General features: G+C 39.0%; 3 protein-coding genes and 2 long non-coding RNA genes across 8 annotated transcripts in view; all 5 read left to right on the top strand.

The window, feature by feature from the left end:
* The window catches only part of LOC113047307 (G-protein coupled receptor family C group 5 member B-like), a 20,529-nt gene extending 543 nt beyond the window's left edge, over window positions 1-19,986 (top strand). The window contains exons 2-5 of one of the 2 annotated variants that reach the window (XM_026208666.1): window positions 7,673-7,732; window positions 11,526-12,543; window positions 12,614-12,726; window positions 18,039-19,986. In XM_026208666.1, coding sequence (XP_026064451.1) covers window positions 11,526-12,543; window positions 12,614-12,726; window positions 18,039-18,083 — 1,176 coding nt within the window. In that variant the 5' untranslated portion in view covers window positions 7,673-7,732 and the 3' untranslated portion in view covers window positions 18,084-19,986. The remainder of the gene's footprint in view (window positions 1-7,672; window positions 7,733-11,525; window positions 12,544-12,613; window positions 12,727-18,038) is intronic. The other variant, XM_026208665.1, reaches the window with a different exon arrangement.
* Window positions 19,987-42,838: 22,852 nt separating this feature from the next.
* On the top strand, window positions 42,839-44,965 carry LOC113047327 (uncharacterized). The gene is made up of 3 exons (XR_003276241.1): window positions 42,839-43,098; window positions 43,342-43,534; window positions 43,891-44,965. It is a non-coding gene; the product is annotated as an uncharacterized LOC113047327 (long non-coding RNA).
* A 20,138-nt stretch (window positions 44,966-65,103) lies between these two features.
* LOC113047315 (gastrula zinc finger protein XlCGF8.2DB-like) lies at window positions 65,104-76,912 on the top strand. Its single transcript, XM_026208676.1, has 3 exons — window positions 65,104-65,191; window positions 65,795-65,970; window positions 75,750-76,912. The coding sequence occupies exons 2-3, from the start codon at window positions 65,886-65,888 to the stop codon at window positions 76,568-76,570; spliced, it is 906 nt and encodes a 301-aa protein (XP_026064461.1). The 5' UTR covers window positions 65,104-65,191; window positions 65,795-65,885; the 3' UTR covers window positions 76,571-76,912.
* Window positions 76,913-96,669: 19,757 nt separating this feature from the next.
* LOC113047324 (uncharacterized) lies at window positions 96,670-100,914 on the top strand. The gene is made up of 4 exons (XR_003276238.1): window positions 96,670-97,624; window positions 97,721-97,874; window positions 97,991-100,755; window positions 100,852-100,914. It is a non-coding gene; the product is annotated as an uncharacterized LOC113047324 (long non-coding RNA).
* A 9,923-nt stretch (window positions 100,915-110,837) lies between these two features.
* On the top strand, window positions 110,838-142,335 carry LOC113047299 (NACHT, LRR and PYD domains-containing protein 12-like). Of its 3 annotated transcripts, XM_026208655.1 has the most exons (11): window positions 110,838-110,920; window positions 128,533-128,622; window positions 128,700-128,837; window positions 129,280-129,321; window positions 129,445-131,230; window positions 131,382-131,552; window positions 132,054-132,227; window positions 132,337-132,507; window positions 134,432-134,590; window positions 140,005-140,051; window positions 140,137-142,334. In XM_026208655.1, exons 2-11 carry the CDS (start codon window positions 128,553-128,555, stop codon window positions 140,700-140,702), a joined length of 3,324 nt encoding a protein of 1,107 aa, XP_026064440.1. In that variant the 5' UTR covers window positions 110,838-110,920; window positions 128,533-128,552; the 3' UTR covers window positions 140,703-142,334. The 3 variants fall into 3 exon arrangements, with proteins under 3 accessions (XP_026064440.1, XP_026064441.1, XP_026064442.1); XM_026208656.1 differs by lacking the exon at window positions 132,054-132,227; XM_026208657.1 differs by lacking the exons at window positions 132,054-132,227; window positions 132,337-132,507 and having other exon boundaries at window positions 140,137-142,335.
* The last annotated feature ends 1,844 nt before the right edge of the window (window positions 142,336-144,179 follow it).

The following is a 144,179-nucleotide window of genomic DNA, read 5'->3' as shown; positions in this document are numbered from 1 at the left end:
TCTCTCTCTCTCTCTCTCTCTCTCTCTCTCTCTCTCTCTCTCTCTACGTGAAGAAAATGCATGCAAACATTACTCATCACTGGTCATTTATGAGATGCCTCGTTAAAGGTGGGACAGGATTATAAATATGAGCAAATAATAATTTAGAGTCAAGTGGAAATCATTAATGAAACGCATAAAATAACGATTTTAGTTCTCTGCATTGATTAATAATACATGCAACAAAGCAGTTTAAAATGACTGCTTAATGCAACACAATGCTATTTGACATTATTTAAAGGAAGATAAATCGTTAATCTGAACAAGGTGGTTAAAGATCTGAAATAACCTCAGTTAAATGGATAAGCATGTCAATGCTTGAAACCAGTCACGTGTTAGATAATTAATAGGAGCTGGAAAAAATCAATACCCAACCATTAAAGGCTTGATTAATTTCTCTCTCTTTCTTCTCTCTCTCTCTCGCTCTCTCTCTCTCTCTCTCTCCTGCATTGGAGAATATGGTCAGCCATGTTTCTAGTGTGTGTCAAGTCCTGGATTATTAAGACTTGCATACTGCAGGGTTGAGCTATCTTTGCAAACGTTACTCTCCAAGAACTGATGAAATGATACATGTTGTTGTCTGGATCATTGGAGGTTCTAGGTTTAGTGTCCCGGGCGAACCCCCTTTCAGCCCCCAAACATTACTGTCGACAACAACAGAAAGCACCAATCTGCTGTTGATCATATTCAGCCATTGGGAACAACTCATCAATAATCTTAACATCTTAAAACTATATAAAATCCAATATTCAAAAGTATCAAAATGAAGTGAGGTAGACAGGTTTTTATATTCTTAACGATTTCATAGAAACCAGAAAACTATATATTCACAGTGTTGTTATGTGGTTTATTTGGTAGCATTTCACAGTGTGACTGATTTTACTAATTGTATTGTTCGTGCTGGATGATACTTGTATGTATTTTAAATGATCACCATACGAGTGCGTAGCTGAAAGAAATGTGTATTTATCCTGTAGTAGGGTTGGGTGTCCAAATCAATTCCAGTTACCGAATCAGATACTTAATGTCAGGATTCTAATGTTTTTTTATTTGTTAAATTTAAATTATTCTTCCACCTAAAGAGCACGTTTAGTTTTTTTCCCTCTGTGAGGACCTTCCTAGCTATTTTAAGAGCTCCAGTGTTTGGCTAAACTTGCAATCAGCAAGTAACTGCAAGGTATAATATTTGATAAGCTAACATGTTGAAAAAGAGGTGTCACTGTCAACAATGCAAAGCACTTTAATTAAACAGATCGTAAAGGCTTAGTCCCCCCCCCCCAAAAAAAAAAAAATAAATTCTGTCATTAATTACTCACTGTTAGTGAGTAATTAAAGGGTAACTAAACCCCTGGTCAGAGCCTGACTCCACCCACTGACAATATTTGAAAAATGCTGAAAAGTGGAGCACAGCGGAGATAGAGGGGATGAACTGAGGGCGGGGCTGAGCGGGTGGGCGTGAACCTGAGACCCGCAGTGACGGATTGATTGACAGCTGCTGTCAGAGACGCTCAAATGGAGAGTGACTGTAATGACGCAAGTAGCTTTGCTACAGAGCGTTCATTTGAAGTAGAGGACTTTTCTCACCTACCTTCACCTGAAGTGGAGGATTGTCAAGGTGTCTGTTCATATCAATTCGAGCCGCTGGCTCAAACTGCGGTCTTAACTCCCGCATTGCGTCGCTCTTCAGCGCGAGCTGTGTGGAGAAGCCCATCTCCACCTCCATTGCGTTGGAGAATCAATCCCGTGTAAAATGCAGTTTGCAGACTCCAGCTCTAGGCGGGAACTCGCTGTCTTCTAGGCCAAGTGCATGCAACCACTGGTGCATAATTTTAATGTCTGCTTGAAAACTATGCAGTCCAGCAGTGCTGTCACAACCAGCAACACTACACCTCCGTACCATCCTGACCACTGTACTAAATACAGATACATCTACGCTAACTTGAAGCTATCCTAACTGATGCAATACTATGCTACTAACTAACTGTGCTTCTAACAATACTAACGTTATAGTAACAACTATGCTAATTAACTACATAGGTTACATGAAATAATCTAAATAACTATATAAATGCTATGCTAAATAGATGCTATAATAGTCTATCCTGGTCGTTTTCAATACTCGCAATTCCAGCTCCTGACTCCCTACAGTGATTTTGACGGAACAAGATGGTTTTATACTGTCAGGGGCGTGGTAGCTCGTACAGAGGGGCGTGGTGAGCTGGAAACTGCTTACGTCACCTGCCACCGCAACATCCAATAGGAAAAATCAACTGCAGTAACCACCGTTCAACCTGAAGAGGGCAGCACTCAGACGTTTAAACATCTTATATTGTAGAATTAAAACACTTTATACTCAAATGTCAAAAAAGTTACTCGAATCAATGAACAGCATTAATAAAGCCCCATTCTTATAGATATAAATAAAGTTGGTTTAGGGTTTATTTACTCTTTAAAGACATAATTTTTATTTTTGTGTGAACTAACCCTTTAAAGATCACGAACACTATTCAAACACCAATGTGACCTTCCCTAAATGACAAACCTTTGACATGCAATCACAACAGTGTGATTAACTCTGTGTTCGTCCCTGTGTGATGTGGATAATCAGATCTGTGTTCGTGTCGCCGTTGACCTCGAGAGCAGCTGTCATACGTATGAAACCACACAGTATCATTATTTCTGTTACAATCATTCGGATGATCACAGAAGTATGGGATGAAAGTTTGTAGTTTGGATATAAACACTGATGTGACAGATAACGATCAAAATGGAGTAAATCACCTTCTGAAAGTAATTTGACCTTAATAGTCTCTAAAATTTCATTCATAAATTACATGTTTAAAAAAAAAAAGTAATTCATGAATAAAAATATTAAAAGATCTCAACCGTATTGTTGACCAAAATCAAATGATACCCAACCCTAGCCAACAAAGTATATGAAATACAGTATAGCCTTCTTACTAAGCTAATTATTATAACTGTATATTGCGATTTATACCGAAAACAACTATCACAGACACACTATTGCCATGACATTCTTAGTTCCTCTTGAAAAACTGTTCATCAATAGAAGGATTTAGAAATATATATCATGCTTGTTAAGTCATAACTTGCTCTGTTCTGTAGCTTTCTAAAAATCACTGCTTCCAAGAGACTGAAGAGGATGTTAATCAGTACAAATCAATCAGGAAATAATCAAATGTGCTTCAAGTTATTCACAGAAATAAGACTGAGTGCATAGCACTTTAAAGACATGAATCCTTATTTCCAAGCATTTAATACTGTTGCTCTGAGCAAGTTGCATGGTAAAATTAGATTTAGATCAGATCAGAGGCTTGTGTTACAGTATTTACTGTATATTGTGTACAGTATGAGCAATCCAGTCATTTCTATAGGGCAGTGAAAACAACTTGTGCTCTTATCACAGCTATCCATAGGTTATGTGGCCATGCTCTCCCAGATTCTCCATCACTGTCTAGTGCTGGAGCTGTCATCGTGTAGAGCAGGGGTCAGCAACCTACGGCACGCACACGGACAATCACTGCCACATGAGCAATAGGGAAAACTGACGCACATTTCGCGGTAATCACTTCTCATAGTCACACAGCCTGTTAGGAGCTATAAATACTATTACAGCGTGAGAATAAACTTGCTAGTTTACGGACCGCTGCACATACTGGACGCTTCAGATCAAAGCCTCAGTGGTCTAACAGCGCTCGTCAATGTCAGAATGACTGAGATGGCCAATCAAATCAAAGAAGGCGGGGTTTATTGTTCAAAGAAGCAGAGCGAGTGGTGTGTGTGTGTGTGTGTGTGTGTGTGTGTGTGTGGGCGCGTGCACATCATTTAAAGCAGTGCATTAATATAGAACGGTGATAAACTGTTAATGCATTGGTATCGTCACACATACATACAGTGGTGTACGGCCACACTGTATCTGTTATTCAATGAACTTTTGAAAAGTTTAAAAACCCCAAAAAAAACATTAAAATCGGGGGGGGGCACATCATTCCCAAAAGGTTGCCGAGGTCTGTGTCCAGTGGTACTTTACAATGAAGAAAACTTGTTTGATTACAAAGGATATAACAGCTGTTAGGTTGCCTGAAGCGTTTCCTAAGGGACAGTTAGTTTGTGGTGATCAGCCTTGAGTTAAAATAAAAAGTTTTGTTATACAACTACATATGCTGAGTGAATAGCAGTGCATTGTCTGCCAGGAGATGGGTCACATGCACCCCTTTGGTAGTCGCTCCTACAAAGTGCTTTCTCAATGTTGTTGCATTGCCATACCTCAATTCCCACCCGTGTTCCCGAAGCCTCCTCCTCTACACATTTAGCATGTGTCCCTTGTCTGACACACACATCTCAGGTCTTTGACTCTACTGAAGATCTGAGTCAGATCATTGGTCTAGACGAAGCCTTGACAGGGCAAATAGTTTTAGCAGTATTTGAAAATTTAGTGCAAGCTGAAGTTCAGGATAGGGGTTGTGTGAACAATTGAACATTACATGCATGCAGAACATGGCAGTGTGTGAGACAACAAAAGATGTAAGAGCTATTTTAGCAACTGGACAGTTTAATGTTTCATAAGTCAAACCTTTTGTCAAAAAAATAACAATAGCACAAACTGTATTCTTTCAGTAAGTGTGGTAAATTAGTAAGCCCTGTCATTTCCCAAAATTTGACTTGTGTGATGATACTAGGAAGTGTGTAAACTGGATGTCAACAGTGTTCAGAGATGGGACGGAGAACAGATGCGCTAACAGATAAAACACTGCACCAGTCAGAGCAAGATCAGTGTTTGAGATGCGCTAAACATTTTATACTAATATATCTCTGAAGGGAACTGACTGTCTTCAGAAAAGATTTGACTTTGTCTCTGCATAGCCCTGCTTGGTGATAACCAAGGAAACACTGTATTGCTGCTATTCCATGAGCGCCACCTACTGTCAGAGAGTGATTTAGCTTTTGTAACAGTTTTACAAAGCTGAAGGCAGACCATTCTGTTTTGCTTTAAAGGTTATGATTATACAATCTCATTTAAATAATAAAAATAACTGCATCTGTAATGCAGCAAATAAGCATAGGCTTTTAAAATGGACTACTGGAATCATTAGCTTGTAAAACAATGGGATTCAGCCATGAAAAATCATGATTGGTGCACCGCATCCCTAATTTCTGCCTTTTAATCGAGCAACAGAATCATTCTTGTTCAAAGATATTATATTGCTAATAACTGAGAAATACACTGCTTTAAAGTCATGCAAACTGCTAGTTTCATTTCAAGTGGATATTTTTACACCTAACCACCTCTTGAATTGAGATGTCAGGCCACTTTAGGTCTTAGTCAGAAAAGCAGGGTCTTGCAGGATGAAGCCTCAGAGCCAGCCATGCAGCAGAACTGGTGAGAGCTGGATCCTTGTTATGTAACAGAGTCGTCGAAAGCAGCACAAAAGAGTGGGAGCGCACTGGATGGGGTGCACGAGCTTTCATCGCACCCATCCACGTGTGTTTCTTCCCAGAGAATGACTGAGAAATGCTTAAGAGACGTGTGATATTTCATGGTTGGATGCTGACGCTGTAGTCCACTGTGAATGTGATCACGGGGTGTATCTGGACACAATCAGTCCTGAAACACTGTGGTTTCTCTGTCTGCACGTGCAGTGTGATGCAGCTGAAGAGAGCGACACACACACACACACACACACACACACGTTCATGACGTCCATGATGCTTCACTTGGGTTTAATGAGTGTGTGGCTGCTCGGTGCTACACTAAAAATAGTTACAAGCTATTGATCAAACGTGATGTCCTTTGCTTTAGTTTTAACAAAAACCTGATTCACATGGAAAGGATATTTTTGCTTTTTATTATATAATGCTTTTTTACCAAATCACAACAGACTGCAACAGACACCACTACATTGCTTTCTCTCTATTTGTGCAGCACGGACACTGAAAGTGTATTGAAGCGGAGCACCGCTGCTCTTGTATGCTGTATTTCAGACATCCTGAGAGGACAAGGTTTAGTTCTCCTGCAGAGCGTGACGAGTGTTAAGGTCAGGAGTGTGTGTTGGAGAGCGGAGGGATGGCCGAACACCCCCCACATCTCTTTCGGTCTCTCGCTGTTCCCATGGCAATCACTCCTGACACCAGCTTTTCCCACACACTCAAACAAACCATATCTCTGTTTGGTCTGTGTTTTTACAAAGTAGCAGGCGCTGATGTCAAAGCTCAGGTGAATCCTACTGTTAAATCGAGTCACAAGATGTATTTGGTTACTTTTGTGTGTGTTGTTTTATTGATTTGATTTATCTGTCTTGTTTTAAAGGGGTCATACACAGAGAAATCTTATTTTACTTGATCTTTTGACACATATCAGGTCATTGTACCATAAACACTTAGTTTCAGTAAAATGTTTTTTGGACAAACAAGCTTGTTAAAATAAGGCTGTGTCCACTGCTGTTAAGTCACTTATTGGTAGGTGACCAGACGTCTGTTTTCTGGGGACAGTCCCAGTATTGTCTTTCGTCTTGATCTGTCCCCAGAAGCGTCCTCATTTGAAAACAGCTTGCAATACACAGCCAAGAAGTCTGGCCAACATAACCTGCTGCTTACCTGAACGATTGTGTGGAGAGTATTTTCACCAAGAGTCACTGCCTTTTAATAAGTCAGTCACTGAACCGATTAGTTCGTTCAGAAACCAACGTCCTGAAGTAGCTTGGTTTCTTCTAATCGTCTCCCCTCCAGAGTGAGAGTCTGAAGGGATGAATGGTGTTGGGGACCAAAACACTGTTCCTTGGAATGCACTTCTGCAGTAAAGAGGGGCCATCATCACACAATTAAACCTGCAAAGAGTCCATCAGTTGTACCTCCCAAAATCCTTAATTACAAAGAGCTCTTTCAAGAGGCCGGTTCTGGGTCTTTGGTTTGGAATATGGCGGCCATGATGGTTCTCACTCTGAAGAGCCCTACATAGATACCTTTATCCCATTTGGGAAGCAGTGTCAGTCTTTATGAACTGGTAACGTGTGTGTGTGTGTGTGTGTGTGTGTGTGTATCATCATCAGATCATGTGACACTGAAGACTGGAGTAATGGTGCTGATACTGCTGAAAAATCAGCTTTGAAATCAGCTATTCTATTCATTATATTTGCTCATTTGGATTTATTTAATTCAACTTAACATCAAAAGAGAAATATCTAAAGAAACACATAAAAAATCTTATTGTTCAAGAACTTTAGATTGGGAGTGTTAGTAATGTACATTTAACACAAAACACAACAGTGTTAGTTTTCGTGATTTTATACTTATTGTCCAGTTTTGTGATGGGGATTGCAGTGTAATATTGAGAGTTGTGGAGGACTATTTATGAAGTTATTCAAATGAGACGTGCTGTATATTGTTACAGGTTATTAATAAAGCACTGAGCATGTGCACTATAAATAATCAGTGTTTTAGCGGTCTCGCACCAATTAATATTCTCCTTTCCATTGCTCACAGAAGTGACTAACAGTGCCATAACCACACGGTTTGAATCCTACTAAACTCTTTTATTTGGAGATCGTTTCTTTCATGTGTTTGTAACATGAAATATGTGAATACTAAAACTTTTTCTTTTTTCCTGGCTGTGCAGGGTCCATCTCTTAGACCATAATTTTCAAGACAATCACAACTGAATATATCTTATACTAAGGTAAGCTGTTACAGTTATTGGCTGTTTTAATATTAATCCATAAAACATTTAAAGTTCTGTGCACTGTACCACATTTTCATAACTTAAATGGGACCTTTGTTTTTTGAACTGACAGATGATTAAAAATGAATGTTTGCTGGATGAACAGATTGTAATATTAATTCTGCAACAGTTACTTCTGGCAGCTGATATAAATAATTATAATAGATTATCAATTGACTATAATGATGTATAATTTCACTTTTGTAATAATTGCTACAATGTTGTCTTATTGTACTGTTTATTGGCTTCACGCTGCTGACGTGTTTTCTGGCGCTCGAGGTCCTAGATCTTGCTTGCTTTTGCCATGGCATGCATTTCACCTGTCTTTGTTGCCTAATAGATCATCAGTAACTGTGAGGAAGGTAATTTACAGCCTCGTTCAGAACTGGATCTCCCACCAGTGCTAACAAATAACTTTATATTATTATTATTATATGAATACACCAGTTATAATGTAGATTTCTGAGGGTGCACTCTTTTCATAAATTAATCGATTACTTTTCCTACATAATTTTTAACAAAAACCATTGGCAAAATATATATTTGGGGGTCTTAGACCTTTCCAACTTTTGTCAATCTGGATTAGATTTAATTGTGATATAGTGAAGTAAATGTAGGCGTCCCACAGAGGGGACGGGTGACAGTTAACAGGGATCCTTTGCATAATGATAAGTTCCTATTAAACAAAACTAGCTTTTATTACTCTCCTCAGACCTACCAGACTCCATTGACAAATACAGTGCTATGTTGTATATGCCAATATCTCTGGCAGTTGTAACATCACTGTGGTGCACACAAATAGGCTCTTATGGGATAGCTGATATAACCTACCATAAATCTGTTTGGTAACACTCCACTCAAAACACAACTTTACTGAAAGACCATCCGGAAAATTACCTTCTCTGTTAATCTGTAAGCATTTTGCTTTTACTAGTTTCTACCTATCTATCTATAAGAATCACAAACCATGTGTTCAACCAACACACTAGACCACACAATGAACATATAACAAGAGCACACAGCCAATGAAACAAGGTCAGAGTTCAGAGTCAGTGTTCAAACAGAAACAGAAGTGCACATCATACACTCACAGCTAGACACAACATGGGGCATGAGAATCCAGAATACAAGCCCCAAACACACAACACACCACATTAGGGCTGTAGCTATCCAATATTTTACTAATCAAATATTCTACCAAAAATTCCATCGATTGAGTAATCGGATAAAATGTGTTTTTGCTTAATTAAAGTGCAATATTAATTATGCAAGAGAAAATAAGACTCCTGGGTCTCTTAAAATAAATGAACAACTAAATTTCCTTTTTTAGAAAGATTTTTTTTTTTACTTTTTAAATGCATATAATGCAATGCATACATGAAAAATAAACATTTAATTATTACAAATTGTTTCTCTGTCTGTACTTGTACTGTGAACAATGACAAAGTTGGCAGATGAATTAAGTGCATTTAAGTGCCATTCATTTGGGGTTTTAAATAAAGCATTTTCTGAGATGCACATTAAACATTAAACACATAAAACATTAATTTAATTTACCTTTTAATTATTGAAAATTAACTTAACTTTTTTGTAAACAAAGGGGATTTACTATTAAAAATAAAACATGGAAGAAATGTTGTGATTAAACCTTAAAAAACCGGACTTTTATTTTGACGGGTTGACGTACCTTTACAGTTCTGTGTATGTGATGTGACGCTAGTTTTGCTCAAATCAAACGGTCAAATGCTCATGAAGTGACTGTCAGAGCAGTTCTGGAGATGTTGTTCATGTGTTCTCGTCCTTATTTAGTGAGACAGCAGACGCTGAAATCAACGGAGGAAGGAAGGAAGACGCGATTCTGCTACATTCATTAACAGAGACACTCAGAACATGCAGGATTTATATCTAAACAGACTGTTCCGGCTTAATATTTACAGATATTAGTCCATATCGTGATTTGATGTAAGTGCAATGACCTATTTTTTATTAATTAATTCAAAATTTGGCAAATTCCGTGCCATTCCATGTTTAACTGTAAATTCGTTTTTTATGACTGGATTCCACGATTTCCTCCGCGTTTTCTTCATCGTGGAAATCATAGGGCCCTAGTTGTTGTGTGCTAGCTCTATCTTGCAATGAACACTTGCACGAAGTTCTCTTTACGTTTGCCCGCGCGCTCTAATCAAAACACTGCTGACTCCTTGCAGTGTGCGATTTCGGACGCAGCTCTTGTGTCTCCTTCCTCTTTGTGGGTGACGTAAACGCGTTGTGTCACATTAAAAAAATAATTGCGAAAGAACCTGACGTGAGATCTAAAATAAATTAAAAGAGGCTTCGAGGCAGAGGAATTTGCCTCTTATCATTTTTTGTAATTGAGTTACTCGAGGAATCGTTTCAGCCCTACACCACATGTAAATTGTAATATTTCATGCCTCCATTCATGATTTTTTTGTTTAATCTGTCACATTATTAAGTGAAATCATTTGCCATGGTTACCCTAATTTGTTCAAATCTAAAATCATATTCAACCATTTTATTTGGTATTATAATTTTTATTATAATCTCATCTCTAAACTGGACATATGTTTGAGCAGTCAAGTCAGAAGTGAATTGTTGGAGTTTAAGGCTTGCAGTAAAAAGAGAAAATCAAGAATTCAGTTAGTGTGCAGTTACGACTGTAGTCTTGTACTCTTGATCTTGTTTTGACATAAAGTAAATTGAGTCAGACAACAACACATTTTTATTCGAACACAGGGAAGAAGTGATCACACAAGAGAAGTTGACTTTCACTGGTGAAATTTTGTTGTTAAATATATAAAACATTTTACATGTAAATAATGGTGTATTCTTAATCTAGGACCTCATTATTGTTTTTCGGTTTCACAAAAGCACTGATTGACCAATAATATCTCAGGCACCACCAGCATCCTCCAGATTCTGTCTAACATTAAAAATATTAGCAACATCATTTTAATTTGCTTTAAAGTGCTATTGTTTAAAAATGCAAAATTGTCCCTTATTCCTAGTTTCTTTTACTTTTGTGATGTACAGAAAATCTGCCCCAAATCCATCAGTTATACAGCAATCCCTGTTTCAGTTACAAAACTTATCTTCATAGATCCATAACAGATTTGCATAATCATTTTAATTGGCTTCCTGCAAACGATGTCTACTTTGACCCGCACTCAAACACTTTAGTTTGTGGTTCGTGTTGTGATGATTTCTACAGTGGGAAAGTAGATTTGCAATGTTTACAATTCTAAAGGATCAGTATGTGAAGAATCAGTGGTTAAAATAATTTTTTACGATGATTCAACAGCAGTAAAGCACTAACCTTCCCGTCCTCTTACTGACGACTGCTTCACATGGATAACTCACATTACATACGTACCATATTTGATAATTACCATAAGAGATTACTATTTAGCTGAGGCATTCTGATGGAGTTCCCACACATGCACCTCATTAAATTATAAAGACAAACATTGGTTTGTTGATGGACATACACTTGTTAATGCGAATGTAGAGGAATAGCACAGTTACGATGTCTCAAAATGTACCACAATCTGAGACAAATGTCCTGTTCAAGCTGTCCTTGCAAAGGAGGTTTGGATTGATCAACTAGTTCTTCCAATGTTTCCAATGCTTGACATCCACGCTTAAAATGGGACTTAAGCAAACAAAAACATTTTTGGTCCACTGTATATTTTAAAAGCAAACTGGACTAATTTCGGTTTCCTCTCTTTCTCAGATGTCATTATTTCGTGTGGTGTTCCTGCTGCTCACTGGTCTGGCTGTGAGTTTGTCTGAAGATGAGAAGGCCACGGTCCCGTTTGGCTGCAGATTTGGACCTCCACGACCCTACACCCTGTTGTGTGACCTGGATGCTGTTTGGGGCGTGGTGGTGGAGCTCGTAGCAGCGGCCGGTGTGTTCGCTGCCATCTTACTCGTGATGGTGTTACTGTGTCGCCTGCACTCAGTGAGCGAGGCACCACGGCGAAGTGGCATCGGACCCATTCTCTTACTGTTAATGGGCATTATTGGGCTGTTTGGGCTTAGCTTTGCATACCTTGTTGAGCAAAATGAAAGCATCTGTGTGGTGCGACGTGCCCTGTGGGGTTTGTTTTTCTCCCTCTGCTTTGCCTGCATGCTAACACAGGGCTGGAGGCTACGCAAGCTAGCATGTGAGTCTCGTAGCCCGGGCGGGTGTGCCCTCGTTGGACTAGTGCTGGGGTTAACCGCAGTACAAGCTATCATTGCTGCGGAGTGGCTGTTCCTAACAGTGCTGCGGGAGGGTAACCTGGCGTGCGAGTATCAGCCGCTGGACTTTGCACTCGCTTGTGCCTATGTGGTGGCACTCCTGCTGGCTGCCCTCGTAACTGCAACATTAGCGCTGTGTGGGAAGGCACGGCAATGGCACTGTAACGTTGTGTGGCTCCTGGTCTCCTGCTTGCTATCCATTCTCCTGTGGGTGGCTTGGGTTGGTTTCTACGTCTATGGAAACAAAGTGCTTGAGAAGTCTCCGGACTGGGATGATCCAGCATTGGCTGTGGCCCTGGTAGCACAGGGTTGGCTGTTATTGCTGTGCCACGCTGCTCCTGAAGCCCACGCCTGTCTTCGATCCCCACCTCAGCCTTCGGCTCCGGACTATTTTGACACATCTCAGAATTCATCACACATGAGAGACGCCAGCCTTGATGAGGACATCCCACTTTCACACAGGCAGTTTGTGGAGAGCCAGGGATACGCGTTTGATGAAAATGCTGCAGGTACAATAAGGCACAGTATGTCATTTAATATACATGAAACAGATCCTAACATCCATCTTCTGTGTTGTAGGGTTGAGAAGTGGTGGCCATCATAATGGCAACACAGGGGCCAGACCCAGCGCACCCTTCAGAAGTAACGTCTACCAGCCGACTGAGATGACCATGATACTAAACGGAGGAGCAGTGAGTACACAACTTCATAGTTTTATAAATAGACTAAATAAACCTGTAGGAACCTGATTCCATATATCTGACAGGTTTGAGAAAAGTGACTGACCAACTCAAACCTGAAACAGGTCCTGTCAAAAACAGCCTCTAGAAGTTGTATTAGTGTTATCAGAAAAGATCAAGCTGATATTCAGGTCAGGTTCAGGTCTTTGGTCCTACAGAAGATAACTTGCCCTCTAGAGGAGGGGGGAAGACTATCATGGACTCATAGAACGACCATTTCCTGTAAACTTTTTAAACCCACCTCCTTATGTGCAAAGTATAATTACATAGAGCCGTTGTATAATAAATAAACCATTTAAAGCCACAATATGTAGGATTTTTTTATTAAAATATCCAAAAACCACTAGAACAGTGTTATATATTTTGCTGACTTGTGTACTTTATCTCAAATGTTTTGAAGAATGTTTAAATCCAGGGAAATAAGCTATTTTAATTAGTGACACGGACCATGTCTATCGTGTCATTGTGTCACCTGCCAGTGACGTCTTAACCCCTCGATTTCCGGTTTTGTTTTGTAGAAAACATGAAAACACCAAATACTCTTTAATATGTTGTGTGTTTTAATGCGGACGCGGTTGACTGTGGCTAAAGCTCCGCTGTTTTCGAGCTGTGTGTCACACTCATTCAGCGGCTTCGTTTCAGCTTCAACCTGCTTCATTCTACCTATTTAATAAATTATTGAACATGAACATGATTTCTGCTCGAGTCCCGTCGGATTGCATGATTCCACACTCATCAAACTACTCCTTTGTTTCTGTTTTGAATACGCGCCCTTCTAGCAGTGAAAATGTACGTTTTGTGCCTTTAAGACAATGTATTCGAAATTTTTTTTGGTTATAACTGGAGAATTGAAGAGCTACATGTTTCCCAACAATATTTAACAAAGCTGTTACATTCACTCAATGCTTTGTCTTATAGGAACACCAATGAGATTGTATAATTGTCTGAAATCTATAAACACTGGCTTCTGAGGCACTGTATCACTAGAATGTGCCCGTGCCAACACTGGTCAGATCTTCCAGTCTCTTCTTCAGAAAGATGATTGTGGTTATAACACTGCCTCCGTGATGTGCATTCTGCTTCGGATGAAGAACAAGTGTCTGTCGCAGAAGGCAGTGCACATCTCAGGTTGTCTGAATCTGAATTTGAATCAAGAAAACAAAGTGCAGCATCTCTTAGTAGCTAACACACATTTGGTTTTCGAGCCTGGTGTCACTCCTGGAGGAGCCTCCTTAGGAGACACAGAATACCATTCCCTACTCAGAAAATGTCTGTTATGGACCCCCTGTTCCTTGAAGGAGGGAATGGAGACATTACATCGACACTGATGTGCCAAGTCACCTCGGAGCTCAAGAAATGGGCTATATAAGATGGCAGTGTGCATTCATTGATTCTGGTTTGTGCTGAGGAGCTGAGAGAGCATCCCGGCAGTCTAGCGTTATGGCATGAGGGATGCAACATCTCCGTTCCCGCCTTCAGGGAATGAGGGTTATATAACATAACAGTTTTGTTCCCTTTCAGTCAGTGACGTTCAACGTCACATCAACACTGACGTTAGGGGTCCCTGTGGAATTACTGCCTGGACAGAGGCTACTCAATCCGAAGGTTAAATTATTAAATTATTAATCCCTTTAAGGTGTGTGTGTGTATATATTTATATATAATCTGCACAGTTTAGTGCGTTGCAAAATATTTAAATCAGATTTATGATAAAAAGCTCCTTTACTTGGTGAATATTCTGAGAACATACCATCAATATCACTAAAAAATAGAGCCCGACCGATATATCGGCCGGCCGATATTATCAGCCGATATGAGCTTATTGCATTTAAATCGGCATCGGCGTTTATAACGGCCGATGAATGATGAGAAACAGTCTCATGCTTTACTCATGTTATGAGTGTTGCATAGTTTACCCACCAGAGGGAGCTCTGCAGCTCCAGAGTTGACAACAGCGCCAGAAATCCACTAGCGAAGAAAGCGATCAGCCAAGCCAGCCACGGAGATTTTTTTTTCTGTTTTGACGGTGAGTCTGTCGTTCTTCATGTGAAATGATTTAGTTCATACACTGTATATACAATGATGTGGTAGTTCTAGCTAACGGTCCTATCATTATCACTTCTAAATATTCTGTAACATCACTTACAGCCGCTAATGCATTGCTATATTAGATTAGCCACAGAGCTAATACCATGTTTATCAGTGGAAGAGTGCGAACGTTAATAAGAGGTCAAACTATAACGTTATCGTTTAACTTATTCTAAATATATCTGCAGTGTTTCCCACATAATGACCGGGTAACTGTGGCAGGGGGGCAATGACTAGAAGTTATGTTCAGCGTGCCTCGAAAAAACAACAGCTGTTATGTTATTGAATGAATTCATTAAAAATAGGTCATTGCACTTACATCAAATCACGATATTGACGAATATCTGTAAGTATTAAGCCGGAATAGTCTTTTTAAATATGAATCCTGCATGTTCTGCGTGTCTCTGTTAATGAATGGCGCAGAAGCGCCTCTTCATTCATTAAACACACGTAAGCGCATTAAGCTCGCGGTGAATTCAGCGTCTGCTGTCTCACTAAATAATCACGTGAACACATGAACAACATCTCCAGAACTGCTCTGACAGTCACTTCATGAGCATTTGACCGTTTGATTTAAGTAAAAGCAGCATCACATCACATACACAGAACTGTAAATGTACGCCAACCCGTCAAAATAAAAGTCCAGTTAAAGACTGTTGTTCAGCAGAATGTACAAAAGCCTATCATAGACTCGATTACTAAAATATTCGATATTTACAGCCTTATGTTATTCTAACGCTAATATAGCTTCCTTTTTAGCAGGCCCCTTAAATGCTTGCTATTAACTTGATTGAAGGTGGTTCTTCTCAAAATTGACAGCGGTGTGTTCATGACACTAACGTTAACCATTCAACTTCGACTAGATGCGTCAGAAATGATTAACCAGATAGGACATGTAAATAAATGTGAGCTGAACAAGCGCTTTTTTTATTTTATTTATTTTTATTTTTTACAGATTGTTTCAAAGCAGCTTTAAAGACATAACAGGAAAATGTTGTAATATTGTTAAATAGAAGTAGGTAATAGGTAATACCTATTGGTTGACAAATAAAATATATATATATTTCTCATTTTTGCCTATGTAGGAGATCCCTGTTTATTATAATTCTAATTCTAATGATGACACGAGTAATGATACATGGTGATATTATTAATACACATGCTTATTCTTTCTCTGTCTCTTTCTGCCCTACAGATGGCTGAAAAAGGGCATGCTGTAGCAGCAAAGTGTGGGACTACTTCTGCAAATACTTTAACTTTAGTATTATAATTTATTTACAGTACACACACAGACTGTTAAAACCAGCTTCAACTGGAAGAAAGTAAAAGTGTTAAATGTTTAAAACCAGACTGTTTTTTGATCATTAAATTGTTTAGTCATTGAGACTGTAATCTAAGCCTTTTTTATTTATTTTTACATAAATCCCTTCTGGAAAATGGTTTATACAGCCCACATACATAGAACAGGCAGATATTTTGCTATTGAATGTTGTGTAAGTGCAGTATATAGGAAATGGGTCTAATATCCAGTTTATTTTCAAAATCAAAATATCGGCTTATAAATCGGCTCTTTTCGAGTTAATATCGGCATCGGCATCGGCCCCCAAAAAACCATATCGGTCGGGCTCTACTAAAAAACTAAATATATAAATAACATTTCAGTCATATCATTGATTATTTACAAACTATTGGACAGATCTTCCAATGTACGAATGGTGTTTCCCTTAAACATTTGGTTCTTAAGTGATGAGTGATGCACTATGGAGGAGAGTCAGCGTCTTCTCTTCTTTGACACAACTATAAACAGAACAAAAGCTGCCAACAATGCAACGCTGCAAAGGCTGAGTTAACATCAGTCCAAACAAGAGCAATATTTCTGCTTGGAGAGAACGAGGCAATGTGCAACTGTGAATGTAGAACCAATTCAAAATCCAAACCAGACAATCATCAGTTACCAGTATCAAAGGTATTAAAATTATTTAAAACAAAACTGTATTGATAATCCTCTGAGAAAAGGCTGGCTGTACACCACTGCTAGATAGACTTCAACTCTTCTTTCTCAGCTATTGCCGGTCTCAATCATCAAGCAGGAGCTGGATTATTATTTCTGTCAGCTGTAACAGTGACAGGATTTCTCTCTTTGAAATCTGTATCAGGATATTGTTAGGGTCAGAGCCAACTACCCTAACAATTACTGAGACTTACTCCATCAAACTGTGCTCTAGAGTCAGCTATAACTTGATTTGGTCTGTAGTTCTGGGATGGTACACACCAAGGATGGAGGATACCAGCATCCACACCCTGCATGGGTATTTTCAGGGATCCTCTGTATGAACTCTAAGAGGTTCTCTAGTTGTTTGTGAGAGATGTGGTTCGACAATGGTACCCAGCTGTTACTCAAACCTTTGTTTCTGGTGAATTCTTCAGTTCACCAGACCTAGCTTGTGACTTTCCAAGGCACACATCACCTACTAAGACTCAGCCATTGTCTAATTTCTGAGCAAATAGAGAATTATGAACACCATTGAATTGTTTCCATTGAATAACAACCCACAATTACTGGAACTGTGTACACTTAATGTGTGCTGTTTGTGACATAACAATGTACATAAACATGTCCATTAAGGTGTACATTGATGCATAGGTGTAAGTTTAAGGCTGCTTCCACACTTGGTTCACTTGCCTGGTTCGAACCTGAATTCGATTGCTCCCCCTCCCCCTATATACGCTCTTGAACCATTCGTTTTGTTTACAAAGCTTCGGTAAAGAACGGGAACTTGCCTCTGTCTTACGAATGCACCGCAAATGCTCTAAAGAACTGAACTTCATACTGATAAAAACTGATCAAATAAAATGTATAGCCTGAATGCTCTGTAAGTCACTTTGGATAAACACGTCTGCTAAATGCATAAATGTAAATGTAGACAAAAGGAGGGTTCTGAAAAGAGAAGCTTGCTGGAGAGAAAGAAGAATTGTAAATACTGTAACAAGAGAAGCAAGACCTCTACGTCGGCATGTTCCCGATTGTCAGGACTTCCACTTCTGCTGTCGAGCAGCTGGTGACAGATTGTATGCTGTTTGATGCACTTGACAGGTGTTTTTCCCCACTTGCGATGCATCACTTATCTCGTGTAAATGTCTGTAAACCTGTCTGATTTTGTTTCTCCCCGTCACAGGTTCCATCCGCGCCTCCCACATACACAGGAAGACAGCTTTGGTGAAGGAGAAGGGGGACTGGAGAAGTGGTGTAACCTCTCAAGTGAACACAGACTTACAGTGAGACTGAAACACAGGTCTCTGATGACGGCGTGTGTGTGTGTGTGTGTGTGTGTGTGAGAGCAGTCTGACAAGCATTATACAAGGATGTTAACACTGGACACCTCTTTGCACCATCAATAGCTGTAGTGATTTTGAGTTGGTGTACTGGTAAAAATATTGATGCGATTGATTTTCATTCCCACAGTATTCAGATTTGATAATTGTGTCAGATACTCCTGAATATTTCTCTCGCTCTGGCTTCAGATTCACCCTGAAGTCCTATCGTATGTTACATGAAGAAGTTGAACAGATCCGTCTGTATTGCAGTTGTGATTGTGCAGTATAACTTTTATCATTGTGTGATAACTGGGTTCAGTACCTCAGTTTTTTATTCTTTCATGAGTAGTGTGTGTAGGAATGATTGACGTCAATCCCATGCTCCGTGCTGTGACAGATCTGTAGTGTTCTTCTGTGGACTCGTTAGCTGAAATCTCACTCAATTCTGACCAACACCATGCTGCTAATGGGCTGTATTTTTATACTTCAAATCATTCTTTTCAATATTTAACCAGTTTTGAGCGCTGCTCTGTTTAACAGTTCTACAGCTAACAGTGCTCTTTATACAGGGCTGTAACTTTCTGAAAGGGACAGTGAGCTGTATGCATTCAGAGTCCTAAACCACATCACATTAACGGATCTATATTACGCTGTTTTCACAAACCAAGTGTGAGCATTCGGTTGATTGCTTGGTCCAGTTCAGAGTTCGACTCCACCCTCCTCCCCTGGTTATACAAGGTACAAAAAGCCTAATAATATGCTGCCACCATCCTCTGAGAATGCCAAGATGTAAATTAGACGTCATCAATAGCAGTGTACTTTCACCAGTTATGTTGGAGTGCTGAAGTCTATCTGAAGCGTGGTTCACTGATGCACACCTGAGATTTCACTGGTCTGTGTAGGTGAGTATAGATCTGCTGTTGGGAGGTGTGCTCACAGTTTCATTGTAGAGCGTAGTTCATCTTAACATAGCATCAAGCCTAAACCCTCAGTAACCAACCACAGGGTGAGATAGCTAATATAATAATAATAAACTAATAACAATAAACTAAGATCTATCCTAAAATCTATTGATTTTTCATACATATTTTGTTGGATTTGATGTGTTAAAGTGCAGTTCTCTAGCTATAGCACGCATCAGCATGAACGTCCTCTGGTCACTTTATTTCTACTGTCCCGGTGGGGCAGTGTGAAGAGAATTTTAAATTAAACTGTGAAGAGTTACCTATCTGAACACTAACGTGTATGGCTTTATGGCACAGACCGTATTTGAAGCTAACTGTTATCAGAGTACAATGAGAAGCTCACTAGTAATGTACTGATGACATGTTTGTGTCTAGGTTTGTGTCTGGCCTCAGTCCCTCTACACAAGCATTATTAGACTTACTGAAGGTGCTGTGTGAAGAGAAGGCTTCCTGTTGTGTATTACAGCCTTTATATTAATATCTCGTTTATTGTTTCTGTTGTTTGGTCAGCTCCTGTATGTGTGTGAATATAATATGCACACATGACGTGTTTGTCAGGACATGACGGTCATAAAATAACCTGTGTACTGTATTTTCACATGACTGAAAATAATGAATAAGGCAATGTAGTGTGATATAATGAGATGAAGTTTGGTTGGTAACCTGTCCGTAGAGTAAGAAAAACAACGAGATATGCAGGTAATGTGTGTTTCCTGAAATCTTCCATACTTCTGAACTTCCCTTGTTTCTGTGTTCGTCACATCTCTCACCTCGCCATTGTTTTGCCCTCGGTCATCATTTCCCCAAAAAACAATCTGTATGGAATAAAACCATTCAACAACCAGTCTTTGCCCTTTTTGTATTCAAATGAATGTAATAATTAAATTCTTATTGTGGTAAAAAGAAGAAAGTGGACAGGACTTCTGATTAATGAACTTTTATGACCAAAAAGATAGAATTTGACTTTTTTAAAGAGATTTAAGAGACAAATTATCTTGTATTATATGGACTGATATGGATCTATTTTATATAAATATCTGTTTACCATAAAATAAAGTTACACATCTTGGACATGATGGTAAATAAATGAGAATTAGACATTTTTGGGAGGAGCATCCTTTAAAGTATTAGAGAATCCATCTTTGTTTTGTAAAATCCTTTATTGTGGAGTGTGGACAGCATCAAAATAACTATTGTAGTGCATTAATTACACATTAACTACCAGTTTTGTTTTATAATAATCATCATAAAAACGCAATGGTAACACATTAGAATGGATGTCTAAAACACTAAAGGAAGCTGAAGCCTAAACCATGTGAACGATGATGTGAAAATGTGCCGAAGCCCAGTCCTTAGGGCACAAAATGAGAGGGAAATGCAGGGCTCAACTTTGTTCAGCTCCTCTGAGGTTCACACCAAAACTATAACAAGTTATAATAAGTTAGATTGATTCACTGTTTGGATGTGCTGGAAATATAGCATGCTGAGGACATCTACTGGTTAAAGTTGTTCAACGTTCAATGCAAGAAGAAAAACAGCAAAAATATACTTATACAGGACAAATTAGCAATTTTACTATACTTAAAAAAAAAAGTGTATTGCAGTGACAAGTCAATATTATTAAAGCTTCGTGTCCTGCATACTATGTAGGCCTACATTTTCATCTTTTTTCTCTCACATTTTGTGCACTAAAGTTTACACTTGGGTCAAATTAATTTGAGATTCAAATATTATATATTCCTTTATTTATAGGGGATAGTACTAGGAAGAAGTAAACAGAAAAAAGCAGCTGCTTCAAGAAGAGACCCAAGTTTCTGAAGCCATACAAATATGCAGGGATCCAGGGGCCTCATTAATAAAAAGATGCATATAAAGATCATTTCTCAACAGTGCGTAAGTGCAATTCAATCTGCACAAAAACACGTGTGTAACCTATCTTTCAGCTGTTTATGAATTGCAAAATAATCTTGAAATTGTGTATCTGACAATACCCCACACATCATTTTTTATAGCTTCTTGAAATTGCCACTTTTGGAGTATGAGCCAAAGCCAAAGGTTTTGTTGTGAAAACCTGTCAGCCCTGCTCCTTTCTCAGAAGAGTGTGAGCTTCAAGAGCCCATGCTCACGGTGTTACTGTGACTGTTACTGACCTCACACATTGCTACCGAACACAATTTTTAACTGCCACATTCCTATTCATGATCATTCTGGTAACAAGTGAAGGCAGCACTAGTGAAAACAGGCAGAGACAACATTAGCCTTACAGAGAGCCATGAAGATCCTTTGGAAAACAAAATATGATGTGCGATGTTTACTTTGTCTGGAGTCTGGACATCTGGATCCCTCTTTCAGAAGCCATCTTTGCACATCTCCAGCACTGAACCGACCCTCGTTTGAGAGGCAGTCGAGTTGTGTGGAAAATGTTAGAAAAGAAGTATAGGATATTTTCTTCGAAAATGAAAGTTAACCACCTTGTCCTCAGAGGTCTATGGAAACTATGTTTGTTGGTGCATCCCAACACACACACATTTAATGGCTCTTTAGGACTGGCATTGTACCTACAGCAAGAGAACAGTAATGAAGGACCCCTGCTTCTGTGTAAATAATAATCGGGCAGAGAGCATCCCAAATGGGCAGGACTTTCCCTGACTATAACTTCATAGTCTGGAACTGCTCGTGTGGAGAGACTGTTTAAGGGATTATTTGTTTTGGCATAATAAAACAATAGTGGGTGGATTTTTACCATTATAAGCTGGTTGTTGGAGTTCACACACTGTGGCCACACAACGGTGTTCAAACACCTTATAAAAGTGATTTTTGCATTCTATGGCACCTTAAAATTGATGTCCTACTGGCGGAGGTAGAGGTTCATGCAGGGATGCTTTTTGAAGGTCTCTCTAGTGGGATTTCATATGAAACTAAATTTGTGGCATGGCAGTGTGCACCACAGGCTGTGAATGAGGTAGGAGGCAGCAAAGATCCCTAAAAGAAGAAAAAAAAATGGTCTGACTTGAAAATGCAGTCCAAAAAGTGTTGCATGACACCGAAGCAATGTGCAGTCCACAGGAGGTGGAAGTGGCACTGAATCCCTCACACCGAGGACAAGCGAACAGCTGCCATCATGGGTGAGACTGCTGGTGTTGAAGGAGATACAGATCTTTTGTCTGCACCAGCTTCAGAAGGTGTGCTGGCATGACATAAGCTATAGGTTCACGAAACCGAGTGTTGTTTGATTTTTGCTATTTTATAACTGTAGATGATGAACATTTACAAAAGAAAGCAGCCCATAGTACTTCTGTCTCCCAAACTGTGACAGTAGATATGTTTCCATCCAAAGATGCGAATTTAACTTGTGCGCAAAACTGGATCATTCAACATTTGTGAATATAGCACTGTTTCCATCCAACAAGTCAAAGAGAACTAAATCTTCACTTCCTGGTAAACTGGCACTAAAGTATATATAAGACAACTAAGAGAAGCCACTGAATATAATCATTTTCATTTTCGGTCTGCTGGTTAGTCAAGTTATTCCTTCTCATAGCACAAAGTCAAATGACTTTCAAGGCACATGGTGGGCTTTATTCAGTAAATGTGTTTCCATCGTAGTTTATGCACATTTTTTCTAATTGGATAAAAAGTTTATCCTACTCAGTTGTGCGCATAGGTTTTTCATGCACATTTCTAGAATAGATGTGCAATCTCCCAAAGCACCTGTTCCTGCACAGCTGGTGTGTCTCTGCATGTTAGGGCCTATCTGGGCTCAATGATGTAACAGTGCAGCTCTTGGCAAATGGTTCCTTGTGACGGCTGGTGAAAGGACAGTCTGGAAACAATAGCGAGTAAACGTATTTAATGAGATGATGAGATAATGTTACAAAGACACACAAAGACGATGATACGGGAACACTCCAGATGGATGATTAAGGCGGTGAGAGTCCAGACGGTAATGGAGTGCAGGTGAGGAGTCCGGGTGTTGACAGCATGAGGCAGCAGGAGAAAGTGGCACAGGAACTGCGGGGAACAGACCCGAAGGTAAGTGTCCGTGGCTGAGTGATCGAGCGGAGAGTGGATGAGGTTCTGGGGAAACACAGACATCCAAACAACATGAAACAACGATCTCACAAACACAAGACGTGAGACAAGCCATTATATAGGAGATGGGTAATGAGTGGCAGCTGTTGCTGATACAATTAACGGAGACGCCCACAACTAATCAGTGCAGACGCAGAACACACAGAATTCACCACAAAGTGTAAACAACCCGAGATCACGGTTTACCAACTGTGACAGTACCCCCCCCCCCCCCCTAAGAACTCCTCTTGGAGTTCCCAGAAGGGCCTACCTGCTGATTGAATTCATCAATAAGGGAGTGATCCAATATGTCCCTAGCAGGTACCCAACTCCTCTCCTCCGGACCGTAACATTCCCAGTCCACCAGGTACTGGAATTCTCGTCCCCTCCGTCTCGAGTCCAGAATGCGATTAACTGAGAAAGTCGGTTCCCCATCTACGAGACGCGGCGGCGGGGGAACCGGAGTAGGCGGATTAATACATGCATAAAACACGGGTTTAATTTTGGACACATGAAAGGCGGGGTGTATCCTCTTGTACGCAGGAGGTAGTTTAAGGCGGACTGTCACCGGACTAATGATCTTGGTGATAGTGAACGGGCCGATAAATTTGGGAGCTAGTTTATTATAAACGGATCGCAATGGAATGTTACTGGTAGAAAGCCACACTTTTTGACCCACGACGTAGACGGGAGGCTTTGACCGATGGCGATCGGCCTTGGCCTTAGTGCGCTCCCTCACCCGGAGCAGAGTCTCACGGGCTCTGGTCCAGGTGCGGTGGCACCTCTGGACAAATGCGTGAGCGGAGGGGACCGCGACTTCAGATTCCAGACTGGGAAACGCTGGTGGCTGGTACCCTACACTACACTGAAACGGAGAGAGGCACGTAGCTGACACAGGCAACGAATTGTGGGCGTACTCCACCATAGAGAGTTGTTGACTCCAGGAAGAAGGATTCTTGGAGACCAAACACCTCAACGTCCTCTCTATATCTTGGTTGGCTCGCTCAGATTGTCCGTTGCTTTGGGTATGATAACCCGAAGACAAGCTAACTGACGCTCCTAATAATTTGCAAAACTCTTTCCAAAATTTGGATATAAACTGAGATCCCCTGTCTGAAACCACTTCTACCGGGAGGCCATGAAGCCGAAAGACGTGATCTAGGACAGTGACCGCTGTCTCCTTGGCTGTAGATAATTTGGGCAAGGGAATGAAATGTGCCGCCTTCGAGAACCGGTCCACTACAGTCAAAACGACTGTCATGCCACTAGAGGGCGGGAGGGCGGTAACAAAATCTAGAGCGATGTGGGACCAGGGTCTCGAAGGGACAGACAGCCCATCAGGAGGTCGGTTAGATGACTTACCACTGGCGCAAACTGAGCAAGCCAAAACAAAATTGCGGACATCGCGAGCCATACGTGGGCCACCAGAATCGTTGTCTAACCAACCCATTAGTTCTACTTATCCCTGGATGACAAGCCATGTTGGAACAATGACCCCACTGGACAACTTCGGACCTTAACTCTTCCGGCACAAATGAGCGGTCCGGTGGGCAACCGGACGGAGGCGTTACCCCTTCTAAGGCCGTCTTGACCTTCGACTCAACCTCCCATACGAGTGCTGAGACTACTAATTTCTCAGGCAAAATACACTCGGGAGTAGCGGGACGGGCGGAGGGATCAAAAAGACGTGACAAAGAAGCGGGTTTAACATTTTTGGAACCCGGGTGGTACGATAGGGTAAATTCAAAACGGCCAAAAAAAAGTACCCACTGAGCCTGCCTGGAATTGAGTCTTTTAGCAGTTCTAATGTACTCTAAATTCTTATGATCGGTCCAAACAATAAAGGGAACCCCTGAACCCTCTAACCAGTGGCGCCACTCCTCCAATGCTAATTTGACCGCCAACAACTCTCTATTGCCAATGTCATAATTACGTTCTGCAGGAAATAATCGATTAGAGAAAAACGCCCAAGGGTGGACCTTATCGTCTGAAGCAGCACGTTGGGACAACACTGCTCCTACCCCCACCTCTGATGTATCGACCTCCACCACGAACTGCCGTGTGGGATCAGGGGCGACAAGGATGGGAGCCGAAAAAAAACGGCCTCAGCTGTGTCAGACCACCTGAACGGAGTACTGGGGGAGGTCAAGGCTGTCAGAGGTGAGGCTCGTTGGCTGTAATTATGAATAAAACGCCGATAGAAGTTGGCGAACCCCAGAAACCGCCGTAGGGCCTTACGGGAATCTGGAGATGGCCAATCTATCACAGCCTTTACCTTGTCAGGGTCCATTCATATTCCCTCAGACGATACGATATACCCTAGGAAGGGAACAGACTGTGCATGGAATACGCACTTCTCCGCCTTGACAAAAAGCCCATTCTCTAATAACCTCAGGAGCACTCGTCTGACATGTTGAACGTGTTCCTGGAGAGATGAAGAAAAGATCAGTATGTCATCCAGGTAAACATATATAAACTGATCTACCATATCTCTCAACACGTCATTCACGTGTGCTTGAAAAACCCTGGGCGAATTGGAGAGCCCGAACGGCATCACCAAATATTCAAAGTGCCCTCTAGGGGTATTAAAGGCAGTTTTCCATTCATCCCCCTTCCTAATGCGGACCAAATGATAAGCGTTACGTAAATCCAATTTTGTGAATACAGATGCTCCCTGCAACCTCTCGAAAGCTGAAGACATCAACGGCAAAGGATAGGTGTTCTTTATCGTGATGTTGTTCAGCTCTCGGTAATCAATGCAAGGACGCAGAGAACCATCTTTCTTACCCACAAAAAAGAACCCCGCCCCCACTGGAGAAGAGGAAGGACGGATCAACCCAGAGTCTAGGGAATCAGAAATATATTTCTCCATGGCCTCCCTCTCAGGAATAGAAAGAGAGTATAACTTGCCTTTAGGTGGAGATTTACCTGACACTAAGTCTATGGCACAGTCGTAGGGACGATGCGGAGGAAGAGAAGCAGCGGGACTTACTGAATACTTCCTTCAGGTCCAGATACTCAACGGGCACGTTTGGCAAAGCCATGGTCTCCTTTTGAAAGACAGAAACAGGAACAACAGGACAAGCAGAAACCAGACAAGACTCATGACATCTTTCACTCCACAATGTGACAGTGTTAGAACCCCATTCCACTCGTGGATTATGTTTGAACAACCAGGGGTGACCTAATACAATGGGAGCAACAGGGGAGTCCATGAGGAAAAAGGATATGGTTTCTTGATGGTTGCCAGATATGATGAGTGTGATGTGTTCAGTATGGTGGGTGACGTGAGACAGTTCCTGGCCGTTGAGTGCGGTTCATGTAGTAGCTTGTAAATAAAATGATTTTATTTAAATGCAGCATGTTAACTCCTTGAATGCCAGCTTTAAAAAATGAAAAAGTTAAATTCTCCACCTGAATTTTGTTTTTTAACCAACTTTCATGGCCCTTCAATATTTTGTTCTGAGAATATCTGTACAAATACTATATCAAAATAAACAATTGGTGTTGAAATATTGTCTCATAAATGACATAAAATCTGTCACTGGTGGGGAAACAATCAATATTGCTGATTCAAACTAAATATATTATGCTATACTAAGAAAGACTGGTAGAAATAGCTTTCTACATAACAATTGCAGGTTACCACTTTTTACAGTATAGTATTTAAATGCGAATTATAGAGTAATCTTTGTTCTATAAATTGTTCTGTAAGTACCTGGAAGATAAATTAATCATGAGTCATTGTCACAGAGAGCTGTCTCTATCCACATTAGATCTCTACATCACTTCCATTTGTTGTTGTTTTTTTGCACTAGTGATGTCCAAACCTTTGTTTATGAATGTGCACTGTTAAAAAATAATAATTAAGACTATTCATAGTACTTAACTATACGTTTATTTTTTAGTTTTCAGGGAAATGCCTTTCCATCAAATTTAATGTGAAGGACAAGTACCAATTTTTCTTAGCATATAGATTTGATTTTGTGCCTTGGTTCTTTTCATCCAGCATTTAATAATGCTATATCAACAATCTGCATACAAATTGTGTGGATGGTAACCCATCTATTGCTGTTGTGCTACACACAGAATATTACAGGTTTATTTGGACAGTTTAAGTGTTATGATTTAAAATTAATAATGTTTAGATTGCATATATTGTTTTCATGTATCTTCACTTTACAAATGTATATCCGACCTAGATAAACCATTGCAGCTAAATCTGATAACAGTGATTATCATAAAATTAAATGTTCACAGATGCTGTGATTTCTCGTTTTGAAGGGACCACTCCTTCCCAAATCAGGGCTTTACTTCGACAAAAGTGTAACAATGAGGGTTATGCTAAAAAAATTCAGGAAAGTGGTGTGTTTAAAAGTGATAATAATTAATTGAGCATTTGTAATAGGCTGAAGTGACCTACTAAAGGGGTAGTCAATTAAAAGTTCATGCAGTTCTTTATTTGTTCTCTATAGTGTTAGTGTCTATGTCTGTTGTTAAAATGTGTAAGTTAACTCTTTTGATTGTTTTATTTAATTATGCAATATTGATACTTGTTTGATTCAAATTTTACAATATTAAACTATTCTTCTCATGTTTTTTTCTAATGTATTTGTTTGAAAATTGTTTGAAAATACAAAACTTTATTCATTATTCTTTCATTAAATGTACCTTTTCAAAACAAAAAATGTGATTAATAATTTTTATTATAAGTTTTATTATAAATGTAAGCATTAGGGGCTTTGTTTGTTCACAATGCATTCAACTGAAATTAATGGATATTTAATTAACTACAATTACTTTTCAGTATTTTTAGAAGTACATCATAACCATGTTTCACACACAATAGGAGCAGTTTAAGTACTGTAGAAAGATGTGTTAAAATAACTCTTAAGTTCATCTGATTGCATTTAATGTTATTTAAAATTGACATTTGAAGTTGTTTTATTTTTTTTTTTGAAAATATGCGCGTTTGAAACATTACATTTAATTAATAATAAAGTTTACTTTTAATTTACATTAAAGTAAATGTTAGTTCAAATTAATTACTAGTCACATTGTGCAGTGCAATTTAATTATATTTTGGAAGATATTAGATGCAAATAAGAAAGTACATATAAAGTTGTATTAAAGTTCCACTTAAGTTATTGAAATAAATCACTCTTAACTTTCACTAATTGAATTTAATATGAACTTAAAATCTATTACACATTTGAAATAAAATACAATTAATATGCATTAGGTGTGTAAAAATCACTACATATAATTTACACTTAAGTGTATTTTTATTTGACATTAAAATATATTTTAGTTCACATTAATTGCTTGTCAGTTCATTGAACAGTGCACTTTAAATCCATTTTAAAGACACTAAAAACAATTATGGAAGTAAATATAAAATTGTATTAAAGTGCCATTTAAGTTGTACCAAAAAAATCACTCTTAATGACAACTTATTGCAATTTATTTCAACTTGATATGTGATATATTTCAAATCAATTATACTTAATGTGCATTCAGACCGGTGAAAACATTGCATTTGAGTTACACTTAAGTGTATAAATTTAAAGTATATTATTTGTATAATAAGTACACTTTAGTGCATTTTTTTTTCACAAGGGCATATATTGGCTTGTCTCACGTCTGGTGTTTGTGAGAACGTTGTTTCATGTCTGATCTCTGTCTCTTGCTTCTGTGTTGTTCTGCGTTGGATGTCCGTGTCTTCCTACGGAACTTCATCCACTCTTCGCACCTCCACAAAGCATCACCACTTACCTTCGGCTCGATTCCCCGCAGTTCCTGTGCCATCCTCTCCTGCTGCCTACTCACCGTCACCATCCAGATTACTCACTGTCTCACCGCCATCTTGGATTGTCGTCTTCCCAGCATCGTGTTGTTCTCTTGTTTGTCTGTTTCATATTCATTAAACTGTTTAACTCGCACTTGTTTCCAGCTCCTCCTTCACCCATGTAATTTATTTCTAAAAGTAAATGTTACTTCAAAAGTAAATTAAGTTGCATGATTACCCTTACAGCCTAGTTAATGGTGTAAACATTGTAGTAGTTAACTGCAACTGCCTATGTATTTTGTCCTACAAATATTGAAAAAAAAAATCATGACTCACCAGTAAGTATGGATAGCTGGGAACATCCTGCGGTGAGCCGGATCCAGCTGGTCCAGGATGTCGTAGGACCAAGCGGCCAGCCTTTTATGGCAGCGCTGACACTCAAGGTATTCAGTCGCCAGAAAATACCAGCCGTGTAAGTTCAGCACCCACCTCACTGTCTTGTAGAGCCCACAAGCAGTCAGTCGCTGACCGGACCGTCTGCAGTCTGGTGAGCTGCAGATCAGCTTGTAGGACCACATCCTGAAGGGCATCCACAAACACAGCGGGCAGGTGAAGAACACGTCCGGCGATGCAGGAGGCTGATGATACAGCAGACGTGGCTGGGGAGGGTACCACCACATCTGCAGGTTGTCTGTCAGCACTGTCCTTCCACCCTGGTTTCAGAAAGGGAGCGGCCGATCCACTCGTGTTGTTCCTATGGAAGGGAGTGCTTCCAGGCCTCAGGGAGAACAACCTTTCTCTTTGCTCCAAACAAGGTGAGCGGATCAGCTTTGAAGTTGGTGGTGGTTGATTTACTGTGAAAAAGTAATTTTTTATTTTCCAATGAGTAATTATGATTTAATTATTTTCAGTTTATAGGCATTTATGGTTAATAATACTGTATGACACAAAAGAAAACAAAGCACTCACCCTGTGTCTCCACCTCCTTGGCTGAAGCCAGAAGATCTGCATCTGTTGGCTCTGAGTGCAGTAAATGTACAATGTTATTTATAATTACATTAAAACATGCATAGAATTATGCCAGGTCTAATCTAAAAACTCACCGTGTACTGTAGCTGGCTGGGAAAGGGAGCTTTGGGTGGGAGGAGGAGAAGCCAGATGTGAAGGGTGCGGTACAGGCTGGGATGCAGAAGATGCAGAGGATGACGGTTTTCTCCTTTTAGTCCTAATTTTCTTCCGTTTCCTCTGCAAGATGTATTTCTTCAGGGCATCCATCTTGCTGCCTGCACTGGTTTTCTTGCTTTTGATGAAATCCACATAGCTGCAACAAAATAATATACATGAATGATTAAAGTGCACACAAAAGATCAATACAGTTAGCAAGCAAAAGCATATATTAACTTTTCCTCTCCCTGTCCTCGGCCTCATAGAGCTCATTGAAGGTGTTCTTGCTGTAGACCCCAAAGCCCACCAGACAGTCACCCCCACAGCCAGGTATTGTTCCCTCTCCCTGCCTGTGCACTTTGATAGCTTCTGCAATCTTCTCGAATGTGCAGTCATATTTGAGAAATACATCTCTGTTAGCCATGAGGGCACCTCTGTCCAATCTGCCAGCCTCGCACTCCCGCTGATGTCCAGACAGGACCATGAGGGAGTAACCAAGGGTGTTCTCACGAAACACGGCTTCTCAAGAGTTTTTTGCTTTATTAGACAACCTTAGCCTATAATCATAGCAATATTTACCTAAAGTAAAACATGAGCCAAGAGTTGAACTACATTTGAATCATTCATCAATCATTTGAATTCAAGTTCAAATCATTTAAACAAAATCCTTATAATTTATGTTTGTCTTTATCAGAGCCATGCTAAACCTTCAGATTAAGCATTACAGTAAATCTATAACACTATGCCCATCACAAGCCATGTCAGTGTTAGTCACAATGGTGGTACTTGGAAAGCCTAATATTTTCTGAGGGGTACCCTGTGAAAAGTTTAAGAACCACTGACCAAGATATTTAGTCAATTTGAGAGGTGGAGCAGGAGCCCATGGCCTGTCTGCTTGTGGCCTAGACTGGAGCTATTAATCCTGAATTTGCATATTTAACCTTTTCAGTGTTTTTTTAGACGACCGTTATTTTAAAAGTTCCCCTTACTGTTTCCATGGCGATGTGTCAGGCTTGTCACATGACACACCGCGTCTACAATAACACTGAATGAGAGAGGGATCGCTTCTATTTCATTTTTCTTTTTTTATTTAAAATATTCACAAACTTGCATACCATGTCATGAACAATCTGATATTCCGATTCATAAAAATGTGTTTTGTCATTTAAAAACCTTTACAGATCACGATTAAAAGATGATTTAAAATGTGAGATGGGCACTGCCATGTTTTTTCTCGTTGCAGTTCAGAGAGTCCTGTCGGTCAGATTGACATCACATGAACTGATCAATCTCTCCTGAAATACAAGTAATAAAAGTGGGGAGTGAACTAGGTGATGAATAGAGTGAACTTTATAGTTACTTACATTATGTGTATCTGATTCAAATAAAACACAATTTGAATGGATTGTTATTTTTGCTTCCACAGACGTGTGTATTTTTCAAACTCTAAATGTATTGTTTTACTAGTATTTATGTGTATTTAAGTGTCTGAAATCTAAATTATGCATTATGTGGTTAATAACACTGCATAGTGTGATAATATGACTAGAGCAGTGCACGTCTCTCTCTGGCTCAGTGCCATCCAACGTGCGAAAACACAGTTTGAATTTGACTGTTATGTGATGTCACCGAACTTTCTAAATCCCATCTGTGGGACCATACTCCCGGGGGCACGGACATAAGAGTCCCACCTGTAAGACCGTACTCCCGGGGGCAGGGACATAAGAGTCCCACCTGTAAGACCGTACTCCCGAGGCACGGAAATAAGAGTCCCATCTGTGGGACCGTACTCCCGGGGGCACGGACATAAGAGTCCCACCTGTAAGACCGTACTCCCGGGGCACGGAAATAAGAGTCCCATCCGGGGGCACGAAATAAGAATCCATGCATCACTGAAAACAGCAGGATGATTTAAACACTTAACGTGGCTTGATGCAGTAAGACAGTGATTTTAAACGTTCAAATCCAGTATATATGATGAAGCACATAATATAGCAAGCAGATGAGCCCAGATTATTAAATGTTTTCTTTGATGAGACTCAGTCAGAAAAGGTGAAGGCACATTTTATAATGATTGCAATATTGGAAAAGTTTAACTGGTGTTAACATGTAATAATGATATTGTTTAGTAGGCATTCAATGTGTAGGTGTCTTTGTCAAAGCAGGATTGCTCATGACAATAAGATAAATGAGCCACAGGGTGGGGGGAGTGTTATAGCAAGAGATCAGCGCTGGTGTTGTTCTGCTCAGCAGTGCATTAAAAATGCAGGAGATCTTGGAAAATGCTAACTTTAGCCTGACAGCACTTTCAACCAGCATAACAAAAACTGTTCTTGAAGAGAATCCCCTATTGCACCTTTAAAATTATGGTAGACATGAGACGTGTACAGGTCAGAATGCAATAATGATTACATTTTAATGTCTTATAATTTCACCTTCGCTGCATTAATTTGCATCTAGGTAAGTGAATACTCTGTATGCACACTGGATATTTTGAACACCCCAGCCGTTTATGCTAACATCTCATATCAGCTTTAACTTAGCTGGTTCCCTTCACTGTTGCTTCAGCCAGAATATCAAAGTTTGCAGTGAGAAGATTTGCCCTGTCTGAAATTACAAGAGTAGCTGCAAGAGGTTTTTGGCCACATAGTGACTCGGCAACAAAAAATTGACTCCTTAAATTATACAGAGTTGTTGTAGATATTCACTTTAAATATTTGGGTTTGATTTAGGTTTATCTAGTTACATTTACTTTTAGCAGACACTTTTATCCAAAACCACTTACAGTGCATTCAGGCTATAATTAATTATTATAATAATTTGTAATTATTTTTATTTAATTGGTACAATGAGGCAGGTTATCAGGTTTCTCTGTCAACTCAGGCTTTGATCCTTCAGCTGTGATTACTCCATGGGCGTGTGCACATAAAACAGTGATGTCAGCACTGAACAACCAATCAAATTCAAAATGGAAAGAGCAAGAGCAGTATATTTTTCCCCGGAGGAACAAGAAATAATTATTCAAAAATAAAAAGAATATAAACATGTTTGCTCATGCCAAAGCAAGAGTATTTGGAAAAAGATTGCGTTAATGCGTAAGTTAAACAAATACATTCAATATGAATAAGAAAAATGATGTGTATGATGTAGGCTGTGTGTGTGCATGTGCATATGATGGCAACACTTTACAATAAGGTTGTAATTGTTTCGATAACTTAACATATGCATGAGCTAACATGAATTAACACGGAACAAGAGTTTTCCAGCATTTTGTTAATGTAATGTTAATTCTGGTAGTTTTTCATGTTACTATTGTAACTGTGCATTAGACGTCAGGCTACTGAAAAAAAGGTAGGCTTTTTTTTTAAGGTAGGCCTAAGTTTTTTTGCATTGACACTGTTTTCCTAATTAATGTTGTTCAGTTGCTTTGATGCAATGTATTTTGTTTAAAGCGCTATATAAATAAAGGTGACTTGACTTGACACTGGGTGTGTGTGCCATGCATTACTAGGTTTTAGAAGTTTTAGATGTGGCTGACTGTATGTTCTGCACTAGAGGGTAATTGTCACACTGTCTAGTCTCTGTTTCCCTGGGTGTCCACTAGTGGGCTCACTTCCCCTTAGGCACTTCACCGTAGGCACTAGAATTCCTCTAGTCTTGTCCTGTCATCACAGTAATGACACTCCTGCTAATTGCACCAGGTGCATTCACTTTAATGTCATTAGCCTCCCTATAATTACCAGTCTTTTCCTGTTGTTTGTATGGAGTCCTTACCTTTCGTGTTTCCAGCCATCTCGTCCTCCGAGATTCTTCTTTGTCTTCTCATCCTCCGAATTCCCGTTCCATTCCCTTTCCTGTTCCCTCTTTTGTTTGTTTATTTGTTTTGGACTGCTTGTTTGGTTTTGACCTTGGCTTGTTTTCGACCACGATTTCGGATTACCCTTAGTAAAGAACATTTGCAATTGGATCTACTCTCTCCTGTGTCTAACTGAACACGATCGTCACAGAAGGACTCCATCACATAAGATCCAGCAGTATGTTCTTTGATGATTCCTCCCCAGCCACTGAGCAGGTTAGAAGAAATGGTTTTGTGGGTACCCGCCTGGTCGTGTTTCGTGGGACCAGGGGAGGTCGCTTAAGAGTGAGTGGTTGAGAGGATGTCCGGCATTGCTCTCCACCATGGCCCCCCGTCGACCCTGGGTTCGTGAGGAACGGATGAGAGCCGCCGTCTCACCATCTCAGCCCAGCGCCACGAGGCAAGATGGACGCCAGCACAGCGCCACAACACAAAGTGGTCACCAGCCCAGCGCCACGATGCAAGATGGATGCCAGCCCAGCGCCAATGCCCAAGATGGCCGCTGAAACATTTTTGGATTATTTCTCCATGCTATCCAAAATCCTAGAGATTCCCAGGAGTGTTCACGTCACGTCTGCTGATCCAGAGACTGTGCACGTCACGTCTGCTGAGCCAGCGCCACAGTACAAGATGGCCACCAGCCCGGAGCCACTGCAGAGCCACTCGTGGACCCTCCAGAGTCAGGGCTAGTCACCGTCGACCTTCCAGAGTCAGGGTTAGTCACCGTCGACCTTCCAGAGTCAGGGCTAGTCACCGTCGACCTTCCAGAGTCAGGGTTAGTCACCGTCGACCTTCCAGAGTCAGGGCTAGTCACCGTCGACCTTCCAGAGTCAGGGCTAGTTACCGTCGACCCTCCAGAGTCAGGACTAGTTACCGTTGACCTTCCACAGTCAAGTCAAGTCACTAGTGATCTTCAAGGACAGAGTCAAGTCACTGGTGATCTTCAAGGACAGAGTCAAGTCACTGGGGTTCTTCATGGGAGAATTCAAGTTACCAGTGATCTGCATGAACAAAGGCAAGTCACGAATGATCTTCATGAACAAATACAAGTCACCAATTATCTTCATGAACAAATGCAAGTCACCAATAAACTTCATGAGCAGAGTCAAGTCAGCATTGATCTTTTGGAATCCAGTATAAACACCATGGGATTACCAGAGTCTCATCACTTCTCTGTGGAACTACCAGAGCCTCCCCACGTCTCTGCTGAACTATCAGAGCCTCTCCACATCTCTGATGATCTCCTCGCCTCTGCGGAACTTCCAGAGTCTCGTCACGTCTCAGTCGAACTCTCTGAGCACCCGACTGATCCTATTGTGGCCAAGGAGGCTACACTTAACTTGTTCATGTTCTTTGTTTCAGACTTGCCCAACCAGACTTTTCCTCCTGTTCATACAACCACATGGATGTGGTGGTCTTCTGCTCAGCCCTGGGTCCTCACGCTAGGTCCTTCCTGGACTAATGTTTTTGTGGGGTTTTTTTTTTCGTTCTTCTGCCTGTTTTCCACCTTTGGACCTGGCCCTCCATCCCTCCCCCTGATCCTCCGCCAGTCCACCTCCCTCCTGGGTTTCTTGTCTGTGTCTTTCTTTCTGTTTCCCTCTAAGGACCTGGCCCTCCGTCCCTCCGCCGGTCCATCTCCCTCCTGGACTCCTTGTTTTGTGTTGTACTTCTCTTGTCTCGGTTTCACCATTTTACCTGGTCGTCTTGTCTCTGTTTCCCCATTTAACCTGGTCGTCTTGTCTCTTTTTCCCAATTTTACCTGGTCGTCTTGTCTCTGTTTTCCCCATTTTACCTGGCCCTCCATCCCCCCCCTGGTCCTCCGCTGCTCCACCTCCCTCCTAGTCTCTTTGTGTCTTTTGTTTTCCCTTGGGTTCGGGTGGAGCATCTGGCAGCTGCTACGTGGAGGAGGGGGTACTGTCACGCTGTCTAGTCTCTGTTTCCCTGGGTGTCCACTAGTGGGCTCACTTCCCCTTAGGCACTTCACCGTAGGCACTAGAATTCCACTAGTCTTGTCCTGTCATCACAGTAATTTACCAGGTGCATTCACTTTATTGTCATTATCCTCCCTATAATTACCAGTCTTTTCCTCTCCGAGATTTTTCTTTGTCTTCTCGTCCTCCGAGTTCCCGTTCCGTTCCCTTTCCTGTTCCCTCTTTTGTTTATTTGTTTGTTTGTTTTGGACTGCTTGTTTTGTTTTGACCTTGGCTTGTTTTCGACCACGATTCGGATTACCCTTAATAAAGAACATCTGCAATTGGATCTACTCTCTCCTGTGTCTCACTGAACACGATTGTCACAGTAATGCAGTGTCCCTGTTGAAGCCAGCACACGTTCAGTCTCCCACACAGAGGTGAGCATGCAGTAGACAGAACAGTATGAATATACTTCACAACTGTTATGCTTTAATTTGCATTGTATCAGGGTGAAGCTAATGATGAAGAGACCCTCTCTGCCTTTTCTGAAACTGTTGCTGAGGTGAATGCATTTGTTATTGTTATTCTTTTATGGCACACAAATGTGCCTGGCACTTACATCTTTTACTTTAGGATTTTTCACAAAATGGCCCAGAAACATAAATTACAGCCAGTCCTGTGCCTGTATTAAGGCATGCCATTTGTGATTTGATATACCTAAAAATGTAAATTGTTTGTGGTGGAATTGTGGAAAGGAGCCTCCAAATTGAAAAATAAATAAATTGGAGATCAAACCGCTGGAAAAACAGATCTCCGTATTTGAACTTAGTAAACCAAGAAACACAGTAGTATGAAAACTGAATACTTATTACTGCAACTTTCCTCTTTCTCTCTCCCTAGTCAAATAACATATGAGACCTATCTGCAGTTTTCAATGTGTTTTTATTAAATAAAGTATTGTATGGTGATTGCATCTCTGACTGCTGCTCCAGCTGGGTGGTCAAGTGTGATGGGGTCAATTTCATCAGGGAGAAGCTGGTTTTGTGGTGGTACTCACTCATTTCTGATAGTGGGTATATTGTGCAGAATGGCACATGCAGCTACTATCTGTGATGCCTGCTCTGGTGACACCCTTAATTGCTGAAGGCAGTTGAAATGTGCTTTTAGGATGCCAAAGATCATCTCGATCTTGACCCTGGTTTTACTGAGGGCCACATTGAAGCAGTTTTGTGGCCTTGTCTGAGGGTCAGGATAGAGGGTTAGCAAACATCTCTGGCATACATAACCTCCGTCTCGTACCAACAGGCCATCAAAAAGCCCTGTACCAGAACAGAAAAGGGATCATGCATTCATGATCACAAGTCATCTGCAGATTAAATGTAGAGTAGATGATTATGTTTGAATGATTCATCTCACTGAAAATTAAAAATTATCATGCATGTGTAGTACACCCACGTGAACATTTGAAAGGAACTTCAATTCACATAATCTGCCTCATGTCCTCCAAGAGCTGTAGAGACTGCAACATGTGTGCAGTCTATTGCTCCTATGACTCTAGGGAATCCTATCATAATAATATTAACATGAACTGTATATTGTATCTTCAAAGTGAAATCGGCTTTTTGGGTAAAAGAAAAAAGTTAATTTATAAAATTATATCTGTTCATGTGATATCACACCCTATCAATCTTACCGGCAATTTCACAGAAGCCCTCTTTTATGGACAATAAATGTCCTGGATTGCGAGGACCACCTTGCGAATGGTTCGGCAAACGTGTTTTTACCAAGGTTCTCTGCATCACTGCAAGCATTTAAGTACGTACCAATTTAAAAAAAACGCAACACAATACCTTAATTAGCTAGATCAGGTCCGTTTAATTAGGACTGCACATCAAAAGATTGGACATCCCTGCCATTGCGTTTCTGTTAAATGTAGAAAACATATTGATACTGAAGCACAATATAGGCTAAAAGAAGATATTTGAATGCAACCTGTGCTCCAATCAAGACGCTTGTATAGGGGTCATTCCTGGTATGCGGTAACATTTGGCTTCATAAGTGTTGGAAAAAAAGATACATGATTTGTATGTTTTTTGCATTCTACCAAAATAGTGACATGTTTAACTATTAGGAATGGATATTGGTCAAGCTCGGCTATTAAAATAATAATTATGGGTAGATTGTTCAGACTAGAGCTGAAGATCTTTGCCCGAACCCGACGGGACCCGACGGGTTCGGTCGGGTTCGGGCTTAATTTCTATCATCTTACGCGGGCTCGGGCCGGGCTCGGGCTTGCGCTCCAGTTTGCGAGGTAAACGAGCGGTCATGTGATGTGTTTCGATTAGCGCGAGAAAGATGCGAAAATGAATGCTGAGTAGGTGTAACGGAGGCTTGCCTCTGGTGATTACGTTTTGGTTGCACCAGCAACTAAAGCAAACTCTGAGGTGTGGAAAAGTTTGGACCATGCTTATAATGAGAATAATGAGTGAATAATGATGCACCATCAGTGAGCGCAGGAAGACGCTGAAGACATCTACAGTGGATTCAATCATTTTCCTCCACAAACATGTAGACCTAGCCTAATCTCTGTGAGTAAAGGTTTTTCAAATGATAACTAAATATTCATTGAGTCTTAAATGCATAATGTTGACAGAGTATTTACGCTAATGTTGGCATTATTCTTTTATTAAATAAAGCAAATCCGGCGGAGCCTTTATCTTAATTTCGTTATTGCCAAATACCCATCTTAATTTAAAATGTATCTTAATTTTTTTTTTTTTTAAATGACTCGTTTTTATTGGTGCGTTGGTCTAGAATGCTGAGATGTTACGATGTGACCACAGGACTTATTTTATTTCTTTATTCCAACTTCCAAGTGGTCTAGTCTACGTTAGTTATGAGTAAATTATGTTAAAACATTAATAAATTGCTCATTGTTGGCAAAAGGCAAAAGAGCTGTGTGCGTGCGCACATTTGAATAATGTCGGGCTGTAAACGGGTTCGGGCTTTAAAAAAGCTGTCAATCAAAATGTACTTGTCGGGCTCGGGCCGAAACCTGTCGGGCTCGGGTCCTGTCGGGCCTAACTTTTAAGGCCCGATTACAGCTCTAGTTCAGACACTGGCCATGAAAATATTCCACCTAGTTAGGAACATATAGATAGTTATCAAAACATGTTAATAATTCAATTAAATTCAAGTTTATTTGTATAGCGCTTTTTACAATACAAATCGTTACAAAGCAACTTTACAGAAAATGAAGTTTCTACAATATTTAGTAGTAGCTTATGTGTTGACTGTCAATTTGTGCACATATGACAGGATTTTTCAGAAAAATTGATACAAGACGTAGTCAGCCAGACGATGAACATTATTAACAGCAATTATTATATGATGCAGTCACACATTTAGCAATATTTGTTAGTTATGTTTGTTGATTCAGGGTTAGCATCATCTGAGGTCCTCTGAGGGTCAGCATCATCTCTTCTCAGGTGTTCTGGATCCAGACTGGAGCTTGTGTAAATCCTAGTTACCACGGGATAAAGATCCCAGCAGAAACATAGAAACAAATAGAGACATCATTAACATAGCTGCTGTTCCAACAAAGTAAAATTAATTAGTTTAACCCAAGCTAAAGAATAAGAATGAGCATTCGATCAGATACAACTGCAGTCACAAATTATGAGATGCATTATTCGAATGCTTGGCGAAAGAGATGTGTTTTTAATCTAGATTTAAACAGAGAGAGTGTGTCTGAACCCCGAACAATATCAGGAAGGCTATTCCAGAGTTTGGGAGCCAAATGTGAGAAAGCTCAACCTCCTTTAGTGGACTTTGCTATCCTAGGAACTACCAAAAGTCCAGTGTTTTGTGACCTTAGGGTGCGTGATGGGTTGTAGCGTGGTAGAAGGCTAGTTAGGTACGCAGGAGCTAAAAACCATTTAGGGCCTTATAGGTAAGTAATGATAATTTGTAACTGATACAGAACTTAATAGGTAGCCAGTGCAAAGACTGTAAAATTGGGGTAATATAATCATATTTTCTTGACCTGGTAAGGACTCTAGCTGTTGCATTTTGGACTACCTGTAGCTTGTTTATTGACGAAGCAGGACAACCACCTAGAAGAGCATTACAATAGTCCAGTCTAGAGGTCATGAATGCATGAACTAGCTTTTCTGCATCGGAAACAGATAACACGTTTCGTAGCTTGGCAATGTTTCTAAGATGGAAGAATACAGTTTTTGTAACATTGGAAATCTGATTTTCAAAAGACAAGTTGCTGTCTAATATAACAACATGATTTCTGACTGTAGAGGAAGTAACAGTACATCCGTCTAGTTGCAGATTGTAATCTACAAGATTCTGTGTACAGTTTTTTGGTCCAATAATTAATATCTCTGTCTTATTCGAATTTAATAGGAGAAAATTATTGGTCAACATGTATATTGAACATGTATATTGAAAATAGAAGGGGACCTAGGACAGATCCTTGTGGCACTCCATGTTTTACTGTTGATAAATGAGATTAAGTAAACAAAATGGTAGCGATCGGACAGGTAGGATCTAAACCATCTTAGAGGCTGCCCTTGAATACCTGTATAGTTTTGTAATCTATCTATAGCCCTATTCGGACGGGACTAGTTTTACAGGGGGTCGTTAGAGAAATCTGCGTTTCACAGACGTACTTGGTGATTTTAATCCCGTCCGAATCTGCCACGTCTGTGTTTTTCTCACACTACCTCTGTGATAATTCCAGAGCAAATTACCTACCGTTTTTCAGCAAACTCAGTGATCCTCTGAGAAAACTAATCCCGTCCGAATGCGAATGTCTGTGATTGCCGGTGATATTTTATTTCACAACGCGTTTCCTTGTGTGTTTTGGCCAACGTGAATTACCGTAGATGCTCTTACCGCGCGGATGTTTGATATATTTGCTTAGTGGCAACTAAATAATAATAAAAAAATAATACAAATAATAAAATCAAGAGCAAGATCGCGTAAACTGTTAATACCGGCTATTGTAATATCAGCATCAGGTAAGATTACTCACGTTCATTTATGTACTCAGTTACATAATGTTTTAAAAGGAAAGAAAAGAAAAACAAGTTAAACCACACATTAACATGGTTTTGCTATACTAGCCATTTAGTATTTATTGTGTAATAATACTAAGGCAATCATTCTGAATGAATGCAATGCACGCATACAGAGCGCGTGATCTCTGTGACACCCAGATGCACAAATCAGACCCTCCCACCTCTGTAATAAACACGGAGATACTAGTCCCGTCCGAATTGGTACATGAAAATCACAGACGTCAGGTGGTAAGAATCGAAACTCAAACGTAGTTTAGAAAACTTGTCCCGTCCGAATAGTGCTTATGAGTATGTCATGATCTATGGTGTCGAACGCAGCACTAAGATCAAGTAAGACTAGAAATGAGATGCAGTCTTGGTCTGACACAAGGAGCAGGTCATTTGTAATTTTAACAAGTGCAGTTTCTGTGCTATGGTGGGGCCTGAAACCTGACTGAAATTCTTCATACAGATCATTTTTATGTAGGAAGGTGCTCAATTGAGCAGACACAACTTTTTCTAAAATTTTAGACATTAATGGAAGATTTGAAATAGGCCTATAATTTGCCAGTACACTAGGATCTAGTTTTGGTTTCTTAATAAGAGGCTTGATAACCGCCAGCTTGAATGGTTTTTGGATGTAACCTAAAGATAACGACGAGTTAATAATATTGAGAAGCGGTTCTTCGGCTACAGGTAACAGCTCTTTCAGTAATTTAGTGGGTACAGGATCTAATAAACATGTTGTTGGTTTAGATACAGTGATAAGTTTATTTAGCTCTTCCTGTCCTATGGTTGTAAAGCACTGCAGTTTATCTTTGTAATAATTGTAAAGATTTATGCTCGTATGTGACAGTATAATCGTAAAGATTTAGACAGACAGAACGGTAACTGTTAGTCTAACTTGTAACGTTATTTATCTGTCATTAATGTAAGCACAAGCACAAGCCTATGTCACTATGTGTAACTAACATCAAAGATACAGCTATTCATTTAGCTGATGCTATAAGTGAAAGTGGCCAGCTGTATTTTTTTACTTACTCTGCAGCACACGTCCATAACGCTAAAATATGTGATGTCCAGGAGAAAATTAGCAACGTTGGCGTCTGTGTTCAAATTCTTCTCCCTTTTCATCTTTGAAAAGCATCTCCAATACAAATTCTGGTTTTATTTCGTTTTGCATACATGCGCAGCGCACACACTTATGCGCACACATACATGCATAACACGCTCTATAATTTGCTGTTATACTCCATATAGCTTCATTTACAAGTCAGAAACTAAGCTTTTTTTTGCACAGGGCTATCTAAATGGTTCATGGTCCCACCTAGTGATCAACTGGAGTAACAAATTTTACCTCTTCCCAACAGAGAAAACCACAAAACAAGAATGCATGATTATATGGTGTCATGGCTTTGTAATCAAAATATCATTATAATAGAAGTCAATGGGGCAAAAACAGCCACCAATAATAGAATGGAGAATTTTTTTTTTATTTAATGCTGCACAAAAACTAAAAATGCATAAAAAAACAATGATGTTACTAATCTTTGACATGCCCAAGATTGTGATAAAAAGTAACGAAAAATCCAGTCACAATATAGTCTAGATGGAAATAGGGGTCCACGTGCACCCCCCTGGCTTTTTTTATGCCACCTGATTTTTTAAAAATCCTTATAGTGTCTATTTTCATAATCTGCCAGGTACCAAGCTGAAATAATGTCCCAAGGGGTTCTTTTTTAACCCTTTGCTGCACCTGACCAGAACCAGAAAAATAAAAAAATGATACAGAAAGTGGCGTACATTTTGTTTTAAATGTTTTGTTTTTATGTGTGTAAAATGTTTTCAGTTTCTTAAACCCTACATGTACTAATTCTATATCCTATCTTAAATTTTTCCTAGATATGGCAAGTACTTCAACTGCCAGTCTTAACCAGCCCGTTACTGGCTACATTCACAACATCACACCTCTGCGTCATGGGGTTAAACGACAGTACTTCGAATGAGTCTTACAACAACGCCACGAAGTCTGTAAGCTTGTGGTGTTCAAGGTGGAGCTCCATTCTAAGTTTCTGAAGATTGAGAAAGACCGGTAAACTTTAGTTTCATTCTTACAAATACCTGTGAGGTTGTTGTCTCTACTTTTAATACTTTGAACCTGTACAGGAGAAAGGTACTGTCTAGGGAATTTTACAATTGTGATACCATAATGCAGACTTAGAATGACACTTTGAAATTAAAAATGAAAGCCTGTTACAACTTCTAGTCTGCAAGCAATATCTTCTAAAACAATGTATGTTTCAAAACCAAAATTTGTTTTTCTGTCATGTTTTAGATGCCTGGTCCAACTTAATAATGTGGTTGTCCAGCCGTCAAGGAGAGAAGATGAAATGGACATACTGTTCACGCACCAATCCAAATGGTGTTGCTTGAGTTCCATTGACTACCCTTACAACCCCACCATAATGGTCACCGTTCAAGACCAAACAATTAGCCAGATTCTGCAAATGGATATGGAATACCACAGAGTAAGTACTAGTGGTGGGGAGGGGGAAGGTAAAACAGTTTTATCATTCAATCTATTCTAAACCCTTCAAGACAATGTTGGTAGCTTGGTTAACAAATGCAGGTTTACTATGCCCTTTACACCTCTGCTCATTCCACAGATCCAGGAACTGAATTCATAATTAAATATCACCGTATTAGGCTGTTGACCCAATATCTTGTTTATGCTCTTTCAGTCAACTTGTTACTCTATTCCTGATCAAGTCTCCTTTTTTAAGAGTTGGTTGACATCTTACTAGACTACATAAAGTGGGATATGAAGGTAATGAAACTAGAAATATACCATAAGACACTAATTCGTATTGTTAATATTCTGCAGGTTAACGTCACCGTAAAGATAATCCAGATGGAAATCGAAAGACATGCCTTTCTTCAGGATGATGTCTTGCTAGAGAACGGTCTACACCATAGCGGACACCACAGGCATCATGGAGCTTACTGTCTGGGGCATACAACAAAACCTTCAGCTGGACTCCTGGTTTTACATAACCAATGTTATGGATGTTCAGAGGTACAAAATTCCAGTCCATGACAAAAGACACAAAATTTACACCCACCACATGCACTGACACCACATTTCCACTACAGCCCACCACATCTGAACACGTAACTGGAAACATCATTGGCGCCAAAGTCAACATCATTTACATTTGTCCACTTAAGCACAAGTTAAATAACATGGCACTTTCCTGCACGAGAGTCCTCTCTGACAAATGCGATATATTTTACAGAGCCGACACCATTACACTACACACACACACACGCCAAGCTCAAAATAACAACCACGACCTCTGATGACATCAAATCCATTAACCTAGAGAACCACGTTCTCCGATCCACAATCCAAGTTCCAAAAAACGCCACAACTGACACAACAATGGACTCTCTTTTAGACCTCCCCACTATGAATATGACAATACACAACCAGTACATCACCCACCTGGCATATCTGGAAAAATCACATACAGACACCCCACAACCCAGCAGTCCACTCATGCACTTCTCATCACCTACACAATCTGCAGCTCCAAGTGATGACCGAGCCGAACTTGACCCTTTTATGGTGGAATCTCCAATAGACAGTCAGCCAGAAGTAAACCAGCCAACTTCCCAATCTCCCACTTCTATTGCAGATACCCCAAATAAGTAATGTATTGTTAGTTTTAAATTGCAACTTTGTTTGTTTGTTTTTTTTGTGGAAATGTGCTTTTGTTTAAATTTCAATCCTGTGAGCACTTGAAGTAGCTCTTATTTTTATCCTCCCTGATTTAAATTGACTCTGTAAATATTGAAGATGCAAGATGTTGTATGCATTTCCAGATTTAAATTTTTTTTTTCTGTCTTTGACTATGGGGATGTGTTATTTCTGACTGTTAATAAAGAACACTCACTTCAATGCTTGACTCTTGTTTGCTTTATTAAATTGCCACAAAATTGGTTTTAGATGTCTATACACAATGGGAGAAATGTCATTTGGTTTAACCTTTAATCTGTTCATGTGTCTAGACTTCTTGAGACAGAGATGAGAATTTTGTCAGACTTGTTAAAGCCACTTGTTCACTATATTTTGAAGTCCATTCCAATATCTTTTAAACTTAACATGGCTGAAAAAGAGGTACATGTCAACAAGAGCATGTTCTGAAAGACTACATACTATGCCCTCTATAGTTTGACATTTTGCAAGTTAACAGAAAAAGTTAACCTATTTGAAACCCCTTTAATTCCTAAGAAATAACTGCTGGATTTGAGCATGCCTATGTTTGACTTCACTTTAATTGCAAACTGCATGACCATTAACCAAAAGTTATTAAATTGTGAACTTAACAAGGTCAACCTCTAATCGGTTCAGAGGCTGGATCTCGTCCAAACTTTGATTAATCGAAACCGAACTTGGTACACTTCATCTACACCGTTATCTGAGGGTCCAATGGGAACAGTGCCACCTATGGGTGTTGAGATACCAAAAATGCACATTTGCTTAACTCCTGAACAGTCAGTCAGAAAATTATGATCTTGGTGTCTATGGATTCTGTGGGTTATGCCGACTCGGTCTCATTCGTCATTTTCCAACATAATGTCTGTCCACCATATTGAATTGAATAAACTGTTTTTTTTTCGCTACACCTCCTTTGAAATCTTGTTCAATTTTGTAAAATTTTATCAGATCTTCAGACCAAATTTTTTATATTCACTCCCATTCTTGACATGTAGCTCTTGGAAGTTGTCCGCAGAGAGCTGCACGGGTCCGCTTTTGTAAATCCGCACCCGCCCGTACCCGCAGTGCTTAAAACCGCATCCGACCCGTTTTCCGACAGTAGCACTAATTAAAATCCGCACCCGACCCACTTAAAATAGAACCGACAACCGACCCGCACCCAAAATCAAACCAGTTAAGCCAATCACATTAGACACACGTTTAATTTTATTGCCAGGTCATACAGAAGTTATTTATGGAAAACTCTTTTTAAAAAATATTCATTTTTTTTATACATTTTATCTTAATTTTGATCAATGTTTTATCAATCAATTGCCCGTATTTAATAAATAAGAAGCAAATATATAGCAGACAATGTAATAACCTTAGTGTAATTGACAGAATTACTAAAAATTATTTTGCTACCTAAAAGTAAAAAAAAAAAAATTGTGTCAAGCATGCATGCATGTCTATTTCCTTCATATTAAATATAAAACGCATGTGGACTGATATTTTTCCAATGTCTGGACTCCTTTATTAATGGAGTATATAAACAGATGTTTCAATATATTGGTATTAAATGCATTTTCGGAGAATTTATATTTCACGTTTTTACTGGAAATGTCGAAATACATGCTCTTTGGTCCATCAGTGGTTCTGAGTCACTGATCACAGTAGAATAAAATATCTCATAATAAAATACAAAATTGACTGATTTATGAATGTATATGCATAGTTCTCATCAGTCGGAAATACTCATAATTTAGCCCCGGGGCCAGTTTAATACCGGGTTTCGGTACACATCCCTACTTATACCTGATTTATATTTTTTCCTGATAAGTCCCCCGATTTATTTTTAGTGTGTTTAAAAAAAAAAAAAAAAACATGCAGCAAACAGAGATCAGGTGATGAATCTGTTAAAATGCAACGACTTGCAATAGACGACTTATATATTTTTTTCCTCTGATCAATTTAATTTATTTTTTAGCGTGTTAAAAATAAAAAATAAAGAAGAAATGCAGCAAATGAAAATAGCCGATTAATCCGTTAAGATGTTATACTTCAGAGCAGAGCCTGGGCCTAATATATGCTATCCATGTTTTTTTTTTTCATTGCATCTGGAAATGACTTGATCAGCCTCCCGCATTGCTCAGCTGTGGACGATTTAAAAATGTTTGATATAAAAGTTGCTGTCCTATTTCATACAGGAATTGTTCATTTTAAAAAATCAAATTAAATTGTTAGTTCTAAATATATTATTAGCACAAGTTCATTGGAGTGCCCAGCCCTGCTCCTGGTGTTCGACTGTCTTGCAAAGTTTAGCTCCAATCCTAATCAAACACACCTGAAGCAACACATTTTTAAGTGAGCCTGAAGACCTTAATTAAAGGCAGGTGTGTTTGATTAGGGTTGGAGCCCCAGGACAGTCCAACGCCAGGAGCAGGGTTGGGCAACCCTGATTTAAACTATTTAACATGCCGTGACATTTTATCCTTTTTTACTTATAAACTCCTTGACAATTCATAGTTAGTTTAATAGTATTTAAATTCAAGTTTAAAAATAGATTTTAACTGCTAAATACCAACAACCATACTGCATGTGAATAAAGAAAATGCATACTTTTCATAACATTTCATTATTCATAAAATGCGTAACATTTCTGGTGTTTGGATTTGTACTTCTTAAGAATAGCCCTAGACTGGTTTCTCTCTCTCTCTCTCTCTCTCTCTCTCTCTCTCTCTCTCTCTCATTAGCTCAATGAAATGCATCTTCCTTCAGGTAGAATGAATGTTTTCCTGCCTTGCTAAATGTTGGGCTCGTGATCAATAAGTTGTATTCGCCTCAATCTGATTCAGTAAAGTCAAACCACAGACAGTGAAGCTGCTTCACTGAGCGCGAGTCCCATGCGCTGTGAGGCGGGAACAGAGGATTCTGCTTGGTCTTAAAGCCTTCCGCAAACACCCATGATCACAAATAACAATGATTTTCGTAAAATAATTAATTATTAATTTAACTGATGATTTTTTTATTTGTTATTATCATTATGGTCTTGTGAAAATATATACGGATAAGAAGCTAAATGTTTTCATTTCATTTTCATTTCGGTTCATTCTTGGTTTTAAAATAAACTTCAGGTTTTATATGCAGAGCGAAATGGGAACGGTCCAGCATTTAGCAATAATTATTTTTAAAGGGGGGTGAAATGCTATTTCATGCATACTGAGTTTTTTACACTGTTAAAGAGTTGGATTCCCATGCTAAACATGGACAAAGTTTCAAAAATTAAGTTGTACATTTGAAGGAGTATTTCTGTTCCAAAATACTCCTTCTGGTTTGTCACAAGTTTGGGAAAGTTTTTTTCGAGTATGGCTCTGTGTGACGTTAGATGGAGCGGAATTTCCTTATATGTGTCCTGAGGCACTTCTGCCGGAAGAGCGCGCTCCCGTATAGCAGAGCACTGAGAGCACAACAGACTTCACTGATCAGAGCGAGAGCGTCGCCAAATGTCACAAAAGAAGTGTGTTTTTGGTTGCCAGGGCAAGACAACCCTGCACAGATTACCAAAAGAGAAACAGCATTAAGGGACCAGTGGATGGAGTTTATTTTTACAGAGCATCAACGGAGTTCCCTTACGAAAATTAACCATGGTTTTACTACAAATTAAACCAAAAAACCATGGTTACTATATTTAAACCATGGTAACCACAAATTAACCATGGTTTTGCTATATTAACTATAGTTTAACCACGGTATATAGTAAATCTGTGGTTAGACAAATGGGAGTCAATACGCTAAAAAACCATGGGTTACTACAGTTTTACTATAATAAAACCATGGTTATTTTTCGTAAGGGTTGTGCAAGTGTTTGTGTTTGTTCCCTGCATTTCGAAGATGCTTGTTTTACAAACAAGGCCCAGTTTGACGACGGATTTGTGTATCGTTTATTTCTTAAGGATGATGCAATCCCAACGAAAAAGGGTCACGATCGTGTGTTGGATGAGAAAAAAGTGAGTAAAACTGCTTCAAATATCTCTGCCTCCTTGTTAGTGCGTCCCCTCCCATGCCGGAGACCCCGGTTCGAGCCCCGCTCGGAGCGAGTTGTTGCTGATGCTGCTCTCGTTCAGTTTCAGCCTCGGGATCTGATTCTGGATCATAAATATACGCTGAATCTGACTGTTAGCCATGGTTTGTTTTGGATGATGGTTTTTTCCCCTCACGGTAATGTCACAGTTTCCACATGCTCTCAACGCAAAAGGCTACTGGCGCTCGTGATTCTTTAGCTCCGCCCACACGTCACGCCTCCAGCCGCTCGTGTTTTTCCGGGAAAAATCGGTACAGACTATCTTTCTCTTATGAATATAATAAAACTAAAGACTTTTTGGAGTTATGAAGGATGCAGTACTACTCTATAGGTACTCAAGATTAACAGGAGATTGAGTGAAAACCAGCATTTTACCCCCCCCCCTTTAACTCCGTTTTTTTTAATTATGCTTTATTTGTGTCCAAAAATTGAGTATTTTCTGTTTCAGCTGTTTGATCGCGCTGGTGTCTCGTGCACATATTCACCGGAAACAGCAGTCGTTCACCAGACATTCAGTGTTAGCAGCGATCCACTTACTCCACATATTGTTAATTATAATTGTTTTCCATCGATACTGAAACACGCGTGTACATCAAAGCCTATTTTACCTCACGAATAATACTTAAGCTTCAAATGGGCAACATCACGAATATGGAAACGGATTTCTCCCGAGTGAGAGAATGAGAAAGCCCAACCTTACCTTATGCTTAGCTTTAAATTATTATTATTTTTTGTTTGTTTATAGCTAAACGTTTATTATTATATACTGCAATTATATTTATCAATTAGAATTCTATATTTTTAATTCTTGTTTTGTTCTGATATATTTGTTAAATTTAAAGGATTTGTTGTAAAGTGAAGGGAACTAAATATATCCTGTTTGTCCATAATAATATTATTAGGCCAGACGTTATTTCTAAATGTAATAAAATGCAATTTATACATGAATTATAGAATATAAAAAAAACATGCAGCAAACGAAAATAGGTGATTAATACATTAAAATTAAAGGGACAATAAGTAACTTTTTAGGTATTTTATTATCTAAAATCTATATTTTTATTCATAAATATGCCCTCAATGGTGTACAAATACCTATGCCAATGTTTAAACTAATCCTTGTAAATGAAGAATTTATTATCTTTATATACATGGGACGGGTAGGTCGACGGAGGCTTCCATGTAGTTCTGCCATCTTGCAAAACTATAATAGCAGAGAGGGACAAAAAGTACTAAGCCAACGCGTTTCCACAACGCGTTTTCGGTCAGAGCCAGAAACGCAGGTGCAGAGCAGTGAGAGGCGCTTGAAACTGCACCGGCAAGTTTAAAAGTCTGGATTGCATTCTTATTATGGACCATACATATGCCGCGCCACAGGAGAAGAAAACATCGTCGCCAAAACAGTCAAAAATAGAACGTAAAAGGAAACGTGAGCGTAGATTACAGAAAACAAGAGTTAATGTCGGGGAAGCTTTTTCTAGGTGGAAAGAGCTAATGCTGGATAAAGATTTCAAAAGAGACGCTGAAGTGGCCAGTTTTCTTCTCGACAGGTAAGTCAGTGTTACAGTCTATATTATAATATTTTTTTTATATCTAACAATGCACATTATTCAGAAAATATAACGAATAAATTAGACATAACTACTAATTACAATATTTCATGTTGTCCACAGTCAGTAATTCATACTGTAACATTCGTTTGTTTATGGTCATGTTGCAGTTTGTTTGAAATAACACACCTGTTCACCTGAAGGAAAACTCGACGAAGTGCTATTAGAAGACATCCTGTCAAAGCTTTTTGGTACATATCGCCTACCGTAGATGAAACGCGCATTTGAAAAAGCGAGGCGCTGGAGAGCAAAATTAGTTTGAATGCAAAATACAATTTCACCACTAGATGGGAGTAATTCCTACTTAGTGTCCCTTTAAACCTATACACGATAAAAAAAAAAATTTCTCTCACAAACTTAATTTATTTTTTAGCGTGTTTAAAAATAAATAAATTAAGAAAACATGCAGCAAATGAAAAAAAGGTGATTAATCTGTTAAAATGTGTAACTCTGGGTTAACAGTAATTATAAGTATTATATATTTAAGAGCAGAGCCTGCATGGGCCTAATCTAGGCTATTTTTTATTTTTTTCCATTGCATCTGAAAATGACTTCATTCATCACACGTGCTCTGGTGCAGATCCCCCTCTCTCGATGCCCAGCTGTGGACGATTTGAAAATGTTTGATATAAAGGTTGCTGTAGATTTCTGTAAGAGACTGTTCTAACTTTTCGTTTGACTGGACTTTATTTTCATTTAACTGTTGGAAACTAATGGAAAAAAGAATGGACATGTTCTGTGGTGCATTTTTGAGATAAGATAACCTGCAAGTTTGTTTTTAATTAATTTAATTTGTTTAGATTGTAGGCTTTTTTCTTATTTCGTTTGCGAGCGCTGTTGCGAGCCTGCCTCAGTATTTCAATTTTTTTATTTTATTTTACTCACTTTGGTTTAATTAATAAACATTTAATAAACTAACTGTCTGTGTGATATGCTTGAAGTGTTTTATATATGGATTTTATTGTAGCCAAGTAAAGTATTAGCGTTAATTTGAGAGGCTTAATTGATTAAATATGTTTTAGGCTACTCGCTGTAGGCTTGGCTGTTTTACGTTAATCGTCATTTTAAAAAAAAATGCTCCAAACATTTTTCTAAATTAACTTGATAAAGAAATGAAAATAAACATAACACAAAACTGACCCATTTTTTTATTATTGCAAACAGGGCAGGCTTCCGCTGTGTAATAAAATAAATAAATAACACACAGGCTCGTGTCGGACTCGGGCTGATAATTCTGATGAGCTGTCGGACACGGGTCGGGCTCGGGCCTAGATTTGAGGCATGTGCAGGGCTCTAGTGCAGTGCAAATCTTGCACATATTTTACACACCTGCATTTAAATGCAGCTGCATTTTTTTTTTCATTAAATAATATGAAAGCAAGTAGGGCTGGGAGATAAATCGATTTTATCAGTTAATTTGAATTTGTAATTTACATCGGTTTGTTTGAATGAAAATCGGTTTTCTTTTTAACATCCACCGAAGCACCACTCAGGCTCCCTTGGTTCAGAGTGGCTCAACCCCACGAGTCTGACAGAGACACACTGCCGAGCAAAGGATGAGCAGAGTGGACTGATTCTGACTGGAGCCTCCATCACGAGTACAATTCATGCCAACAGCCCGTAATATAACTGCATATTCAGCAAGAATTCATGTTAAACATAGTTAGCTATGACTTGATCAGGTTATAATGACTGCAAGAGTCGAGCGGGATGTTAAAGGCTAAGGAGTTAATCTGTTTCTTTTACTGATTATTTTTGGGTTAAAGCATGATTTAAACAGAGAAAGCACATTCACACAATCGCTTTAACAATAATGCATTCAAACAAATGTAATCTTACAGTGCTACTACATTATCAGTAGGGTATTTGATTTTGAAATCTTGAAGAAATTAATCGATATGTTTAGGTAAAATAACTGACAAAAAAAATGTACTCTTATTTTCCTCACAAACAAAATTTGCACAGCTGATGGGCTAGTATTAACAAATAATAAAAAATAAAATAAAAAAAGGTCTTTCCAGCATTAAGGTAATAACATCACAGTTTTATTAGCATCTTGTCTCAGTTATAAGTTTATAACTATATTAAAACTTGTTTTGAAAAATTTATTTGTCATTTGAATATTGATTTTAAAATCAATTTAAATCATAAATCTGATTCTTTCTTTTAGGCCATATGTTATCGCCCAGCACTAAAAGCAAGTAAAGAAGGCTCCCTTTAAAATTATGTTGTCTGTTAAAGGGGGGGTGAAATGCTCATTTTCACTCAATATCCTGTTAATCTTGAGTACCTATAGAGTAGTACTGCATCCTTCATAACTCCAAAAAGTCTTTAGTTTTATTATATTCATAAGAGAAAGATAGTCTGTACCGATTTTTCCCGGAAAAACACGACCGGCTGGAGGCGTGACGTGTGGGCGGAGCTAAAGAATCACGAGCGCCAGTAGGATTTTGTGTTGAGCGCGTCTGGAAGGTGTGACACAGATCCAGAGGCTGAAATTTAACAAGAGCAGCATCAGCAAAGGCTTCTCTATGTGGTATGTACTGAAACTGTATATATTTGCTTAGCGGTTTTGGAAAATGACTAAGTTCCACTTTGTCGTCTTTTTTTTTTTTTTTAAGCTGTACATGTGGAAAGTGCAGTTTGATAACAACATCGCATGTTGTTTACTTGATGTGCTTACGCGTCGATAGCTAAGTTAACAACACAGATATTTGAAGCAGTTTTACTCACCGCCTGTGGTTCCAACACATGATCGTGACCCTTTTTCGTTGGGATTGCATCATCCTTAAGAAATAAACGATGTGCAAATCCATCGTCAAACTGGGCCTTGTTTGTAAAACAAGCATCTTCGAAATGCAGGGGAACAAACACAAACACTTGCACAACTCCGTTGATGCTCTGTAAAAATAAACTCCATCCACTGGTCCCTTAATGCTGTTTTTTCTTTGGTAATCTGTGCAGGGTTGTCTTGCCCTGGCAACCAAAAACACACTTCTTTTGTGACATTTGGCGACGCTCTCGCTCTGATCAGTGAAGTCTGTTGTGCTCTCAGTGCTCTGCTATACGGGAGCGCGCTCTTCCGGCAGAAGTGCCTCAGGACCCATATAAGGAAATTCCTCTCCATCTAACGTCACACAGAGCCATACTCGAAAAAAACTTTCCGAAACTTGTGGCAAACGGGAAGGAGTATTTTTGGAACAGAAATACTCCTTCAAACGTACAACTTAATTTTTGAAACTTTGTCCATGTTTAGCATGGGAATCCAACTCTTTAACAGTGTAAAAAACTCAGTATGCATGAAATAGCATTTCACCCCCCCTTTAATGAAGCTCTTTTTTACATTGTGTGTATTTTATTGATTATAATGAGAGAACTTTAGTTTAATCATGTGGACACTTTATTAATCTGTCCATTCTTTAGAGTTTCAAAGATTTAATTGTGCAGGTTTAATTTTATTAGTTTTTTGTTATAGGCTAATTAGGCATAAATAATGGGAACGAAATTATACAGTGCTTCACGTTTAAACATGCAACAGTTTCTTAATCAGTTTACAGACAAATGTATTTTTCCCAATAAGTTAAAGGACAGGTAACGAATAACAAAAATGCATGTTGTTTTATTAAAGGAAAAATATATTTATATTGAAAATATAAATTAAAATATAGGCATATGTAGCAAAGTTCGAGGGATGGAAGGAAGAGAGGACATAGGGGTCGGCTGGACTGCTGACAGGTTTATTATAAACAAAAATAACTAAGAGGTTACTAACACCCAAACGGTGACTCTTATTCTGACACGTCAACACTAGTTTCGTTTTATTCCTTCCGGTTTCCGTTTCTGGCTTGGGTCAGCAGTCCGTCTCTCTCTAGCTTGCTTCCGACTCTCCTGGCGTTTTATACTCTCTCCACACCAATTACTAGAACAAGAAGCAGGTGATGATAATTTTTGCCCAAACCACTCATATACTGCTCATCTCCTGATTCTCTCTCCCGCTGCAGACTTCACTAAACCACGCCCCCCTCCCCCCCCATTTCTGGAGATGAAGTCGGCCACCGCCATCTGAACACCCGGCCTGTGGATCACTGCAGCGGAGCGTGGTCCGAACAGAGGGTGAACTCCCGTCCCAGGAATTAATAGCGTAGGGTTAGGACGGCCCATCTGATGGCTAGGCACTCTTTTTCTATGGTGCTGTACTTAGCCTCTCTCTTCGAGAGCTTCCGGCTAATGTACAGCACCGGCCGTTCCTCCCCCTCTATCTCCTGGGACAGGACTGCCCCCAGCCCCCTGTCCGACGCGTCTGTCTGCAACAGGAAAGGGAGAGAAAAATCAGGAGAGTGTAACAACGGCCCGCCACACAGAGCAGCCTTGACCTGAGTAAAGGCCTGCTGACACGGCTCCGTCCACTGGACCGTATCTGGCACCTCCTTTTTAGTAAGGTCAGTCAAAGGGCTGGTGAGGTCAGAATCATTAGGAATAAACCGTCTATAATAGCCCGCCAGCCCCAAGAACTGCCTTACCTCCTTTTTGGTCTTGGGACATGGGCAGGTCGCAAAAGTGGCTGTCTTTATCAATTTGGGAACGCACCTGCCCATGCCCAAATGGAAGCCCAGATACCTCACTTCCACATGCCCAATCGCACACTTCTTTGGGTTGGCCGTTAGCCCCGCTCCCCTCAGCGACCTCAGGACAGCCCTCAGATGCTGCATATGCCGCTGCCAATCATTACTGAATATAATGATATCATCCAGGTAGGCAGCCGCATATGCAGCATGGGGCCACAGAATCCTATCCATGAGGCGCTGAAATGTAGCTGGTGCCCCGAACAAGCCAAATGGAAGGGTAACATATTGGTGTAAACCAAACAGCGTTGTGAAAGCTGTCTTTTCTCTGGGCAATGGAGACGAGGGGATCTGCCAATAGCCCTTTGTTAAGTTCAATGTCAAATAAAAACAAGCCGTGCCTAGCCGATCAAGCAACTCGTCAACCCGCGGCATTGGATACGCCTCGAATTTCGACACAGCATTCACCTTGCGATTATCCACACAGAATCGGACTGAGCCGTTCGTTTTCGGAACTGAAACTATCAGGCTCGCCCAATTACTATTAGATTATTCTATTACCCCCATGTCAAGCATAGCGCCTAATTCAGCCTGAACTACCTTTTTCTTGTGCTCAGGTAAACGATACGGCCGGCTGCGAACTACCACGCCCGGCTCGGTCTGGATATGGTGCTGAATCAGGTTAGTACGGCCCTGTAGGGGTGAGAAGACGTCGGCAAACTCTGCCTGCAATTTCGTTAAATCAGTGAGTTGGGACGGCGAGAGGTGATCTCCACCTGGAGCCAGGGCGAGGGATTGTGGATTTAAGTGTGCGATTAAATCGTTCGACCAGGCCTTCGGTTTGTGGGTGATAGACGCTAGTTCGAAACGATTTAATGCCCAACAATCCGTACAGTTCGCGTAGCGTACGTGACATAAACGCCGTGCCCTGATCGGTGAGGATTTCTTTTGGAACCCCCACCCGGGAGATAAGACGAAACAGGGCATCCGCAACACTTTTAGCGGAAATGTTGCAGAGGGCCACCGCTTCAGGATATCGTGTTGCATAATCAACTATGACTAATGCAAAGCGATGTCCTCGTGCCGATCGCTCTAATGGCCCGATGATGTCCATACCAATTCTCTCAAAGGGGACCTGCATTAAGGGAAGAGGGCGCAAAGGCGCTTTTGGGGCGGCCGGTGGGCGGGGCCCTTGGACTCGTGAAATGGCCTTGGTCAGACACGAGGAGGGCCGGGTGGATGGGACCTAGGGAGAGGGACAGGGCGAGAGAGAGAGGGGGGAGAGAGAGAAGGAGAGAGAGAGTTAGTAGGTGGGGGTGCGCCCACCATGTGGTCCTCCGCCAGGTGGATGGCCGGTGGCACTGGACCCACTCGGCTGTCTTTTTGGGAAGCCGAGCGATGAACTGCTCCAGCACCACCAGGTCAACGACATGCTCCACGTCGCTTCCCTCAGCTAGTAGCCACTTGCGGCAGGAGTCCCGGTGCTGTTGGGCCATCGCGAAGGGTTGACCGGCCAAGTCCAGGGACCGGAACCGCTGCCGGTGTTGTTCGAGCGACCGGCCGACCCGCTGGATGACGGCCCTCTTTAGGTCGTCGAAGACCAGGAGGTTCGCCACTGGAAGTTGTTGGGCGGCCACCTGGGCCTCTCCGGAGAGCAGGGGAATGAGGTGCACCGGCCACTGTTCTCGGGGCCACCCGCAGGCCTCCGCCGACTTTTCAAATAGCTCCAGGAAGGCCTCCGAATCGTCCTGGGGCCCCATCTTGTGCAGCGGTAGATGCATGGGCGCGGTGGGCGGCCCGGCGGCCTTGGCGCAAACCTCCCGATCGATCCAGCTCCGGAACCTGTCGTGGTCCTCCTGCTGGGCCTGGCGGTGGCAGCGACGGTCCTACTTCCTCCCGGGTTTCGGCACCAGTGTAGCAAAGTTCGAGGGATGGAAGGAAGAGAGGACATAGGGGTCGGCTGGACTGCTGACAGGTTTATTATAAACAAAAAGAACTAAGAGGTTACTAACACCCAAACGGTGACTCTTATTCTGACACGTCAACATTAGTTTCGTTTTATTCCTTCCGGTTTCCGTTTCCGGCTTGGGTCAGCATTCCGTCTCTCTCTCGCTTGCTTCCGACTCTCCTGGCGTTTTATACTCTCTCCACACCAATTACTAGAACAAGAAGCAGGTGATGATAATTTTTGCCCAAATCACTCACTTACCGCTCATCTCCTGATTCTCTCTCCCGCTGCAGACTTCGCTAAACCACGCCCCCCCGACACAGCATAATGTATGAAAATATTGACATCTTGCATATTACTCCATGTAGCCTACCCCCCTAAAATATGCTACCACTTTTAATGCTCCGATGCAAAGTAAACCACAACTCTTTTGAATAATATAACGCATAATTAATATAATATAAATAATATTGCACATCTTTTAAATGTGTCAAATCTAAAATATGGTTTAATACCATGTAGATTAGAGAAAATATAATCACAGGTTCAGGCACAGGCTTGACATTTATCCTGCTTGAATTCGTTCTTAGAAATGCACAAACCTTCATCTGTGGATATTAAATATAAAATATTTTAACTACAGTGTTATTCTTTCATTTTCTGTGACTGAAGCCATCAAATGTACCACATCAGCGAGGCAAAACTGACGTCTATTTGCGAAAATGTGCCTTGATGTGCACATTAATGCAACTACCCCTGAAATTAAGTTATAATAACTAATAAACTATATTGCACTATACAGTAGTCAACATTTGAAGTGGATCAAAACCTTTCTTCAAAAAAAAAAACCCAAAATGATGAGTCCTATGTAAACCTTTTCTGCAAGTTTGAAACCCTCATAAGATACTGTTAATATGAAAGACCAAGAAATTCTCACACTTATTTCGCCCCCCACAAGCTATACAGAACTACCACCAAAAACCCAACCCCCTCCAGCTGAACATTATGCAGTCTGTTTTTTGACTGCGAGGAATGGTGTGTTGTCATGTTACTGGGTTAAAATATGCATTCACTTGTTAATAATTAATCATTATTTTATGAAAATCATTGTTATTTGTGAACGTAGTGTTTGAAGAAGCAGACCTACACTCACTAAGTGTTCTTTCATTGAAAAGTATGCATTTTATTTATTCACAGGCTATATGGTTGAAATAATATTTTAGTTCAAAACTTTAAGTTACATTGTTTAAAAAAATGCTTTAATGACTAGCATTTCATAGACCTTCAGTTGTTATGCTTTAACATCCCGTGTCATTTGTAATTTTACAGTATTTTCACCTCCTAAATCACTAAACTTTAAAATCACAAATCTATAATGGTCAAATTTACTCAGGCCGATGGCATTTTTATGACATTATTTTATTTTATTATTATTACAATTTTTTTTAAATAATTGTAGCTTACATAAATAGGTGAAGCAAAACTGATTACTTCTATAACTAATAACTAACTTCCCTTATTTTCTTAAAGAATAAACACTTATTTTATACAAGAATGAGCATGATAACATTATTAATTCATAGTAATTTAAGCAATTAAAACCTTTTTTAACTTGAATTTCAATACTATTAAACTGACTTTAAAAGTTTATAAGTTAAAAAGGGTAAAATGTTAGTGCATGTTAAATAGCCTAAATTTACCTGTTAAAAATATAGTTAGACAATATTATTCAAAACATTTTTTAAATTAATAATTCCTGTATAAAATGGCACAGTAACCTTTATATCGAACATTTTTAACTCGTCCACTGCTGAGCAACTATCTGCAATGAAAAATAAAAAAACCTGGTCAGCCCAGATTAGGCCCAGACTCTGTTCTTAAGTATATAATAATTAATGCTGAAAGCCACATTAATGGTGTCTTGGTCTTGCAGTTCTTCAACTGTATTTCTTTAGGTAGTCCAGTAACTTCTGATGCAGATGGTAGTGTAAGTAGTCAATTTTGCTACATGCCTAGGTGTTTTCAGGAGGGAGGATCTGTGTGATCATGTTGCTGAATAATCTTTAACAAATGGTTAACAGCATTGTTTTTCAGTTGAAACTGTTGACCAGGTTGCCAGTGTTAATGTGTTTTGCTGGTCAGTAATGTCATATTGTTTTTAAATGTAAAACAAACACATTAATCAACCAATTGAAAAAAATGTGAATAAGTGAAACCAACATTAACAAAAAAACATTCTGCAATCTGAAATATACAGTAGGTACGGAAAGTATTCAGACCCTCTTAAATGTTTCACTCTGTTATATTGCAGTCATTGGCTGAAATCTAATTTCCTCATTAATGTACACACAGCACCCCATATTGTCAGGAAAACGCATTTTTGAACATTTTATTAAAAAAGAAAAACTGAAATGTCACATGGTCCTAAGTATTCAGACCCTTTGCTCAGTATTTAGTAGAAACACCCTTTTGATCTAATACAGCCAGGAGTCTTTTTGGGAAAGATGCAACAAGTTTTTCACACCTGGATTTGGGGATCCTCTGCCATTCCTCCTTCAAATCCTCTCCAGTTCTGTCAGGTTGGACGGTAAACGTTGGTGGACAGCCAATTTCAGGTCTCTCCAGAGATGCTCAATTGGGTTTAAGTCAGGGCTCTGGCTGGGTTATTCAAGAACGGTCACAGGGTTGTTGTGAAGCCACTCCATTATTTTAACTGTGTGCTTAGGGTCATTGTCTTGTTGGAAGGTGAACCTCCGGCCCAGTCTGAGATCCTGGGCACTCTGGAGAAGGTTTTAGTCCAGGATATCCCTGTACTTGGCCGCATTCATCTCTCCATCGATTGCAACCATCCTGTCCCTGCAGCTGAAAAACACCCCCACAGCATGATGCTGCCACCATGCTTCACTGTTGGGACTGTATTGGACAGGTGCCTGGTTTTCTCAACACACAACACTTAGAATTAAGGCCAAAAAGTTCTATCTTGGTCTCATCAGACCAGAGAATCCTTGAGGTGTTCTGTAGCAAACTCCATCTTGCACTGAGGAGAGGCTTCCGTCGGGCCACTCTGCCATAAACACCCGGTCTGGTGGGGGGCTGCAGTGATGGTTGACTTTCTACAACTTTCTCCCACCTCCCGACTGCATCTCTGGAGCTCAGCCACAGTGATCTTTGGGTTCTTCTTTACCTCTCTCACCAAGGCTCTTCTCCTCCGATAGCTCAGCTCTAGGATGGGTTCTGGTCGTCAACAATTCTGTGTTTTTCTGCTGTGTGTACATTGAGGAAAAAAAATTAACTTAAATGATTTTAGCAAATGCCTGCAATATAACAAAGAGTGACAAATTTAAAGGGGTCTGAACACTTTCCGTACCCACTGTAATAACATATACAGAATTCTCAGTCCAAACATCATATAATAGACATGAGTTATTACGTGAACATTAGTAATGTTAGTTGACTACATAAGGTAACATTTCTAATCTCTAATAATGGAAACACTGCTTACATTACATTAAAGATTAAACATTTATTAATCTTTGTTAATGTTAATTTCAACATTTACTAACAATGTCATAAAATGTACAAAATTTGTGCAACTGCGCTAATATGAACTAAAAATGAATAGATATAGCTTACAGTAGATATATTTTGAGGCCAGTGGTTTCTGGGTAAGAGCTGAACCAATCTTTCTTGCTGGGACTAGGCATAGAAAGCATACACTATAATTAAAAACTGAACCCAGCTACAATGATGCGTGCCAAGAGAGTCACATCACAGACGAAAATCCCCACCTATGCTCTGGAGTCCCCCATTCATGCAGAGCAGGCTCCTCTGGTCTGGTGAAAAGACAACCAATAAATCCCCCTGTTGGCAAAGGTGGGGAACACTTCCACCGCAGGATCTTTACCCAGGAACTAGCGACTTTGGGCTGGTACTCATGTTTCCACTGCAGGAACCAGGACCTAAATAAAGTTTCGGGTAAAAGAAAAATATTTCAACCACCATTTATTCTGATCCTTTTCAAAATATTACTGTTACTGCGTCATGAAATATAATTTTTAAAGTATTTCAGGCGAGAATGTGGTTTATTTAAGAAGACAATGCCTATTTAAAAATGTGTTTCGCTGATTTCAGAGATGGTCAGCTCCACATGATCAGCGATAGTTTAGTACTGATGTGTGCCACTGGCTCTGATGTCTCTTTAGTGGTTAAACATAGAATATAATTATTTTGGGTAAATCTAACAGGTAATCGTTGGTCTTTATTCAATTTAACTATATGTTAAAATGAAAATAAAAAGAGGCCATTGATATAATATTTTGTTTCATTGTAATGACTGTGTATATATATATATATATATATATATATATATATATATATATATATATATAGTGAGGAAAATTGCAGTAACCATGGTCAGGTGACTGATGTTATCAAGTACTTGTGTTGTTGAGTGTGAGGAGATCACACTCCGAGTGGAACTCACAAAGTCTGAACTACAGAGGATGCAATCTGAAATTGATGAACTTTGTATTGAGAAAACGGGCGCAGACCTACGTCACCAGACTATTTGCCAAATCTTTTAGACGGTGGTGGAAACGCAGAAAGCAACAGGTATATAAATAGTTCCTGAGGGAAAAAAGTTCCTGGTACAATTGTTCTGGGTAATTTCGGTGGAAACGTGTCAATAGTCACCCCCACAAGATCCCATCTTAAGCCAGAGATGGTGAACATGCTGGGTTTCCTGGCAAATAACATACTGCAACCACTGTTAATAAATGCCAATTTAGTGATTTTTGCTGTTGTTGATTTTTTAGAGTGCTGAATTTTTGTAGGCTAAGGAAATTTTGGAAGTTTTTCTTTTAAATTAGCTTCTCATTTATTTGGTTTTATCTTATTTAAACTTTGTGTACTTTATTTCGGCCTATTTTATTTTCTTATAATTAAAAAAAAAAAAAGTTCTAATTCTCTTGTTAAGTCTGACGTCACGTAGCAGTGCTTCCGTGTCCAAATGCTCTTATCAGTTACCATAAGAAAACAACAAAAGGTGCTAATATAAACTCACAATGTGATAGCATACTAGCAAAAAAGTTATAATCTTAACCTTTAACTCCATACCGAAGTCCCATATATAGCCAGACTGAAAATATAAATATAAAAAAAATATATAAAATTTATTTGTGTTTGGGACGCTGTGAGCACAGAGACTGTAGTGTATATCGTAAGTTTGAAAGCGTTTAGCTTAAATTATTAATATGAATAAACAGCGCTCATAAACGGCTGCTGATGTCCTATTCTCAAGTGAGGCCTGGACCCGGAAACAGCGCTTCTTACGTCATCACTTAACAACTCAATAGGCAATAAATGTTCTATGGTTTTTATTTGTTTGGGTCCAGTTTGCTGATTTTCAGCCTATGCATGGTGGTATTTTTATTCATTATGTCAATAAAAGTTCTGTTTAATATCAGTGAGGTCTAAATATATATATTTTTTTTTTTGAAAAACAGATGACTCACTGAACAATTCACATGACACTGTTATTGGATGTGAAGAAGTTTTTAATTAAATTGAATGTGATACTCAACACCTATCATTTGTTATAAAAATGTGACTTTTTTCAAGTAAAACATATAATTGCACACACACACACACACACACACACAGTAATTTATTTAGATGTGTACATATTTATTTACTGTAGAAAAGCATACTCACCTGTAACTTTACTTTTATATTTACAATACAGACATTCTAATTAAATTATATTAGTATGTTTTCAGCACATCACTGAACATGTATATTTGTACATTTGGTGTCCAAAGTTATTTTTTTTTTTTTATTTCAAGCAAGAAGTGTGACAACAGAAGAATACACAATATTCATAATATGCTTGAAATGGAGTGGGGAGAAGTAAAACTTATTGAACCCCACCCCAGTCTGTCAAAGAATTTATACAAACAAAAAAGCTGCTTCCTTCTTCAATTATCTCAAAGAAATAAAAAAGAAAAAAATATATAAAATAAATTATAGTAATAATAATAATACCTCATTAAGAAACAGTATTATAGTTGCATATATGCAAACCACACATCCATATTCATCCATATTCATAATATACCGATATTACCTCAGGTAACAATGATGATCAAATACCACCAGTGTTAGACGGAGTACCACAAGTTAAATACGCATGGTAAATAACAACTAATCCAACTGTCCACACATTAATACAATCAAACCTCATTATCATTGTAATGGGACCAGACCTTTTGTTTGTAAAGACATTTGAAAAGGTGAATGCATTGACAATGCTTTAATTCAAGCCCCAAATTATTCCACAAAGTGACCCCAAAAAAACAGAAAAACTCCTCCTGGTGGAACCCACCATTGGGATCACAAAGTTCCCAAATCCTCTCAAACTGTACGACTGCTCTTTATGAGAATACTTACTCTACTTATTATAGCAAGGCTTTTAGAGACTTTAGTAGTTATATGTCTGATGTGGGCATTCCAACTTAAATTATCGTCTATCGTTACACCTAAAAAAATTATTTCCTGAACATTTTCAATGTGTACACCATCTATCTCAACCAGTTTCTGTGAATCGGCTTGATACTTTCCAAAAAACATCACTTTAGATCTATCTAGGTTTAAGGATAATTTATTACTTTCCATCCATTTTTTTTATTTACTTAATTCTTTATTTACAACGCTGATAAGTCCCTCCAAATTGTCGTCACTATAGAAAATGTTTGTATCATCAGCAAGCAATACACATTTAACCAATTGAGAAACATAAAAAATATCATTAATATACAAATTAAATAATTTGAGGCCCAGTACTGACCCCTGGGGGACACCACCAGCAATATCAAGACATTCAGAAGAGTGCTCACACATTTGGACATACTGTACTCTGTCGCTCAAATATCTTTGTCAAAAACCTTTTCAAATCTGAATTAGTCCGCGCATTTTTTCCACCATGTATCATTGTGTAATCAAAATATTTTATTGTGCTTTTCTTTTCCTAATATTTCAATAATTGTATTTATAAAAGCCCTGAAGGGTAATTTACCCGATTCTACAACATTATACAAAATAAAATAACTTTTTTTTCTTATAAATATATGAGTCTGTAAATCTTGCATCAACTCTGTTACCTTACCATACTTTGCCTTTAAATGAGTGGCATTATATCCCACAACTATGTAAGATAGAGGAAATGATGTCACTTTCCCTTCACTGTTAAGTGTGAACCACTGAAAAGTCTGTGTGCTCTCTAAGAAAATATTTTAATCTAAAAAATTCTTACACCAGGAGTTATTTTATAAAGTGTCAAATATGTTGCCAAAATCTCACTGATCACACTTTCTGTTATTTAAAAGTTTTTAATCATGATTAAATTAGTGTCATGTGCTCTTAGCATTTATGCGAGCAAGTTAAGTTTTATGTAAAAAAAAATAAATAAAGAAAATGGTCAAACTCTGTTACCAAGGTAGAGTAACACTGCTGTCAAGAGTGTAACAGAATTGACGGTCCATCAAACAATTCTGTCAATTCTGTTACTTAAAGGGTCAGCTCTGTTTATGAACTATTTTCACACACAAAATATTTTTGTTTCATATCTAATAAAATGTATTAATTTATTTTGCACCCTTGCATTATTTCAACAACATTGATTTTTTTAACTGGACATTGTATTCAATACATTTTAAGATGAAAAATATTTTCCATGTGTACGGTTCTGTGAAGACAGGGTTTTTATTTTTATTTTTTATTTTTATTTTTTTAACGTATGCATAGGTGAAACATTATCTCAGTTTCAAGTGGTGAAATGTAAGGACTGTTTGTCTAATGAATTAAGAAGGATTTTTCCTTTTATGATTTCTTTTTATTTCTACACATTGGCTAATTTGTCTTTAACAAAGTTGACAAACAATACCATAAAGACGTCTGTTTTTTTCATTACGAGTGATTTGACAAGCACTGCATTTTTAAACCTAAATATGTTTTCAATAAGATACTAAAAAAATCTGTTAGTGAAAAAAAATATATATTTCTGCAATGCCACATTTTTCTCCAATTATAGAATCATCCTCACATGAATTCCTCTGCCATCTGTTTTATTACACAGTGGTTTTAGCTTGTGAAAGGGACTTTTATTTTGGAACGGCGATGTGACGTCATAAGGCCGCTCCGGCGTCTGTTGTGATTCAGCTGAAGAAAGGTGAGTGTTTTAAGCGTTTTAAGTTTGAGTCAAATCTGACAGCACTGACTTTTTGTGTGTTTTTAAATTATTGCTTTATGCCTCAGTGATTATTGAAGGTAAGATTGTAATACCTTACCAACATTAATGCACGGTATTTTGAGTACAGCGCTTCGTTTACGAGGAACAGAAAAGAAGCGCCTCATTTCGCTCCATTATCGTGATTTTGTTGAACATGAACAGGAATCACTGGCGAGTAGTGATGGATAACGGATCTTTTTTAAACGAGTCAGTTGAGTCGAGAGCGTCAAAATGATTCACTGATTCTAAGCGCTCTAATCACCGCACTCTGACGACACTTCCGGTTCACAATGTTACGAGAACAACAAACAAACTTAATAAAGACAACTTTAACAAACCAACTAGCGATGTTTTCATGAAAGTGTCATCTATTAAATAAATAATTAAGTCAGAAAACATCACTTAGTGTTATTTATTTGTATTTGCCTAGTCAGGTAATGTAAGACCAGTTTATCACTCTTTGACTCTCTTATCAGTTCACTGATTACTGAACCAGATGTAGTTTGATTTATTTTCTTTCTATTAATTGTTTATCATCTTAAGCTTTACAGAGCGTCCAAACACAGAGAAACTCTGAAGAAACTCTGAAAACTGCTGAAGGGACTGAGATCCACGGGACACTATTATTATAAAGATGGCGTTTATTAAAGTGGAGAGTGAAGACCTGAAGATTGAAGAAGTATTCAGTGTCAAACAAGAAGAAACTGAGGATCAAACAGGTTGGTTTTCTTTCTCAAAGCTGAACTCATTTACAAAATACTCAGAAGCTTTAACTGTTGTAATTACTGATAAAGGTCTATAGCTGCTCAAAGCAGGCACAGAAATAACAGATTGCATTTTGATCACAATGAAGAGAACATAAATAAGAGAAAGTAAAGGCACTGGAGCTTCTCTGGAGGAAACGCTTTACCTGACGCTACACCAGACACACATAAACACTCATGTATGTAGACTCAAACAGGTAATTTCCTGTTTGAGTCTATAGTAAAAAGTGATTTTCAGTGTTATTAACAAATCTGCATTTTCACGGGGTTTAAATAAAAGGATTTGTTTAATAAGACAACACATACAAATTTGTGTTTGAAAACCTACTCCTTTACTGGTATAAATAAAAATAAAACATAATTTCAAAATGCATAATGCATGTGATTATAAATTGGTGTTTCACTTGCTGATCAGAATCAGAAAGAGCTTTATTGATTGCACAATTTTGGTAGGTTACTCTGAGATGGATGGAATAAATGTTATATAATTCAAATGGCTAGCTGTTATTTTTATGGTAAATCAAAAAGTGTATATTTTTAAATTGTATTATTTTTGGTATATTTTACCAGTAATTACCATACTTTTAAAACAAAAATGTTAATAGGAAAAAATATGCAATATGAAAATATTAAAAGATCACACACCTGAGGAAAACTTGGCGACTGTCTATGCTTTTACACTATTCCCAATTTTTCACATTATTTTCTATTACTTTTAGGGGCTATATATATATATATATATTATATAATATTTTACCTGTTAGCAGATTTATCATGTGACAGCATTGATTACATTTTCTTAACTCAAGAACTCTTTTAAAGCAAAAAGTGTGCAGAAGTTATCTGTATCTTGTGTGCTGCTTCAAGCTTCCCACATAATTTCAATTTATTTATAAAGCACAACACAACTACTGCTGACCAGTGTGCCTTACAAAGTAACCAACCACAGACAGAATTAAAAACAAAGACAAGGATGACAAATAAAACTGCAAGACTCAGGGCAGAGCAATACATGAATAATAAGCCAGATGAAATAAAAATGTTTTTAACCTGGATTTAAAAATGGATAGTGTAGGGGCGGTTTTGATTTCTGTAGGATATCTATAAATAGGCCAACGCACCAATAAAAGAGTCTTCCTTAACAAATTAAATCAAGATAAATTCTAAATTAAGATGGGCATTTGGCCATAACGAAGTTAAGATTTGCCAGATTTGCTTCTCCACTAGCAGCTGACATAAAAGAATAATGCCAACATTAGCCTACTCTTTCTACATTATGCATTTAAGACTCAATTAATACTTATTTATAATTTGAAAGACCTTTACTCACAGAGATTAGGCTAGGTCTACATGTTTTTGTGGAGGAAAATGATTGAATCCACTGTAGATTGGTTCAGTGCGTTCCTGCGCTCACTGATGGTGCGTCCAGCAATATAACCCTCTGGATCATTATTCTCATTGTTAACATGGTCAAAACTTTTCCACACCTCAGACTTTGCTTTAGTTGCTGGTGCAACCAAAGCGTAATCACCAGAGGCAAGCCTCCATTACACCTACATTTTCACATCTTTCTCGCATTAATCAAAACACATCACATGACCGCTCATTTACCTCGCAAACCCGAGCCCGTGTTAGATGATATAAATGAAGCCCGAAACATCCGGTCCCGTCGGGTTCCGTCAAAGATCCTCAGCTCTGCTCTTGGCAGACCTGAGAGCTCTTGCAGGTTGGTGGACTATCAATAGGTCTGAGAGGTAAGAAGGTGCTAAACCATTTAAAGACTTAAAAACCAATAAGAGCACTTTCAAATAAAACCTGTAGCGCACAGGTAACCAATGTAACGAGTGCAGGACAGGGGTGATATGCTCAAAAATAAAGTTTAAATAGAGAGAGTGTGTCTGAACCCCGAACATTATCAGGAAGGCTATTCCAGAGTTTGGGAGCCAAATGTGAAAAAGCTCTACCTCCTTTAGTGGACTTTGCTATCCTAGGAACTACCAAAAGTCCAGTGTTTTGTGACCTTAGGGTGCGTGATGGGTTGTAGCGTGGTAGAAGGCTAGTTAGGTACGCAGGAGCTAAACCATTTAGGGCCTTATAGGTAAGTAATGATAATTTGTATCTGATACGGAACTTAATAGGTAGCCAGTGCAGAGACTGTAAAATTGGGGTAATATTATCATATTTTCTTGACCTGGTAATAGGGCTGTGAGATATGGACAAAAACAACATATCACAATTTTTTTGATCAATATTGCGATTTCGATTTTAATCACGGTTTTGACAGACATGCTTTATGGTCATTCCAAAAGAAAACCAATTAAAGCTTTATCAAAAAGTTGTAACATGTCTCTAGAACAGACAACTCAAAATAGTAAAGGTGTAACAAAATGTCTAGACGGATGGCAAAAAAAAAAAACCTGTGTCAGGTTTGCCTTTTTTGACATGCATTGGTGTTACGACCCTGTTAAGGGACCAACATAAGAAAGCCATTCTGAAAGGCATCAAACACCACAGTGGCCTGGGCAAAAAGGCAAAGTTTTACTATACAGGTAAATTAATATAAATCAAAAATAGGAAAACAGCAAAAAGTGTATTTAAACAAACAAATCCTAAATAAGGACTTGTGAGCTAACTAATTTAGGCTACGCTTCCGGCTTTGCTACCATTCGTACATTCTAGCTTACTGCTCTGCGCTTTGCTTCTTATTTCTGTACTTTTCTCTGATTTTCTAAGATTTTTTACTTCAGCAGATCAGCACAGTGCTCAAACAACAGATTTTTGGCTCAAACGCTAAAACTAAAAACTCTTTGGGACTGGAATAATACTACAAAAAGAAGACTTTGCCTCCCACTGCCAGCAGCTTACATTCCAGAGACGGGATAACAAATGCCTACATTCAAACAGAAGAGAGAGAAAATGCCTCCTGTTGGATCTACTTGTTGCATGAACTGCTGCAAACTTCTACAAACGATTGTGATTCTTGAAACAAAGTTACTTGCTGGACTTCCAAAACAGACGGAACACTCAGCAGACCGTCGTCATGGACCCCCTCAGCAAACAGCCTGTGAGTTCCATGAATCTTCTGAATCTCAACAGTTTATACCAAGTGTAGAGGAACAAGCCGAAACTGATCGCCACACTAATCGATGCCACAAACAGGGAGCGAGACCCAAAGGAACACAAAACATCAGATTGTCACAAATTTCTCTTATTGCTGCAGTAGCTTCCTCTACCCCAGATTCGACTATGCAGTGTTGGGCAAGCTACTTGGAAAATGTAGTGAGCTAAACTACCAGTTACTCTACAGTAAATTAAGCTTCACTACACTGAAGCTACCCCCCTGGGAAATGTAGCAAGCTAAGCTACATCAACAGTAGCTTGCTACTTTTAAAATTAAATGTTGAACACGTTTTATTAGAAGTCAATGCTCAAAACTTGCAGTCAAACAGATAGGCAGGTGTAATTGTTTAGTTTAATAGTTTTTGTGTTCCTTATCAATTTGGCAACAAAAACAATCTAAATGCATTTAATTAACAATGTGCGCACTAGTAAGTGTATGCACCTGTTGCATGGGCATGCTTAAAGCTGCAGTAGGGAACTTTTGTAAAAATATATTTTTTACATATTTGTTAAACATGTCATTATGTCCTGACAGTAGAATATGAGACAGATAATCTGTGAAAAAATCAAGCTCCTCTGGCTCCTCCCAGTGTCCTATTGCCATTTGCAGAAAGTCATCCGCTCCCGGTAAAAAACAACCAATCAGAGCTGCGGTCCGTAACTTTGTGTGTTTTCAAAATGTAGAAAAATGAACATAAGCGAGTACACCATGAATCCATTTTCCAAACCGTGTTTTTGGCTTGTCTTGAATCACTAGGGTGCACCTATAATAAGTGTTTATATTCGGACTATTTTAGATTGCTTCGGGGGTACCGCGGCGGAGTAACCCAGTACCTTTGTGATTCTTCATAGACATAAACAGAGAGAAGTAGCTCCGGCTACAATGTTCTTCCGCAAGACGCAAGCAGTTCTGTTTATTAACCGCTAGAGCGTCAAAAGTTCCCTACTGCAGCTTTAATATACTGTAGGCCTTTGCAGAACAAAATGCAAGACCTCCAAACCGTACAAAAAAATGGCCAGGATGGACCCTGATAATTTTTACAAACAGCATCTGAAAACACATTTTCTCTCTGTTATATAGGTCAGTGATATGTACTTGTCGAGGTACGGCCACGGCGACTCACTCCTCGGGATTAACTGTTCTCCGACCTCATCCTATGCCATCATTTCATCAAATAATTTTTTGCGTGACTGGCCAAGGAGTGGTACCATCCGGTGCAGAAGGTGGCTGTAATGCATCATAAAGATGGTTGGTTGCTATCCACCGTAAACACGAACAAGATGAAGTAGCGCCGTCGCGTCACTACTGATCCTGGATTTCCCGATTTGAGTTTGAGCATCAGAAATGCTTGCGAAAATGTAGCTTGTGTGGAAGCTACCGCATTACTTGGTAAAAAAAGAGCTTCGCTACTGAAAAGCTATTTGATTCAGAAAGCAGCGAAGCTACGACCAAGCTACTGAGAAATGTAGTTAAACTAGTAGCTTCGCTGCTTGTAGCGACGCTACTGCCCAACACTGCAACTATGACAAGGCTTGTAAATACTGGCATTCAACCAGCCCCTATACATCTTGAGAACAGATTTGAAGCATTAATGAATGCGGTTGAGGAATCCCCAAATGTGATAAAACATGGATCGGATCAGCTATCAGCTAACACCGCTATTAACAGGCGCTCAAGGTCGAGCAGACAGGGGCATTCAGCTCAGAGCGCAGCCGAGCCAAGGAGTCTGATAGTGGGTGACTCTGTTATCAGAAACATTAGTAGCAGGACTACAACAACATGCTGCCTTCCTCAAAAAATGGTCTCTGATGTGAACAAGGAACTTCAGAACATTCTGATGAAGCACAAGACTGCAAATCGAATCATCATCCATGTGGGGAAGTATGATATTCAGAAAACATCGGGTCCGAGTCATCATGTGGTTGACACATCCCACAAGGACACTGATAACACCATGCAGCCAAAACACTATCATGGACACTATCCCGGCTGAGCCCTGCCCACAGAGCTCCTCACAGACTGACTGTGAAAAACAAAAACAGAGAAAGAGCAGGGGCTCGTAAAAATCGGTCATAGAGCTCATTGTAGCGGTGCCTCAGGTGTTGAAATATACATCTATAACTATCTGCAATGGTTTCATCTTCACTTCTTTACCCTAAACTGTTTGCATCTTTGGATGCTAACAGTGCTACTGATACTTTCTGCTTCCCTCTTACATCTTGTTTAGACACTGTTTGCCCCTTATCTTCCAGGCCAGCCCGTAACACCCCTTCTGCCCCTTGGTTATCTGATATTCTACACCAGGGGTGCCCAACCCTGCTCCTGGCGATCGACTGTCCTGCAAAGTTTAGCTCCAATCCTAATCAAACACACCTGAAGCAACTAATTAAGGTTTTCAGGCTCACTTAAAAATTAAAGGCAGGTGTGTTTGATTAGGGTTGGAGACAAAATTTGCAGGAGAGTCGATCGCCAGGAGCAGGGTTGGGCACCCCTGTTCTACGCGAACACCGTTCTAAGCTTAGCGCTGCTGAAAGGGTGTGGCGCAAATTCAAAAATACTACTGACCTTAATGTGTATCAGTCACTCCTATCTTCCTTCTCTGCTAATGTATCCACTGCTAAAATGACATACTACCATAACAAAATTAACAATTCGTCTAACTCTCGCATGCTTTTTAAACATTTTCTTCACTTCTTTGTCATCCTCCTCCCCCTCCTGCTTAATCTCTAATAGCTGACTACTTTGCAACGTTTTTCATTTATAAAATTAAACACATTAGTGCACAATTTTCCACACCACAATCAGTCAAGCTCATATCACCAGCAAACTTACACTCATTTACATCCTTCTCTTCACTCTCTAAGGCAGAAGTCTCAAAACTAATCCTTTCTAATCACCCTAGTACTTCCCCGCTTGATCCTATTCCATCTCATCTTCTTCAAGCCATTTCTCCTGCAGTTGTACCTGCACTCAATCACTTCATCAACACTTCCCTCCACACTGGTGTTTTTCTCTCATCATTTAGACAGGCACGAATAACTCCACTACTTAAGAAACCCACCCTCAACCCATCTCTTTTAGAGAACTACAGACCAGTTTCCCTTCTTCCTTTCATTGCAAAAACACTTGAACAAGCTGTGTTCAACCAAGTCTCTACATTTCTCACACACAACAACCACACTGACACTGAACCACGCTTCAATGGTTTGAGTCTTACCTATCAGATAGGTCCTTCAAAGTATCTTGGAGAGGTGAGGTGTCCAAGTCTCAATATCTAACTACTGGGGTGCCTCAGGGCTCAGTTCTTGGACCACTTCTCTTCTCTGTCTACATGGCATCATTAGGTTCTGTCATTCAGAAATATGGCTTTTCATACCAATGCTATGCTGATGACACTCAACTCTACCTCTCATTCCATCCTGATGATCTGACGGTAGCTACTCGCATCTCCGCATTCGCATTCTTCCTGGATGATGGACCATCACCTTCAACTCAACCTTGCCAAGACAGAGCTGCTTGTGATTCCAGCAAACCCATCGTTTCATCACAATTTCACCATCAAGTTAGGCACATCAACCATAACTCCTTCAAAAATCACTTGAAGCCTTGGAGTTATGATTGATGATCAGCTGACTTTCTCAGACCGATCCTGCAGATTTGCTTGATTCAACATCAAGAAGATCAAGCCCTTTCTTTCGGAACATGCTGCACAACTCCTTGTTCAAGCTCTTGTTCTGTCCAGGCTGGACTATTGCAATGCCCTCTTGGCAGGTCTTCCAGCCAATTCCACCAAACCATAACAATTAATTCAGAACGCGCAAGATTAATTTTACATGAGCCAAAAAGAATACACGTCACACCTCTGTTTATAAATTTACTCTGGCTTCCAATAGCTGCTCGCATAAAATTCAAGGCATTGATGTTTGCCTACAAAACTACCAGTGGCTCTGCACCCATTTACCTATATTTGTTACTTCAGACTTATGTGCCCTCTAGAAGCTTGCTTTCTGCAAGTGAACGTCGCTTGATTGTGCCATCCCAAAGAAGCACGAAGTCACTTTTATGGACTTTTTTTGTGACAAACCAGACACACTGCTCTCACCCGGAGAGAGTTTGTGCACTTTAAATGTGTCTACTCGCGCTCAAACTGTGTCCTGTGCACTCACAACTCTCTATGCTCATGCGCTAGATATTTTCACACCTTTCTATTTCTAGCCTTTTAACGCGTGTGGTGTGAAAACCGTCAACATGGGTTCTGAAAAAAGACAGATCACACAGTGTGTGAACCTGTAGTTACGTAGACATATGCCCAGTCTGTTTTTATAGTCTATGGATAGCATACTGCGGGAGGTCAGTGCTGTGGAAAATTGTGCTATTAAGCGATTTAGAAATAATGACGATTTAGATTAATCGCACAGCCCTACCTGGTAAGGACTCTAGCCTCTAGAAACTAGCTTTTCTGCATCAGAAACAGGTAACATGTTTCGTATGTTTCTGAAATGGAAGAATGCGGTTTTTGTAACTTGGTAAATATGGTTTTCTAAAGACAAAATTCTGTGTACTGTTTTTTTTTTTTTTGGGTCCAAAAAGTAATTATCCAAATTTAATAGGAGAAATTTATTGGTCATCCAATCTTTAAAATTTTTAACACACTCCGTAGATAATTTAGATTTTTTTTATCTGGTTTCATTGAGATATATAGCGGAGTATCATCAGCATAACAGTGGAAACTAATCCCCTATTTTCAAATAATATTATCAAGGGGCAACATGTATGGTGAAAATAGAAGAGGACCTAGGACAGATCCTTGTGGCACTCCATATACTGGTGATAAATGAGATGACTGCCCATTTAAATAAACAAAATGGTAGTGATCTGACAGGTAGGATCTAAACCATCTTAGAGCCTACTCTTGAATACCTGTTTAGTAATTTCTATGGTGTCGGACGCAGAACTAAGATCAAGTAAAACAAGCAATGAGATGCAGCCTTGATCTGACACAAGAAGCAAATCATCTGTAATTTTAACAAGTGCGGTTTCTGTGCTACGGTTGGGTCTGAAACCTGACTGAAATTCTTCATAAAGATAATTTTTTCTACAAATTTAGACATAAATGAAAGATTTGAAATGGGCCTATAATTTGCCAATTCACTAGGATTTAATTGTGGTTTCTTAATAAGAGGCTTGATAACTACCAGCTTGAATGGTTTTGGGACATGACCTAAAGATAATGATGAGTTAATAATATTGAGAAGCGGTTCTTCTGCTACAGGTAACAACTCTTTCAGTAATTTAGTGGGTACAGGTTCTAATAAACATGTTGTTGGTTTAGATTTATTTATTATTTACTACATAAGGCTTTACATAATATGCCAGAACACCAAGATTTAGATTTGATATACCGTGTGTATCCGAAGTGGGTAAACACCACAATCTCAGTTTTACTCTCATTCAGACATCCATGCTTTAACATCCACGAGGCAGTCAGCCATCGGGTCTAATCCATTCTTATGTTTCAAAGGAATATATATTTGTTTATACCATACTTCTCAAAGATAGAACCGAGGGGAAGCATATACAAGGAAAATAACTTGGGCGCTAGAGTAGAGCCTTGAGGGACCCCGCAGGTCAAAAGAGGAAGAGTGAAATTTGCCAATATTAACTGAGAAACTTCTGTTTGTAAGATAAGACTGGAACCAACTTAAAAGCTGAACCTCTAATGCCCACTACTAAGTGGGCCAGAAGAACATTGTGGTCCACAGTAACGAAAGCAGAGCTCAAGTCTAAAAGTGCCAGAGCTACAGAATCTCCAGAATCAGTAGCTAAAAGTATATAATTGAAAACTTATAAAAGAGCCGTCTTAGTGGAGTGAAATGTTCTAAATCCTGCTTGGAATTCATCAAACATTTTGTAATCAACCAAGAAACTTAGTAGTTGATGGAAAAACCACTTTCTCTTTTCCCTCTTGGAAGGTTTGAAATAGGTCGAAGAGAAGTCTAACTTATGCCTCTTAAGTCTGGATTGTACCGAGGCATATTTTAAATAGTCTGGAACAACTCCTTGCAAGTCAAAGCATTTATTGATCAAATTACACTGTAGAGTGGTTTAAAGAACCATTAGGGAATTATATCCAAAGGTGAACCAGAAGGTTTGAGTTGATAAACAATGTCATTTAGAAAGAAAATGAAATCTGTATAAACTGACTAAAGACACCTGTATATTTTAAATAATCTGCAGGATCACCAACAACTGGTTTGAAGGTATGTCTGATCTGACATTGAACCGCTCAAATGTAGGATACACACAGACAACAGTGTTTAACAAAAATGCTATTATCATTGATACTCATTAAAACAAAAAAAATCGGCCAAAACGATACTTGAGTACAGTAACTAATTACAACACCGTAATGAAAAAGCTTGACCAAAGTGACATAATCCTGATAATTGATACTTAATTTATTATATACGAGCAACCCTGGAAAAAATCAGCCTATATCTATGTGTGGGCCTGACTACTCGATTGATCTAAAATCACTAGAATAGAAATCTAGCCATGAGTAGATGCCAAAAGAAGGTAATGTGTTCAATTTATTGTTCTTGTTTCACCTTAGGTCTGATGACACTGAAAGAGGAGATTGGAGTTCTGAATGAAACGGAAGATAAATATAAGCTTGAAAAACACCATGAGTTCATAACTGAAGAAAAAACGTTTACTTGCCCACCGGCTGAAGAGATAAGAAGCTGTGAAAAGAAGAATTTTACCTGTCAACAGTGCGAGAAAAGTTTTAACCTAAAAGGAGGCCTTACCAGGCACATGAGAACTCACACTGGAGAGAAACCTTACACCTGCAAACAGTGTGGAAGCAGTTTCAGTCTATGTGGAAACCTTAAAATCCACATGAGAGTTCACACTGGAGAAAACCCTTTCACCTGCCAACAGTGTGGAAAGAGTTTCACACAAAAAGTAAACCTTACCAGGCACATGAGAACTCACACTGGAGAGAAACCTTACACCTGCAAACAGTGTGGAAGCAGTTTTAGTCTATATGAAAACCTTAAAATCCACATGAGAACTCACACTGGAGAAAACCCTTTTACCTGCCAACAGTGTGGAAAGCGTTTCACTCAAAAAGTAAACCTTAACAGGCACATGAGAACTCACACGGGAGAGAAGCCGTTCACATGCCAACAGTGTGGAAACAGTTTCAGTCTATATGAAAACCTTAAAGTCCACATGAGAGTTCACACTGGAGAAAACCCTTTCCCCTGTGAACAGTGTGGAAAAAGGTTCAACCGAAAAGTAAACCTTAAATACCACATGAGACTTCACACTGGAGAAAACCCTTTCACCTGCCAACAGTGTGGAAAAAGTTTCACTCAAAAAGTAAGCCTTAACAGGCACATGAGAACTCACATTGGAGAGAAGCCTTAAACATGCCAACAGTGTGGAAACCATTTCAATCTATTGTGGAAACCTTAAAATCCTCAGAATGTCAAGACTGACCAATCACAATCAAGTATTCCACAGAGAAAAGGGAAAATAAAAAAAGGGAAAATAAGAGCATAGCAAAAGTGGCAAATATTAAACCGTGGATTCACTTAAATGTGAATTAATGTGATTGACATTAGCCTGTATTGTCTCTTACTGTACCTTTTGTTAATAATTTTTTTTATAGATTGTACTCTAATAAACAAGAGTAATCAACATCTAAATGAATACCATCAATGACAAAGTAATAAAGTGCATAAGATGCAAGTAAGTTGGGGGTTGCAATGTCAGAGTACCGTTATTTAATGTGAAGATAAACTTGCTTTTCTGAAACTAGCCTTGAACACGTAGTGCTATAGGTGCTAATCTTCTGGAACACAAAAGGGTCCTAAAATCTGGAAGATGCAGCTGAGCCCCTGAAGTAGGTGCATAAGATTCTTAACCTTATTGCAGCCTTGTTGCAAATGTCTGTAGGTCTTCTGGCTCTCTGGGATGGAGACTCAGAACTTGGTCAATCCTCTTCTGGCTCTCTGGGATGGAGACTCAAAACTTGGTCATCCACTTCTGCCTCTCTGGGCTAGAGACTCAGAACTTGGTCAATCCACTTCTGTCTCTCTGGGCTAGAGACTCAAAACTTGGTCATCCACTTCTGCCTCTCTGGGCTAGAGACTCAGAACTTGGTCAAACCACTTCTGCCTCTCTGGGCTAGAGACTCAGAACTTGGTCAAACCACTTCTGCCTCTCTGGGCTAGAGACTCAAAACTTGGTCAATCCACTTCTGGTGCTCTGGGATGGAGACTCAAAACTTGGTCATCCACTTCTGCCTCTCTGGGCTAGAGACTCAGAACTTGGTCAATCCACTTCTGTCTCTCTGGGCTAGAGACTCAAAACTTGGTCAATCCACTTCTAGTGCTCTGGGCTAGAGACTCAGAACTTGGTCAATCCACTTCTGGTGCTCTGGGATGGAGACTCAAAACTTGGTCATCCACTTCTGCCTCTCTGGGCTACAGACTCAAAACTTGGTCAATCCACTTCTGCCTCTCTGGGCTACAGACTCAGAACTTGGTCATCCACTTCTGCCTCTCTGGGCTACAGACTCAAAACTTGGTCAATCCACTTCTGGTGCTCTGGGCTAGAGACTCAAAACTTGGTCATCCACTTCTGCCTCTCTGGGCTACAGACTCAAAACTTGGTCAATCCACTTCTGGTGCTCTGGGATGGAGACTCAAAACTTGGTCAATCCACTTCTGCCTCTCTGGGCTAGAGACTCAGAACTTGGTCAATCCACTTCTGCCTCTCTGGGCTAGAGACTCAAAACTTGGTCAATCCACTTCTGGTGCTCTGGGCTAGAGACTCAAAACTTGGTCAATCCACTTCTGGTGCTCTGGGATGGAGACTCAAAACTTGGTCATCCACTTCTGCCTCTCTGGGCTAGAGACTCAGAACTTGGTCAATCCACTTCTGCCTCTCTGGGCTAGAGACTCAGAACTTGGTCAAACCACTTCTGCCTCTCTGGGCTAGAGACTCAGAACTTGGTCAAACCACTTCTGCCTCTCTGGGCTAGAGACTCAAAACTTGGTCAATCCACTTCTGGTGCTCTGGGATGGAGACTCAAAACTTGGTCATCCACTTCTGCCTCTCTGGGCTAGAGACTCAGAACTTGGTCAATCCACTTCTGTCTCTCTGGGCTAGAGACTCAAAACTTGGTCAATCCACTTCTAGTGCTCTGGGCTAGAGACTCAGAACTTGGTCAATCCACTTCTGGTGCTCTGGGATGGAGACTCAAAACTTGGTCATCCACTTCTGCCTCTCTGGGCTACAGACTCAAAACTTGGTCAATCCACTTCTGCCTCTCTGGGCTACAGACTCAGAACTTGGTCATCCACTTCTGCCTCTCTGGGCTACAGACTCAAAACTTGGTCAATCCACTTCTGGTGCTCTGGGCTAGAGACTCAAAACTTGGTCATCCACTTCTGCCTCTCTGGGCTACAGACTCAAAACTTGGTCAATCCACTTCTGGTGCTCTGGGATGGAGACTCAAAACTTGGTCAATCCACTTCTGCCTCTCTGGGCTAGAGACTCAGAACTTGGTCAATCCACTTCTGCCTCTCTGGGCTAGAGACTCAAAACTTGGTCAATCCACTTCTGGTGCTCTGGGCTAGAGACTCAAAACTTGGTCAATCCACTTCTGGTGCTCTGGGATGGAGACTCAAAACTTGGTCATCCACTTCTGCCTCTCTGGGCTAGAGACTCAGAACTTGGTCAATCCACTTCTGCCTCTCTGGGCTAGAGACTCAAAACTTGGTCAATCCACTTCTGGTGCTCTGGGCTAGAGACTCAAAACTTGGTCAATCCACTTCTGGTGCTCTGGGATGGAGACTCAAAACTTGGTCATCCACTTCTGCCTCTCTGGGCTAGAGACTCAGAACTTGGTCAATCCACTTCTGTCTCTCTGGGCTAGAGACTCAAAACTTGGTCAATCCACTTCTGGTGCTCTGGGCTAGAGACTCAGAACTTGGTTAAACCACTTCTGCCTCTCTGGGCTAGAGACTCAGAACTTGGTCAATCCACTTCTGGTGCTCTGGGCTAGAGACTCAGAACTTGGTCAAACCACTTCTGCCTCTCTGGGCTAGAGACTCAGAACTTGGTCAATCCACTTCTGGTGCTTTGGGCTAGAGACTCAAAACTTGGTCAATCCACTTCTGGTGCTCTGGGATGGAGACTCAAAACTTGGTCATCCACTTCTGCCTCTCTGGGCTACAGACTCAAAACTTGGTCAATCCACTTCGGTCTCTCTGGGCTAGAGACTCAGAACTTGGTCATCCACTTCTGCCTCTCTGGGCTACAGACTCAAAACTTGGTCAATCCACTTCTGGTGCTCTGGGCTAGAGACTCAAAACTTGGTCATCCACTTCTGCCTCTCTGGGCTACAGACTCAACTTGGTCAATCCACTTCTGGTGCTCTGGGCTAGAGACTCAAAACTTGGTCAATCCACTTCTGGTGCTCTGGGCTAGAGACTCAGAACTTGGTCAAACCACTTCTGGTGCTTTGGGCTAGAGACTCAAAACTTGGTCAATCCACTTCTGGTGCTCTGGGATGGAGACTCAAAACTTGGTCATCCACTTCTGCCTCTCTGGGCTACAGACTCAAAACTTGGTCAATCCACTTCGGTCTCTCTGGGCTAGAGACTCAGAACTTGGTCATCCACTTCTGCCTCTCTGGGCTACAGACTCAAAACTTGGTCAATCCACTTCTGGTGCTCTGGGCTAGAGACTCAAAACTTGGTCATCCACTTCTGCCTCTCTGGGCTACAGACTCAACTTGGTCAATCCACTTCTGGTGCTCTGGGCTAGAGACTCAAAACTTGGTCATCCACTTCTGCCTCTCTGGGCTACAGACTCAAAACTTGGTCAATCCACTTCTGGTGCTCTGGGATGGAGACTCAAAACTTGGTCAAACCACTTCTGCCTCTCTGGGCTAGAGACTCAGAACTTGGTCAATCCACTTCTGGTGCTTTGGGCTAGAGACTCAAAACTTGGTCAATCCACTTCTGGTGCTCTGGGATGGAGACTCAAAACTTGGTCATCCACTTCTGCCTCTCTGGGCTAGAGACTCAAAACTTGGTCAATCCACTTCTGGTGCTCTGGGCTAGAGACTTAGAACTTGGTCAATCCACTTCTGGAGACTCTGCATGAAGGGTATCTGTTGATGCAGGGGTGGGCCATTAATTTCCCAAAGCGGACACATAAGAAACTGGGGCGGTTGTTGGGGGCTGGATCAATACACTTGTGATGTGTAGGGAGAGGCCAAGAGCCATGGGATGGAGCGAGGCTGGTGGAGTAAATGATAATGTGTGACACCTGCACCACTCACTGATCTCGAGTCCCATGGAGGAGCTCCGGAAGGATAAAAGGAGGCGTGACGACAGTTTGGACAAGAGAGGACCAGGCCTGGATTTTATGTTGTTGATTTGTTTCTGTTTGTAAGTTGTCATGTGGGGCTGTTGCGCTATTTTAAGTTTTGGAATTTCTTTTTATTACTAAAGTTTTCTTTTTAAGAATGAGTGCGCTGAGAACAATGTACCTGGTTGGTAATACAATCAAGGTCCTTCCCAGCCTCAGCAGTTTCAGATGTAGCCTACTATATGTTCTCTTATAAGCGACCCTTCTTACAATTTGTTCTTTGTTCTTATCTGTAATGAGAAATATAGATTATAAAATACAGACTATAAGGTTGTCAAGCTTGAACAAATATAGACACCAACCACAGTGGGGTGATCAGCTCAAGAGTTTAGCATATTTCTTAGAAGTATAACTGAGCATATATTTAATACAAAAGTACTTAGTATTTTTAGAAATATATTAAAATTCAATTCAATTCAATATATTTTTAATGCACTTCAAATATGCATGTTGGGAATACAAATGTATTATAAACATACTACTTGCATTTAACCCTTTAACTGCCCCACCTGCCCCACCAAGAAAAAAGCATTTGAAAAAAATTTTGTTTGCATTTCTTATCTCCTTATGTCATTAGTTACCACACTCAATGTATTTTTTTTCAACACGTCCCATAATTTTTAAAATATCGGCCTCTACCAAATGGTTGATATGTCACTTTATGGCAAAAGTACCGGAATTCATACACATACTATGGAAATCAGAAATATGAACTATAATGAATGATCAGAAAGTTATATTTCTCAGCAAATAGTACATTCTGACAGCAGAAAGGATTATCTGAAAACATTAGCTTAGCTTTTCTACGTTTACCATAAAGTGACAAACCAACCATTTGGTTGAGCAGGCAGTTAAAGGGTTAAAGTACATTTTTAATGCATTTAATACTACATCTTTTCAACCTGGGGAGCACACAATTATATCACTATCCAACAGAGATGTATAAAGTACTAGAGACCCATACTTGAGTAAAAGTACAAGTGCTCTATCAAAAAAGTGACTTGAGTAGAAGTTGAAGTGCTCTTTAAGCACCACACTTAAGTAGAAGTACTAAAGTATTCAACATTTTTTGTACTTAAGTATTGCAAGTAGTCTATTTTAAAATTTACTACTCAAGTACTGAAAGTAAAGGTAGAAGTATTGTGTTATGTAGCTATTAAAGAAAATAGTCAAAAGTTTGAACATATTGTTTTTACTATTTCAAATGATTAACCTAAAGGACAATAACAATTCCTTTGACTAACTTCTTGTAAATAAAAAAACGGTTACTAGGGTTAGTTAGCCCAATTTGCAAAATGATGTCATTGATAACTTACCCTCATGTTGTTTCAAACCCATAAGATATCAGAGGGTCATTTAGAATTTTTTGACACATCGAAAATACATTTTGGTCCAAAAATAGCAAAAACTACGACTTTATTCAGCATTGTCTTCTCTTCCGTGTCTGTTGTAAGAGTTAAAAACAAAGCAGTTTGTGATATCTGGTTTGCGAACGAATCATTCGATGTAACCGGATCTTTTTGAAACAGTCCACCAAATCGAACTGAATCGTTTTAAACAGTTCGCGTCTCCAATACGCATTAATCCACAGATGAATTAAGCTTAACTTGTTTAATGTGTCTGACACTCCCTCTGAGTTAAAACAAACCAATATCCCGGAGTAATTCATTTACTCAAACAGTACACTGACTGAACTGCTGTGAAAAGAGAACTGAAGATGAACGCCGAGCCGAGCCAGATAATGACTCGTTCACGACTCAAGAACCGTTTCTGTCAGACGCGTCCGATTCATGAACCGAGGAGCTGATGATACTGTGCATGTGTGATTTAGCATGAAGCAAACCGACACACAGAGCATCTGAACCGAACTGATTCTTTTGGTGATTGATTCTGAACTGATTCTGTGTTAATGTTATGAGCCCATGTGCAGTCAACGCCAATGACGCCATTGCATCGAGCGCAAAAGAATCGGTGAACTGTTTTCTTCAACTGGTTTATTGAATCGAACTGTCAGAAAGAACTAACGTTACTGGTCATCCGAGAACCGATGCAACCGGTTCTTGACTCGTGAACGAGTCATTATCTGGCTCGGCTCGGTGTTCATCTCTCTCTTCAAAGCAGTTCAGTCAGCACGCGCAGTCTCGCTTGTTTCGCTCAATGATGTGCCAGCTTCATCAAACCTGCCATCTACAGTTCTGGCAGTGGTTTGTTATGGAATGATTCGTAACATTATTATAATTGTAACGAGTAACGATGCAGCACATAAAAAAAAATATCGGAGTAAAAGTATTAAACTCAGCGAAAATATGTACCGAAGTAAAAGTGGAAGTAGGAGAAAAAAATAATACTCTAGTAAAGTACAGATACCGCCTTTTAGTACTTAAGTACAGTAGTGAAGTAGTTCTACTTCGTTACTATACATCTCTGCTATCCAATGAACATTCACAAAAAGTGAAAATGTGGATTTTTGGAAGTTTCAAAAGCTAGCATTACAACTTTATACAAAAAGAATTTCAAAGACAAGCATCACATTAATGGTACATAAAAAAATAAAAATAAATAAATGCTCCAGTGTAGTTTGTTTGAATATTTTACGATTGTTTGATTAAGTTCAATTTTCTTAAGTGACAAACCAATTGGTCTGTGAAGTGCTGCTTTAAGTCAAACACACTTAAAATGTACTCATATTTTCATTGCTTTGACCACTCTCTGTATCCCGCCTTATCACGCACCTTGATTGGTCGATTATGTACAATGCCAGCACATTATTGGTTAAACTACTACTTTCTGTTCATTACCTTCAGTTAGTATGAAAACAGGAAAACAAAGCCAAAACATGGATATTTTAGACAATATAGAAATCCTGGCCAGGACTTGTCTGGGGAAAAAGAGGGTGTTTGGTCACCCTAATGCTGTACAGAAGGTAAGTATTTGAATTTGGACACAGCACAAGACTTGATAGGTCAGATAAAGGAAACATCTGCACTGCATACTTATGGTCTGTGAATAGGGTTGGGAAACACTACTTTATGCTCAATCAGTGTTTCCCAATCCTAGTCCTTTAATACCTCCAACTCTTTCTCTCTTTTCTGACTCACCTATTTGAGTTTCTGAGGTGTCTGTACTAAATGGCTAATCAGTTAAATCAAGTGGGCTTGATTAGGTAAACATCTAACAGTGGCTGCTTCTCAATAAATTAGAATGCCGTGGAAAAGTTCATTTATTTCAGTAATTCAACTCAAATTGTGAAACTCATGTATTAAATAAATTAAAAGCACACAGACTTAAGTAGTTTAAGTATTTGGATCTTTTAATTGTGATTATTTTGGCTCACATTTAACAAAAAACCACCTATTCATCAAGAACTTCACAAGGAATGGACTGAGGCTGGGGTCAAGACATCAAGCGCCACCACACACAGACGTGTCAGGAATTTGCTGAACCACAGACAACATCAGAGGTGTCTTTCCTGGGCTAAGAAGAAGAATAACTGGACATGAAAAAAAAGTAACAGTAATGCTTCATTGCCTGGACCTTCAATTGTATATGAATTTATATACATTAATAAAGATCCATCTGAATGTAAAGCAATTCATTCCATTTTAAATGTGAAATTTGCACTGGTTTGTCACAGATACAATTTTTTATTCTGCTGTTGTGTTGTCTACTAAAAGTTTTTTTTTTCTCCATTTGCATTAAAATTACAAAGTCATGATTAGGTGCGTTTACATGGACACTTTATTGACGAATCTGAACGTAGTGTTTACATGAACGCTGAATAAAGTGATCAGGTTGATACGTGCTTTTATACACAAATCCGCCGTGAATCTATGGGTGCCACATGATTTTTAGTTTGGTAACTTAATCTATTGCAGTGATATCCCTAAATATGTTTTAAGTGTCCAAATACTGTTTGGTAAAAGCTGCATAATAAATTAGTTTAAACTCGCTCCTACACAATCTAAGGCCCAATCCCAAATCTATTTTATACCACTTCCCCTTCCCCTCCAGAGTGTCAAGGGGTAGGGGAGACAATATTCCCCTAAGGATTGGGACACCACTACCATGACGTCACACGCCATCATTCGTCGTCTAGCTCTTACAATACACATTAGAGCCTTTAATTACAATTCTGCTTAATGACACACACATATATTGGAAATCATGCAGCTCACACATCCAGGAGAAAATAAACTTGTCAACACTGCCCCACAACTTTTATTAAATACAGTTTAAATACTGAATCGCTACATTATATTTTCCAGCAAGGAGAGGATACAATCGCTGTTTTTAAGTAAACTCACTGTAAAAAGGTAAACGCACAGGTGCGAATACACACAACTTCCATTTCTCTTTCTTTCTCTCACTCTCTTTCTCTCTCAAATAGGCAATATTTGAGGTTTTTTTTTTTTGTGATTTCTAATTATTGATTATCCCCCATCAATGTCTACGGCAGTTATCGCCCTGATCAGACACATGCTGTGGCACTATCATGCAGTCTGTAATGATGTGACATTAGCAAATATTAGCGATTTTTTCCTAACATTTGTTTGAGTAACATGACCGTTAATATGAACTCACAATTGAATGTAACATAAAACAATTTATTACTTTTCATTAAAATCTTTATTTATGCTAAAAAAGCTTACATTTATGTGTCTTTTTGTTCGCTGTAGCAGCCATGTTGCCGAGATAATTCATACCCCTTCGTCTGAAGTGTGGTCCCGAAAAATCTTCGTTTAAAGGGCTATCTGGCCTAAGGGGTAGACTTGGGATTGGGCAAATCTTAATATTCATGAGCCAAACCTGCGCCTCAGTCAGAGTCAGAAGCTCAGAACACAGTGCAGAGTGAATGATGTCTGATGCTGCAGCTGAGTTCCAACGACAGAAAGAGTCTCTCTTCCTAAAATATGAGAAACTCTCAAACATTGATTTCACCATTAAATGAGTCTTTGAAGATTTGAGACAGACTGTTCACAAATGTTTTCATAATATATATATGTTTATATTCTTGTGATAATGTAGAAAGTCTATTAAAAAGTTAAAGTAGTGTGAGATATGTATTTGTGATGTTGTTGTGTTGGTTTGTGTGCCTCTGAAGAGCATCTCTGGTTCAGAATCATGTAGCCACAGTTTCCTCCACACTGCAGTATGTGAATGAGAAGGAGCGCCCCCTGGAGGCCTTGTTCGTCTTCCCTCTGCCCGCTGATGCTGCTGTCTGCCACTTCAGTGTCGAGCCCTTCCAGGATAATTGCAGAGCCAGTGGGGTGGACATCATACGGAGTAGAATCCTTTTTGTGTTGGAGGAATAGTTTCTTCCTCCAATTGTTGCCAAATACTTTGCCTAAAATAAGATAAACATTAGTGTGCTCACAAGACAGCTGTATTAAAAACTGTAATGAAATAATATTACATATAAATAATTTATTTATTAGAATCCTTAGTCAAAAGCAATATACAAAAAGAGGTGTTTGGTATTTAACAAATTCAGATGTACCATTGCATTGTAGCAGGCCTCCTCCTTCAGTTTGTTTTCCAAAATTTGGAGGTCCACTATGTTGGTTATTGGTAACTCTACACCCTCTGGCAGGTTTGCTTAGTCAGACACAGTAAGTTACAACATATTATCTACTATCACAGTAGCATTTACTGTTGTATTTTGACAATTTGTGTATGGGGGGGGGGGGGGGGTTCTAATCTTGAAAAAGTAAAGTAAGCTTGCTTGCGTGTAATTGGCTGCCTTTTTGACTCTGATACAGAGGCTGGTGGAGCTAGTTGAGCTGGTTGTGATGGTTGTGGACATGGGGATGGTGGCGATGGTGGAATTGGTTCTGTGCACTTATTTATTTTTATTATGTCTTCTTCTTCAGAAGAAGAAGATTGACCCTGATCAGGATACCGTGAGTTGGGTCTAGTGTAAAGTTATGTTGGGTTATGGTTCACATTCTACATTCCTATCCTGGGTACTTATTTCACCTGTGTAAGTTACATAATAAATGCAACAACAAAGAGACTCACTTTCTTTATCCGATGAAACTTTCCCAGCATACTGTCACTTTCAGAATTGAGACAAGAGGAGGTCTCAGCCCTTTTAGCCTTCTGTCTGGCTTTCTCATAATCTGCTACAGAAGAAGAAATATACATTAAGTTTCAGGACTGTAAAATATGATGAGCTGAACATTCGTCATCACAGTTTTAGAAATTAAACATTCTTAAGGCACTCCTTGATACACAAGGTCAAACTAAATATTGCAAGCAGTTACCCAATTTTGTTAGGTACAAAGGTTAATGCAGCATATCTATAATTAATAAATACAGTAAATAGCAGTATGTGGATTTATTCTAAAGATAAAAACTTTTAACAATATGCATTCAATTAGTTTTTATTGACAATCATGCTGATATACAGAGCTGGGTAGATTACTTATGAATTGTAATCAGTTACTGATTACAGATTACATGAAATTTTTTTAGGCAGTATTATAATCTCTTAGATTACACATTTTTGGTAACGTAATCTGATTACTTTTGGATTACATTTAGATTACATTTGTGCTAACCCTTATTTGATATCACATATATTCAGTTAGCCTGATCTTGTACTTTTTTGCAAAATGTATATATATATATATATATATATATATATATATATATATATATATATATATATATATACACAGTAGCTTCTTTTTCAACTGCAATATATAGAGAAAAAAAACTAACACTAATTTACCTTGCTGTTAGAGTTTGCTAGCAACACTAAAAAACTTTTGTAAATCAATCATGCACTTGTCAGAGTAAGTTTTTGTTTTGTTTTGTTTTTTTGCACAAATGTAATTTGTCACACATAAGGCATAATTCAAAAATATAAAGTGTTAGTAGTTTGAAAAAATCAAGAATAAAAACCGAGTTAATAATAATTATTGCTAAATGCTGGACCGTTCCCATTTCGCTCTGCATATGGAACCTGAAGATTTTTTTTAAACCAAGAATGAACTGAAATGAAAATGAAATGAAAACATTTAGCTTTTTATCCATGTTTATTTATTTATTTGATATTTGCCTTACATTGATTGCTGTTACGCTTTTTAACTTAAAAAGATTAAACTTTCGAACTTTTAAAAGTTAAATGGAGATGTCTACATTTACGTTGAATTCTTACGTTATCCTTACATTAAATTAGAATAATAAGACATTATGGTTGTTATTATTATTACAATGAAATCAGTATCAACAAACTCCATCCGTCCAAATGAATAAATTATGTTATTAGAATAATGTTTTACTTTTTTGACATACAAAATATGAAATGCTAGAAAAATACACTGATACTTTTAAAGGGGGGGTGAAATGCTATTTCATGCATACTGAGTTTTTTACACTGTTAAAGAGTTGGATTCCCATGCTAAACATGGACAAAGTTTCAAAAATTAAGTTGTATGTTTTCTCCTTCCGGTTTGTCACAAGTTTGGGAAAGTTTTTTTCGAGTATGGCTCTGTGTGACGTTAGATGGAGAGGAATTTCCTTATATGGGTCCTGAGGCACTTCTGCCGGAAGAGCGCGCTCCCGTATAGCAGAGCACTGAGAGCACAACAGACTTCACTGATCAGAGCGAGAGCGTCGCCAAATGTCACAAAAGGAGTGTGTTTTTGGTTGCCAGGGCAAGACAACCCTGCACAGATTACCAAAAGAGAAACAGCATTAAGGGACCAGTGGATGGAGTTTATTTTTACAGAGCATCAACGGAGTTGTGCAAGTGTTTTTGTTTGTTCCCTGCATTTCGAAGATGCTTGTTTTACAAACAAGGCCCAGTTTGACGCCGGGTTTGTGTATCGTTTATTTCTTAAGGATGATGCAATCCCAATGAAAAAGGGTCATGATCGTGTGTTGGAACCGCAGGCGGTGAGTAAAACTGCTTCAAATATCTCTGTGTTGTTAACTTAGCTATCGGCGCGTAAGCACATCAAGTAAACAACATGCGATGTTGTCATCAAACTGCACTTTCCACATGTACAGCTTAAAAAAAAGAAAAGACGACATAAAGTGGAACTTAGTCATTTTCCAAAACCGCTAAGCAACTATATACAGTTTCAGTACATACCACATAGAGACGTCTTATTAAATTTCAGTCTCTGGATCTGATTCTGGATCCGTAATCATTTTGGGAGTAAGGGGATGTGTTTGTGTTTGTGTTTGCTGTCAGCTGCATTATGTGTCACTCCAGACTCTACCACCCATTGACGCAGTTCACCGGGCAAGTTTTCAATGTTGTCAGTGTCATCTGCATCACTGAAAAGCTCTTCCTCTTCGCTGAAACTGCTGAGACAATCACTGAATCTGTCAGTGTCAGTGTCCTGTCAAGATCAATGTTTTCTGTGTTGTTTTCAAATACTGAGATGTTATCACAAGTCATGTCTTCATCCTGTGATGTTTCATAATTTGCCAAAAGAGATTCCTTGGGATTGACCACTTGGGTTTCAGTGTAATTTTTTGGGGAGTTTGGAGCTCTTGAAGAATATTCCGGACCCGCCTCCACGTGGAAACCGAACTCACACCTCCAAATTGTGCCATGTTTCTACAATAATTAAAACACAAACATCTACATTTACATCTATGTAAATGTCCCTGCTAAAATAAAAACAATAGAAACCACAGAATTTGTAATGGTTTTACTGGTTATAATGGGAATTGTATTGGTTTGAATGGAAATTGTAATGATCCCTTTTGGTCTGTACTGGTAATTTGTCAGGAAAAACTTTTATTTTTTTATATTCACTTTTTATGTTATTAGTTACTCATCTTAATACTTGGATATAATTATCAATTTACCCAAAAACGGTGTCATGCCAGCAGCATGAAATGTAGTATTTATGTTTCATTCATACTCGAAGCCAGAGGGCGCCCATAAAGTACAAATTGAACATTATAGACGTTTCATGATGTTACAGGAAATACTTTTTCATGGACACATTTAGCAGTAGCCTGGGATGCAAATTTGCTACTTATCGAAACCAGTTTGAAGACATTTTGTGTGATTCGTGTAGATCCGGTGAGTCTTTTTAATTGGTGGGTTTGTATATTCGTGCGTGGTCTTGAATTATAAAAGCAAAGTTTTCGATTTGCAAAGTGTTTTTTTACTTTTGAGAATCAAAGTGGTGGAGTAGCTTTACTTTATTATTGTACTTAAATACATTTTTCAAGTGACGTGACATACCAAGTATGGTGACCCATACTCAGAATTCATGCTCTGCATCCAAATTGCACACACACAGCAGTGAACACACACTCGGAGCAGTGGGCAGCCATTTATACTGCGACGCCCGGGAGCAGTTAGGGGTTCAGTGCCTTGCTCAAGGGCACCTCAGTCGTGGGGGCGGATGGGGGGCAGGTGGCTAATTGGGCTTAAGCCCCGAATGTTTTGTCAAAAGCCCCGAATCTTTAAGTTAATAATAATAATAATAACCTCAACTTTGTTTTATTTCCTCTTAGTCTTTCAGACTGGAGCGGCAAAAAAATGAAACCAAAGCTCTATTACTGTGCGTGGTGGCGGACGGTCATCAATCAGCTTGTCTGCCAACTGCCGATAAAAACTAACTAAGAAGAATATAAATCATCTTCTTCGTCGTTGTCATCAGAGGCCGTTAGGCTTTTGTATTTCACCGGCGTCATAGCGAGCTTACTGGCTAACTGGTTGAAATTAACATTATGGACATTAAATTTTTTTTAAAGGAACACTAACAGTAAACCTCACCGGCCAGAGAGAGATTCAGAAGCAGCGTCAGACAAACCGCGGACAAGTGTTACAGGTTTGTAAATCAGCTGTTGTGACACTTGAGTTATGTGACTGTATTACTAGCTAGCGTCATATTGTTTATCATACTGTGCTATTATAATTTTAGTAAATGTTCTTCAGTTGGCCTGATATTCGATTCAGAGTATTTAAGAGCACATTTACCTGGCATTGCAGCATTTGCTGTTTACTAGTAATGTTAGAGCAGCCTAAATTATTATGGCATGGATTCTGGTGTAGCAAATTTGTCTGCTAAGCACAAACTAAACAGAGCTGAACTCTAAAGATTAATAATGATGTTTACACCAAATTCCAATTTTACCTATGTAAGCTAACATAAATAGTCAGATAATTAAATAAAAAGTAAATGTATGCATTTAGCAGACACTTTTATCCAAAGCAACTTACAGTGCATTCAGGCTATCAATTTTTATTAAGTTACAGGAATGCTGTAATGGTTAACGATAATAGATAATGGTTGCTTAGGGGTGAAAATTAGTCATCCTTAACATTTTTGGTGTTTTGGATTCACTACAGTTGGAGAACAATTAAATACAAAATTGGTTGTAGGCTCTACTGGGTGAATTTAATTTATTTTATTTTTTTTGTACTGAGTAACTATCATCATTTTTAGGCATTCTATCATCTCAAACAGTGTGCATTTAGCTGACGTAAATGGGAAAAGAATCTCCCCAGGGGAGTATGCCCCTGGACCTCCCTAGATTTGGCCTAAGCCCCGAATGTTGACATCGTCTGGCTCTACCCGTCGGTTGTGATATTGGCGGCCTGAGACTCGAACCTTAGGGTTGGGAGTCAGACTCTCTAACCACTAATCCACAACTTCCCCTGTATCTGTACTTCACTGGAGTAGTTTTATTTTGAGTAACTTTTACTTATACTTCACTATATTCCAATGCATAATATCGTAAATATTTGGTTACTCATTATAATATATTACATGCTCTGACATGCAGAAGTGGTGTCTGATTCAAGAACAAATTATTATTTTCAATGACCATTTTAAATTGGTTCGCAAATTCAAGTATAAATCAAAAGAACAAACACACAATTGTGTCATATGGTTTATTTGTGTTCTACAAGTCATCTCTGGTATTTTCTTAAGACTATTTATAATGTAATTCTTATTGAAAGAACATAATGCTGTTGAATGTCTCAAAAGTGGAAGAACAAGTCCATTTGAATGAAACAGTTTAATTCATTTCTGAGGTCAAACAACAATAACTATCAGCAATTGTAACTAAGGAATGAAGGCTACTTTGCTCATTTTTTTTTCACTAAAGAGAGCACAGGATAAGAAATCTAAGTCTAAGTGTGCCACTATACATACAAGCATTATTTTATTTCTATAAAGACTCTTATTTACTAATGTATGAATAGCGTAACAAAATGTATGTTCAAGACTGTAAGCATATAAGATATAATATGGGTATAATGTAACAAACTCGGAAGTGTCATAAATCCAGGTCTTGTGGTTATGTTTTAAAACACGGTACTGTATTGTGAAACTTGACTTGATCCTTAGCAGGAATCAACATTTGTGTGCATTGTGACTTGAGAGTTCAATCAAGACATGATGGTAAAGACTTGGTTTTGACTTGAACATATTTGACCCCCATCTCTGCTGGTATTGTCCCTGATTACCAGTGTAACCAGTATTATATCATGGCAAGCCTGTACCAAATATTTGAAGTTAAAAGATCAGTTCAGAAATTGGGAGGAAGAAAAAACAACAACAAAGATTTAATCTTAGGTTATTATATTGGATTTGGATGCTTCTGTTTTCCTATTTTAAATTAAGGCTGTATTCCCTGGCAACTGTGCATTAAAATATATATTATACTACAGGGCTGTTGAATGCTTGAATCTTATTGGTTGGGTATCTTTTGAATTTGAACAATTCCGATTTCAATTCCTTGTTTCAATTCCGGTTCCTTACGATTCTCGATTCCAATTCATTTAAGAGGCAGGGTCAAAAAAGGTTTAGGATATTTTAAATGATCTAGCTAACCAATGGCTTTTCTGAAGGAAATTGTCTGACTTTCTCCATCAATTTTAATTTTATGAAGTTTTTACTTTTTTTGAACTTTACTATAAATTTCTCACAGGGCTTTTTTCAACTACAATTTAAATATTAAATCTATGAACTTGAATATAAATATTATAAATTATGAATATATTTTCACAGGGGTATTTTTAATCTTTATTATTGAAAACCTCATGAAAACACATTTACACATGAGTGTATGATGCTGCAGATACTTGAACATGTTACCGTGCTCCCACTGATGTTGCATTTTGCCGAGATTTCGTTCCATTTAGAAAAGTGAAGCCACACTTTGGACCGCCGGCGCACGCTATCCATGTTCGACTCGCTCGGTTATGCCAACACTTCCGGTGGACGCTTCTTCGTTGGTGTTCAGCGGTTTCTTCTTCTTCCGGTCGGTGGACTGTGAATCAAAATGTAAACTTTTGAACGATTCCGGGAAAATCACAAAGCTAGTCCCGGTTCCATTCAATACTCGATACCCAAGCCTTATTGGTTGATGAACATTCTCTCTATCTCTATAAGATGAAGGAACAGCTGATCATAGCTGTATATGAATTGCCATTTTGAAAAAAAATTAGTAGCAGAGCTACTGCAAGAGATTTTTAGTGCTGCAAATCCATTTATCCTTTGCTGAAATTTCCGCGTCTTCATGGAGAGAGCACGTCATGGTTGCTTAGCAGTGTTAATTTTGACACTAAATTTTTATTTAGTTTTAGTCTTAGTCTTTTGACTATAATTCTTTTTAGTTTTAGTCAAGTTTTAGTCATCTGATTTGTTTTAATTTTAGTCTTATTTTAGTCGACTAAAATTGCTTGGTATTTTAGTCGACTAAAATAAGACTAAAATCAATAACAGATTTACTAGACAATTTTTTACAGCTGGTATAGGAAACAAACTTAACCAAAATATATAAAACACAAATTCAACTTTATTTCAACACAACTGTGTCTTTATTTCAATTCAAAAGCTTTTATGCAGCAACAAACACATGATAATGTAAACAATAACTAGCTGCCAATTGACCATCAATAAAAGAAAAATAAAGTTAGGTCCAGGACCTTAAAGCTTACAGCTGAGCTGAACAATAAGTGCATACATTTAAAGTAAATATTTAATAAGTTGGGTGGATAAAAAAAGTAACAAGATTTTATAAGGTATTCATTTGTCATTTCATGTTTTAAATACTACAATATTGCTAGATTTGTATGTATAATGATAGGATGTGAACATTCACGTTTCACATGACTAATATAGAAATATTTGTGATATTGTCAACAAGTAGAACATTATAAAATATACTAAACATTAGTATTAATCAAATGTATTTATCATGATATTACGTATTAGTATTGTGCTCGCATCTAACTTGAAGAAGGGGCTATTTTACAGTACTAATCAGTTCGTAATATTTAATGCTACAACATCTACGCACTGCAGTCTTCCAATTTTGCTTAGCTCAATAAACAAAAGAACATCGTTGTGAAATTACATTTGAGAAAATGTCCAGGTGGCTCGTCTGTAAATGTCTTTTCAAATTGGTGGTGTTCTTGCCACGAATGAGCGCTCCGCGTGCTTTACGCTTTGTTTTGTTTTGTTCGTCGTCAAACGTGAATTTAGCTGTGGACATTTTGTCGCTTCCCGGGAGCTCATTTAAAAACTGAAAACCTTCGCTTCACGTCTCAATAAGTCAGGCTCTGATTGGTTCTCTTCTCTCATGCAGTCTGTTCCGTTTTGCTGGTTCTTTTGTTCATTCCTCGCATCTCTCCCGTCTGCTGATTTTATTTTCGTCACAGTCTATTTTCGTCTCGTCCTTTATTCGTTGACGATTATGTCAATCAATTTAGTCATAGTTTTAGTCTCCATCAGTGCCTTCTTTTTTAGTTTTCGTTTCGTTTTCGTCCGCAAAAATATATTCGTGACGAAAATAATGACGAAAATATTTAGTCAACGAAATTAACACTGTTGCTTAGCAACGGCAGATGCCTCAGGAGCGCTTCTGCCCGAGCGCTTTGAAAAGAAGGAGAAAGTGGCATGCCTAGCGTTTCACACGCGTTTTTAGGTGCGATATGTGAACGGTGTGAACTAAATCAGTGACATGCTTTCAGTCAGGGTGAAATTATTGTCAATAATTGACGGACTGTAAAATTAACTTTAACTAGACTACGTCACGTTGATCGACATGAATCTGATACAGAATAGGTTTTCACTATCTGAGCAGATATTCTCCCATTAGTGCAAATGACGTAACGCACCCTTCGTTTCTCCATTATAGATTTATTTATTTTAATTGTTTTCTTAATATTGTAATTACTTTTGATATTTGTATCATAGTTATACATTTAACTTAAATGAAAATTGTTTTAAAAAACTACTTAACTTATCTCAGGAAACCTAAGTCAATCTGTGTCCACAGAAAGAAGCCGGGCTATGCTATGGGTTCAAGTGACCCAGTTTTTTGGGGGGTTAGTTCAGCTGCATAAATTTATTAATGGAGTATAAAATAACTTGGCTTAGTCTTCACTTTTTAAACTAAAGAAAAATTATCCTTGTTAAAACTATAGAAGTTTTTCAGTCAAAATAATTTGAGTGATTTTCTGTAAAATCCCTCGAACGTTTAAATTGACAAGGCTTAAAGATATGTGCAAATGATAAACTTTTGTGACAGATTTGTCACTGGTCTCTTTGGGTCAGCTGTCCTGAGCATTCATGTAGTCCTTTACTCTCAAGCCTAGCCTTATAAATGAATTCAATTATTCATTGGGTCATTCACTAAGACACAATGGCCTTCCATATTGTTTTCTTTCATCATTGTTTCTTCATTTATTGTATGGGAATTGGAATAAAGTACAAAAGTTGTTTATTTTGAAAAATTATCATGGGAGGGTGCCTCTAATTTTTTTTTTTTATATATATATTTATATTTTTAAATATTTATCCATCCTACAAAACCTACATAAGAGACCAAAAAGGTCAATGACAAGTGGGCCCCACATTGGCTTTTGTAGGTTTATTGTGGGCTTGCCCACAAAAAACCTATGGGACCTAAGGGCAATACCTGCCCCACATGGGCTATCCCTAGGGTTGCCACCTTCAATACAGAAAAATAAGGGACGCCTGGGGGGGGGTACACCCCTCGGGGCCACGATGACCACAGGTTCGATGACGTGCCAGTGGTGGTAAATCACAAATTAAAACATGTTTTCATAAAAATATTAATTGCTAATGAACTTTAGTAATTGTATAAGGTGGCGTGAACACAGATTTTGGATAAAATATTTGTCATTGTTTGCAGACAGTAACACCATCCAAACAGTGAAACCACATAATAAATAACCGATCTATAAACACTTTTTTTTATTATTGATAAGTTAATCTATTTTATATAGTCTATTGTTAATTCTACAGTAGCCTATTGAATAATGCAATAATTTAAATTACTTAAGTTGTTTATTTGCTTCACTTAGGCACTTTATTTTTATTATTAAATATATCTCTCTTATCTCTTATTAAAATAATGCTTATGTGTCTGACTGCAGCCTACACCTTAACCGTAATAAACAAATCGCTAACACTTTAAAATAAGGTTCATTAGTTAACTACATTAATTAACATTAACTAATAATGAACTGCACTTATACAGCAATTGTTCATCTTTGTTCATGTTAATTTACACATTTAATAATACTTTATTAAAATCTTTTTAATATTAGTTAATGCACTGAACTAACATGAACAATGAACAGCTTTATTTCTATGACCTAACATTAACATAGATGAATAAATACTGTAACAAATGTATTTCTTACTCATTGTTAGTTCATGTTAGTTAATACACTAATGTTTAATAAATTAACCTTATTATAAAGTGTATGAATGTTGTTCTCCCGAGGCATGCTGTCGAACATCTGACAAGTGTGCAACAGAGAACACTCGCTGATAAATTGTGCATTTGGCTTGATACTCATTTCCGCTGACACTTTCCAGCCAAGTATTTGATTCTTCCCACTTTCGTCGGTACTTTTGCGTCCGCTTTCGTTTCAGCGCTGGACGCGGGGGGGTATCTGGAGCAGCCTACGCCATTCTTTCATATCGACTCTCTGCCAAGAGACCCGCCCTCCTCTGACTCTGATTGGTCGTGAACCTGAAACAAACCAATCAATTCACAGATGGCAGTGAGTATTAGCCAATCAGGGGCAGAATAGGACGAGTCTTCACAGAACGCCGGTGGGATGATCTGCATGAGATGCTGCATTGAAGACAACTCCGAAAATACGGGACAAACCCCGTCCCGTATTGATTCAAAACTGGACGTGCTATTTGATTCTCAAATACGGGACGATTCCGTATTTTAAGGGACGGGTGGCAACCCTAGCTATCCCAGTGGGCTTGCCCACAAAAAACCCACATAGGGGCCCCAAAGGGGTTTAGTGTGGGTTTGCTCTGCCCACATTGTCCCACAGAAAACACGCAGTGGGCCAGCGTGGGCATGTTTGCTGGGTAGTTTTGAGTGCGGTAAGGGGCACTTTTAGGCTCCTAGTTTTTTTTTTTTCTAAAGTAACATTAAGCACTGGTTCATGTGCTGGTCATCGCCTAATTAGGAACCGGAGTAGATAAATATCACGTGTGATTTTTTAATATATGCAAGTCTGTCTTTATTTTAAAATGTGTCAGAGCATATTTACATATTAGTTTTTCATTAGAGTTAAAAATAATTGAATACATCTTTAATTTATTTACTTTGAGTTTTATTGATGGGATTGAACGGGAATCATTAGAAAGTCCTGAGGCGCTCAAACCTTACGACGACGCCACAGAGGGTGTTCAAACAGAACTATATAAATATATAAAGAGTCACTTTCTTTAAATTATTTGTGGGTTTGTTGTAGTGGTCAGTGAGTTTCACAGCGATGGGACAGCGAGGTACTAAAGTGAGTCCGATGACGGTTGGCGAGGTGTTCGATCAACATATACGTACACCCCCAGCACCAACACGGTGGATCAACATCCTCATCATCGCTGTAAGACCCCTGATGGAGCTGGAGGAGGAGGAGGAGGAGGAGAGGAAGAGCAGGACGTGGTGGCGGAGGTTGTGCTCTTTCTTTAGAGCTGCCAAACCCCAGAGAGCAGCTCAGGTCAGAGAAGAGGAAGATGGCATGGGCTGGAAGAAGTAGTGATGGTAAATAACACATCCATCTTATGAAAATTAATACCATCAAACACAATAACAAAAATACAAACTCTCAAAAACACCTATTCCAAAATGTACTGCCAGGCCATGACACTTGACCAAGACACGTCTCTCAATGTGTGAAAGTGGATGTAGTTTAACAGACTACATCTTCAGTCGCTACACCTCTGGAGATCAGCTGGGGAAAGGTGGAGTTGGTGTTGTGTATGGAGGCAGACGTTCAGATGATGATCCTAAAGTAAGCGGATATGAATAACACATTATCAAGCTAGAAAATGTTTGCCCTGTATTATCCTCATCATCCTTTACTCTTTTAGTGTACCTTAAGTTCATTTTGTTTTGTTTGTTTATCAGGTGGCTTTGAAATATGTAACGACAACACACTAGTCCGTCCCATCATCCAAAACCTCTTCCAAAAGAGGTCACCCTCACCACCCTGCCAAACACAGGTCCCAGCGTGCCAGAGATAATCAGTCTGCGTGACTGGACGGACCCCCCTGACCTCTCCGTCATGGTCCTCGAATGTCCCTCTCCCGGTGAGAATCTGGAGGAGTTCATCAGGCGTCACGGTGGAAGTCTTGATGAAGAAACACATGGCAGTGTACCTCCGTGACGTCAAACTAGAGAACATCCTGGTACACAGGGAGACATCCCAAGTCAGGCTGATTGACTTCAATGCGGGGACATTTTGAGGAGGACACCGTACAGGATACTTATATATGATATTATTAATTTCTTCTAATAGCGCTGCATTAAAGCAAGCTTACACGTCTCTCCTGCAGGCACAGCAGTGTCCTCCCCTCCAGAGTACCACAGCGGGCCGGCGACGGTCTGGACACTAGGGACTGTGATGTTCACTATGTTGTGTGGACACCTCCCTAGTGACTGTGACCTGGTCCTGCTACAGTGCAGGCGCTGGTCCAAACCCAGCCTGTCACACGGTGAGATCTTGACTAATTCAGAACCATACAACACATCTGGGAGCTTAGAAGAGCCTGATCAAACAGAGCAGATGTGAAGTGTGTCTTCCTGCACAGAACGCTGTGACCTCCTCAGGACTCTCCTGCACGAGAAGCCAAGCGGAGACTTGATCTGGGGCGAATCATGGCCCACAACTGGTTTAGGGAGGTGAACCTAAGATCAGCTGTAAAGAATTAATATCCTCATGAGAAAGAACCTCAGAAAAGGTATTTTCTCTGTTATGGGACTAACCTGGGAAATGAATCTGTAGTTCCTTCATGCCATGTCAGAGCTGATGTCTCGAATGACCTCAAGAACTCAAAACTAGCCGCCACACGCTTTCGGTCAGATAAAAGAGACTAAAACATAAATACGACACATTTATTTCCCTTTCTCCTTTAAAAAAAGTTTTACTTTTAGACAATATTTCAAGACACGATTCAATTTACAAAGCAAAAGGTACTGGTTAAATATAAAATGGAGACCAAACACCATTGTCCACACAGTGCAGCAAGATGCAACCAGTTCTGGGCTGTTTGTTATGCAGGTTATTTTTATTGTTTTGTAAATGGATTTATGAAATCAATACAAATAATTTATTATTAATACTAACAGCATTATCAATATGACATGAACGATCGATCCCAATCAAGAAAACATCAAGAAACTGAGATGACGGATGGCAAACAATATTCTTCATGCATCAGGTAATATAACAAGCATCCAGTAATTCAAAAGAACATCTACTGGAATATTCCAAAAGACTTACTGAACTGTATTAGACAAAGAATGAGAGGAGTAAATAACATGCATGAATAAGTAAATATAATCTGCTGTAGAATCCAAGGAGGATTACTGTACTGTGGATGGAAGGAAGATAAATCCCACAGCAACACTCTTTGGGTATATATATTGAACTAAAATGTGATAAAACATGTACTAGCAATACAACTGTGCATGTGTTTACTTTTTAATGGTACATTTCTGTTTATTTTTGTAAGATGCAATGTGAACAGTGCCAAAGATGGTTTCATGCATGCTGCCTTGGACTATCTCCGGTCATTATACTTGGACAGGACCCCAGTGGTATTGCTCATTATGTGACTAGTGGAAAAAAGTCCACTTAAATATTTGTGCAGTGTTACAATACCGAAATTTGAAAGGCTGCCTACATTTTGTGAACATAGATGTCATTTTGTAGAAAAACAAAAAACAATAGAAAGACTGACAGGGTGTTATTTATAATGGTGGTAAGTTTGTGCAAAAGTGTGCAAAATAAGTTTTCTTTTTATTATATTGTTTCTGAATTTATAAAAGAAATGTGTTGTAGAAGATACAGCAGTTCCACTACCTGCTTGTGCCTAATATATTTACCAAAATAATACAGTAGAGTTGCCAATGGACAGTATATACAGTATAGGGTGTTACTGTCATATTTTCAGCTGTAGTAAGTCAGTCTGGTCTCTATTAACATACTGCAAACACTGAAACATTAAATAAAAAAACACTCGCTACGTCATGTGGTGAGTTTGCTTTGAAGGTGTGTGACAGCACGTATGAAATGTTCACTGAAATGGGAGGATTTTATTGTGTTTATAATTGTTATTTTTCCAGTTAGCAGAACATATTCTGCACCAGTGCCGAACTGCAGGCGCTGCAATGCAATCTCAGTGACAAATGCCTTTGTCAGCTGAACTTGATCGACATCACGGAGAACGTTACAGGTGTCACAGACATACATCATCTCTCGGAGAAGGAGAAAAAACACGAGAGAGCAGAGGTGCACATGGATAGTGGGAGCAGTGTAATGTAAGTGAGTAATTTAAGTAAGTAGTGTAATGTGTAATCGAGCAAATATTTGCATCCCCTGAGAGAATTGGCAGGCGCCGCCACTGTTCTGCACAATACACATATTCACTTCTCCAATGAACCACACGATATAGCATGATTTAGACTGGAGATTACATCAACACTGCTTGAGCAATCTGGTGTTTTTATTTATTTTAATCATAAAAGTTATTGATATTGATGTGCATCACTTTCATTAGTGTTTTGATAATCTGACCTAATAAAAGCATACCCTGCTACTGTATTATAACTCAGAGATGACCTGATGTGGGGAGGCAGGAACATCGGATGACTCTGCAGATCATCTCCGGGTAACCTTTTTATTATTAATATGTATTGGTGTGGAATACTAATAAACACATTTACTGACAGTATTGCAAACATTATTATTATTATTATTTTTACAGATTTCCTGTGATGAGTGTGGGCACTGGTTTCATATCAACTGTGTTAATAACCCACAGGCTAAGAATCTAAATGCTTTTCTTGCAATAAATACAATTGCATTTTAAAGCCATCATTTTTTTGTTTGTTTGTTTGTTTGTTCATTTTTGTAAATTGTTACACCTGCTGTAATTTGTCTTTACTTATTTAAATAATTTATTTTTAATTAAAACGAAGTAACATTTAACAACATCAGTGACAAACATTGCGTTTAAAATAAGCCTGCGCTTGATAACCAAAGCCTTAAACACACTTCAATCGGTTTTAAGTTCGGGAACATCTCGCTTCTCAAATCCATTTTTAAGTTCCAGAGAAAATACTGTACTTTTGAAGCATTTAGCTCCCCGTACATCCAGTTGTGCTTCATGCGTAATTAGCTCTGGTCACCGCTAACTTCGGTTGAGTGAAGGGGACATTCCTCCATTTCGACGGCGATGAAGGGAAAGACAAGACCCCAGCTGCTGACCCCAGCTCCAGACATCAACACACAGGAGTCAGGACATCCACACACAGCTCCGGACATCCACACACAGGACATCCACACACAGCGACGATGATTTTGTCCTCTAGTGTACTGTTAACTCGGATTTCCCTCCGCTCGCTACGTCGGAATCACGTCACTACTAGAGCAGGCTCCTGGTTACTTAAAGCTGCGCGAATTTTCGCCAAAGTTAAGATTTTTCAGCTCTCTCAGTTGGCACCGCGGGTTGTCTATCTTTATAGTTTGTCTTTGCTTTGACTTAACATGTAAATCACTCGCGCTTAGCTTCATTCGCGTCTGCTGTGAGCACCGTCATCACATGAGCCACGGAACAACGTTCTTAACGGGGCAGCACCCAACAAGTTGCAATTAAACTTTTATTTTATAGAAATGGTTTAGTGTTTTCCAGGAAAAGTTTGTCAATATCTTAGCAGTTTTCAGTTACGCTAACTGTATAGATTAAGTTGTTGTTTACGAAACTCTGTTTTTAACCAAATCTTTGTGTGTATATGAGAGATTTTGATAGCTCTGTGGGTGTTTTGTCAGCCTGTTATTGGAAAAGGCTGTTTGATCTTTCATGATAAACAGATATTAATAGAACTGAACAGAACTGAAGCTAATGAAAGGAGATATACTGACTTAGAAATACAGGTGAACTGAAGAAGCTCATGAAATACATTAATATGCATTTTTCAGAATATAATTAATCAATTTTAGGAAGTCCTTGACATCAAAACAACCTAAAACGAAAAATGTATAATTCTGTTATTTTAAGATTATATTATGAGTACTAAAATGTCTTTATTATGTATGTTATTATAGTTTGTAAAATATGCCAGTGTCGATTAATTATTAGTTTAATTTGTTCTGCACATTTAGTATATTTTGTAGTAAAAACAAAAGTGTCTTTTTGAACATTTGTCGTTCTTTGTTAATAACTCTAAACGCAATAGCTGCACATTTAATTGAATCTAATCCTACAGTTACCTCTGTACGCTATTGGGGGTTAAAAATCACTCCATCAGAACACATAGTTCATCACTTGTATAAACACTGACCGACACATCACATCACCACATCATCTACAGAAAACAACTCCAAGTCACTATTGGAGTTGTTTTCTGTAGATGATGTGGTGGCGTGTTTTTTTAAGTTGATGTGTAGTCGGTCAGTGTTTATACAAGTGACGAACTTTGTGTTCTGATGGAGTGATTTTTAATTCACATTTCATTGTTAGTTGGACTAAGATTAATTTATTGTTCACACATGAGGGTGATTGTCTATTTATACCTCTCCTTACCTTAAGCTGGGTACACACTAAAATATTTTTTTTTACATCTTTTAAGATCTTCAAAACGTTATAGACCACAAACATGAGGATAAAATCCTAGATTTAACCGTTCTGCTCCAGCAGTGTGTGGTGTGTCATGTGACAAAGACCGAAATCTCACGAGACTTCAGACTATAAGCATGGTGGACGATATGCAGGAAGAAGTTGCAATGAGAGAGTTTGGAGTGATTTCCCCAGAAAATTTACGGGAAAAAAAAAAAAAGGGTTTTGGTGGAGACGTGGAGACGGTGGGGACATGGTCTGTACAAGTTACAGAATGAGCTACAGGTGAGCAATCACAAAATCACACAGATTTTTTTTTTTTTCTTTTTTTTTCTCAGTTCTCTCTTGGGGGTGGCGTGCACACTTTGGATGGGTTAAATGCAGAGCACGAATTCTGAGTATGGGTCACCACACATGGCTGAATGTCACTTCACTTCACACTGCAAATTCATGCAAATTCTATGGCATTACTTCACCAACATGTTCTTATATTGACTACATGCCTCAAAATCATTGTTAAAATACTTCGTGACCACTGTATGAATAAAACATAAACACATTAGAATGATTAACTGTATGCTGATATTATTCAAATTTCAAATCTGAAAATAAATATATTCAGTATTAACTATTGCTGTGCGAAACCAGAGCAAACACAAATAAATATATAAAGCAAATCTAATAATCTAAATGACTATTTGAAACATTAAGTTTTTTTTATTAAATTGTTGTCCTTTTAAAGTTTAGTAAACATATTACTCTGTATCTCTGATTTTACATACCTCAGCTAATGAAATTAAGATGTTTCTTATAAGCTGCCAACTTTCACACCAATGCCTCTAAATAAAATAAAATCACACACCGGTTTGATTCCACTCATCAGCTCGATAGTGAAGACTGCAAAACTAAATTGGGTGTATCTGATTAGGGCGACAGGTTTGGGAAGCACTGCTCTAAACCATGAAAAACAGAATTTACTAAAACTTCTTTCTAATCTTATTTTTTATAACTTTATTGAAAAGTATGTCATCTTGTATCAAATTCAAATGTGTATATTTATAAACATTTTTTATTATTAAAAACAATTGAATAACAATAAGTCAGCCTACTGATCAAATAAAATCAGTATTAACAAAATGATTTTGCACAGACGTGCATGACACAGAACAGGTACCTTTACAGACATTTAATGAGGCTAAGTGATGGCATGAGTGCAGTTAAATTCATACATTCATGTTAAGATCAATATTAAATAGAAAAATATGATATGCTTTAAATAACTGAAATAATATTTTAAAATGAAAAGTCATAATTTTATAACTGATTCATTCAAGAACAAATGCAAGTGAATATCTTTATGAACAGGTAAATTAATCAGTAGCCCCTTTCACATATACAGACTTTTCTGGAGAATTACCAGTAAATTGCCATAAAGAGGTCCTGTGTGAATTTGTTCCAGCACTTTACCGGTATGAGAAGTTGTAACATTACCAGTAAGTTGCCGGAATTCTGCTGTGTGTGAACGCAGAAGCACCTTCTGAGCACGTATGAGTTCAGAATGCAGTGATGTAAGACGTCTACTCCGGGCCAATCATAATAGTCTGACACAGGTGATGCATTCACTCCGCACGGTTTACGAAAATAAAAGAAATGGCATCCAACTGGAGCGACAGTGAAATTAAAGCACTTCTCTTTATCCGGATGAAGAATTTGAGAGGAACTCGAGGCATTCACAGGACAAGAAGTCACACAGCTCTCCAGGCTCAACCATTGAAAGGAAACATGCTGTAGCATTCACGTATATTTGCTACCATAGAAGTCACACAATTCTGTGATGAAAATATATAATCCTGAATATCAATTTAATCAAAATCTTCATCATTTCCTTTGTACTACACTGGTGCTGGTGTAAACACAAACCTGACAGGTGTCCTTTACAGTCGGTGCTATCCACGATCAGATCCTCTGGATCAAATCCAGTTACCTCCAGTACATGACCAGTTAATCACAATCCATCTTGTTTACAGATTCATTACAATACAGCACAACAAACTATGTTACTTGCGATTGAATGGATAGGTCATGGAAAGCATACACGTTGAAAACAAATATTCAGTATACAATAGTGGTCAAAGTAATACCTGTATCGTTTGTGAAAGGATTTTCTCATCTTCATCACTGATTCATTTCTAAAATCTGGTGTCACTGTTTCATTGGTAATGCATGTTGTTTTGGTGCTCGCACACTTGATATTATGTGTAGTGATGCAATCTTTAAAGCACTTCTTCACCAATGGGATGAAATGATCTGCTCCTGCAAATGGCACATTATGTTGGAGCCACCTGTACCTCAGCTCTCCTCGTCTGCAGCAGAGACAGGGTTAATTAGATCACAAAATCATAAGCATTTCATGCTACATAAGAGGTTTTTACATTTTTAATATAAGGTACAATGTAAAGAAAATTCAGCTATAGAAGTAAAGCAAACGCACACCTGTAGAGGTTGAAGGAAAAAAACTGCAGAAGAACAACACATTGCCTTAAGCATAGGTATCCTGTGCTCAATGAAGTGTGCAGTTCTTCTTATTCAGTGAGAAAATTCAGCTAACATTACCACCACTCTTTTTTTATCTTAATTTTTTTTATATATGTACCATGTACCTTGGCCTCTTGTGCCGTCATGCCACCAACAGAAGCTGGAGCATAAAACTGTGCAATGCCTCATGTTGACTGAAGAGCATGTTCTTTGGCCTGATGCCCTTTACTTTTCATATGGACGTTAATGTCGGTCACATCTTGATGGACACATGAGTTCTCCAGCAAACAGAGCTCCAGCAGAAGTAGCTGGTAGTGCCTATGGTGATGAATGGACGATTGGTTGACCAAACACAGTTGTAAAAGTACATCTAAAGATGGCTGCTCCACTTAATGCTTTCTTCTGTCTTGTCCCCTGACTCATCCACTGTCTCCTCTGTGGTTTCTTCAACTGTCCTCTCTACGGTCTCTTTTCTTTCTCCTCTACTGGCTCCCTTGTCCTCTTCTCCACCATCTCTGCCACTGTCTCCTTCTCTGATCTAGCAAGCTTTTTAGGAGGATGACCTCTTGTTGCCCATTATCAAAACGATAATTTGTTTTGTTTTATCATTCTATATCATGCTAGAAAGGGAAGATGGCATATCCTCCACAGTGTGGTAGACATACAGCTTTTGTTTTCAAGTCCTGGCTTTGTAGTAGCTGTGTATTAACCATGCTGTGGGGACTGCCATCAAAAGCAGTGTCCAGGGGTTTAGACTGGCAAGGCTTTTCAAAGAGGTTGGAGTTCTACCATCTTGGAGCCAAAATCAGCTGTCCCTCTGCTTTCCTGACACTGTCTCCAGGTCAATTTGCTTCTGTTTCATATTTTTTTGTGCACACTCCTTCTCTGTCATACGCTTTGCTACTTGCACCAAAAGTTTATGGCTGTTCTTGACAAGCTTCTCAAAAGGGAAAGCAACTATATCATTTAATGAACAATCAAAACTTGCAACATCTTAATGGAGGTGATCCATGGCATGCACATTGTACACAGAGAATTTATTTCCATAGACCTCAGAGCTTTTGATGACAAAATGATTGAGGTCTGCAGCATATGGCAGGAAGTGGTTTGCAGAAAGAAACATCAACATTGAAATGGTCAGGCAAAGGAAGTGGTGGTACAAATCTGGGTCCAGAGTTGCATGGAGTACCATTGGTCTGGTGTAAAGTAGAAACTGTCAGGACTCAGTGGCTTTCCATCTCTCCATCTCCTGAAGGGATTTGGGCTTCCTTGCCATCTCACTCAGCACTGTGTTCCTCAATCTAGAGTTCAGCTCTCTGTTTCGGAGAGAGTCTATGAGGATTAGAGTCCTGCACAGGTAACAAAGGATGGGTCTCACTACTCCAAGACAAACAAGTGTGTATAATCAAGCACAGAAGAGCTGACACATGGGATGCCTGCTCTGATCAGTGGGGTCTCCCCATTCTGGAGTTATGCTCTGTGGGCCATTGGATTGAACTTTTCATCTCTCCTGTAGGGAATGTGTCTTTGCTGTTGAATACTACTTTGCCCAACCATTCACCCTCCTCTTCACACTTCCCACAGCTGTGGCATCCAGTGTGGTAGATGCTACATTTTGCCTGGCGTTCCACAAATTTTGGAGTACAAAGAAGTGTCCGCGAGTCCTTGGGCAGTTCATTGTGTCCATTTTTATGAAAAACTTGGAGTAAGTCATTAAACGATTTGTGTGTCTGGTTATTGGTCTCTGCCCAATCTGCCAAGTCACTATAAAAGTCCAGTCTGTTTTCATCTAGGCATTCATTTCAGTTGCCTCTTCAATTATTTCACAGATAATGATCAAACTTACATTAAACTCATCATCATCCAGACAGAACATTTACCGCTCGTCCATGAACTCTTCTTCACTTTCCTCCTCAACTGGTTTCTTAACCATGGCATTGACCTTCCTCCAGTTTTTAAGACAATCTGAGGCCATTTTAATAATGCTACAAGTGCCTGAAAAAAAAATAATAATAAAGTAAAACGACAAAAAACAGAGAATTAAAATAAAACAAAATAACTTTATTATAAATAAAGTTCAAATCAAACCCTGATGAAGGCTTGTTAGGCGCAAACCGCCAATGCACTAGTGACTCGTTTTTAAATGTAAAGCCATTGTTCATTACTTCGTCAAGTGCCTTGGCTTCATTTCCACACTGATGTAGGGGCATTGGCTGAATGACTGTTTTCAAGCTGTTTATAGCTCCTCTTTGACATGAATCTCTCAGAGTGGTTTTGGCCTGACTGTGCAAGACTCATTTCGCCTTCATTTCGATTTCTTTTACATTCAGAGTAATTTTGTAAATAATAGCCTACTGTAAATGCTCGACATGCCAATAACGCTTTATGCTGTATGACTAATTTTTACTGGAAGTGCAGTTTAAAGGTTAAATTTGATGCATTTTTCATTTTATTTCAGATTACTAATAGACTATAATTATAAAAACTATAGTGTTTTGTTCAAGAATAATTCATTTGTGTATCATTTATAAATGAAATCACGCTCATTAATCACGCACATGGGTGTAGATACAATCATAAAGTCAACTTTATTGGCAGAATTGTCAGGTGTTTACAGTATTTGCAAAGTATATGGTACCATATAAATAATAATTATAGAGGACGTTAATTAGGTAAAGTAATACACAAATTGTAAAGGAGAAATACAACAATAAATATAAAAATATGGTCCTATTATTATATTACAATTTTATAATAATAATAACTAGATAAAAAAAAATTTAAGACAAAAAAACAACACTTTTGCCTTTTAGAATTGCACTCAAAAAAAAAAATCTAACTAGCTTTCTAATCTTTTTGAATTCTATCTATTCTCTTTTCATTATTATACAATTATTAAGTTTTATTTTTATTTATTATATTATTTAAAAGCCCTTGCTACATGTACTGTGTTACGCTAACTGAGACTTGTTATAGCACTCGTATATCATTGCTCTTTTGTTGTTTTTGATTGCTTCTGTTCTCATTCGTAAGTCGCTTTGAATAAAAGCATCTACTGAATGACTAAATGTAAATGTAAACCTAAGTTTAAATGGTAAGCAAGCTTAAATGTATGTACTATTTATTAAATGGTTTCATCTGGATATTAATATTACTGTGATTAACTAAACGAGGGCTTTCATGTCCTCCTCAGACTAAATGCTGAAGGTGCTGTCGCTAGCACGTGGCAGCACCAAGAGAGTTTGATATCACTGATGATTGCTGAATCACATTAGTCTTTCTCTAGACCACTTGACGTTTTAGGCTAAATTTAATTAAATGTTTAAAGGTAGATGACAACATTTTTTGCATGCATAAGGTAATGATGAAGCCTCATAAAAGCACTGAGGATTTCCTCTGACTGATTTGGGAAAAGATTCAAAGCTTTGCGAGTGTCAAAAACATCTGGTGGTTATGAACAAATATAGAAGTCAAAATCCTGTGAAAGACACTCTGTAAGTCACAGCAGTGACCACACACTCCAAAGATCGACTCGTGTAACACAAATCTAAGCTCTTTTTGGCATCATTTTACTTTAAAGAACAGTATAAAAATGTTTCAAACATCCATTAATAATTTGTTAAATGGCCGTGGTGTTTATCACAGTATCCTAGATTTAATTGGCAATCTATTTATAAAACACTCAACACTTACACATTTGATGTTAAATAATGATTTAAAATGGTTATGTTTTGTGTAATTCTTTTTTTATTTCAATGTTCAGAGTACTTTTTTTGGTCATACAAAGGTTGTTAAACCTGCTAAGTTCTGTAACTTAACATACTGTTGTGATGAAAATGTAATAGTTATCATATGAGGTTATTGTACTGTCAGTAATATATAGCCTAGGATGTGTATGTGTGAAAATAATCAAAACTGGCACAACTGAGAATTATTTAATGATTTTAACTGAACCAAATATGAGGGGGAAAAACTAAGATTTTGAGAAATACAAAGTAAACAACAGAACTATTGGAAACCAATTGCAAAACATTTACATATAAACAATCAAACCAATTAACCAATTAACTATATTATACAAGCACACAAACCTAACATCTGAACAATAATCTTTAATAATGGGGGAAAATACTCCCTTAACCTATACAATTTTAACTTGCATCATTTAACACAGATCTTTCTTTTCAAATTCTATTCTTCGATGCTCAGCACCCGGTTGTTCATGTTTTGTTTTAATTTTCAGTTTCAGCTGATCAACGAACTCCTTGTAATCGACCCCAGAAGCACGATCACGCCCATCACAAAAACAGTTTTGAGTTCTTCCATTGTGTTTGGTGTTTGGAGGTGGGTCAGGCTCGATAAGAGAGAAACCTCCACTGCTGTTGAGTTGCAGTTTAACTTGAAGTCCAGGACGGGCACTTGACCAAACCATCCTCACCTCCTGCAACTACAGATCACATACAGAGGTGACACTACTGGCCTTCTGTTACAGTACAGTACTCAAACATCCCCCAACACAAAGCATGAAGGTCCCCCACATACCTTTTATGCTATTTTCTGCAGATTTGTAATATCAATATTACAATATTGTAATATAAAGGATAGTTCAGCCCAAAATGAATATTGTCATCATTTACTCATCCTCAAGTTTCCCCAAACCTCTATGATTGTCTTTGCTCTTCTAAATCCCAAGGAAGGTGTTTGTAACCTGACAGCTCTGGGGCATCATGTATGAACTGTAAATAGATAAAATCGATTTTGACACATATTACAGCCATCGGATCTCTCATCTATATTATGTCTATTATAATTAAATAATTATACAAAATATAAAGTTCAAATAGATAGTTTGCACTGTTTTTATGTTGCACTCTGAATATTTCTCACTCATTTTGTGTAGTTTGTGAATCATTTGCAGTGTTTATGTTTATGTTATGTTTATGTGAACTGTATTGTTGAAGACAATTTGTGCAATTGTTTTAACATAGCCTATGCTGCATAGTTTGTGTTTATAGTTCATACTCAGATGGAAAATATATTTCTCAGAAGAAGAAAAAAAACTTTTGTTTGGTTTTGTTATCAAATAACACTCTTTGCTTGCATTTTTCTTAAAATTCTGTAATTTCATTCATTCTTTGAGAAAACGAAAGTAAAATTGAGACTTTGAATTAGTTAGACTTAGACTGTAAGTCCTCCTGTTTATAATATAATGATATATGGCACTTGATGCTGACTGCTAGAATAGGTCTGAAAAACACAGAAAAGTGCAGGTGTGTCAGGCGCCCCAAATATGTTCTAGGTCTTTAAGGGTTAAATAATAAAAACCCTTCATTTAAAAACTGCATGTTGTGTTCACTTGTGTTATCTTTTACTAATATTTAAAATTGTTTGATCTGAAACATTAAAGTGTGACAAACATGCAAAGAAAATAGGAAATCAGTGAGGGAGCCAACACCTTTTCACACCACTGTGTACATTATATATATATATACACACACACACACACACACACAAAGAGAGAGAGCGCGAGAGGGTGTGGCTCCTTATTGAGGGATTGCATCACCCTCTCCAGGAGGACACATGATTCACTCAGAGGGAAAGGAAATGAGTCACGGCATCCTTTAACTTTCGGTTTGTTTAGCTGAAGTGACACCGATGCACGTCTAAAACTGAAGCTCAAATGGTAAGTTCATGAAAATCTTATAATGTTTTTGGAGTTTTTACAGGTTACCATTTCATTCTTAATATTTGCTCCAAAACAAAGTCAATGCAAAATATTAGTGAGGACACAAAGAGAGCTGCTGCAAGTGCCAGATCCAAATTGTCCTAAACATGAGACTTGCTGTTTATTCTGTGCTTCAAACAAACATGTAAGCATATAGTTTAACTCTCTTCAGGGACTCTTCCCTGTCCTGTTATTTCCTGTATTTGAGCCCGTGTGCTCCAGTGAGCGTGAAGACCAGTAGTGTGCGTACAACTTTTCATTACCTGATAGGACACACTTATATGTTGTAAAAATGCGTGTTTACAGAGCTGTATTTACATTTTCAATACTTTGTGTTCTAAAATACATTTCTAAAACCTTGTTCAGACTGTCAGTTCAAATCTGATTTTTGTGCACATCCCATTGGAATCCGATAATATTGAGAAAGTGTTCAAAAATCACTTGAAATTAGATTTCATTGACATTGGTTTGCGAGCTAAATATGTGCTTCATATATGGTTTCAAATCCAATACACGTCGCTTTTCTGGACATCTGTTTCAGTCTGACCGCTCAGATTTCTTTCTCATGTCATGTAAGACTTAAAACATGTTTAGACATGCTCACAGGAAACATGCTGAATGTCTTGTAGAAACAAGGTTGTTTTGAGACCAGCAGGGACGGAATAAAGCCACACACTATAGCTTCCTCTGTTTCTGCCACTGCCTCATAAGAAAAGTGAAAGTGAAAGTGATTTACAGCAGGGCTTGAAAACTGAAAAAAAAAAATCAGTCGGGTTCACTCTGAGCAGAATCAATATTTTAACGTTTCTGTTCTGCATTCCTCTGATATTATATCGTTCAGAAACCGGTTTAACTGGGTTAAACGATATACTGGTTAATAACGTTATTTTTTTTCATAATATTCTTTGCCTATAATTTGCCTAATAATATAATAATAATACTAAAGTACAGTGTATTCTTTACTGAAAAAGAAAAGGAAAAATAGAGATCTAACTTTAGCCAATAACCCACTGCGCCTAGTCACAGTCAATACAGCATCATCTTTTCTAGATTCTGCCAAATGTAGGCTACTCAAAAAAACAAAAAAAAATTAAAATAAATAAATCAACACATGAAAGACATCAAAGTATTTTTAAGATATTTAAAAATGTCTGCTGCACTGTAAAAACAAAAAAACACTTGTGGCTCAAGTCGCATTTTATTAGCCCTATTAATATCTGAAATAATGAAGGCTACAATGCCTGTAGTCTAAAGCAAAATGTTTACAAACATTATATTAAAACAGTTATTAGTTTGATCATGATGAGTTCACAGCAGAGCAGACATTTCACTCGTGAACTGATGAGGGGGCGTCTGAAGCGATGAAAGGGGCGATGAAATAACACAAAATAAAATAAATAAATAAATAAAATAAAATAATGAACCTTTTGTGGTATTTATTGGACTGATATTAGGCTACTACAGCTATAAGAATACATGGTTCACACAGATAAGAGATTTGGTCGCGAGGCAGGTCAGTGGAAGTGTTTTTTTAAGTGCAAGGTCTAGAGACGTGTTTTAGAAGCTGAATTTCTTTTTAACTTGAGCTAGAGCCCTGCACAGGCCTCATATTTAGGCCCGAGCCCGGCCCCGAGACGCTTTTTAAAGTAAGGACCAAAGGCCAGTGGGAGACAGTAAGCTGATCATATATGTTTCATCAATTTAGCCTTCTCAAATCATCATGACTTGACTAAATAAAATGTATAGATATACTATAAAAGTTTAAGCATTTAACAACGTTTAAACATTAAACCTAAATAAATGTGCGCTATATCCAATAGTTTGTGCGGAGACGCTTCAGTACATGGAGACGCCAGCGTGGTCACTTGCATGTTTTCCAAGGATACGCCGTCATTTTTACTCGTAAGGTAAGAGTAATTCATCATTCATCACTGTAAATGGACTACTTTTATTTTTGTTCACTCACAATATCAACAAAACATTTTGCTTTTATAAAATAAATATAACAAACATGATGCGCTTTTTGCCGTCTGGTCTTGAACAGGAGTGCTTCACAAAAATGAACCGAAACTCAGCGAATACATGCCTAGCAGACATGCTAAATATATCTATAGAAAACTTTAAATTAGTGCTTAACTAAATAAAATATATCAAAAACTATTTTATTATAATCATAATTCATAAATATCAGTTTCTTAAAGGCACGTCTAATGAGGAGATGGTGAGCATTGCACATGACCAATTAGCTCATTGGTTTTGGTAGTAATCAAATAAAAACTTTCAAAATGCAGCTTTTCCCAAAGCATTGGGAACTTTTACTAACTCCCCATGCTCCAAATTCTCCCTGATGCTCTGCAGGGTCAACTTTCACCTGTTAATGCATGTACCGTGTATGCGTTTCGTACTGCATAGGCGATGTATAATATGTATAATAGCCTATAATCCATTATAACAGTATTTCATACAGTATCCTATGTGTGGTCTGTGTGTATATGGGCACAATAAAAGGAGATAGAATGAGCCCGAGCCCGACTGAACCGGATCTGTAAAAAATGGCCCAAGCCCGGCCCGAATGGACTTGGGACCCGACGGCTTGCAGACCTCTAACTTGAGCACAGTGTTTTAGAATGATGTAGACTATTATACACGATAATTATGCACGAGAAGCTGCTAAAGACCTGAGACGAGAGCGCAGCAGTCAAGATGTCGAGTAGCACATTTACATTGAAATACAATGGAGAAGTACAGCAGGGAATTAAAAATGTGTTCTGAGTAAATTAACCTACTTTGTAAATACAGATGGCAAATCGCATAGCCACCAAATTAAAAAATCTGACATCCAGGAAATAAAAATGTGAGCAGTTTTAGGCAGCAGTTTAACCACCAGAAATACTTAATTATATCTGCTTTACAATGAAACAAGCTCACTGCGACCGATTCCCTGACATAATACATACATTTTAAGTTAGAACAACTTGAACAACATAAAAAAATATTTAATCATAGCTTACTAGTCTTGCTTTCTTAGTTGCACTGCTTGTGCAGGAATTTGTGTCAGAGTAACAATTAAAATGTGACTTTGTGAAACAGATTGTCCTAAATTGATGCTATAGTAGCATCATAATGCTGGAAAGCCTATGCATTTGGCAAGTATATTTTTTAAATAAACCATTATATTTCATTCATTTCAATTCAAATCTATTTTCACACTCATCTTGGGTGAGGGGGCGGGATAGTTAAAAAATGCAAGTGACTCACGACCGCTGTGGCTTTGCATATGCTGTAGGCTACACCTGGAATTCGTGATTGGTTGACAGCAAATTTCTAATTTTAAATGGAATGATAAAATAACATTATTAACCGGTTAATGGCCAATCTCAATATTAATTCTGTTCGGAACTATACAGTTTGATTTCGTTTCTGTTTCTGTTCCGGTCAATATTTCGTTCGTTTCCGGTTTTCGTTTTCATTCCTTGAACTGGTTCTGAGCCCTGATTTACAGCCAAGTATGGTGACACATACTCAGAATTTGTGTTCTGCATTTAACCCATCTAAATTAAATTTAAATTAAATTAAGAATTAAATTTATGCATTTTTATCCAAAGCGACTTATAGTGCATTCAGGCTATCAATTTTTACATATCATATCATGTGTTCCCGGGGAATCGATCCCCCAACCTAGAGCTAGGGTTGCCACCTTCAATACAGAAAAATAAGGGACGCCCCTGGGGTGGGGGGGACTGACACCCCTCAGGGCCACGATGACCACAGGTCCAATGACGTGCCAGTGGTGGTAAATCACAACTTAAAAACATGTTTTCATAAAAATGAACTTTAGTAATTGTATAAGGTGGCAGGCATGAACACAGATTTTGGATAAAATATTTGTCATTGTTTGCAGACAGTAACACCATCCAAACAGTGAAACCACATAATAAATAACCAACCTACAAACATTTCTAAATTCATGTAAAACACACATTTTTTTAATCTATTTTATATATTCTATTGTTAATTCTACAGTAGCCTATTGAATAATGCAATCATTTCAATTAGTTAAATTGTTTATTTGCTTCACATAGGCACTATTTTAAAAATATATCTATCTCTCTTATCTCTTATTAAAATAATGCTTATGTGTCTGACTGTACGCCTTAACCGTAATAAACAAATCGCTAACACTTTAAAATAAGGTTCATTAGTTAACTATATTAATTAACATTAACTAATAATGAACTGCACTTATACAGCAATTATTCATCTTTGTTCATGTTAATTTCTACATTTAATAATACTTTATTAAAATCTTGTTAATATTAGTTAATGCACTGAACTAACATGAACAATGAACAGCTTTATTTCTATTAACTAACATTAACAAAGATGAATAAATGCTGTAACAAATGTATTTCTTACTCATTGTTAGTTCATGTTGTTTAACCCCTTTACGTGCAAACATCGCCGACGGCCCCAGTTTATTATTGTTTCACTTTCACAGCACATTAAACATCACTGTCTTACAAAACAACACTGAAACACCTCTGTACACATGAAATATCCGAATAATAAACCCTGCGATTACGATAGTAAAGCTTGGTATGAGATTTTCTTGAGATCTGGGGCGTTTTTATAAAAAAAATCGAATGTACATCGGAAATGCTAACTTGTCACAATCATGAATGGGGAGTTTTGCAAAGCCAACACACATACAAAATACACAGGAGAGTTTACATGTGAGATCTTACAGGGGTGACAAGGGCCATAAATCAATCTGATTAGCCTTCTCTAAAAACACACATGACATGGCCTTAGAAAATATTTCATAAAATTCACAGTTTTACAGATTCGATTATGAAGTTTTGGAAGACTTGTGGCCTTAGCTACACTGTGTTTTCAAACTCATATCCTACATCATCAATTTTAAAAATACATTTAAAAAATATTTTTTTAATATTTGTATGTTTGTTTTTATGTTTGAGCTTATATATCTCTATTATCATAACAGTCGGAGTGATTCTGATTCCTGAACAGTTAACTTTAAAGTGTCAGCTTTGTGAACAAAGGTTGATTATGTATCTAGTCAGAAAGAATCATGAGCAGAAACCTTTTTATTTTGGGTATGTCATTTCTGTCTCCATGCCAAAAAGGGGGGTTACTAGTAAGGGGTTAATACACTAATGTTTAATAAATGAACCTTATTGTAAAGTGTATGAATGTTGTTCTCCCGAGGCATGCTGTCGAACATCTGACAAGCCACCGTGCGCAACAGAGAACACTCACCAACAGACTGTGCTTGATACTCATTTCCGCTGACACTTTCCAGCCAAGTATTTGATTCATCCCACTTTCGTCGGTACTTTTGCATCCGCTGTCGTTTCAGCGCTGGACGCGAGGGGTTATCTGGAGCAGCCTACGCCATTCTTTTAAATCGCTCTCTGCCAAGAGACCCACCCTCCTCTGACTCTGATTGGCTGTGAACCTGAAACAAACCAATCAATCCACCGATGGCAGCGAGTATTACCCAATCAGGGGCAGAATAGGACGAGTGCTATTTTATTCACAAATACGGGACGATTCCGTATTTTAAGGGACGGGTGGCAACCTTACCTAGAGCGCAGTGCTCTACCAATTGAGCTACAGGAACACTAAACCATCTAAAGTGCACACACACAGCAGTGAACACACACACACTGTGAACAGACACACAGCAGTGAACACACACAAACCGTGAACACACACGGAGCCGTGGGCAGCCTTTTAGAGCATTTAGAGCCATTTGAGTGCTGTATATTCACTCCCCCCACCTACATTTCCTGCCGATCCGAGACTTGAACCCACAACCTTTGGATTACGAGTTGAATCTCTAAGACTAAGGCCGTGACTTCCCCCTTAAGGACCAATATAATCCAGTGTGACGGCAACATGTTGTAAGATAACATCTGTATTGCTGTTAATGTTGCTTTTAGCATTGGCATACTAACACAACGTTGTTGCTATAAAGAACCAATGCAGATAAAATGAAAACGTGTCTCGGGATACACAATTTGGTTCTGAACAGTTGTGATACACTGTTTTAATGTACAAGTTGGCAAATTTATTTCCAGGATCTGAGATAAAATATCTATTGTTGCTTTCAACATATCAACATTTCAAAATATTTTATAAAGATAATGCAAAATAATATCTAAACACACATTAGACACTTTTTACATTGAATACAGCACATAATCATTACCGGAGATTATCACTGTCCTATTTTTGTGTATGTTGTTTCTTCCGCGACATCACAGAAAATAAAACCATTCCTAAAATATAATTTGTGTCGCTACATGGAAAACATACAAACATAAAGTTTTATTCCAAAACAAAATTCAAATTTAAATTCTGTTAACATGTCGTTATCTCAAGAAATATCTACGTACTCACAAAACCACTGAAACCGACTCAAAACGATGTAGTATACAGGCCAGACCAGCATGTAGCGCTGTAATGTACAGGTTTGGAATGACATGGAGATAAGTGATTAATGACAAACTTTCCATTTTTGAGTGGAATATCCCTTTAATAAACTACAGAACAGCGCAAGCCTAAAGCTTAAATGCTCCAAGAACAGACACTGCACTAGTGATACGAAACACAGGTTTGTTAAGAGCATTACTTTTAATGCAGACAAATTATTATTAGGCTGGGCTACTCTTCGTTTTTTTATGATTGCCATATTCGCAAGTATTTTCCAAGGAAATGTGCATATTTTGTGATTAATTTTAAGATTTTTTCTTCTCTTCCAGTTGAACTGAATCATGACATTCAATCATAATCTAATATTCTAATGATTCCTAGTTGAGACCCAATATTATGTCCATTTAAACATAATGAATAATACATCCATACACAGGCATTTAATAAGTCATAATATATTTTATAATCACTGTTGGGGAAAGTTACTTTTAAAAGTAATGCATTACAATATTTAGTTACTCCCCAAAAAAGTAACTAATTGCGTTACTTTTTATGGAAAGTAATGTTACGTTACTTTTGCAATACTTTTCTGTTACTTTTTCTTACCTGGCTGAGGCTTGATCTCTCTCAGGTCTTACAGGTTGTTGTTTTTTTTGACTGAGAAGTTATTGTACTAGTGTTTAAAGCCGTAATATATTCAACAACAGCCTGTACAAGTCAAGCACCATCATTTTCTTTTAAAAACACATAGGCTATATATTGAATAATAATATAGAATAATATTATATTCTGAGAACTTCCTGATCCCATAGCTATGCATGCTATATAAAAGATCAATAAACATTACAGATTATGGAAAGTAATGTGTTTTTTACTTTTGTACTTATTGTGTGGGTAGAGTAAACTATATAAAGTTAATTCACTATCCATTGTAATAATAAGGAGTGTAATACTTGTTGCCATTATGAAATAAGTTATATCAGGGTAAAAGACACATCTTAAACATTTAAAATGTTTTATTAACTTATTAGAGGACAATAAGATGATACTTGAGAACAAACATCACCACCAATTAAACAGATCTGTCACTGTCAGCTTTCTATTGTGTCCTCAAAACAATTATTTTATGCAAAAAAAAAAAAAGTCCAGATAACTTCTGCAATACAATGCAAAAAAATGAATTGTCAATGTAATGTTAGAGCATTATCTTAATAAGAGTTCACTACTTCATCTGGGTTTTATTTTCAAAGTAACGATTGTAGCGCAGCAGGAGTAGTTTCTCAAAACGCTGGTCTGTGAGACGGTTCCTTTTTGGGGTGAGGATGAGACTTCCTATACTAAACAGCCTCTCAACTGGTGCACTGGAAGGTGTTGCTGTGTTGGCTTTTAAGAAGATCTTCAAAATCCTGGGGAAATCATATAAATGTTCCATATTTGCTGATTTCAGGTATTCACCTATCTCCACGTCCACAGTAATTGCTTGGTCGTCATGTTGATTCTCCTCTTCAGGAAATGCAAAGAAGTCATTTTCATGGTCTCTGCTTTCAGGAGACTGCAGTGGCTCTTTCTGTGGTATCTCAATAGTGAGAGCACGACACTGTGCTGCCAGAATCATCTTGATGTTGTCTTTTCTTGTTTCATCCCTCAGCCACCGCAGCTTTAATTTTGGCAGGGTTACCGCAGCAATCAAAGCTTCATCGCTGTCAAGGATGGAGCTAAACCGTGTCTTGATAGCCTGCAAGACAATTTTAGATAGGTTACACAGTTAATACACTAATAGACATGAATTCATACCAGAATAATACAATTTTTGTCAGGAAAAAAAATAGAGTTAAAAGTAGAATTAAACAACACCCAAACATATTGACTTGAAAGCACTGACACACACTATATGTAATTATCTATGAAGATTCGGGAGGAGCGCGTCAGATACTTAGCCTAATCATCACAGGTGGACCATAATCAAGTAATCAATCCCACAGTATAAATATCGCTGACTTACCTCTATCCATTGATGGTTTATCAGCATTTTGGTCCGCATGCACCATGTCCCAAAACCGAGATTCCTCGTCAGAAGACTCATCCAGCTCTTCCCCAGCCCCATCACTGCAGCCAGCCGGCTCCAAGGCCACCCCTTCCCGGCGTGGCAACCAAATCGAGCCCCAGGCTCCAACCCGCGGGCACGGTACGGCGCGAGCAGCTACTCGCCTCCCAAGACGCCTAGGCCTACCTTCGCCGCCTCCGGCGAGAACCGCGGCTGACTCCCCCGCGTCCTCCTACCGCTCGGCCAGGCATACGATTCCGCCAATCGACAAATGGACGGTGTCGAGTCTGAGGCAGGCCCTGTCCAAAAACGACATCACACCATCAAGCAAGTTAAACAAATCCGAACTGTATGACTTGTATACAAAAAATCTAAATAATAACATTTCTCCCCAGTCTACCCCTGTACCAAAGAAACGACAAAAGAAAGGAGTACCTCAAAATTCGCCTCAAAGCACTCCACCATCCTCCGCCGCTAGGCCTAGCTCGCAGCGGCTATCAAGCCGTAGCAAGAGGCCTTCAGCAAGCCTAGGCCGCGCCCCGGTTCCAACCGCAAGGGCGCTCGCTATGTCGCCCGGAGCTCAGCCTCCTTCCGCGGCTCCAATTCCAACAGCTCAGGGCGCCGAAGCCCAAGGAGGCTCCTGGCCGCCTCCTCCACCCATCGCAGCCCCTCCATACGGAACTTTCTATACCAACACCGCAGCCCAGGCAAGCGCTTGGCCGAACAGTTCGCCACATACAGCGCCGCCTCCCGCTTCCTCCAGCTTCGCGCCCGCGGTCCAAACTAGCGCTTGGTCGAACTGGCTGTCACACAATGCCCCGCCTCCCGCTCTGCCGAGCTCCGAGCCCGCCGCTCATGCTAACGTTTGGCCGAACTGGCCGCCTTACACAGCCCCGACTTTAGCCCATCCCAGCTTCGGGCCCGCGGCCCAAGCAACTGCCTGGCCATACTGGCCGCCCAACCCAGCCCCGCAACCCGCGGCCTCAAACTCCGGGCCCGCGGCTCAAGCAAGCGCTTGGCCGCAATCGCTGCCAAACACAGCTCCGCCCCCAGTTGTCGCCACCACCCTCCTCCAAGCGAAATCCCCCCATTCACTCTTCACTGCTACACCAATGCCCATCCCATCAAACGCTGTCTCCCTCGAACCTCCCCAAGTGACCCACAGCATTCGGGCACAGATATTAGCAGGTGCGGATGTAGATCTCTCGTCTCTCCTTTCTCTCCTGCCCACATCCGATTCAAACCGCCAAATAGACTGCGGGGACTTCTCAGTCACACTAAAAAATCCAAATCCCCTTTCATCTCGACTTCTCTCCTTCTCCGAATTCACCATCGCATTCAACCGCTACACCGAGATAATCTGCTCAGCCTTCCCCCACAGGCGACGCGAACTAAACGATTATTTGTCTATAATAGCCGAACTCGCGTTGTCCTACGGAGGGGGGCACTTCTACACTTACCACAAGCTTTTTTCCGCTAAATGTGCCATCCGAATAGCTCAGTGGAACCAGTGCCCTTACTGGGGAGCGATCGACTCCGACTTGCACAGTCGCGTATTCCTAGGCTGTAGGAGCATTTCGTGCGCAATCTGCAGGTCCGTGGCTCACTCCACCACAACCTGCCCACAAATAAACCCGGACGCAACCCAACACTCTCTTACTCCCCCGGCAAAATCCACCAGCTATGTCCCAAAATCAGTTACCGCAGCAAACTCACGCCTAGCCCAACCAGGAGAAGAAAGCACACAGCAATGTATCGCCTTCAACAACGGGAAATGCATCAGACAGCATTGCCGCTATCTACACTCCTGCAAGTTCTGTGGCGGTGCTCATGCACGCATAGTTTGCCCCGTGCATAAAGCCGTAAATAAAAAATCTAAAAATTACCTATCGACTCCTGTGAATATTTTTCGCATGACCATTGAACTAGCACACCATCCCGACAAAGAATTTACTAATTATCTCCTGTCTGGCCTCAAACACGGTTTTAACCCGGGCGTCGTTTGCGAGCTTACCCAAAACACCGTCTGCCGTAATCTCCAATCCGCCCTCGCAGAGCCCGATATAGTAGCTAACCTCATCAAAAAAGAAGTCGAGTCAGGCTTCATGATCGGGCCCTTCAATACCCCCCCCCTTCAAAACGTTCAGAGTCAGCCCAATCGGAGTGGCTACGAGAAAATTTTCTGGTAAGAAACGCCTAATAGTAGACCTGTCATCTCCGCATAATTCTACAGTCCCGAGCATCAATAGTTTGATACCCCTCGACGAATTTTCACTCAAATACCAAGACATAGATCAGGCAGTCGAACTGATTAAAATCGCGGGCCGAGGAGCCTGGTTAGCAAAAATAGACATCACTTCTGCTTTCAAAGTGATGCCCATCCATCCGGATTTTTGGCACCTGTTCGGGATACGATGGCTCGAGAAATACTATTTCGCCGTCCGGTTAACCTTCGGATGCAAAAGCAGCCCCAAAATTTTTGATATGCTATCAGAAGCCGTTTGCTGGATCCTTTCCAACAATTACGCAATCCCACATATTATCCATCTCTTAGATGACTTCCTGGTCATTTCATCGCCCAAGGCTATCCCAGCCGCCCATATCCTCACCGTCCAAAAAGTCTTTTCCGAGCTCGGGATTCCCATCGCTCAGGAAAAAACCATGGGTCCTGCCACAACCATAGAGTTCCTCGGCATCTACCTCGACTCAGCTAAATTTCAGCTCTCCCTGCCAAAGGAAAAGATTGATAGAATAATTCTCGTCTCATCCACCCTCCTCGACAGCCCTTGTTGTTCTAAACGCGAACTTCTTTCCCTGCTCGGGCATTTAAATTTCGCCATGCGCATAATTCCACAAGGACGCCCATTCATCGCGCACCTTCTAACACTCGCATCATCAGTTCACGCGCTCGAGGACCTCATCCCCCTAACCCATGCATGCCGCGACGAACTTAAATTATGGATCCTGTTCCTTAGACAGTGGAACGGGCTTTCTTTTTTTTACAACAATTTAATCTCGTCTCCCATCGACTTGCAGCTGTTTACAGACGCGGCTCCCTCAATTGGTTTCGGAGGTTTCTACCAAGGCCGTTGGTTCGCGTCCACATGGCCCCCCCAGATGCAGGACTCGACCCAGTCCTCAGCTCTTTTCGAGCTCTATCCCCTCGTAGTAGCAGCCTTCCTGTGGGGCAATGAATGGACAACTAAAAGCATTTTAGTGCACTGCGACAACGAAGCCGTAGTTCAGTGCATAAACAAAGGCCGTTCTCACTCCTCCGCCCTCATGCCTCTCCTTAGACGCCTTATATGGATCGCAGCATGCGACCAATTCATAATTAGCGCAAAGCACGTCCCAGGTACAGAAAACCAAATCGCTGACTCCCTGTCTCGTTTTCTGTTTCAGAAATTCAGGACGCTGGCTCCAGAGGCGGACCAATTCCCCACTCCGGTTCCTCACTATTCAGAATTAATATTTCCGTAACTCACCCTCTAAAACCACTCCTCGAAGCATCACTGGACTCTATTCTCCAAGCAGTCTCTCCCAGAACCCTCCAGTCATACGTGACTGCATGGAGGTGCTTTAAGTCATTTCACCTCACCTATAACATCCCTTTCCCAGATTTTTCTCTACTCTCCATCACCTCTTTCATTTCGTTCCTCAACGGCACCAAGGGTCTCCAAGTCGGATCTATAAAAAGCTACCTGAGCGGAGTCCAGTTTTTTCACAAACTAATGACCGGCGCTCCTTCACCCGAAATAAATAATTCACAAACCTCCCTCCTAATCAAAGGGATCCAGCGATCCCAGCCCACCCATCCAGACACCAGAAAACCCATAACGCTAGATATCCTCACAAAATGTATCCACACCCTCCGCACAAATTACCAACCCCTCAGCATTGCCCGCACGCTCGACGCCATGTTCATCCTTGCCTTTTTCGGTTTTCTCAGGTGCTCGGAGCTTACGATCTCTTCCAAATTTAATCCTAAAATCAACCCCACCGTGTCAGACCTAACCATACTAGATGACGAAACAATCGCTTATTTAATCAAACAAAGCAAAACAGACCAAACCAACAAAGGCCATTTCATATACATTTTCAATCTCCCCTCCCCAATCCAGCCTTACCAATCCGTCCTCGCCTTTTTATACCTTAGAAATTCCCAGGCAAAATCCCCACACGAACCCCTATTCATCGACGAGTCCAAAAAACCAGTCACTCGTTTCTGGTTCCAAAAACACCTCAAATGCGTCCTGCAATTATCAGGCATCCCAGCGAACAATTTCTCCACCCATTCATTCCGCATCGGGGCAGCAACTTCAGCTGCACAAAAAGGCCTCTCCAACCAACAGATCCAAACTCTAGGAAGATGGTCCTCAGAAGCATACCAAAGCTACATCAGAATAAACCAGTTTCACATAAAGAAAGCCCACCAAACCCTCATCGGCCATAAATAAATAAATAAAAAAAAAAAAAACCCCAGCGACACATCCCTACTGAATACCGACGAGTAAATTCCTATTAATACCGCCGACTCCAGCCGCACACTCCCGGCCAAATAACCTAACCTTTTCTATCCTATGACCAGCGAGGCTTCTCTCTTCGATGACAGGAGCACGAGCTCCCTTCGGATGCCGACGAGAGCCTCCCGGCCAGACAACCTCACCTTTTCCATTCTGCGGCCAACAAGGCTTACCCGTTCGTTGCCAGGAGCTCACACTCCCTTCGGACGTAGGCGAAAGCCCCCGGCTACCTGCTTTTCCATTTCTGTCTTACGTACGGAGAAGTTTACCCGCCCAACGCATGGAGTCAAGGCTCCCATTGAACATAGGCGAGAGCTTCCCGGCTAGACAACCTTACCTTTTCCGTCCTTTGGCCAGCGAGGCTTAACCGTTCTATCCGGGAGCTAAGCTCCTGTCGGACGAAGGTAAGAGCCTCCCGGCCGGACAACCTTTTCCGTCCTTCAGCCAGAGAGGTTTACCCGTTCGATTCCTGGAGCTAAGCTCCTATCGGACGTCGGTCCGAGCCTCCTGGCTAGACAACCTGACCTTTTCCACCCTTGGCCAGCGAGGCTTACCCGTCCGATGTGAGTGCTCCCATCGGACGCCGGCGACAGCCTCCTGGCCAGCCAACCACGACCCTACTGTGTGTTTCAGGTTACTAACCTACAAGCAAGCTGCTTAAATGCTGCAAGTACCTAACACACAATAAACTCTCCTTCCTTCCTATGGTCACCAAGGCTAAACCGTCTCTTGCCAGGAGTAGCAAACTCCCTTAAACGCCGACGACAGCCTAACGACCACGCAAACTTACCTTTTCCATCCTACGGCCTGCGAGGCTCACCCAGTTTGTCCCCGCCAGACGCTGGCAAGAGCCTCCTGGCCACCTATCGTTACCTTTTCTGTCCGCCATCCGGAGAGGCTTACCCGTTCGATGCGCGTGCTCCCTTCGGACGCCGGCGAGAGCCTCCCGGTTAGACAACCTTACCTTTTCCTTTTCTATGGTCAGCGAGGCTTACCCGTTCGATGTGTGTGCTCCCTTCGGACGCTGGCGAGAGCCTCCTGGTCAGACTTGCTTTACGTTTCCACCCTACGGTCGGCGAGGCTTACCCGTTCGATGTGTGTGCTCCCTTCGAACGCCGGCAACAGTCTCTCGGCCACACAACTTACCTTTCCATTTGACGGTAGGCGAGGCTTAACCGTCCGACGCCACGAGTCTCGTCCTCTCGCCAAATCCTGCAAAAAAAAAAAAAAGCTACCCTCAGCTACTCTCACATCTTTTAACCCCGTCTGGCGAGGCTTACCCGTTCGATGTTCTGAGTTTGAGGCCCCATCGGATGCTGCGAGAGTCCTCCCAGTCGGGTTTTCCTTTCCAACCCTCCCCGTCCGCCGAGGCTTACCCGTCTGTCGCGTGCGCTCCCTTCAGACGTCTGGCGAGAGTCTCCCGGACGGGCCTATGCTTGCCAGCCGCAAGTGAATCTCATCCAGCCGATGCCTTGAGTCGGGATCTCCCTTCGGATGTTGCCAGAGTCCTCCTTGTCAGCTGGCCCAAAAGCTTTTTATCTGCCTAACCGAGAGGACCCAGACGTCCGTCATCCTGAGTCTCAATCTCCTGTCGGAGGCTTCATGGGCCCTCTCGGTCAGCGTTAGGCCCTTCACCCACTGAATAGCAGGGGCTATCAGCCAGTAGGGCCCGTACGCCGACACCGTGACCTATTCCGGTCGAGGCAACTCGGGTCCTCCCGGTCGGGCACCACAACCACGCCGCTCCTCCTCATCGGCCGGCAGGGCTCACCGATCCAACGCCAAAAAACTCCAGTTGAGCATCGGCCCGAGCCCTACCGACCGGGCGCCAACAACCACGTAGTTCACTAGCTGCAGCTGGTAGGGCCTACTCTCTCAACGCCCAAGTCGCTCCCTCCGGAGTACGTAGGCCCTTCCAGCCTGCCAACGAGATAACTTCTCAGAAACCAAATCAGCCCCCGCCAGTACTCTGCTTTTTGGGGGGCATTCTTTAAACTGGCGGCTGTCCTCCTGTACATTTGCCTTTTTGGGGGGTACTCTAGCTTCGGGCAATTCCCGAGCTCGGAGCCCTTCCCCGGACAGCACGCCAAATACGCATACCATACCTCAGCTAATTATATGTAAGCGTGAACTAGTGAAATGTAATTATCTATGAAGATTCGGGAGGAGCGCGTCAGATACTTAGCCTAATCATCACAGGTGGACCATAATCAAGTAATCAATCCCACAGTATAAATATCGCTGACTTACCTCTATCCATTGACGGTTTATCAGCATCCCTCCTCCACCCCATCTCCTCACTTCAAGTTCACTTTACAATATACGGGGAAGGGGGGGTACTCTAGCTTCGGGCAATTCCCGAGCTCGGAGCCCTTCCCCGGACAGCACGCCAAATACGCATACCATACCTCAGCTAATTATATGTAAGCGTGAACTAGTGAATCTATGAGAACTGAACTGAGCTGAATGATGACATCACTGTTTTTTCCAGAACTGCTTTATAGCTACAGTATATTGAACTCATTTCATAGTTGATGAACTACACTATTATACTGAACCAAACAAAATAAACACTGAACTGATTTGAACTGTCTATTGACTGTTTACTATTTTCTTTTTAGAGCTGCTTTGCAGCTAAATTAAATTCTGTTTGCATTATTGAATCATTATTTTCCTGTTATCCCTGTAAATCTGCTTTGAAACAATCTATATTGTATAAAGTGCTATACAAATAAAAGTGACTTGACATCAAATAAAACTACAATAAATAATAATAATAATAATAAGACCATATTGAACAGAATTACCTGAACTATGAGGTCTGGGAGGTCAGCCATCATATGAGAGAGGCCCTCTTTCAGTGCCAAGATTTTTGTCATCAGGATTTCAAGGGTAGGTTGAAGGGTGCCATAGAAACATTGATCTTTACCTTGAAGTATATCCAGTGCCATACAGACAGGCTTCAGAACCTTGCAGTATTCTTTAATGAACTGATACTCTCTCTGTGTAATGCATCAGATGTCTAGGCGAGTGCAAAGTTGATTGAGGTCCACTAAGGTGCATCATAATACGAGTTCCACCTTGTAGTTGAAGGGACCAGCAACTTTCTTTTGCTAAATTCTTCCAGGCTCTCTGATGCCACAGTTGATCGACTAACTTTTGACCACAAGGCTGAACATTTTCCAGTTGCACTTCTGTACACTGCTTTGCAATCTGCCTTCGCCGTCAAAAATTTAACTATGTCGTTCGAGCATATAAGGTTAAGGGTGTGCGATGCACACCGGTGATGTGGAGGGAGAACATACCGTTCGCTGGACTCAATGTCATCTCGTAAAACTGCGTGCAAGTCCGTAAATATGACCTCGTCTTCATCATTCTCTGTTTCATTATCATCGTCAGCTTGAAACATTCTGAAAGCTTTGACAAAGTTCGAGCCATTGTCAGTGACCGTGGCAGTTATCTTACCACAAAGAGCATATGAGCTGTGAATTTGCTCTAACTCCGCTGCAATGGTATCGTACGTGTGTCTCCCACGAAATCATCTGCAGGCGATTGCAGCTTTTTTCCGATGCAGAGTAGCAGGATCTATCCAGTGTACTGTAATTCCCAGAAAACTTTTATTCTGAGCAGTCCATAGATCCGCAGTGGTTGAAACATATTCCACGTCGGCAAAATTTTTCTTTAGTTCGGTCTCCATTTCCATATATGCATTATCCAAAAAGCTTGCAAAGGTTTTACGATCGGGCAGCACACCTCCCGGCCTTTTCCCTGTCACAGAGATTTTGCTGATGAAATTTCTAAATGTGGGCGCCTCCACAGTGGACAGCGGCTGCATCTCCTCAACAATAAAAGCAGCAACCAATTTGTTGAGTTCAGTGGAACTAATTGTTTTACCTGGTGATGATGAACTGAAATCAAGCTTTTGTTGTTTAGCTTGAGGCGGGGTGGAGGTATCATTCGGCGCTCTCTCTTCCAATTCTGTAGTGCTGTGCTTTGCATGCAGATGTTTTTTCAATTTGAGGTGGTGTTTTTTGCAGTTGACAAGAGCTTTTCACCAACACATAATTTACACTTAACGATTATTCCCTTCTCCTTTTCTTCGACGATTTCAAAATAATGAGAATACTTCCATAGCAGTAATGTAACGCTCTGGCCTGCCATCTCCATTCCTGACTAGAGTTTGTTCCCGCGCAGGGCGCGCACGTATCAGTGTTCTACGTGACTACGTTCATTTTAATCCAGTACTTTTTTCTTCTTTTTTTATGCAAATTTATTAAACTGAAAAGTAACTCGCATTACATTTTTTTAAAAAGTAACTCAGATATTAATGTGTAAATTTATAAAGTAATGCATTACTTTACTAGTTACTCCAGAAAAGTAATATTATTACGTAACGCACGTTACTTGTAACGCGTTACCCCCAACACTGTTTATAATTGTGTCTATAAATCATTTACTTGTTTACCAATATTTTATTTTTTTTATTTTTGGAAAGTGTCTGGAGACATGGAGCTATTAAAACCAAATTTCTTCTTATCCAACAGCAGTGAGTCAGTGAAGGACAATGGCATCAGTTGAGCAGCATTGTGACACACTAGTTGAGAAAGAAGAAGAAAAGGTGAAACACGAGCAAGGTAATGAAGAACATATTATCAGTAATGTTAAAGTTGTCATTTTGGGAAGGTTATTAATCTCTCTGTTTGTATTCCAGTCAAAATGAGCAGCAGTACTCACACTGGAGTCAGTGTTAATGTGAGTGCTCAGATGCAATCAACTGTAAATGCTACTGTACTCAGTGGAAACACCATCTCAGGCCCAGTGACTATCAACTACAACACTGCAGGAAATGGTACTATCACAGTAGATATGCTTTCTGAGAAACACTGCTTATTAGCAGTCAGTTAATAACTTGATAAGTGAAAATGCTAAGTGATTTTGAACCTAATTCCTACAAAAGTGTATGTAAGAATTAGATTTCTCTTACTCTTAAATAACGATTGCTTCTCAGTCCCTCTCTGTCATTAGTGGTCTGCTCAGATTTAAAGAATTGTCACATGAAGAAAGTCATATCTTAAATTATTAATTTACTGAGCACAATTTATACTTTGCATAGAAAGATGTCCCCCTCAGAGAGCACACCAAGAAAAAAAAATGTTAACACAAATTACAAGTATGAAATATAACCTTGAACAAATACAAACTTAACATTGCAGTTAGGAATAAAAGGACAAGAAACAAACATCACTTGAATAATAAGTTTTGACTGTATATTTGTATATTCCTCTTCACAGAGACACAAAAAATCTCAGAGACCGAGATGGCAGAGAAACAAGGTGCAGTCTTATCAGGTGTATTCAAAACTATGTACACCCCCCTCCCCCATCACAATTTTCTATTTAAAATCACGGTCAGTGTAAGATTATTCATGACCTTTTAAATGTCATCTATTATAACAGATATGATTCTCAAAAATTTTTTGGAAACTCACAAATGCACCATGAAGAGTAAAGCAGAATGTATTTTTGAGGGCCAAGAAGAAAATGAAGCAGATCTCAAGGCTGTTTACACAGAAATCTTCATCACAGAGGGAGATATGCAAGATGTCAATCGGCAACATGAGATTTTGAATATTGATTACGCTTTCAACAACAAAGTACCACAGGACAAACCAATCAAATGCAATGATATATTTACTGAACTGAGAAAAAAAAATCTGAACAAGATTGTGCTGACCAAGGGCATCGCTGGCATTGGAAAAACAATCTCTGTGCACAAGTTCATCCTGGACTGGGCTGAAGGAAAAGCCAATCAAGATGTAGACTGTGTGTTCCTGCTTTTATTCAGAGAGATAAACTTGATGGTTAAAGATTTAACTCTTCACGAGCTTCTGCTGGAATTTTATCCTGAACTGAAGGACATGGAGAAAACAAAGCTATATAACGAATGCAATCTAGCATTTATATTTGATGGACTTGATGAGAGTCGTCTAGCTTTGGAGTTTACAAGTATACCACCAACAAGAGACCCTGTTGAGAGTAAATCATCTGTAGATGTGCTGTTTATGAATCTGGTCAAAGGGAATCTGCTTCCATCGGCTCTTGTCTGGGTGACCTCACGACCAGCAACAGCCAATCAAATCCCTCGTCAATACGTAGGATTGTTCACAGAGGTGCGAGGATTCACTGACCAGCATAAGGAGGAGTACTTCAGGAAGAGAATCACAGATGAGACCGTGGCCTCCAGAATCATCTCGCACATTAAGACGTCTCGTAGTCTCTACATCATGTGCCACATTCCTGTCTTCTGCTGGATCACAGCCACAGTACTTCAGGATATTCTCATTGAGAACAGTGCAGAGAACATCAGCACAACACTCACTGAAATGTACATCCACTTCATGCTGATACAGATGAACATCAAGAATCAGAAATATGAAGAACAAGGAGAAATAGAATGTTCAAAGCACTTACAATCAAATAGAGAGATGATTTTGAAGTTAGCGAAGCTAGCGTTTGAAAAGCTGAAGGATAAAACATTTGTGTTTGAGGAGAAAGATTTGAAAGCATGTGGTATTGATGTAAGTAAAGACACTGAGTTCACAGGAATGATTGCTGAGATCCTTCAGAAGAAAAATGTTTTTTACTACAAGAAGGTTTTCAGCTTTGTTCATCTGAGTGTTCAAGAGTTCCTCGCTGCAGTGCATGTGTTCATCTGTTACCTGAACAAGAACATGCAGGAGCTTCAGTTTTTCTTTGATGAGCCAGAAGAAAGTATTACTTTGCAGGAGCTACTGCAGAAGGCTATTGCTAAAGCCATATTGAGTAAAGGAGGACATCTGGACCTGTTTCTGCGGTTTCTGATGGGCATTACACTGGAATCCAGTCAAGACCTGCTCCAAGGTCTGATCACACACACTGAAGACACCACAGAGAGCATCAAAAAAACAACTAAATACATCAAACAAGTACAAGATGGCTACACGATCTCAGATGAAGCTTCAGTCAACCTATTTTACTGCTTACTTGAGCTGAAGGATCATTCGTTATATGAAGAAATTCAGAGCTACATCAGTTCAAATGAACATCAAGAAAGAAAACTCTCATCTTCAAAGTGCACTGTGCTAACCTACATAATGCTGATGTCAGAGAAGGTGCTGGATGAGTTCAACCCAAGGAGGTTCACGTCATCACAAGAAAATTACCAGAGATTCGTTCCAGTTGTGAGATGCTGCAGGAAGGCCCTGTGAGTAATTTCACTGACTGCTGTTAAAACAAATATTTTCACTAAACAGTAAAATGTCAACATTCTAAGTGTAATATCTTGCTGTCCGGATTATGAAAGGGTATAACAAGTTTTGCAGAAAATAATTAGCATAAACCTTCTGTTTTGACAGATTTGACAGCTGTGGTCTTGATAAAACATGCTGGGAAACTGTATCTTCAGCTCTTCAATCATCAGACTCCCATCTGACAGAGCTGGACCTGAGTAGCAATGACCTGACAGATTCAGGTGTGAAGCTACTTTCTGATGGACTGAAGAAAAACTGTAATATGGAGATACTGAGGTAAATTGTAATATTTTATTAATTAAATAAAAAAAAACAATTTCAGCTATAATTATTTACATTTACATGCATAAACGTCATACAATATCAACTTTAAACCCATTCCCACCATATTTTTTATCTTTCACTTCCATCATGCATTACACCAAAGGTATAAAAATACTAAGCAAACCCTTTCAGGTCCTTTAACAGAGATTGCTGCCACCATGTGTGTTGATCCAAATAACATTCCATAGTTTGTTAAAGAAATATAATTTAAATGAAATATTCATAGGTTTTGTACTCAGGTGGCTGGTCTGAGACACCACAGTTTAATTGTGTATGCAGGGTTATGTATGTGTGCATCCAACTGCTCTCCAACTCACAGCCACATCAAGATAAATAAAGTGGTTTTCTTTTAAACCAATTATGTGTCCATGTCTTTATCCAAAAGGGGGTTAAAGACAGGGTATCTGGGGGAACGGAGAGCAGATCAGTGACAATATTTGGTTCTCTTCACAGGCTGTGTGGCTGTAATCTCACTGTTCAGTCCTGTGAAAGTTTGTCGTCAGCTCTACAATCCTCAAACACTGTCCTGAAAGAGCTGGACCTGAATAACAATGACCTGAAGGATTCTGGAGTGGAGATCCTTTCTAATGGACTGAAGAGTCCAGTCTGTAAACTGGAGATACTGAGGTTTGATTCCAAACTTTATTTTATTTTTATTTATTTGCATCAATTTAATCATTAAAATCGCATTGCTTAGATTTATTCTGTATTTAGTTACTGTGTTTTTCTTGTTCAGAGTTTCCATATGTAATCTCACTGCTCAATCTTGTGAGAGTTTGTCATCAGTTTTACAATCCTCAATCTCCTGTCTGAGAGAACTGGACCTGAGTAACAATGACCTGACAGATTCAGGTGTGAAGCTACTTTCTGATGGACTGAAGAAAAACTGTAATTTGGAGATACTGAGGTAAATTGTAATATTTTATTAATTAAATAAAAAAATAACAACATGCTACCACACTTTGTTTGAGAGTGAAGCATGACACTAAATTCATTAAAGGGTTAGTTCAGCCAAAATGAAAATTATGTCATTGATGACCCTCATGTCGTTCCAAACCTGTAAGACCTCTGTTTATCTTCTGAACACAGTTTAAGATATTTTAGATTTAGTCTCTGAGCTTTCTGTTTCTCCATTGAAAGTGTTATATACAGTGTTATATACAGCACGGTCTACTGTCCATGTCGAGAAAGGTTAGAAAAACAATCAAAGTAGTCCATGTGACATCAGAGGGTCAGTTAGAATTTGTTGAAGCATCGAAAATACATTTTGGTCCAAAAATATCAAAAACTATGACTTTATTCAGCATTGTCTTCTCTTCCATTACTGTTGTGAGTGCGTTCACAATACTGCAGTGAAGCTGCTGACATGTTTTCTTTGTTATTGGGCGCACTAGAAAACATGTCAGCAGCGTCGTACATCAACTGTCACACCATTCGCACTCACAAGAGAAGACAATGCTGAATGAAGTCGTAAGTTTAGTTATTTTTGGACCAAAATGTATTTTCGATGCTTCAACAAATTCTAACTGACCCTCTGATGTCACATGGACTACTTTGATGATGTTCTTCTTACCTTTCTGGACATGGACAGTATACCGTACACACAGCTTCAATGGAGCTCTCGGACTAAATCTAAAACATCTTAAACTGTGTTCAGAAGATAAACGGAGGTCTCACGGGTTTGGAACGACATGAGGGTGAGTCATTTATGACATAATTTTCATTTTTGGTTGAACTAACCTTTTAACACACAAGAAACTCATGTCTTAGAATTGTCTTAGAATTATTCAGTTTGCAGAAAACGCTACTTAAACCAAACTCCATTTCATGCAAGCACTGTGATTTTGCATTAATCAATAAATTTTAGTGCATCCTTCATTTTTGAAGAGTGTGCATTTGCATAAGGGAACCCTGAAATATGATGTAAGAGAAGCCTCATGATGAATCAAATATCAAATAAATCAAAATGACAGGGAACAAAAAATAGTAATTTAGTGTTCAGGTGCCATGCTGAACAAGCTTCTCAGAGACCTCAGATCAATTAATTAGCAAAAATTATTACTTCACCACATTCGTTTGACGTCATTAAAAATGGCCCTAATTTGATTAACTAATTTGGTTTAAATGACAGAGATGTGACTGTCACAGTCGTGATTGATTAGTTTATTTCCATGACAATGCATCGTACTATGATGGTTAATCAGAGAGTTATGTCGTTGTACGGGAAAAGCACCCCAGCATAGCTGTTTCCGTGAAAACTTGACATGCAGAATCAAGAGCAAATGGATCAACTAAGCAGTCAAATTTAATTCAACAGAAACACATGCCATTAAAAATAGCAATGTCTTAAAAGATTTAGTTTTTTAACAATGACATGATAAATCAAATTTGCCTTTATCTTTTCACATATAATAGGTCTCCGTACTATTAAAACATCCTGAAAGTTTCATAGTCCTCATTATAAACAAAGCATTGGGATTTTGGGAACTTTGGGGTATTTGATGTCACAGATGCAAATGCATTTGTATGTGACTGCCTCCACAGAAGGACATGCATCAATAGTTATACACCATCACACTATAGGCCCTGCTCACTGGTGTTCAGTTGATGGCTGATATTTCCCCTTACTGGATGTGAACACTGTGTCAAACACAAACAGGACCCATTACAGTGATGTTGTGTACTCTGGATACGGTTTATATTGCATGTTTAGTTTCTGACATTCAAAAAGATCCCAGTGTTAGTAAAAAGTACATTTGTACTTCACTGGAGTGTTAGTGATGTCTGATTGCTAAACTAATGTGATGTGGACTGTTGCTGTGTGATTGTAGGTTGTCTGGTTGTATGGTGACGAAGGAAGGCTGTGGATATTTGTCTTCAGCATTGAGTTCAAACCCCTCACATCTGAGAATGCTGGATCTGAGCTACAATCACCCAGGGGATTCAGGAGTCAAGCTGCTGAACCATCCAAACTGCACACTGGACAAAAAGTATGTTAAGCAGAAACAGTTTTTATTTTTATTAAATGTACACAAAGACACAACAATATAACAGATTTAAATAGCACTAGTTTGAGCTGACCAGACCAAACCATCAAACATGGAGGTTCTACCTGGGAAGAAAAATAGCTAAACTGCTACAACAAAAACTAAATAAATAATTTGGGTGACAATACACAATGAACACACTATGCTCTACTAAATTTATTTTGTATCAGAATTGTATGAGTTTTATCTTCAGAGGGATACAAAAGGCAATTTATGGAAGAACATTAAAGGGGTCATTGGATTCCCATTTTCCACAAGTTGGTATAATTATTTTGGATTCTGCATGAAATGTCTGTAAAATACTTAAAATTCATCAATGGTCATGTAAAACAACACACTTTTTTACACGTAAATCTGCTGTGTTAACAGTTAGCTATTTCAATGTATTTTTCTTTAAATAATGAGCTACTGCTCACCCCACCCTTCTGTGGGGTGTTTTGACACAGACACATGAATTGGTGCCTTGGATTCCATAAATGGCTTGTGTTTAGTCTTATTCAAATAGCTAGGTATCTACAGAAGGTGGACAATGAGAATGGGTAATAATGGTGATGAAAGGATGAAGTAAAACAACAATAATATTATAATATAACATTGTAACATCCTTAAAAACCAGCAAATTTTTTTTACAGTGAGTTCATTTCAAAACGTGGGATAGTCTTACGGTGCATTAACACCCCCAGCGTCGAGAGTGTCAAAAATCACTCTGGCCGCTCTGCTCAAGTATAGGTCTTTGCAGGAAAGTAATGAGAGTTACCAGATCAGGGTGTTTTTACACCATGATACCTGATTGGTTGACGTCATAGTAACGTTAGGTTTAGGGGTGGGGTTGGGTAGTCTCTCTCTGCTTACAACACTGCAGAAAGATTTGTGAGCACTCTGACGTAGATCAAATGCTTATATTGTATTTAAAGCGGCCGCAAAGCAAACAAGCTTGTTGATCTCTTGCAGACTAACCACAATGAGGTTAATGTTATAAGTTAACCTCATTAAATATTGTTGTGGACGAAGTATTAAGAGCCTTTACCTAATAATGTATAAAGCACTGTTAAAATACTCTGATGCAAGTCCTGCATTGAAAATGTTACTTAAGTAATTATATTCAAGTATAAACATCATTTAATGTAAGTATAATTAAAGAGCCAGTAAGATGAAAATTCTAAGTTTCCTATCACTGTTTATAAGTTCTGTACAACAGGTTTAAATCCATCCAAGGTTAAAAAACATTGTAATTTTGTCAAAATATCATTTTAAAATTACCTCAATTCTCAGAAATCCCCAAACGGTTCGCGCAAAGCTGTTCAAAAGATTCAGTTTCCTTAAACCCCACCTTTCGGTAGCATACTGTGTTCTGATTGGTCAACTGACATAGTCAGTTTTGATTGGTTGTTCCGCACACACCTCCATGGTAAACTATGCGTTAGCATCTGTTTGGGGTGAATTATGTCTTATTCCTCTCATCGCGAAGCAAACAGTAAAATAAAAAACTTGAACAGTCTCGCTGCTTTTTCTTCTGTGTGGGTGTATTCGAGCCGCGCGCTTCAGTTTGAATCTGAATAGAGCGTTTGGCGCGGTCACATTAGATATAATGAAGGGAGACATGAAAAACAGACATCGCGTTGTTTTCATATGGATTACTTTATCACAGAATATTTTCTGCAGCACTTGTTTAGTTTTAAAGTAGACATGTCAAGCTTTCTATAGATATCTCTCTCATGTCTCTTCGTTGAGTATTCACAGAGTTACACTTCATTTTAATGACGTGTTTGTACATGACGATTAGCGCAGACAAAGGCTGCAGACAGCACACATACTGATAAGACGCTCGGGAGAAAACAAACACATAACTATATAATCATACTTACAGGTTGTGATTCGGAGATGCTTGTTGGTCCAAATAAAGTTGGTAATGAACCCTCTTTTAGGGCCAAACGCTTTGAAAATCCCGCCTTGAACTCACTGAGATTAAAAAAAGAAGTCATCAGTGAAATGTTGTGAACACAACAAAAGGGATTTGTTGTACTGCTCTGGTATTGTGGTAAAAATGAATTTTAGCCATTGGTTCTTCTGATCTTCATTCTTTGGCAGTGAAAATAAAACAAACTTGCCTTTACAATTACAAACACACTGTCTCCTTGACATGATGCTCTCACACCAACCAGAGCGTCTGTGTGTGTGTGGGGCAGGTCAGAGTTCTGTTTCTCTCAAGACGGTAGGCGGAGATTATTATACAAAGTGTTCCTAGTGACGTACATAGAGATGGGCAAAAGATTTGAAATCTATAACGACTCGTTTTAGCGATTCAGAGTCGACTCCTTACTTTAGAAGTCAGTAACTTTATAAATTGTGTACTTTTTGGTTTAATTACTTTGCACATTGTTTACACTGATGGACAGCTACATCATACACTGTAATACAGGTAATTTTTGATTTCCCATCTGTGTGGCTCTTTAAGGAAATTTGTTTAAAAGTAAACTGGGACTACTGTACTATTTATTATATCATTAGATATCAGCAACTCACCAGGAACATGAACACTCTCAGACGCCTTTCTCCATGTATCACTTTTTAATTTATTTTTTTAAGTCCCTGTACGCAAACACATCATAGATTATTGCAAACCCGCCACAGCAATAATCAACCTGTCCTCTGTTGTGCTTGGGAACTAATGTGGTCGGAGCTACGATTGAGATTTTATGAGATTACCGACATAGAGCAGAGCATAACAGATCCTAAAAAAAGTTAAGGTGGAGGATCAATTCAGCATCAACGAGTGAGAGTAGTGACCACGAGTCAGTCGATCTGCATGAATTTGGCTTTGATTTAATGTCCTTTAGGGTTGCAATGATGGCTGGCAGGGTTTTTCACAGTGTCCACAGAGAGTATTGGCAGGACCATCTCGTATCACACAGTTTCTTCAGTTTAATGGGCTGCTGTGAATGGTCAAATTCTCTTCGCTTCTTAGTGAAATGAGCAAGGACAAATGAGCCTGAGAAAACTTGTAAATGTATTGAACAATAACAAATAAATTGCCCTCTACCTTTCTGACACAGTCCACTAGAACAAGATTGAGGCGGTGTGCATGGTAATGAATGTAGATTGCCTGAGGGACCTCTTCTCTGAATTTCTCCTGGTCCCTATTGTGAACACCAGACATCACGGCAGCGCCGTCATGACACTGAACAATACAGTCTCTTTGACAGTAGTGAAAAGTGACTCAGCATCTAACCCGTCAGCTGGAGTATAATTAAGAAATTCTTCCACGTGGCACACAACTACGGACAATTGTTCGGTTTCGCTGAGGTCCCTACTCCCATCTACCGTCAATGCAAATAGTCCAGCATCTTCAGCACTTATTTGTTCCCGAATCATGTTTGCCATAATGGCCAGTGTTTCGTTCTGTATGTCATGATGCGTGTATTTAGCATTTCTAGGATTATCTGATATTTTCTGTACAAGTGTTTTGTTGAATTTGGCTACAACCTGTAAAAGTTCAAGAAAATGTCTCTGGTTGACAGCCATATTGTTTTCTGTGACTCCTCTCTGTGAAAGTCCCTGGTATGCTGTATAACATAATGACTCTACAACTGCTGTCATATACAGTACTCTCATGCCCATCACTCAGAGGATTGACTATTGTTTAGCCAGACTTTCTCTGAGCAGTCCACTCATTCCACGCTGCCATTGCATATTTATGCTCCACAATAGCATTGTGTGTCTTGAACGAACCTGTCACCCTTTTCCAGTTTTGGTAGCTGTCCTGGGTAAATGCTGCCTTCTCTTCATGGTTTCCTGGATGTTGAAAGTGGCAACATATTAAGTAGATAGCACAGTCCTTTAAAATAGAATATTCTAGCCAGTTGTAATCCTCATACCATCTACGATTAAAGTAGCGATCCTGCTCTCCAACTTTTGTGGCTGGATAATGTCGAAGAAGAGGGCGTCTCGGGTTCTTCCACTGGTGACTGGCTCAAATCAATATATATATATATATATATATATATATATATATATATATATATATATATATATGTGTTGTTTTAATGAAAAAAAAAAAATGGAATTAAATATATATATATATATATATGTTGTTTTAATGGAATAAAAATGGGAAAAAAAATTGCCAAAATAATTTTGTGGTAAATGTTGTTTAGAGCCATAAAATCTCTTCCAAGTAAAAATATAAATATTAAATTCTAAATATTTAGCAAAATATAATACAAATTGTAGGGTTATTCTACAGAAATGTACACTTTTGGTATGGCAAGATGTCTTAAAGTTTTTTTTTTACTTTTAAACTTAGACCACATTATATTATATTAGCTTTTGACTTTATGAATGCATATAAATGACAGCTTAATGATTTTTTTTTAATTTTTTGTGCATTTTTTTTTTGTCACTAGTGTTACTTTACTTCTTTTGCAATTTTAAAGATTTTTTAATTTGTTAAGTGCATGTAGTCAGAGTTACAGAAAAATAATGATAATGCAACAAATGAGATTAATATATCTTCAGGAGATGAGAGCAAGGAAGTCAAGTGATGTCATCAGTTTGATTTTTACTTCGAAATGACAGATTTTTGTTAAACGGTAACACCAGTGACACAATTCCAGGGGACCACTACTTTCATTATATATTTTATAATATTTATTTGCCATTTTTTAATGTCATTTACATCATATATTTGATAGTTAGTTATACATAATTGAATTTTAAATGGTAGAAAAACCTATTTTTGACCTCAAAGCACTTTCCCTCTGTACATGGCTGTGGGGACAAGCAGTTTTGTGGTGATTGGAATTCTTTATAATTAATTAAAAACAAATATTGCCACATTGATGTCTCAAGAAGGTGTAACACATTGTTTTATTTTAAAATATAAAGAAAGTGTAATCCTTAAGTGTTTTTCAAGTGTAGTATTTCTGTAAACGCTAGAATGACCCTTTATAGAAAAGTTGTACTTTTGTTCATAAATTTATAAACCAATGAAAATGAAAAGCTCAGTCCATGTTCTGCAGAAACATGTTCAGTCTGAACAGAGTAACATCTTGCTGTCATTATTTTCTCCTGTAAACTCTTTATCATGGTACAGTTATTATATCTGAGACTCAAACACGTCTCATTGCTGGAGTTCATTCATGCTCTATTGTTAATGCACATCTCTGTACTTTAGACAAGTTCAGTCTCTGAATTAAATTCTAACATGTTTAGCATATTCCAAGTATCTTAAAAGCATGTTTTAACATGCCGTTTCATATTGAATTTTCATAATAATTCAAAGTTAAAATCATAATAAAAAATCTGATCATATGATTGTTTTTTTCACTTATTGAATGTGATTTTGTGTGTTTTTTTAGCATGGATAATGGAGGAGAATCCAGGATTACAGCAGGACTAAAAAAATGTATGTCTAACACACACACACACACACACACACACACACACAACCCTTGACTCTTGTGTTAAAATGTCTCTGTTTTTGTGTTCAGATGCCTGTTTTCTCACACTGGATCCAAACACAGCAAACAATAATTTAAGTATGTCCGAGGAGAACAGGAAGGTGACATACAAGGATAAAGGCCAGTCATATCCTGATCATCCAGAGAGATTTGATGTGTACCAGATTCTGTGTAGAGAGAGTCTGACTGGACGCTGTTACTGGGAGGCTGAATGGAGTGGAGCTGAGGCTGTTATATCAGTGACATACAAAGGAATCGGCAGGAAAGGACGTAGACGTGACTGTATGCTTGGACGCAATCAAATCTCCTGGAGCCTGTTGTGCACTGAAGCCAAGTTCACTATGCGTCATAATTATAGTTCAGTTGATATATCTGTTCCTTCACTCTCTTCTAATAGAGTAGGAGTGTATGTGGACATGTCAGCCGGCATTTTGTCCTTCTACAGTGTCTCTGACACACACACGCTCACACACTTACACACACTCAACACTGCATTCACTGAGCCTCTCTATGCTGGGTTTGGAGTTTATGATTTTAACTCAGTGTCTCTGTGTGATGTTAGCAGCCTCTGCAAAGAGCCTCCTGTTAGAAACTAGAGAGACGCATAACCGGCTGAGTTATCAGAGATGAAGATAACTTTTAAATCTTTTCTTTGCTTTCATGTGTATATAAACCTCTACTCGTCTCTGTCCAAGAATGAACTGAAATGAAAACATTTAGCTTTTAATCCGTGTGTGTGTTTAATAACAATAGCATTCAGTAAGAGCCGTTGTGTAAAGGTCTTTCTTGTAATTTTGAATGCGTAGACTGTAGCCCAAGAATATCCCATTGTTTTGAAATTAACTCACTGTAATTTCTCTAATGGTTTTTAAGTACAGTAGGTGGCCATCCAAAATGTCCCTTCTACCGCCGCATGTACTGCCGCCTTGGAGTCTGTTAAGTGCATTTATAGCTTTTGACCACTGAGTGGCGCTTTAACCACAAGTTATCAAACAAGTGCATCAAAGCACATTTTCGCTAATAGATTTTGCCTAGCTGATGTGTTACATTTGACGGCTTAATATTCACAGATTAAAGTTTAGCTGCTTCTTATGAATTTTCTTGTGTTTCTTGGAACAAATTCAAGAAGTATAAATGTCAAGCCTATGAGCCTGTGCTTATTTTTTATATTACACCATATTTTAGATTTGACTTTAGATGTAATAGGTGTGCAGTATTATTTATATAAAATTAACTATGTGTTATAACATCCTAAAGAAATTGTGGTTTACTTTGCATCAGAGCATTAAAGTAGAATTAAAGTAGAAGCCTATTTTAGTGAGCTAAGCTACATCGATTTACAGTATATGCAAATATGAATTTATATGCATCTTTATTATTTAATGCAAAAGGGAATTATTAAAAACAAGTTCATAAAAGTCATGCATCCATTTAATCTTGTTTAAGAACTAATGATCAATTAATTGGAATGGCATCGACTGAAGATCATTTTAAAACATCAAATAGCCTAATAAAATAAAGGTTATAACTGCATCTGTCATGTGCTCTACTATTATTTATATTCAAGTATTTGTGTGAAAATTATTAATGCGTGTGCATGACTTGCAATCACTTGTTTTTTTTCCTGATAATGAAATAACTTAAAATTGGGGCATCTCACATACATGAGTAATATATCTACAGAAAGCTTGAAATGTCTACTTTTGAACAAACCAATTCAGAATGAAAGCATTATGTAATCTGTGAAGGTTGCATTTCTTGCATTTCTTTCTAAAGGCGCATCCATGTGGAGAGTCAGCACTGAAAATTTCATCTTGCATTTGTTTATTAATAAATAATTAAAATGTCCTTTTTCACAATTATAAGGCTACTTCTGCCTGTGCTTTGTGGCAAACTTAATGCATGTGCTTGAGTGTATTTCAACCCCCACAAGCTATACAGAACAAACCCCAACCCCCTCCAGTTGGTCTGTTTTTTGGTTGGTTGAAATATCCTGCCTGCACTCACAGCAGCCCTACTCGATTCCTGTTTAAAATGGGACAAGAACCTTTATATCAAACATTTTTCAATTGTTCACAAAAGAGCAAAGCGGGAGGCATGTTCTGCCCCAGAGCACACAAAGTGAATGTGGATGCACAATTTTTAGAAGGGAGGAGGCTTTTTTTATTTCTTAAAGTAATTTTCAGATGCAATGGAAAAAAATGGGATAAACACAAACACGAAACTTGTAAATAGTTAACATAGCCTAGATTAACCCACAGTAACAAATTTTAACCAATTAAAAACGCCTATTTTAGTTTGCTGCATGTTTTTTAAAAACACTCAAAACATAAATTACGTTTTTGAGAGGAAATAAAAATATGTCATGTATAACCCATTATGAGAAAAAAATATGCCAAAGTGGATCTGCCAAAGCGACTGCAGTTTCTAATGAATATGTGCGCGAGGCACCAGCGCGATCAAACAGCTGAAACAGAAAATTCTCCATTTTTGGTCACAGAGTAAAGGCATAATTCAGTTTGAAAAATCAAGAATGATATCAAGAACGATTGCCAAGAACGAACTTAAAAATGAAAACATTTACCTTTAAATGTGTAAGAATGTCCCATTGTTTTGAAAGCACATTTTCGCAAGTAGATATCAGTTTTGTCTCACCGATGTGTTACATTTGATGGCTGCAGTCGGGGAAAATGAAAGAAAAACACTGTAGTTATAATATTTAATGTTCGCTAATGAAGCTACATGGTATTAAACCATATTTTTGATTTGAAACATTTAATAGGTGTGCAGTATTATTTATATTATATGAATTATGTGTTATATTATTCAAAAGCACTGTATAATTTCGTTCACATTATTTATGCCAAATTAGCCTAAAACAAGAAACTAATAAATTAAACCTGCACGATTTAGCTAAATCTTTGAAACTCTAAAGAATGGATGGATTAATAAACCGTCCTCACGATTAAACTCAAGTTCTCTCATTATAATCAACAAAATGCACACGATGTAAAAAATAACTTTATTAATTGACAACTTAAGTGATTTTAAAGGGAGCCTTCTTTACTTGCGTTTAGTGCTGGGCGATAGCATATGGCCTAAAAAAATCCCTGATTTTTTCACAAAAAATTTGATTTACAATTTAAATAAAAAATTTTGCCCCCTACTTAAAATCAATATTCAAATGACAAAGACATTTTTCAAAACAAGTTATTTTATTATTCATTCATTTATTCATAACATGAAGTATATAACGTGTTTTAATGCCGCATCTGCCTTAATATCCTCTTAGAGTTTCAATGTTCGGTTTAATTAATTTAATTCAAATATCCACTTAATCTTTCATTTTTGCCACGTAATGCACACAAATAAGATCCAAAAGCAGTGTTTTTAAGGGTAATGCAGAATCATAAATCTGCCAGGCAATGGTCAAAATCTGAAAGTGAAAGTGAAAGTGAAAGTGAAATCTGGGTAATCAGTCCAACAAAGCGTGTGCACAAAAACTAAGAACCCTTTAAACTGTGCCTGATTACTGAACTAAGTTATGTTTTGTGTTAATATTGTCAAAACACACAAGGTTTATGTATAGGCTCAGTTGGTTATGTCTAAAATGAAATTAGCAGATGCATGTCTGTATATTAGATGTGTGTAGGTTCTTTTTTTTTTTTTTTTTTCAAAACTACAGAATATTAATTTCTTTCTTGTGCTGCACACAAAATAATACATTTTGAAGAAGCTGATAACCAAACAGTTGCTGGTCATTAACTTTGATAATGGAGGGAAATACTCTGGAAGTCACTGTGAACCAGCAACTGTTTGGTTTTCGACCTTCTTCAAAATAGTGTTTATGTTTAGCAGAAGAAGAAAACTCAAGGTTTAAAACAATTTTTGAGTGGGTACATGAAGATATAAAAAAACAAAACACTAAAGGAATAATTCACCCAAACATTAAAATAGGTTAATGTTAATAAAACAAACACAAAGAGAAAAATCACTCAATACTCTTGACTGAAAAACTTTAAAACTGTTGCTTTAATAGTATCAATGTATATTGTGTTTATTTGTATATGTTC

Source organism: Carassius auratus, chromosome 28, assembly GCF_003368295.1.
Source record: "Carassius auratus strain Wakin chromosome 28, ASM336829v1, whole genome shotgun sequence".
Taxonomy (NCBI): Eukaryota; Metazoa; Chordata; class Actinopteri; order Cypriniformes; family Cyprinidae; genus Carassius; species Carassius auratus.
Note: the sequence above shows the minus strand (reverse complement) of the source record. Positions and strands in the feature narration are given on the sequence as shown.

Excerpts from the sequence above, each read along its gene's own strand:
- LOC113047315 (XM_026208676.1), top strand. The coding sequence starts at position 65,886 with ATGGCGTTTATTAAAGTGGAGAGTGAAGACCTGAAGATTGAAGAAGTA. Across the intron at positions 65,971-75,749 it reads AGAAACTGAGGATCAAACAG|GTCTGATGACACTGAAAGAG; the intron begins GTTGGTTTTCTT and ends GTTTCACCTTAG.
- LOC113047299 (XM_026208655.1), top strand. The coding sequence starts at position 128,553 with ATGGCATCAGTTGAGCAGCATTGTGACACACTAGTTGAGAAAGAAGAA. Across the intron at positions 128,838-129,279 it reads CTACAACACTGCAGGAAATG|AGACACAAAAAATCTCAGAG; the intron begins GTACTATCACAG and ends TCCTCTTCACAG. Across the intron at positions 131,231-131,381 it reads AGATGCTGCAGGAAGGCCCT|ATTTGACAGCTGTGGTCTTG; the intron begins GTGAGTAATTTC and ends CTGTTTTGACAG.